The 144,179-nt window shown below is 42.6% G+C and overlaps 2 protein-coding genes across 3 annotated transcripts in view; both read left to right on the top strand.

Moving 5' to 3' along the window:
- The first annotated feature begins 51,754 nt into the window (after nt 1-51,754).
- Nucleotides 51,755-103,394, top strand: THEM4 (thioesterase superfamily member 4). 2 transcript variants are annotated; one of them, XM_069542602.1, is made up of 6 exons: nt 51,755-52,258; nt 65,208-65,394; nt 75,304-75,463; nt 76,466-76,576; nt 99,597-99,721; nt 102,787-103,394. In XM_069542602.1, exons 1-6 carry the CDS (start codon nt 52,160-52,162, stop codon nt 102,825-102,827), a joined length of 723 nt encoding a protein of 240 aa, XP_069398703.1. In that variant the 5' UTR covers nt 51,755-52,159; the 3' UTR covers nt 102,828-103,394. The 2 variants fall into 2 exon arrangements, with proteins under 2 accessions (XP_069398703.1, XP_069398713.1); XM_069542612.1 differs by lacking the exons at nt 99,597-99,721; nt 102,787-103,394 and adding an exon at nt 85,276-87,532.
- Nucleotides 103,395-136,561: 33,167 nt separating this feature from the next.
- The window catches only part of THEM5 (thioesterase superfamily member 5), an 8,608-nt gene continuing 990 nt past the window's right edge, over nt 136,562-144,179 (top strand). Inside the window, exons 1-4 of the mRNA XM_069542579.1 lie at nt 136,562-136,745; nt 138,688-138,889; nt 139,974-140,112; nt 144,022-144,132. Coding sequence (XP_069398680.1) covers nt 136,623-136,745; nt 138,688-138,889; nt 139,974-140,112; nt 144,022-144,132 — 575 coding nt within the window. The 5' untranslated portion in view covers nt 136,562-136,622. The remainder of the gene's footprint in view (nt 136,746-138,687; nt 138,890-139,973; nt 140,113-144,021; nt 144,133-144,179) is intronic.

Below are 144,179 nucleotides of genomic sequence, written 5' to 3'. Positions count from 1 at the left end.
TCACTCAGTCGTGTCCGACTCTTCGCGACCCCTTGGACCGCAGCCTACCAGGCTCCTCTGTCCATGGGATTTTCCAGACAAGAGTACTGGAGTGGGGTGCCATCGCCTTCTCCGCCACTTTGCACTAGGGACCCTGAAATGTTACATACTTGATTTCTCAGATTCCTTCACTGCTACAGAATAGCAGATGACCTAAGTTCTCCAAGCAGACATGCCTTGCCCCAAACACTGATTTGGAAGTTAGTGACACTAGTTAGAGACTGCGAAGAATCCACTGAATCGGCGGCAGGGCAGGAGGGCAGCAATCCTGAGAGGTGCCAGCTGACATTCAGTGTCAGCAGCGTCAGTGTCTGGGCACTGCTGTCTCCACTGGACCAGTTCTGTAACATACTTCCCCTGAAGGCCTGGCCCCTGCCTGGCCTCCCCTGTTCCTATGGATTTTCCTTTCTCTAGATTTCATGAGTTATCCAATACCATTTTAATAAATCCCGATGGACTTAACTGTGCAATTAAATATGTAGTTGGTTTCTGTTGTTATAAACTAAGAGCTCTGGCTGATACAGGTGGATATTATCTCATTTCCCCCATGTGGAAATGAAAACTTTAGAGAAGCTAAGTGACCTACAAAATAAGATATAACCCAGGAGTGGCAGGGCTGGGTTTGAATCTAGGCCAACTGGTCTCTCGCATCTGTGCTCTTCCCACTGTGGCACACTTTAATATGCAGAACTGAAATATTTCAAATCAAAGACACTGTTAAGGCATAGAAAGTCATGCACAATATTTTAATGGAAGATCAGGAAAAATTACTGTTTTCCAGCAACATTTTCCAAATTCTGCTTATCAGTATCAACCACCAGAGTGGAAAGCCACTGGAATGCAATATTTCCATCCTCTTCAAAACAAACCTGTTTCCTTTCCCTGCTAGAGTGTGCCAGAAAAAAAAAAAATGTCCCAAGAACGCCAAGTCAAAATACAATATCTTTTTTCTTCTTGCTATAAAGTGGAAGCCAGCTTTGAGTAATTAATTAATTACTATATAATTAAGGGACATAACTCCAAGGAGACTCAGATTCCTCTCTGCCGTTAAACAGTTGTGTGAGTTGCACACGCTCCAAGTAACCAAGGCCAGCCCTTTCACAGGAACACGGAATTGGCTCTGTGCCTGGTTTGATTAGAACAACACCCTGCTTCTTCCCAGAGATCTTTGGACTGGTCATGTTTCGTACAGTGGGTACCCAATAAATGCTTACTGAACAAATACATCTTCGCCATCTGTATATTGAGTTAAAAGCCTTGTAACCTGGAGTTCAGTTTTTAAGTACATGGAGGATCTGAAAAATAGAAATTATTGTCATCTTTTTTGGAAGCTTCTTTCATTCACTTTTATCAATGCCGCAAATTCCATTTCTTTATGTTGTTAGTGCTTAAGAAGATGAACTGGAGGCAAATTAAGCATAACCAACAGGGTTAGGCCTTCCTTCTAAAAAGGACTCTAGAAAAGCAGAGAATTCCATGCGACAGGGATGCAAAGCTCTGCCCAGAAGGGAGGGTGTTTTCAGCCTCTACTGCTTGCTCTCAGAGAATACACACTAACAGAATTAGACATGCTCTCTTCTTATTTTGTTGTCGCTCTTCATTCACTAAGTCGTATCCTACTCTTTGTGACCCTATGAACTGCAGCATGCCAAGCTCCTCAGTCCTTCACTATCTCCCAGAGTTTGTTCAAGTTCAAGTCCACTGAATGAGTGATGCTATCTAACCATCTCATCCTCTGCCACCCACCCCCTTCTCCTTCCGCCTTCAGTCTTTCCCAGCTTCAGGGTCTTTTCCAATTAGTCAGCTCTTTGCATCAGGTGGCCAAAGTACTGAAGCTTCAGTTTCAGCATCAAAAGAAAGACAAGGACCTTTCACTCTCAGAGTCCGGGATTTCCTTCTACATATTCTGGGAAATCATTTAGATCAGATAAACATTTTCATCCCCTTCAGGATCAGTGTGCAGTGATTCTGAAAATAAACCTCACAACTACCCTGTACCACAAACTCCCACTCCTGTTTCTTATCTTTTTAAAATATCTTCACCTGGAGGCAGAGCGTGGGCCGAATAATGCCTTATTCCTCACATGCTCCCCCACCCCATGGCCTCATCCCAGTGCTTGCAACCCATGAATATGTCACTTCACACAGAAAAAGAGGCCTTGAAGATGTGATTATGGATAAGGATCTTAAATAGGGAAATTATCCTGGATTATCTGGGTGGGCACCATTCTATTACAGTAGTCCTTAGAAGTGAGAAATTTTCTTGGCTGTGTTAGAGAGAAGAAAGGGAAGAAGGAAAGATGGGAAGGGTAAAGGAGACTCACCCTATCATTCCTGGCTTTGAACGGAGAGGTCTCTGAACAGCCCTCAGCTGACAGTCAGCAAGGATTCAGGGATCACAGTCCTATAACAGCAAGAAACTAAATTCTGTCAACCACCCAAATGAGGAAGGAAACAAGTCCCCCCTTAGTGCCTCTAGAAAGGAATGCAGCCTGTGGACACCAAGATTTTAGCCCTGTGAGAACATGTCAGACTTCTAGGGAACCATAAGATAATGCACCTGTGTTGTTTAAACTGCTAAGTTTGTGGTAATTGGTTATAGCAATAATAGAAAATGAATACAAGACATAAGCCACCACCTGAAATCTAATTATTCTTTGCCTGTTCAAGTTCACTTTAGAAACAAGGATTCAGGCAAGCCAAGGGAAGTGAGTCGGCTTTTGCTGTTGCTATTATTTGCTTCTTTTCTCATCTGTTTGCCTGACCAGCCCTGCCTGCCTCTGGAGTGAGTGCTAGCGTCTTCTTTCCTGTGTGAAATTCCTCCAGAATGAGTGGGCCACCAGGTTGTGGACTGGTCAGTATCTGAGCTAGTAAAGCAGGCAGTTTCTCCTCAGTGAATCACAGAATGTTGGAACTAGTTAGGGGACAATCCTATTTAGTGAAGTAACAGATGCCTGGTTAAAATGATTTCCTTGGGGGAATACCCGGTGAGCTATTTCAGACCTGGGACTCTGAAACTAGTCTTTTGGCTTCCGTTTTGGATCATAGTTTGCATCGCACTGGTGGTTCAAAGAATCAGCCCTGGATGTGCATAAAATCATGACGGAGCTTTTAGAAAAAAACAGGGATGCCAGGTCCCCACCCAGGGGATTCTGATTCAATTGGTCAGCAGCAGGGCCTAAGTCAGCATTATTTTTTAAAAGCTCTCCTGTTCTAACGTGCTTTACACCGGGCCTCTGAATTTTGGCCCCATCTCAGTACACACTGAATTCTACTTAAAGGTCCAGATTAATGATAATTAATGTCCAACGTAAGAAAGAGACCTGTACCAGCGTTATTCCTAGTTACATGGGGTTTCGCTAGATACAAAGCAAAAGCAAAATGCTTAATTGGATTGCCACATGTTCTTCTCTAAAAGAAGTTCGCTTTTTCCTTATGCTCATTTACTTTGTGAGAGAAGACGTTCTGCCACCTAGAATGTTTGACAGCTGACTCCACTTCCTGCCTGGGATCCTTCGCTGTCTCCACGTCTCCTGGAACTGAAGTCCCTCCTCAAACCTCAGTCCCAAGGGTTGACAGCCCTTCCAGGTGCTCGCCACCTGGCTGGCTGCCTGAACCACCTATGGCCAACAGAGGACCTCTCCACACTGTGCTGGGCCTGCAGCCAGCTCTCGTCCTCCTCCCCAGACGGTCTGCTACTGAGACTTGGCCCCGCCAAGATCAGGTTGTTGGTGTCCATCAAAGTGGCAGTTGTACACAGAAAAAGATTATTAGCAGATGCTTTGATTTTTAAGATTAACATTTGGTTTATGAAAGTCAAATTTTAAAGCCCAGTATTTCTAGTATAAATCTTGATATTCTAGTTGTTAATCAAGCAAAATTCAACAATCATTTTTAAGATGTGCCTTCACAGATTAATTAAATGCCCTTAAATAGTTTAAAACTGACTTTGTAGATTTAGCATATTTTACTTTTAATTTTTTTTTCCTATTAATGAGACCTTCCATTTGGCTCTCAAGTCACTATAATATAATGCCAATTCATCAGATCTTTTGAACCTAATAGAATTACGTTGTAAACTTTTGCACGTTATTGCTTGATTTGAGTTGAGCAAACTCTGTCAGCTCTTCTTGACAAGGCCATAACTCACACAGTTTTAAATAGCCTCCCTTGGATTCTACACAGCTCTCCTGGTTTTGGTCAACTCTGTAGTCTTTAGGCGCTGTGCAGCTGACCAAACCCCCCACCCCCGCCCCCCGCACCACCGCCATAGGCTAACAGCACCCACACCAATGCCTTGTCCTGCCCTCAGTTTTTGACCCTCCTTTAGTGGTAGTTGCTCAGTCATGTCTGACTCTTTGTGACCCCAGGCACAGTAGCCGCCAGGTTCCTCTGTCCATGGGATTTTCCAGGCAAGAATACTGGAGTGGGTTTGGGTTGCCATTTTCTTTTCTAGTGGATCTTCATGACCAAGAGATTGAACCCAGGTCACCCACATTGCAGGTAGATTCTTCACTGGCTGAGCCACCAGGCTGGTGCTAACACCCCTTCCTAGACCACGTTCCAGTGCTGGGAGCTGACCTCTGCATGTCGCTCTTTTTTCCCTTTCTTTATTGCCCTCTCCCTGTTCTTTACCCACCCATCAAGTTTCATCTCAGATCCCACCTGCCTTCACCACAGTCCAGGATGATTCCTCTCTCTTCCACACATGTGCCACCATTGCTGATACTATTCATTTTATATTACCTTGCACCTCATATTATTGCTAGCTAATTTTTCCTGCTTTTCTTTCCCCCCTGTCTTTTCTTACCTATATTAGAAACTCTTAGAAGGTAACAGCTGTGTTTCAGAGCATTTATATTTCTGCTTCTGGCCTAGCATGGTGCCTTGGGCATGATGACAGCTAAGTAAGACCAAGAGGGCATGTGTAAATTCTGCTGCTGCCCAATATGCTGTAGATGGTCAATGACAATTGAGCAGTATTAATTTGAATGAACCCATGGCACTTGAGACCCATGGCACATTCTTATCAGGGGATAGCATGTCACTCTGCTTCTCAGATTTCTGGATGCTGATTTACTGACTTCAGCCAGCTAGTAAATTCCAGACGAGCCATATCTGGTACCGATTTTCCATCCTGAAATTACAATGCCTGTAATTGTTCAAACACTTCTGTCTGAAAAACCTCCTCCCACGTGCTTTACTCCTACTGAGAAGAAAATGCTGAATAACATATTTCAGCATGCCTTGCTTATGGACAATGAGTATGTGTGGAGAGGCAGGAAACTAGAGAAGCAGCTCACAATTCTAGGTTTAGTCATGTCAGGACTACATGGGAAAACAGACCACATTTTTATCAAAACTAAGTTTGCTGTTCCTTGTTACATGCAGAAGAGCAAAAGAGTACCAATAGTTCCGTCTACCCAGAGGGAGAAAACATTCATGGCAAATGAACCACGTGTACAACCAAATCCCCAGACTTGAGACGTCTCTTATTTACTGCAGGAAACAGGGGAGTCTCTCGATTCAACTATTGCTCTGGCTGGTGTGGTTTTAATTGAAAGCAGTTGCCCTCTCCCCACCCAGCCCCAAGAATGACTCATTACCTGCCCCCCCAGGCCAAGTGTTTTACAAAATATTCTGCATTACCATGGCAACAGTCAAACATCTGCCTTCACTTGGGTGTGGTTAGACTGAATACTACTGATTTTTTTTTTTTTTTTGGTATCTGTTTGACTAGTTATAGATTTAAAATAATAATCACAGGAAGAGGCCATTTGGTACAAGACAGCTGTCACCATAGCAGTGCAAGAAGCAAAAATAAAAGGAGACCCAAAACAACACAATTGATATTTTGTTACCAAAAATAAATAGATAATAACTTTTTAACTTTGTTAACAAAACGAATGTCTCTCATGTGACATTAGCCACACATAACACCAAACTACTTGAGGAAGATGGGAAATAAAGATGATAGTTACTAAGGTTTTACTATAAGGCGCCCTAATCCTCACAGCATCACTCATTTTTATTCCTGTTTTACAGATGCAGAATCTGAGACACTCGGAGATTAAGGTTATACAACAGCTAAGTCACAGAGCAAGGATTCAAACTCTGGAAGTCTGATCTAAGGACCCACCCTCATAACCACTACATCTGACTACCACAGGTTACAGGAGGGGAAGATCCTCACGCGTCATCTGGTTGTGTTATTTGTTGGTTTCTTTTGTCAACTAAAGTCAAATTATATCAAGGCTTTGAAGACTAAAACAGGATGGGTTTCTAATTTGTCAGTTAACTGATAAGCAAAAACTGAGGAAGTGGTAGAGTAGAGACCCAGCTGGTAGGATGGACATGTCCCACTCACAGATGCATGGAGAAAGTTCTGTTTGCTGCCAATCAACCTAAATTCCTCGTTATGCTTGGCAGTGTTACTGTTCCACAACCAAGGATACCACTCAATTTGGCCAGGCATCTTACAAACCCCAGCCCACATCACAAAGGGGCTTCTGCTGGGGACGGATTAGCACAACTCCACCACCATGACTGGAAACACAACCCACAGAACCTATCCTGCCAACAGTGGGCCATCATGGACACTCATGATAACCTAATGCCCTGAAGTAACATCCTTATTTGCCAGGACACCCCTCTCGCCGCTTGAATTGCTTGAACTCAAGAAAGGGCTACTAGCTTTGGGTCCAGAGCCATTATTTGAGAAGATAAAAAGGGAGGCAATGACCACATTCATTTAATGCTCAGCTAAGGAAATGGCAACCCACTCCAGCACTCTTGCCTGGAGGATTCCATGGATGGAGGAGCCTGGTAGGCTACATACAGTCCGTGGGGTTGCAAAGAGCCGGACACGACTGACTTTCTTTCTTTCTACAGTTCCTTTTGGAGAAGGAAACGGTAACCCACTCCAGTGTTCTTGCCTGGAGAATCCCATGGGCGGAAGGGCCTGGTGGGCTGCCGTCTATGGGGTTGCAAGGAGTTGGACACGACTGAGCAACTAAAACAAAAAAACACACAAGAGCATTTAAGTGACGTCGCTCAGTCGTGTCCGACTCTTTGCGGATCGACCCCGTGGACTGTAGCCCACCAGGCTCCTCCGTCCATGGGATTCTCCAGGCAAGAGTACTAGAGTGGGTTGCCATTTCCTTCTCCAGGGGATCTTCCCTGCCCAGGGATTGAACCCAGGCCTCTCGCATTGCAGGCAGACACTTTGACCTCTGAGCCACCAGGACAGACCCCAAGAGCATTTAGGTTGAACCTAAACTCAAATGCCAACTGAGGATTAAATGGAGTCACTTTTTTTAGGCATTGAAGTAATTTAAGCATTCTGTCATTGTTGGCTAGCAGTTTTCTTAGACCTAATTCAGGTCATTAAAGGTAACGTGAAGTAACTATGGGCTTAATGCTTTATGCTGTGTCATAATGCAAAATGGCTATGCCACAGAAGCAAGGGCACTAACCTATTACTGTGAGACCTGTCCTGGAGAGGTCAGCAACCTGTGATTGCCAAAAATTCATCTCACCATTACAGTGCACACCCTACGGGGGACTGTCCGAGCTCATTACCCACCTCTGCAGTTGACTGCCTCTGAGACTGGGTAAGTTACTTTACTCTCTGTCCCTCAGTTTCATTACTCAAAATACGGGGATAGTAATAGCTCCTACCTTTTTAGGTGGTTCTGAGGATCAAGGACACTGACTCACACCAGGTGCTTCCTGGACACCCTGCCACACGTTTCAGTCTTAGATTTAAGAACTCTGTCATTCAGTTGAGCTTACTTATATCCATCTGAGCTCAGTCTGACCCCTGACATATGCTTTGTTTGGAAGGCCAGTTTGTCTGCTAACTGGGAGTGTGTGTGCATCGGCTCAGTCACTCAGTTGTGTCCAACTCTTTGCTATTCTATGGATGGTAGCCTGAGAGGCGTCTCTGTTCATGGGATTCACCAGGCAAGAATATTGGAGCAGGCTGCTATGCCCTCCTCCAGGGGATCTTCCCAACCCAGGGATAGAACCCTCGTCTCCTGTGTCTTCTGCACTGCACATTTGCCATTGTGCAATCTGTGAAGCCTGTGAACTGGGAGGACACTGTATAAGAAGTGGTCTTTCAAATTTTATCAATTTGTCTCTCTTTTGCTCATGTTCAGTTTTTCTAAAGTATTCACAGCCAAAGGGGCCTCCCCAGAATATTGGAGCCCTAACAGGGCAATGCAAGAGCTGCAAGAATCCCTTGGTTGGGAAGATTCCCTGTAAAAGGAAATGGCAACCCACTCCAGTATTCTTTCTGGGAAAAATCCCGTGGACAGAGGCTCTTGGCAGGCTACAGTCTATGGGGTCACAAAGAGTCAGACACAGTTGAGCACACACATACATACATTAACAGGGCAAAGTCAAGCACAGTTTCTTTTTTAAATTCTGTAATTCTGATTACACTCCCAACCAAGCACCTAGATCAAATTCAAAGGGCAGTGGAGCAGGGCAAGAGCAGAGGGGGTCAGATGAATTTCAGAAAAACAAACCATAAAGCTTCTTTGCTGTGAATCCACTAATGCAAGGATGACCAGTTCTAAGGCATGGGACTCGATCCCCATTGTCTTAACTCACAATACCCTTCAGGGAGAGGGGTGGAAGCTGCCAACAACATTCCCACATTTCTTCAGAATTCCTGCAAAGAATGGATCTAATGATAACGGTCTGAGGGACAGTGCGGGAGGGCATGGGTACTTGCTTACAGTTTCATTTACAATAGCAAATAGATTTGTTTTACTTAGTAGCATATTTACTTCTTTACTTGCAGGGCCACATAGCAGGTACTCATGAGAATGAGGGCCAGTGTCTCCCAAATTGCTCCTTGCTTACTGCCACTTGTCTTGTTTCCCACTCTATGCCAACGTGGCAAATTATTAATACATGAAGAATGTGCATCAATTATGCTTTAAGGGTATTTTGAGAATTTCCTATATTCCCACTCTCCCCTTCCCCACCAAGATCAATGAGACATGCTGGAATATTTCGAAACCAGGTTTTGTCTAGATGTATTCGAAAAGGGAAAACGCAGGCCATAGAAATGCTCTTTGACCAGAGCCATTCTCCTGATTTTAAGAACTTCCTTTTGAATTTTCAGCTAAATACTGCAATATAACAGGCATGTCTCATCCGCTAGATTGACATGTTTCTCAAGAATGAGCCTAAAACTGCTGACTAGGAAGATTATGTATGCTCCAGTTCAGTTACAAGAGTTCTTGAGTGACGGGACTTACAGTAACTTCGCTTTACTGGGCTTTTGCTTCCCAGCTCCTCTACACAGGAGGGGCTGGACACACAATGACTGTTACTGTTTAAAGGTATGGGTGCTGGGTAAGATGTTCTGCAGGCCAGGTAGTGGCTGACTCAAATGCCTCGGAGCTGGTAGACGACAAGACAGAGTCCCTGGAGTACATCCCCAACTCAGTTCTACTTTATTGCTGCTGTGTAGGAAAGGCAGGAGATTTTTAGACATTCCTACATTTTCACAAGAAGCCAGAAATTCAGAGCGTTGTACAAAATCTCCTGAATTTTAAAGGTGACAAATTACTAAAATGTTTTAAAAGGACAGCATGGATGACCAAGTAGGTAATTCACAACCTCTAATCATAGAAGACACCCTGGAACATTTGCACCTGACCGTTAAAGATTTGGTGACCTTGGAGCACTCATGATATTATTTTAGTGACCTATATTATTATTTGCTTGGGAACCTAAAGGCTTGGCTATTACATATCCATTATCTCACTTCATCTCCACAATAACACTGATTTAGGGACTAGTACTATTTCCATCCCCGGATGAGAAAACAGTCTTAAAGAGTTTGAGTAACTTACCCAAGGTCCCAAAGCAAGTCCACCTTGGGGATTTGTCACAGGGCAGTCATGCCCTCCAGCATGGGGCTCTACTGGCACCTCGGGCCTAAAGTCCTGGAACTCCACTGAGCCCACTCTCAGACTAGGGGTATTACTACATTCAAATCCTATGTGGTAGGATGTTGACTACTCCAAATACAAAATTTATTTAATTCTTCTCCTTTAGTGAAAGAGTGTTACAGTTTTGCAGTGTTATAGTTTTGCCAATAAATATCTAAAACTAGTCATTCAAAAAGCTACTGTGAAACAATTTCATGCCATGCATTCAAATGTCTGAACTTGCAAAATTTGGCATACGGAGTGCTATGAGAGGCTGCCAAACACAAGAGAGGAATAAGAGGAAAGGTGAAGCATGGAGCACTACTGCGTTTTTGTTTTCCCATGACAGTAGTGAGAACTAGAGACTGTAAAGGGGGAGGAAAAATCTGTGTGGAATTGCACAGAGCCAGTTTCCTTTTTAAAAAAATTACTTATAACAGTAAATAGTTACCAAGCAACTGTAACCAAGTTACTACATCCATGGTGAAAATACAATACACACACACACACACACACACACAATCTTTCCAGTGAATGGCCCCTGATTCATTTTCTCCAATCCTTACTATCATCACTCACAGATCTGCAGTAGCTTTGATATCATCATTCCTTCCAGTGAACCAGAGGGAAAGAAAAAGTGGTGTGACTGCGGTATGTGTGTGTGTGAGAGAGAGAGAGAGAGAGAAATGGAGCAAGACAGTTAGAAAGGGAGTCAAATATTTTGATCAGTTACCCCAGCAGCAGGCTTAGACACATTAGCTTAGGACCATCTGATAAATTTTAAGGGGATCGCTATTATTGGGGAGAAAGTAATTAAAGACTGAGCAGCCTCTGCCATAAAGCAGTGGGGTGCTGTGGTTACTCACAAGGGCTCTAGCACCAGACTGCCAGGTTTGGATTCCAATTTCTTTACTTACGAGCTAGGTTTTCTTTTCTTTTCTCTCTCTCTCTCTCTATTTTTATTTATTTTTTTTATTTTTTATTTTATTTTTTTTTTGCCTTTTGGTCATGCCACAAGGCTTACGGGATCTTAGTTCTCCAACCAGGGATTATACCAGGTCCCTCAGCAGTGAAAGCATGGGGTCCTAACCTCTAGGCCACCAGGGAATTCCCTAGCTAGGTTTTCTTGAATGCATTGCCTAAACTTGATAAGTTTTAGTTTCCTATCTATAAATTGGGTTTTTCTATAAATTGACTCTACATCATAGGGTTGTTGTGAGGATTAAACAAGTTTAAATAGATTAAAAATTTAGAACAGTGTTGGCACATAATTAGAACTCAACAAATATCAACTTTAATGCTATCATCTCTCCCAGTGAAAAACACTGGTAACTCAAAAATGCTGACCACTGGTGTTTCTCAGCAAGGATGATGTCACCGCTAGTCTAGGAAATTCACAGGTGAGCTGTTCTGTTTTGTTAGGTTTTGGCTCGGTTGTCACAATGATTGGCAAGCACTGCCAACACTCAGTGGGTAGGGTTAAGGTTGGGGTTAGATACTAGATGTTCTGCAATTAATGGGTCAGCACAGTGGTGAACTGCCTCACATCCTACACAGCTTTATATATCCTCCCAGTCTTCATGTAGGTAAAAAAAAAAAAAAACACAACTTTGATTATCTGAACCTGAAGCCTAATTCCATTTTACATATAAATGCAAAATATTTTTCTGCACAGCTTAAATATTACTAAATTTTCCAGGAACACAACTATCATGTAAATCAAGTGAAGTTAAACCTCTTGTTGCTCAAACCCTTCCCTGAGAATAGTTGTTCAGACCCTTCCAAAGAATAGTTCACATTTTGCAAAATTAGATGACCAACAACAATTTGAGTCAAGCATACCTGTGTCAGCCAGTACCTGTAGCTATCAGAAGCACAGGGCTTCTGTGTGTACTTGGGAGATTCCAACTCCATCATGATGTCGTCCAAGGGAGTTACATCTGACCAATTACCTATTGGAACTGATAGTGGTTTTTGTTTTTCAATTTTTGTTGTTTTTTAGTGTATAAATTACTTCCCTTTTATTTCTCTTCTACATGACCATTTGAATATCAGATTCTTTTTTTTAGGTTATGCATATAGATATTATATATGCATGCATGCTAAGTCATTTCAGTCGCGTCCGACTCTTTGTGACCCTATGGACTGTAGCCTGCCAGGCTCCTCTGTCCATGGGATTCTCCAGGCAAGAATACTGGAGTGGGCTGCCATGCCCTCTTCCAGGGGAAATTCCTGACCAAGGGACCAAACCCATCTCTCTTGTGTCTCCTGCATTGGTAGCCAAGTTCTTTACCCTAGATGTTATATTATCTATGAGTTTTGTTTCAGGAGAGTAAAGGGAATAAAAGTGTTTGTTATGAAAGGGGATGTTGGACCATAAGTGATGGAAGAATCATACTCACAGAGCCCATGATTTAAAGAGAATTCATTAACTGACAGATTATGTAAATAACAAATTCTTTTAATTAGTTGATAGATGTTAAGTATGTCAGCTATGTTGGTAATTGATGTAGCAGACAGAATAATGTCCCCTACCAAGATGTCCACATCCTAATCCCCAGAATCTAAAAATGTGTTAGATAACAAAGGAGAATTAAGATTGCACGTAAAATTAAGGTTTCTAATCAGCTGACTGTAAGCTAGGAATTATTCAGGTGTGCCCAATGTGGTCACAAAAATCCTTAAAAGTGGAAGAGGGAGGCAGAAGAGTGAGAGTCAAGGAAGGTGCGATTATTAAAGAACGGTACTGCTGCTGCTGCTGCTAAGTTGCTTCAGTTGTGTCCGACTCCTAGCAACCCCATGGACTGCAGCCTACCAGGCCCCTCCATCCATGGGATTTTCCAGGCAAGAGTAGACAGATGCAACACTGCTGGCTTTGAAGATGGAAGAAAGGGGCCGTGAGCCAAGGAATGCAAGTAGCCTCTAGAAGTTGAAAGGACAAATAAACACATTTTTCCCCTGAAGCCTCTTGAAAGGAACACAGTCCTGTCAACTGAGGAGGCTGACAGACTACAGTCCAAAAGATTATGCAGAATCGGAAACAACTGAAATGACTTAGCTCACACAGCTTGCAGGATCTTAGTTCCCTGACTAGGGATTGAATCTGGGCCCTTCACAGTGAAAGCACTGAGTCCTAACCACTGGACTGTTGGGAATTCTCCATTTGATTTTAATTCAGTGTCCCTCACCACCCCGACCACCCCCAACCCCACCACCTAAAACCAAAACCAATAAGCACCTCCTAGCGCTTAGTACTCTTTTCTCTTGGTAGTAACTATTCATTTTAGAATATCGATGCTGCCATTGTATTACATTTAACTTTTGGCTGCACTGGGGCTTCACGGCTGCATGGGCTGTCTCTAGCTGCAGTGAGTAGGGGCTACTCTCTACTCGTGCTGTGCAGGTTTCTCATCGGAATGGCTTCTCTTGCTGCAGAGCGTGGGCTCTGGGGCACATGGGCTTCAGTACTTGCAGCTCACCTGCTCCAGAGTATGGTCCCATAGTTGGGGCACACAGTTTTAGCTGCCTCTCGGCATGTGGGATCTTTCTGGACCAGGGATTAAACTGGTGTCCCCCGCGTTACAAGGCAGTTTCTTAACCACCGGACCACCAAGGAAGCCCAAGACAATTTTATTTTTTTTTAATCAATTTATTTTAATTGGAGGATAATTACTTTACAATATTGTGGTGATTTTTGCCATACGTTGACATGAATCAGCCACAGGCACCCATGTGTCCCTCCATCCTGAACCCCCCTCCCCACCCCATCCCTCTGGGTTGTCCCAGAGCACCGACTTCATGCAACGAACCTGCACTGCTCATCTATTTCACATACAGTAACATACAGGTTCACTGCCATTCTCTCAAATCATCCCACCCTCACCTTCTCCCACTGAGTTCAAAAGGCTGTTCTTTACAACTGTGTCTCTTTTGCTGCCCTGTATGAGGGCAAATTTTAAGACAAATCTGAAGTTCTTAAAAAGAAGAGAAAGAGAATTCCCTGAGTGGTTGGAACTTGGTACTTTCACTGCTAGGGCAGATTCAGTCCATGGCTGGGGAACTAAGATCTTGCAAGTGTGTGGCACAGCCAAAAGAAGAAGAAAAGAGAGAGAGAGAAATAATCTAAAGGTAAGGGGGGAAAGGTAGGGAGAAGAGTAAAACGCAATTATGGTGAACACGATTAGGAAGAAAGTTGAAAGAGCATGAAAACAAAACAAAAAATATAAAAAGAAGAGGGAGAGAAATGTGGTGGGAAAACAGCAGGGCGCAAAGTGAAATATCTCCCCCTTCCATCTGTAAGGTTCACTGCCTTTTATTTCTGCCCCTCATCTCCACACAGAGCAACACCCCTGGTCACAGTGCCCTTTGGCTTCTTTCTGAATCAGTCTTGAGGTTCAATCCGGCTTCCCTGGTGCCTCACATGGTAAAGAATCTGCCTGCAGTGCAGGAGACACAGTTTGATCCCTGGCTCAGGAAGATCCCCTGGAGAAGGGAATGGCAACCCACTCTAGTATTCTTGCCCGGAGAATCCCAGAGGTGCCTGGCAGAACGCAATCCATAGGGTTGAAGAGTCGGACAGGACTGAGTAACACGGATGCTCAATGGACCTCTGATGCCCCCTGCAGGTCCGCCAGGCTAACTGCTCACGCTCTAGCTTTCTCCTTTAAAGTAATGTATCAGATGGTACTTAATCTTTACAGAGAAGATTAGGTACCTGTATCCTGCAATGTGATAGAAGAACTACAGGCTTCAACAAGTGTATGTTTCCAGGAATGATACTGAGATTATGCCTTGGAATTACCCACGTTTATTAAATGAGAGATTTTGCATATTGTCAAAAAGAACTGAGTTCAAATTCCTGCTCTATAACTTACTAACTGTATGATCCTGGGAAAGTTCATAAATCTCTTGAAGCTATTTCTTCACCTTTAAAATGAAGATATCAAGACATACTTTATCACTTTCTATGAGATAATTAAGTGAGATATTATGAACATAAAGTGCCTCATTCAATATCTAGTACCTGGTAGCTCCCCAATAAGTGGTAGCTTTTATTACCTTATTTTAAAGACAGAAACAAGCTTCCCTGGTGGCTCAGCTGGTAAAAAATCCACCTACAATGCGAGAGACCTGGGTTCCATCCCTGGGTTGGGAAGATCCCCTGGAGAAGAGAATAGCTACCCACTCCAATATTCTGGCCTGGAGAATTCCATGGACTATATAGTCCTTGGGGTTGCAAAGAGTTGGACACAATTGAGCGACTTTCACTTTCAAAAAGAAAAATAATGTGTTAAGATCTCTATATCCATTGTGATATTAGAAACCAAGGAAATGTAAATAAGAGTCTTCTGTTCTTTATTCTTCTTCCCTCTCCTCCTCTCTCTCTCCCTCTCCCTGCCGTCTCTTTCCCTCTATACTAGGGGCTTCCCTTGTGGCTGAGACAGTAAAGAATCTGCCTGCAATGCTGGAGACCCAGGTTCGATCTCTGGGTTGGGAAATCTCCTGGAGGAGGGAATGGCAACCCACTCCAGTATTCTTGCCTGGAGAATTCCAAGGACAGAGGATCCTGGAGGGCTACAGTCCACAAAGAGTCAGGCAGGACTGAGTGACAAACACATTCCATAGGAAAGATGGCTATGGTTTCTGTGGTTTCTGCTCTGAGGTGAGAAATTCTACAGCTAGAGCCCTTGCTTCCTGCAGCTGTCAGCTCCCCTGTGAGAAAGCACTATCTTCAGTGTGGCTCATTTTTCCACGAGGGCCCTTAGAACTCTACATATTTTTGTCTTGCAGCCCTAGAAACTTGGCAGACCTACAGACTCTTCACACAATAGATTCCTATGCCTTGGAACCTGCTTTCTCCGACCTTAATCTCACTGTGGGGAGGACACAGATACTGCTAATTAGCTACTCTCAATATAGTCACTGGCAAAGCACCCCAAAATCAACAATTCAGAAATCTATCCCCTCTGCTATTCCATGAGATTTGATGGGGACAAGCCCTGTAGTCCAGGTTTCAAGGAAAGCTAGCTAGGATAGGCATTTCTGAGCTAGTTTAAACTGCTAAACATACTCCACCATCCTTTAGCATATTTAGTCTTGCCATGGATATAAGCATTGGAGAAAGACAAGAGGAGCATCTTACTCTTCTTTTATTTTTTTAAATTGGAGGATAATTGCTTTACAATGTTGTATTGGTTTCTGCCATACAACATGGTGAATCAGCTATAGTATACTTATGTTCCTCCCTCCTGAGCTTCCCTTGCACCCCGCACTCCATCCCACCCCTCTAGGCTGTCACAGGGAACTGGGTTGAGTTTCGTGTGTTACACAACAACTTCCCAGTAGCTCTCTATTTTACGTGTGGTAATGTATTTGTTTCAATGCTACTCTCTCAATTCATCCCACCATCTCCTTCCCCCACTGTGTCCACAAGTCTCTGTCTCAGGGTGTGCCTCTCTACTCCTGCCCTGCAAATAGGTTCATCAGTACCGTTTTTCTAGATCCCATATGTGTTAGTATACACTATCTATTTTTCTATTTCTGACTTACTTCACTCTATATAACAGGCTCTAGGTTCACCTACCTCACTAGAACTGACTCAAATTCATTCCCTTTTAATGCTGAGTAATATTCCATTGTATATATGTGCCACAACTTCTTCATCCATTCGTCTGTTGATGGACATCTAGGTTGCTTCCATGTCCTAGCTGTTGCAAATAACGCTGCAATAAACAGTGGGGTTCATGTGTCTTTTGCAGTTCTGGTTTTCTCAAGGTATATGCCCAGTAGTGAGACTGCTGAGTCATACTCTTACCCCGCTTTTTACAGAAGAGGACAGAGTCCCCAAGATCTCATTTTATATATTAATATACGTTAGTTCTTATATACTCAATTTGGAAACCAAAAAGATTAAATAATGGAGCAATCTTTCTCTGTGTAAGGCCCAGAAGACTAAATTTTGAAGTTCTTCTAGGCCCCTAATAAGACAGTGGTCATCAGCTAAAGGTACAAACTATTAGGTATTGAGATACGCATACCTCTTAGCTTATTGAGGAAAATTAGCCTTAAAGTACATTCGGAAATAATGGTGTATAAAATTTTCCTAATTCCTCAAAGGATGTTTCTAATAGCCAAAAATTTTACCTGCTAACCAGAAATTCAGAAGATTCAGAATGGAAAAATTAAACAGGGTATAATCTATAAACATATTGATCACTATTTTGTATACTTGACACTAACATAATATTATAAATAAATTATGCTTCAAATTTTTAAAAGTAAACGGAAGAAATAGGTAATTATCTAAATATATTTGTGGCAGGCAGAATAGTAGGTCCTGATAGATGTCTACATTTAGTCCCCAGAACCTATGAATATGTCACCCACATGGCAAAAGAGATTTTGTCAGAAGTGATTGCATTGCTGCTGCTGCTGCTGCTGCTAAGTCGCTTCAGTCGTGTCCGACTCTGTGTGAACCCATAGACAGCAGCCCATCAGGCCCCCCCATCCCTGGGATTCAGGCAAGAACACTGGAGTGGGTTGCCATTTCCTTCTCCAATGCATGAAAGTGAAAAGTGAAAGTGAAGTCGCTCAGTCATGTCCAACTCTTTGCGACCCCATGGACTGCAGCCTACCAGGCTCCTCTGTCCATAGGATTTTCCAGGCAAGAGTACTGGAGTGGGGTGCCATTGCCTTCTCCAAGTGATTGCATTGCTACTGCTGCTGCTGCTGCTAAGTCGCTTCAGTCGTGTTCGACTCTGTGCGACTCCAGAGACGGCAGCCCACCAGGCTCCCCCACCCCTGGGATTCTCCAGGCAAGAACACTGGATTGGGGTGCTATTGCCTTCTCTGAGTGATTGCATTAAGGATCTTGAAATGAGACCCTGGGTTGTCTGCATGGGCTAAAGGTAATCACAACAGTCCTTAAGTGTGAAAGAGGCAAGCAGAACAAGTTAAAGCAGTTGTGAAGACAGACAGGTTGGAATAAGTGAGTGAATAAGTTGAGTCTCTCAGTTGTGTCCAACTGTTTGCAACCCCATGGACTGCAGCACGCCAGGCCTCCCTGTCCATCACCAACTCCCAGAGTTTACTCAAACTCATGTCCATTGAGTTGGTGATGCCATCGAACCATCTCATCCTCTGTTGTCCCCTTCTTCTCCCGCCTTCTATCTTTCCCAGCATCAGAATCTTTTCAAATGAGTCAGCTCTTCACATCAGGTGGCCAAAGTATTGGAGTTTCAGCTTCAGCATCAGTCCTTCCAATGAATATTCAGGACTGATTTCCTTTAAGATGGACTGGTTTGATCTCCTTGCAGTCCAAGGGACTCTCATGAGTCTTCTCTAACACTACAATTCAAAAGCATCAATTCTTTGGTGCTCAGCTTTCTTTATTCAACTCTCACATCCATATATGACCACTGGGAAAACCATAGCTTTGACTAGACAGACATTTGTTGGCAAAGTAATATCTCTGCTTTTTAATATGCTGTCTAAGTTGGTCATAGCTTTTCTTCCAAGGAGTAACCGACTTTTAATTTCATGGCGGCAGTCACCATCTCCAGTGATTTTGGAGCCCCCCAAAATTAAGTCTGTCACTGTTTCTTTTGTTTCCCCATCTATTTGCCATGAAGTGATGGGACCAGATGCCATGATCTTAGTTTTCTGAATGTTGACTTTTAAGCCAACTTTTTCACTCTCCTCTTTCACTTTCATTAAGAGGCTCTTTTGTTCTTTGCTTTCTGCCATAATGGTGGTGTCATCTGCATATCAGAGGTTATTGATATTTCTCCCGGCAATCTTGATTCCAGCTTGTGCTTTATCCAGGCCAGCATTTTGCATGATATATTCTGCATTTAAGTTAAATAAGCAGGGTGACAGTATACAGCCTTGGCATACTCCTTTCACAATTTAGAACAAGTCTGTTGTTCCATGCCCAGTTCTAACTGTTTCTTTTTGATCTGCCTACAAATTTCTCAGGAGGTAGGTCAGGTGGTCTGGTATTCCCATCTCTTTAAGATTTTCCACAGTTTGTTGTGGTCCACACAGTCAAAGGCTTTGGCATAGTCAATAAAGCAGAAGTAGATGTTTTTCTGGAACTCTCTTGCTTTCTCAATGATCCAGCAGATGTTGGCAATTTGATCTCTGGTTCCTCTGCCTTTTCTAAATCCATCTTGAACATCTGGAAGTTTACAGTTCATGTACTGTTGAAGCCTGGCTTGGAGAATTTTGAGTGATATACAATTGCTGGCTGGGTGCTCAAACCAAGGAATGAGGGCACCCTCTAGAGGCTGGAAAAGGCAAAGAAACAGATTCTCCGCCCCCAAACCTCCTACCCTGCTTACATCTCTATTTTAGTAACTCCATGAGACCCATTTCAAAGTTCTGACCTCCAGAACTACAAGATAATTCTCGTCATTTTAGGCCACTATGTTTGTTTGTTTGTTACAGCACCATAGGAAAGTATCTTGGCTATTAAAGTTAATGTGCAGTTTTTGTGAGAAAATATTGATCACGATGAAAGTGTTAGTCTTTCAGTGTGTCCAACTCTTTGTGATCCCATGAACTGTAGCCCTCCAGGCTCCTCTGTCCATGGAATTCTCCAGACAAGAATACTGGATAGGGTAGCCATTCCCATCTCCAGGGGATCTTTCCGACCCAGGGATTGAACCTGAGTCTCCTGCTTTACAGGATTCTTTACTGTGTGAGCCACCAGGGAAGCCCGTATTGATCAAAACTGTCAGCAAATTCTGTGATGTTCTTTTTGTGTGTGCTCAGTGGTACTATAGAGGTTTCTCAGGTAGCTCAGTGGTAAAGACTCCTCCTGCCAATGCAGGAGAATCAGGAGACGCAGGTTCAGTCCCCGCATTGGGAAGATCCCCTGGAGAAGGAAATGGCAACCCATTCCAGTTTCCTTGCCTGGAAAATCCCGTGGACCCACTCCAGTTTTCTTGCATGAGAAATCCCATGGACAGAGGAGCCTGGAGGGCTACAGTCCATGAGGTTGCAAGAGTCGGACACTACTTAACAACTAAACCACCACCACCATAGAATTCTCTCCATGAGAACTTATGTACAAATCCATGTCTTAAGGTCTCAGTACCAGAAACAGGTAAGCTGTTTCTAAGCAGAGGGTTATTTTGTTAAACTCTTTTATTAACTTTTTTATTTTATTTTTAATTTTAAAATCTTTAATTCTTACATGTGTTCCCAAACATGAACCACCCTCCAGAAATACATAATATATGTATCACATTGATACATTTGTCAAAAAACACAGAACTACTAGGAATGAACCCAAATGTAAATTATGGGCTTTTGTTGATGTTAACACTACTGGTTCATCACTTATAATCAATGTACCACTAATGCAAGATGTTAATAGTACAAGAAACTAGAGGAGAGGGAGTGTATGGTGTTATGCTCCTAGCCCGTATCTCCGAACCGACCGAGAGAGCAAGTCCACCACAGTATTGCAAACGCAAGAAGGGAGTTTGTTTATTCCTAGCGCGCTAGGGCCCAAGTCTCAACCCACACAAGGGAATCTGACAAGAGCCGCGAACAAAGGAGTATGGCGGCTTATATACAGGCAGTTCTTTGTCTCAGTTACAGGAGTAGCTGGCGTTACATGATTAGCCAGGCAGGATGAGCGCATATCCTGTCTCTTTCTGGTAAACATGACTCAGGTCCTAGAGACCGTCGTTTGGTCCCTAACATTCTCCCCTGTCCTTAGATCATATAGAGGAATCTTCCTCTCGGTCCTGAGACACAGTTTGATATTGTTGTCGAAGCACAAACAGCTGTACGGTATTTATGCGTTCCTTTACAAAGGCTGCAAGTCTATTGATAATGCATGGGCCAAAGGTAAGCATTAGTAAAAGTACTAGCAGGGGTCCTAGCAAGGTGGAGATTAAGGTAGTCAGCCAAGGGGATTGTTGAAACCAAGATTCAGACCATCCCTGTTGAGCCTCACGTTCTTGTTTACGTTGGGCTAGTCCTTCTCTCACTTTGGCCATAGATTCTCTAACTATTCCTGTATGATCCGCATAGAAACAGCACTCTTCTCCTAGGGCAGCACAGAGTCCCCCTTGTTGCAGAAAGAGCAGATCTAATCCCCTCCTGTTTTGCAGAACTACTTCAGATAGAGAAGTTAGAGACGATTCTAAATGACTAATAGATTGCTCTATACGGGTAATGTCTTCATCTATGGCCGCTCTCAGGGAGTTAAATCCTTGGCCTTGCAGGGACAGAGCTGTTATTCCGGTTCCAGCCCCGGCTATTCCAAGACCGAACATAGTTGCTATGGTTATGACGGTAAGAGGTTCCCTCTTAACTTTATAAGTTCTTTTTGGAGGATTTAGAGTTAATTTCTGGGCCCAATAATCATATATTGCTTTCTCTGGTCGGTACAGAATCTTTGGCATGACAGCCACCATAACACAGAATTCTTCTTTGGGGTCAAAGATTGAGCTATGCAGGCATGGAGTTAGCCCCGTGTGTGAACAGACCCACCATCCCCCCATTTGAGGTATTAACCATTTAGCTACAGGCAAATCATCAGGCTCGACGACATGCACACAAAGTAGAGACTTTGCTGGTAACACCGTGCCCATGCATAAGCCCTTTCCCCATACCTCTTTCATCGTCAGACCACCTTTCGGTCCCCCCAATGACATTGAGGAGGATCGGTGCTGTTGGCCAAGTCATAAGAGGCATTGAGGCCTACTGCTTCGTAATAAGGGGGAATTAAGTTGTAACATAACCAACAAGATTTAGTTGCCTCAGGATGGATCTGATTCAGGGTGGCATAAGCTGCCCTAATCAGCTTCCATAGGGGATCTATTTCAGTGAGGGCTTCTGCTTTGGGACTCACTGCCAAAGATGTGGGCATGGAAGTCGTTAGGCGGGGGGTTACAGCCAGCTTTTCTACTTTGTTGGGCCCGATACTGTGTACAAGAATTGGCTTTAAGACCTGACTCACTACTATAATCCCTTTCCCATCAACCCCAAACCCTCCTGATTCCCTCGTCTGTAGTCCCCAAGATAGGCCAGAGATCCAGGTCCCCTCTTTTTTGCTTTTTTCTGGATTGAACCTTATTCTGACTTGTGCATAACTGCAACTTTCACAGCTAAAAGTTGGATCTCCAAGGACCCTAGGGAGGGGCTTGGCAAATGAAAAATTAAGTAAATCTCGATTTCCTACTTCCCAGCGCCAAGGTCCATCATTAGAAGTAACACAATCCCAAGTTTTACAATAAGAGTCTTGTGCCCCCCCACAGGTCTTCCAGTCATGCCTGGGTGCGCCTGGGCATGCCCAGAACACTTGTTCTTGGAGATAACCCCTAGCCCAAGGCACATTTACCATCGGCTTAAGGTCAAAGTACAAGTCTGGCCACCATGTGTTTGGTGGATGTATTGCGGTAGTGGAGTTTAGCACCTCTCGTGTTAGTCCATTTTGCAGCTTCCAGGTGATTTTGACGGGTTGATGCGGGTTCACGCTGGCAACTCCGGAGCAGAGTAACTGGGTCATCCACAAGAGGGCCCAGCCGAGTTGTCCTGGTCCTGTTGGCGCCTTCGAAGCTTTAGCCTCAAGGGGTTGGACGGGTGCAGAGATGCTTCCCATTCTTTCTTAGCGTCTTCTTGCTCTGCTGAAGCAGCTGGGCATACGTGGTTGCAATGCACCAAAGGCCCGATACCGTCAACCTTTAGGGCAGTTGGGGTGGTAAGAACAACATAAGGACCCTTCCATTTGGGTTCTGGTGCCTTGGTTTGGTGCCTTTTGACCCACACCCAGTCTCCTGGGCCAATGTCATGTGAGGGAATAGTTCCCTTATTTTGACCCACATGTATTTCCCAGAGCAGTTTCCAGACACGAGAGTGCACCTTGCTTAAGGCCATCAAGGCCTCTTGGAGTTGCCCCAACGTGGGAGGCGGTAGTTTCTTCCCTTCAAATATTGGACATACAGGGGGAAGTCTCCCATACAGAATCTCAAATGGGGTCAGATTAAGTTGATAAGGAGTATTACGCTCATGGAAGAGGGCGAAGGGAAGGAGGGTCACCCAGTCCCCGCCAGTCTCTATAGCCAATTTAGTTAAAGTTTCTTTTAGAGTCCGATTTATTCTTTCTACTTGCCCTGAGCTCTGTGGACTGTATTCACAATGTAACTTCCATTTAGTCCCCAGGGCTAGGGCAAGGCTCTGAACTATTTGACTCACAAAGGCAGGTCCATTATCAGAGCCGATGGTCACTGGCAGGCCAAACCTGGGAACTATTTCTTCTAAAATCTTTTTTGCCACTATCATCGCGGTTTCTCCCTTTGTAGGAAAAGCTTCTACCCACCCTGAGAAGGTATCCACCAACACTAACAAGTACCGGTAACCATACTTGCCTGGCCTTACCTCGGTGAAATCTATTTCCCAGTGTTGCCCTGGTCCTTCTCCCCGATACCTCAGTCCTGCATGTTGTCCTTTTCCTGGCCTCATCTGTTGACACGCCTTACAAGCATGCACTATGTTCTTTACAGTTGTCTGGTGCCGGGGAAATCACAGGCGCGCAGTTTGAAAGAGCATCAGAGTCTTCTTTTCTCCCAGATGAGTAGACAAGTGCAAATGCTCACATAGTTGCCGTCCCAACTGAGCAGGGAGTATCAAGTAGCCGTCTGAGTCTCGGTACCATCCATCTTTATCTTTTTGAAGGTTGGTGTGTTTTTGGATCCGAGCAAAGTCTGTGGATGAATACTCAGGGGTTGGGGGCAGAGTTCCCATACCTGGAGGTGGAAGTCCGATCGCCAACACAGGGGTGATGAAATCTTTATCAGCTACTTTTCGAGCTGCCAGGTCTGCGGCACGATTCCCTCGTGCCGTGGGGCTGTCACCCTTCTGATGTCCAGGTACGTGTACTATTGACACAGCCCGAGGCATCTGTACAGCCTCTAAAAGTCTACGGATTTCAGGCAAGTTCTTAATTTCTTTTCCTTCAGCTGTCTAAAACCCCCGTTCCCGATATATCGGGCCCTGAATGTGTACCGTGCCAAAAGAGTGGCCGGATTTACAGTGCAGGGCGTTTGGAAATGAATCCGTGGGGTGTCAAGTAGCAAGGCCTGGTAGTGCATCAAGCAGGCATTAGAAATCCATTTACCTGGGGGTTGCTTTAAAACTCTCTCTATGGCATGAGGAGTGTAGACCAAGAGTCTCTGTCCATAAGTCAGTTTATCAGCATCATGGACTAAGAGCGCGGTGGCCGCGATGATACGGAGGAAAGGTGGCCATCCGGCTGCCACTGGGTCCAGTCTCTTGGAAAGGTAAGCTACAGGTCGCTTCCATGGTCCCCATCTCTGTGTTAGTACCCCTTTTCCTATCCTCCGCTTTTCATCTACAAATAATTGGAAAGGCTTAGATGGATCAGGGAGGGCAAGGGCAGGAGCCTCTAGCAAGGCTCGCCTGAGCTCTTGGAAGGCCTCTTTCATTGGCTCAGTCCATTTCCAGTCCTTGTTTTATTTGGTCCCTTCATATAGGGGCCTGGCCTTTTCTGCAAACCCCAAGATCCATAACCGGCAATATCCCACCATTCCCAGAAATTCTCTCACTTGTCTAGGGTTAGCCGGCTCAGGGATCTGGAGGATGGTTTCTTTCATAGCCTGTTAGCCACCTCTGGCCCTGTTTTATCTTATAACTGAGGTATGTAACCTCTTGCTTGGCAATCTGGGCCTTTTTGGCACTAGTCCAGTAACCTAAAGTCCCCAAGGTTTGGAGAAGGTCACCTGTTGCCTCTTGGCACTCTTTCTCTGTAGCCGCCGCCAGCATAAGGTCATCAACATATTGTAATAAAACAATGGTAGGGTGTTCAACCCTATACTCACGGAGGTCTTCGTCCAGGGCCTCATTAAATAACATGGGCGAGTTTTTGAAACCCTGTGGGAAGCGAGTCCATGTCAGCTGCACAGGGGTCTGACCACCGTCTTCCTGCCATTCGAAGGCAAAGATCTCTTGGCTTGCAGGGGCAAGAGGCAAACTAAAAAAGGCATCTTTTAAATCTAAAACAGTGTACCAAATGTAGTTTGGAGGCAAGTTGCTTAGCAATGTATAAGGGTCTCATCTAAAACCGACATTTGTCCGTGGTCGAAATGAATTTGGGCATTTACTTTAGACAGTAAATCCCTTCCCAACAAGGGTGCTGGACACTCAGGTATCACCAGAAAAGACCGAGTTCACATGCCATTTTGTAGTCCATCCATATCGTTTAGTCCCGGTTGCTCCCTGCACCCAGCTACTTTTCTTAGACATGGGTCCATCTTTTTGGTTTGAGACTGAGTATTGGGCTCCCGTGTCCACCATGAAGCCAACCGGTTTCCCCTCCACATTTATAGTTACCCAGGACTCGGGGAGGGGCTTCGAGCCCTGACCCCCCTAGTCGCTATCCTCACCCGCGTAGAGGATATGACTGTCTGGAGAGGGAGTCTCGTTTTTGGGGTTCTTGGGCTCCTCTTTTAGATTTTTTTGGGGGCATTTATCTTTCCAATGTCCAAACTCTTTACAAAACGCACATTGGTTTTTCTCAAGCTTACGCCTTGTCGTTTTTTCTTCAGTTTTTGAGTCTAATTTTTTCCCTTTCTGGAACCTGTTTTTGTTTTCAACCCCAGCAAAAAATATCTGGGCCAGCTCTTTTTGATTTTTACGGTTTTCTTCAGCTCTAAATTCTCTTTCTTCTCTTCTAATGCGGTCCTCTCTCTCTTCTGGGGTCTCTCTATGATTAAAAACTCTCTCGGCTGCCCTCACTAGATCTTGCAAGGATTGTTCATTTAACCTCTCTATCTTTTGTAATTTTTTTCTAATATCGGGGGCTGCTTGATTTACAAATGCTAACATAACTGCCGCTCGTGACTCATCTGCCTGTGGGTCCATAGGGGTATACTGTCTAAAAGCTTCCATTATCCTTTCAAGGAAGGCTGCTGGGCTCTCATTTGGTTCCTGCCTCACTGAATTTATTTTGGCCAAATTAGTAGGCTTCCTGGCGGCCGCTCTAAGGCCGGCCATAAGAGTCTGACGGTATACCCGGAGACGCTCCCTACCTTCAGCGCGTTCGAAGTCCCAGTTGGGTCGCACCAAGGGGAACCCCTCCTCAATGAGGTTAGGCTGTATTGTGGGCCTCCCATCCACCCCTGGCACATTCTTCTGAGCTTCTGACAGGATCTGCTCTCGCTCTTCTGTAGTGAAAAGCACCTGTAACAGTTGCTGACAATCATCCCAAGTGGGATTATGAGTAAAAAGGATAGACTCTAACAGATCAATAAGACCCTGCGGTTTTTCAGAGAAGGAGGGAGTCTGGGTTTTCCAATTGTACAAATCACTAGTGGAAAAGGGCCAATACTGATATGTCCGCTCTCCACCCTCTCTGGCTGGTCCCGCCCGGACCGGAAACACGTGAGCAGTGGAGGAGGGGACTTTCGGGTCTTCTTCCACTACATTGGCCATTTCTCTGGATTTTCCCCGAGTTCCCTGGGCAGGGCCCCCTTCTCTGGGATGAGCTGAAGGCTCGGTTCTCCTCCTGGCTTCTCCCGATGAAACCTGTGAAAGCAAGGGCGGATGTGGATCCGCATACGGGGGTGGGAACAATTCGGTCTCCAGATCTATCAGATTAGGATACAGAGAAGATTCCTGGAATACTGGCTTTGGTCGATTTTCGTCCTTTTTTTTCTTCTTTTTCTTAGGAAGCCTTCATTACTAACACCTGTGGGCTTGGTGAGGTTGGAGTTGGGGAAGAGGGATGGGGAGGTTTAGGAGGAGTGAGAACAAAGGGTTTAAGCCATTCTGCCGGGTTCCTCACTAAATCCTGCCAGACCAGAATATAGGGAGTCTGATCTGGGTGCCTGGCAGGACTAGGAGTAAGCACCCTCTCTTTAACTGCCTGGGTAATTTGGGGATTGAAGGTTCCCTCTTGTGGCCATCCGACGTCAAAGGTGGGCCACTCGACAGAACAGAAAGTCACCAGTTTGCTCTTCTTTACCAGTAACGAAAGATTCTGACCTCTAGACTTGAAATCAGAGAAGTGGTTAATCATAAGAGATAAAGGAGTAGAAGTTGTTTGTCCCATGATCACAGAAAAGTACACTGGGAACCAACAGAGCACACAAAGAGCAGCACAGACACCACAAATAGACAAACAGATAACAAACACAAGGTGGCCACCGACAATGCACTCAATCTTACCTGCAGGATGTTACAGAGCCAGCTGCCTCCCCAGCACGAAACTAGGCCCCGGCCTTGCGCTGACTTAATCCAGTATCAGAGCCAGCTGCCTCCCCAGCACGAAGCTAGGCCCCGGCCTTACGCTGACTTAATCCAGTATCAGAGCCAGCTGCCTCCCCAGCACGAAGCTAGGCCCCGGCCTTACACTGACTTGCCTCTGCACTTTACAGCCAGATGCCTCCCCAGTAAGATACTAGGCCTCGGACTTAATCTGGGCTTCTGCAAAGTTAGCACCGGTGCTCAGAGCTCTTATCTCCTAACGAGGTTACTCCCTTCTACCAGGAGAGTCGTCCTCCCCGGCGGGACGGAGATCCCGGACGAGCCCCCAGATGTTATGCTCTGAGCCCGTATCTCCGAACCGACCGAGAGAGCAAGTCCACCACAGTATTGCAAACGCAAGAAGGGAGTTTGTTTATTCCTAGCGCGCTAGGGCCCAAGTCTCATCCCACACAAGGGAATCTGACAAGAGCCGCGAACAAAGGAGTATGGCGGCTTATATATAGGCAGTTCTTTGTCTCAGTTACAGGAGTAGCTGGCGTTACATGATTGGCCAGGCAGGATGAGCGCATATCCTGTCTCTTTCTGGTAAACATGACTCAGGTCCTAGAGACCATCGTTTGGTCCCTAACATTGGGAACTCTCCATAGTTTCGGTTCAATTGTTCTGTGAAGCTAAAACTCCTCTAAAAACTAAAAGTCTTTTTTTAAGTATGCATACAATAAAGTATACACATAGGAGACTCTGGGAAGTTAGCTGCAGCAGCATAGCTTTTCATTCTCCTTGAGTCGTCACATAAAAACAGATAAGCAACTAGAAAGCAAAACTAAACTATGAATATTTACAATAAAACTTCAGTAATAAATTATCCCTGTGAATCCCCAGATGAAGGCAAGTGGGGACAAATCAATAATCCAGTGCTGCACAGTGTCAGCATCAATATGAGAACAAGGAAGAAGGGTCAGTGTCTGACGCACTCGAGAACATAACTCCAAAATAGCAACAGGTACAGAAGGCACAGGTGAAATGGAGCGTGTAAGGGACACCCATAAGGACTGAGAGGGCTGGGTCAGTCTGGCTCCTATGAACTCTTGGAACTCATGTCCCAGGGCTTCCCTCCAGAACAGGACTCCCAGCTGGAGAGAAAATTCAAGGAGTAGAATCAAAATTGAGCAAGGACGAGAGAGAGAGAGGCAAGGTCCTGATCAAAGTCCAGGAGAACAGATACCGCAAATCTCAGAAAGCAGGCTTCATATTTTAATATTATGCCAAAACACAGAGGAAGCTCTGTGAAGTTATAAAAGTGTCCCTGCCTTACTCTAAAGTCCAAGAAAAATACATAAAAGTCAGCAACAAAAAAGGATTTAGGTTGAATGTTCATGAAGTTGTTACATTTAAAAAAAAAAAAGACATAAGTAGCAAAATAATACCCCTATAAACACTAGTGTGTCTAGAAAGACATATCCACAAAACAGATCAAAACTGTAACCTATTATTTCAAAATGACCTGCAAGATGTTAAGAAGTGGAACATCATGTGGAACACTTCCAGCATCTTTGTAGAGTCCCAAGTGTGCAGGGTGTGTGTGTAGTATGTGTTGTTAGACTGTCCTTCTTGGTGTGTAGGAGCTCTTCATACTTAAATCCTTCATCAGATGTGTTTTCGCAAATACCTCCTTCCACTCTGAGGCTTGCCTTTTCATTATTACTACTGGGATCTTTCAGTTAATAAAAATTCTGAACTATAATGAAGTTCAACTTATCAATATATTTCCTTTATGGTTTGTGATTTTTGTGTTTTGTCAATATTTCCCCTATGGTCATAAAGATCTTCCAGGTTGTCTTCTAGAAGTTTTGCTGTTGTACTTTTCATGTTTATATCTATAGTCCATCTGGAATTGATTTTTGTGCATGAGATATAATAGAGTCAAGGCTTTTTTTTTTTTTTTTCTTTCCCATCAGCTATCCAATGGATCTAGCACCCTTTGATAAAAAAGATCACATTTTTTCTGCAAGACTGCAGGGACACCTTCATTGTAAATCAGGGGTCCACATATGTGTGGGTCTGTGTCTATGCACTCTATTCTACTGCGTGAGTCTTTTTGTCTATCTCAAACCTAATACACACCAAACTGAATTCCTGATCTTCTTCTCTAAGTCTGTTCCTCTTACTGTCTGCCCTGTCTCAGTTGTGGGCAATTCGACACTTCCAGTTGCTCAGGCCAAAATCCTTGGTGTCACCCTGACTTCTTTCTTTCTCTTATACTCCACTTGTAATTCATCAGACCCTACTGCCTTTACGTGCAATTACATCTGGAATAACTACCTCTACCACTCCCACCCTGGTCCAAGCCAACATCGCCCTCATCTAGACTACTGCAATAACTTCCTAACTGATCACCCTGATGAGTGGTACCTGATTGGATGTAAGGCATGGGAGAGGAGGAGGAGTCCACTACCATCCAGGCTTCTGGGTTTGGATGGTGGAAGCTGCTTTCCAGAGTGGGAAAGGAAAGAAATTGATTTGAGGGCAAAGGGAAGAAAATCACCCTTTCAGCCTCTTCTCTATCTAACAGAAAAAGTAATACTGTTAAGCTAGCTCATGTAAGTCAGATCATGTCCCTGCTCTACTCATAACCTTCCAATGGTGCCCCATCTCACTCAGTGTAAAGGCCAAAGTCCTTACAATGACCAACAAAGTTCTTTGTAATTTAGCTTCCCAGCCTTCACTACTCTTTCTGTATACTTCACTAGCCTTGATGTAGCCACAGTAGCCTCTTCGACATGCCTTGAAAAACCAAGCCTACTCCCACCTCAGCCTTTGCATTTGTGATCTTCCCAAACACCTAAATGGTTAGCTCCTTCATTTTCACCAAGTCTTTGTTAAAATGTCATCTTTTTAGGGAGGTTTTACCCTGACTAGCCTATTTAATTGTAATCCAATCCCCATTCTGGTACTCCCTATCAGCTTTTTCTACTTTCTTTTTCCTTAATTTTGATCACCGTCTAACTTTGAACTCAACAAAAGCAATGTTGAGAAAAACCAAGCCAGCATTTTATAATGAGAACCATACAACAGAATCTTCTGAGGAATGCATCATATTAACAACACCCATAAAAGACTTTAAAATATTTTTGCATATTTTTTTCACTGCTCTAAGCCTAGCACTCAGAAGAGAACCTGATATATAGTAGACGTTTAATAAACACTTTATTGAGTAGACTCAATACATGAATGAATCATTGAACCAAGCACATCTTAAATATTGCCAACATTTAAAGGTTTAATAAAAGGGGATGAACTTTCAAAGGAGACAGAAGAAACAACCAGAGATGGAAAAAGACCTAAGTGAGTCTAATACCCAGACATAGAGGGAATTTCCTGAGTGATGGAGTATCTTTTGTTATTCATAACAAGCCCTTTTCAAACATACCTGAATTTATACTAATGAGGCTAGTGAAGAGTATTACTTTAGAATTAGGGAACCAACTATGTGATTAGAGTTTGGAACTTACAGTCCACCTGCTGACCTCTAGGGAGGGAGAGGTATTAGAGGTTGAGTTCAATCACCAGTGACAAATGAGTTAATCAGTTGTGCCTACATGATAAAACCTCAAGTAAAAACTCTCACAAGATTTGAGGGAGAGTTCAAGTTGGTGAACTTGATGTGCTGGGAGGGCATGGAAGTTCTGGGCCAACGCTTCTCCACCCTCTCCTCTCTACCTCAGACCTTGCATTTGGTTGTCTCTGAGTTATATCCTTTATAATAAAATTGTTATGGAAGATATATGCTTTCCTGAGTTTTGTGAATTACTGGATTGTGGCAGGGTGTACAGGGAGATGGGGCTTGAGACTCTCTAAATTTATAATTCAGCCAGGCAGAAGTGGTGGTAAGCTGGGCACCCCATTTGCAGCCCATATCTGAAACAGTGGCAGTCTTGTGAGATTAAGCCCTTAATCCAAGGTGTGTACTGGTTCCAAGCAGTTGGAGTTTTAATTGAATTAAATTATTGAACACCCAGCTGGTATCAGAAAATTGGAGTATTGATCATTATTTGAAAATACGAAACAGCCAGAAGGGGGCAGAGTCTGTTTGAACTCAACCTTTGTACCACACTGTAGTTAAAGAGCAATTAAGTTTGCCAGATCATGCCACATGAAAAGAAAAGAGGGCAAAGGACAGATGTCCCAAAATTTAATGAGAAAGTAAATTATTCCAAAGACCTTCCTGGCAGTCCAGTGGTTAAGATACTGTGCTTCCACTGTACAAGGTGCAGGTTTGAACTCTGGCCAGGGAATTAAGAGCTGGCAGGCCACGTGGCACAGCTGAAAAGCTTTAAAAAGAAAGAAAGTAAATGATTGCACAAAGAGGAAAATTTCCAGAGACATAGAAATTAAACTTGGATGAGATAATGTTGAGGAAACCAAGAGAAAAGGAAGTTTAAAGGAAAGTAATCAATACTGTTAACTGCTATGAAGAGATAATATAAGATAAGGCTTGACAAATATCTACTGAATTTAGTAGCCGTGAATGACAATTCAAAGAGCACTTGGGGCCTGAACTTAATGAGTTGAAAAACGTGTATTGTTTCTCCCTTTCGGAAGTTTGGCTGTGGTAGAAAGAGAAGGGGTAGCAATGGGATAGTGTTATAGGAATGAGGGTTTCTACTATCATTATTGATTGTTCAATATTGGGTGAAAGAGGCTTGAGTAGGTTTACATGGAAGTGGGCCAGAAGTCAGTTCAGTTCGATTCAGTCGCTCAGTCGTGTCCAAGTTTTTGCGACCCCATGGACTGCAGCACACCAATCCTCCCTGTCCATCACCAACTCCCAGAGTCCACTCAGTCCATTGAGTCAGTGATGCCATCCAGCCATCTCATCCTCTGTCGTCCCCTTCTCCTCCTGACTTCAACCTTTTGCAGCATCAGGGTCTTTTCAAATGAGTCAGTTCTTCGCATCAGGTGGGCAAAGTATTGGAGTTTCAGCTTCAGCATCACTCCTTCCAGTGAATATTCAGGACTGATTTCCTTTCAGATGGACTGGTTGGATCAGCCAGAAGTGGAGAGTGCTTAATGGTAGGTGCCAGGCCCACAGCTCAAGAGTCTGGTCAAAAAATAGGCTGACAAGATTTTACTTTTATTTTTATAATTTCTGTATTGTTAAATTTTCTTAGCATGTACAGTTGATACTGTCTCTGTATTTTTTTTTAAGTGCCAAAAAAAGAAAGACCTTTATTTTTGAAAACAATTCTTTACCCCCTAGCTGCTGCCCTCACCCCTCCGCAGGGCAAGCTGTCTGAAGACCAGTCTGTTCCTGATTTTACACATCTATTCACAGAGCTTCCCCGGTGGTTCAGTTGGTAAAGAATCCACCCGCAATACAGGAGACCTGGGTTCGATTCCTGGGTTGGGAAGATTCCCTGGAGAAGGGAATAGCTACTCACTTCAGTATTCTGGCCTGGAGAATTCCATGGACAAAGGAGCCTGGCGGGCTACAGTCCATGAGTTGCAAAGAGTCAGACACCACTGAGCAACTTTCATGCATACGTATATTTACTTTCTACTCATCCTCCACGCCCTCCAGTCTAGCCTCCAGCCTCACTTCATCTAAATAGCATTTCTTGAGGTCTCTAATATGTTCTGTGTAATTAAATCAACGGGCATTTTCAGGTCTCTCTCTCTCAAATTCCTGACTTTTTTATTTGTTCACTGGACATCTCCACAGGTATGTCTAAAACAGAGCTCACCTTTCTTCCCTCTCCCCCCAAACATTTCTCCTTTCCCCACTTCGAAGAATACCTTCCACCATCCCCCATCCAAGCTCAGAAATCAAGTGACACCCTGATTTCCTCCTCTCTCACATGCCCCAGGTCTCATCCATTACCAAATCCCTTCTTTCCCATCCATCCCCACAGAGTCTCAAGTGTATCTTAATTTCAGTGCAATTTTTTTAAAGATTTTTTGACCATTTTTCAAGTCTTTATTCAATTCGTTACCATATCGCTTCTGTTTTATGGTTTTTGGTTGGTTTGTTTTTTTCGCTGTGAGGCCTCTGGGGCCCCAGATCCCCAACCAACCAAGGATGGAGCCCATACCGCCAACATCTGAAGGTGAAGTCCGCTAAGGGAAGTCCCAATTCCAATACAATTTTGATGGTCTCCATCATGATCTTTCTGAAATGTCAATTAAACAGTGTCACTGCTCTGCTAGCAGTCCTCCTGGGCTCCTGCTGCCCAGAGTCCCAGAGTCAACCCCCAGCATGTTATTAACAGTATGGGTGGTAACGGTCCTTCGGGATCTTGAAGGCTCTGCCTACTTCTGCAGCCTCATCTCTCCCTACATCCCTGTCCTAACCCCACAGAAACTGGTAGCAGTTCCCTGAGTGAGTGGCCCAATGCTGTCCTCTGGCATGGAGGATGACACCTGGACACTCTGCATTTGTGTGTCCTCTCCCACCTCATTCCTGGGCCAACTCCTGTCCCTCGTGACTTAACTCAGACTTCACCTGCTCAGAGATTCAGTAACTCATACAGGGACAGTATGAATGCTAATCTGTTGCAGCTTTCCTTTTCAAGACTCTGAAGGCATTTGAGTTAGTGTCTAATCCTAAAGGGTTTTATACAACAGGAAAGAAAGTATGGCCTATAGGAAAGCTACAACTACAGAAATGGATTTGTTTCTTTAGTAACATGTGGGTGCTTTAAAATTTGTATAGTATTTACGAATGGTACCTTTTATTACTCATGGCATACCAAGGCAAAAATAAACTTTCTTAAATCTTAATTCTGTAAAGAATGCTGCTTATCCAGTTCAACAGACCCCACTCACATCCAGAATCTTTATCTAATACTTAGATCAATCCAGGTGTCTATATGACAAATTTTACAGGAGTCTTTAACTCTGAATTCAATGCAAGTCATGTTGAAAAAGACTGATCCAGCACTCTGTAATGAGAATGACATAGTAAATCCTTCTTAGGAATGCATTATAACATCCACACGCCCTACATTTGATGATAGTGCTGGAAGATATAATTTTCTCCAGGTGTTCTAACTATAAAATAGAGATAATAATGGTTATTTCACACAATTATTCAGATGATTAAGTAAAGAGAACTTACTGGAGATAAAAAGTTGGGAGCATCAGAATAAAGTGTTTAAATTAACAATTGATGAGAAAGGAAAGAGAATGAGTTGAGAGAGAAAAATAAAAAGCCCCAGCCTACTTTCCAAATGTTTCCCATTCATTTGTTCATTCAGCAACTATTTTCTGAGTGCCCAAGATCGGTCAGTTACTGTGCTAGGCACCGGGATGCAGGGATGAGCCAAAGGACACAGAAAAAGTTTACAGTCATTTGAAGGAGGCATAGAAATATACATTTACCTGTAAACTATTGTAAGTACTTTAAAGATAAAGTTCCAGCTATTATGGGAGAACTTAGAAGGAAATGGCAACCCACTCCAGTATTCTTGCCTGGAGAATCCCATGGACAGAGGAGCCTAGCGGGCTACAGTCCATGGGGTCGCAAAGAGTCGGACACGACTGAGCGACTTCACTTTCACTTTCACTTCATGAGGACCACATTCAGTAAGGCGTTGCCTGTAAAGCACTTAGCATAGTGTCTGACACACAGTAAACACTTTAGTCAAGGAAAGCGTCACTAAGAAAGCGACAGTTAGGGACTTCCCTGGTGGTCCAGGGGTTGAGACTTCTGCTTCCAATGCAGGAGGTGAGGGTTCGACCCCTGGTCAGGGAGCCAAGATCCCACATGCCTTGAAGACAAAAAACCAAAACATAGAACAGAAGCAATACTGTAACAAATTCAATAAAGACTTAAAAAATGGTCCGCATCAAAAAGTGACAATTATGCAGCCAGCAAAGGATTAGTTGGAGCTGGCTAGGTAGTGAATGGGGTGAAAAAGCATCGTCAGCTGAGGAACACATCCAAGAAGGCCCTGAGGCAGGACAGAGCCTGGAATGTTCCCAGAAAGGAAAGGAGACCTGGATATTGAGAGGGTAACAGGAAGGAAGGCTAGGAGTCTCCAAACGGAGGAAATAGGCTGCGAGTGTCAGACGATTTTCTCTCTCTCTTAAGCAGCTGGAGGAAACAAACTACAAGTGTCAGAGTTTTTTCCCTTCTCCATACAAAATTAGGAGGTTTCTCTTAAAATTCTGTGTTGCCATGACAACACCTGGTTCCACCTGAACTTAACTTTTCTCAAACCTTGAGCTAACCAATGTGTTTTTCTTACAGAAATGTTTTTCATTAAGCTATGTTAATGAACTATGTATTTACCCTGGACTCTGTCTTCAAGTCGGTTCCGCCTAAGACTCAGAACTGACTTGACAAACCAGTATGTTTTACACATACAATTTTTTTCCTATGTTAATGAAACCATATATTTGCTTGGAAACCTGCCTTTTTTCAAGATTCACGTCAATCGTTTTATGGCCCGGGATGATTCAGCTTGTGTCGATGTTATCTCAAAATGCATGCGGTGGGTGAAGGGCCTGGTGCCACTCTGAATTCCGAGACATTTCCTTTCTCTAATTAGCAGACTGCTAGTAACCAAAGCCTTTGATTGTGTGGATCACAATAAACTGGAAAATTCTGAAAGAGATGGGAATACCAGATCACCTGACCCGCCTTCTGAGAAATCTGTATGCAGGTCACGAAGCAACAGTTAGAACTGGACACTGGTTCCAAACAGGAAAAGGAGTATGTCAAGGCTGTATATTGTCACCCTGCTTATTTAAATTATATGCAGAGTACATCATGAGAATCGCTGGGCTGGAAGGAGCACAAGCTGGAATCAAGATTGCCAGGAGAAACATCAATAACCTCAGGCATGCAGATGACACCACCCTTATGAAAAAGAACTAAAGAGCCTCTTGATGAAAGTGAAAGAGGAGAGTGAAAAAGTTGGGTTAAAGCTCAACATTCAGAAAACGAAGATCATGGCATCCAGTCCCATCACTTCATGGCAAATATATGGGGAAACAGTGGATACAGTGTCAGACTTTATTTTGGGGGGCTCCAAAATCACTGCAGATGGTGGCTGCAGCCATGAAATTAAAAGACACTTACTCCTTGGAAGGAAAGTTATGACCAACCTAGAGAGCATATTGAAAAGCAGAGACATTACTTTGTCAACAAAGGTCCATCTAGTCAAGGCTATGGTTTTTCCAGTAGTCATGTATGGACTATAAAGAAAGCTGAGCACCAAAGAATTGATGCTTTTGAACTGTGGTGTTGGAGAAGACTCTTGAGAGTCCCTTGGACTCCAAGGAGATCCAACCAGTCCATCCTAAAGGAGATCAGTCCTGGGTGTTTATTGGAAGGAATGATGTTGAAGCTGAAACAGCAATACTTTGGCCACTTGATTTGAAGAGCTGACTCATTTGAAAAGACCCTGATACTGGGAAAGATTGAGGGCAAGAGGAGAAGGGGACGACAGAGGATGAGATGGTTGGATGGCATCACCGACTCAATGGACATGGGCTTGGGAAAGCTCCAGGAGTTGATGGACAGGGAGGCCTGGCGTGCTGCGGCTCATGGGATCACAAAGAGTCAGACACGACTGAGCGACTGAACTGAGTAGCTATATAACATCCAGCTAAAGACTAGCAGGGGGGCCCTCTTTCTGCCTCCTTCTGATGTCTACGTCAGAAGCTTTCTCTCTTTTATACTTTAATAAAACTTTATTACACAATAGCTATGAGTGATCAAGCCTTGTCACTGGCCCCGGATTGAATTTTTCTCCTCCAGAGGCCAAGAATCCCGGTATCTTTCATGGCTCAAGAATAACCTTTCAATAGCTAGAAAACAATAGTTAGGAAATAATAACACTTTCTGAGCTTCCCAGGTGCTCAGAGGTAAAGAATTCGTGGAGACTTGGGTTCAATCCCTGGGTGAGGAAGATACCCTGGAGAAGGAAATGGCAACCCACTCCAGTATTCTTGCCTGGAAAATCCCATGGACAGAGGAGCCTGATGGGCTACAGTCCATGTGGTCGCAAAAGAGTTGGACTTGACTTAGCATCTGAACAAACAATACCACCTTCTACCCAGCCACCCAAGGTAGAAATCTCCCTTTTCCCCATATGATTAAAATCACTTTAAGAACCACACAATAGGGACTTCCCTGGTGGTCCAGGTTAAGACACTACACTCCAAAAGCTGGGGGCCCACGGTTCAATCCCTGGTCAGGGAACTAGATCCCACATGCTGCAACTAAGAATCTACATTGTAAAAGAGCCCTTGTGCCTCAACTAAGACCAGAAGAAACCAAAATAAATAAACAAATATTAAAACACACACACAATTCTAGATACTGTATCAACATAGTAACAATGCAAATGCATTGCATCTACCTGAAAATTAGCCTGCAGTCTGTCTCCAACCTCCCCTCTCACAGTCGCCCTTCTCCTGCTCTGCACTCTCACCCATCTAGCATCTCACTTTGGTGCACTGTCCTGGGGATAACAATTCAAGAATACATTCTTTCTGAGGAAGAGTCCTATAATAGCAAATCAGAGAGAAATTCAGCAAGAAATCTTAAACAAGGCAGCATTTTTATTGTCATCAAGGATACATATGGGCTTCCCTTGTGGCTCAGTTGGTAAAGAATCCGCCTGCAATGTGGGAGACCTGGGTTCAATCCCTCAGTCGGGAAAATCCCCTGGAGGAGGGCATGGCAACCCACTCCAGTATTCTTGCCTGAATAATGCCCATGGACAGAAGGAGCCTGGAGGGCTGCAGTCCATGGGGTGGCAAAGAGTCAGACATGACTGAGTGAATAAGCATGGCACACTTAGGCTACGTATAAATGCAGGGCTCAGAATTCAGTTTAAAATTCAAATGTGAAGTGGCTATCTATCAGAAGGATACATATTATTAACAGCATTATTTGAATTGAAAAATTACAGACTTCTTCTAACAGAAAGATTGATTTCCCTAACCGATTTTCCAGTGAGGATCAACTTTACCAATTAGTTCATATGGCAAACATCTTCCAAAACTTAAGTGAGCTTAATCTGCAGCCCTAAGATTTTGACAAAAATATAAAGTATGTATTCATTATATGATACACCAAAAATTATAAACCTTACAACTATTTATGAGAAAAAAATTTAATATCACTTTTAAGATGCATGACAATAACAATTTTTCAAAATCATTTTAAGGTTATTCTAGTAAAAAACAAGAATGTCAAGATAACTGGCTTACAAGATTAACTGAAGAGTATCTGCTAAGTGCATGGGGTATAGTGGTATGGAATAAGAAGTCCAAAGTGATTCCTAGATTTATAACCAGGAAATATAAATTTGAGATTAACCCAAAATTCATGTATGTTCACATAGAGAATTGACAACAATGCAAATAACTGCTGATGAGGGAAATTAACTTCGTCTTGTGTCTTCGCTATTGTCTTGTGTATTTGTAGTAATTTGCAATTACTGCCTTGTGAATTTATATTTGTAGTAACAAATGCATTTTAGTGTATCTGATTATACATTTATATATTTTCTCTTTGAATTCTACTTTAAAATTGTTATATATCTTATTGTTTCCCTCATTATATAATAAGTATAATAATAAAAAGTGCATGTATGTTCATGGTTCATTAAGGTACCTCTTAAATATTTTCCATTATACTTTATTAATTTTTTTTTTTTCTGGCCACACCAGGAGGCTTGTGGGATCTTAGTTCTCCAACCAGGGATCAAACTCTAGGCCCCCAGCAGTAAGAACACTAAGTCCTAACCACTGAACCACCAGGAACTCCCTACTTTATTAAATTTTGGAGGAGATGGTATATATGGTTTAGAGGTGAAAAACTTTTCCCGTCTTCCTTTCTGGCTAACCTAATAATTAAATTGACATAAAGCAGATTAACAGGAGAGAAACAAATTTCATACATAAGGGAGCCCCAAAGATATGAAACACAAAGATAGTCAAGCAATTGAGGCTTATACACCACCCTCAGCTAAGGAGAAGGGGGAAGGGTCTGGGGTTTCAAAAGGGAGGGAGACAATTCCCAGGAAGATGAGAAGAGCAAGTGCTTGGTAAGCAACTGTTTGCCATACCATGTAGCTAAGTCTCTCTGATAAAAAGTTATCTTTGGTATTAGCTCTTTTTCTGCCATCAATCTAAATTCTTTTAGGCAGTTAAAGGGAAGGTAAACAGCTCTTTCAGAGTTTGTTGGGCCTTATCAACTCAAAATAATTCACATGCCAAAGTGATGTATTTTGGAGTCACTTATTCTGCTCCTCCTCAATGGTGATATTGGAAATTTTGGAGATCTGTGAAGGTCTTAAAATGTAACTTTCAAGAATATCTAAGGTCCACTATAGCTTACACATTCACATTAATTCTGACTTCTGTTTTATAAAGAGGTCTAAGTTGCAGTTTTTATGTAATATCAAAGTTAACCAGAGAGGGAGAAAAAAAGTTTACCAGGAAATAAGGCATCCAGTCTTAAGTTAAAAATTAAAGGACTGGCTTGTGGTCCAAGATGCAATTTGTTACCTGGATTTACCCTTTCACCTTAAAGAACTCTGACCCTACTTCATTCCCTACAAAAATCACCACCAACCACCACACAAAATATATGGAACAACAATTTTCAAGATACTGGACATCCGCCAGTGAAGAACAGTGATCCCTGAGAGACTGGAAGCAATAAAGAGAGCTGTGCAATTAAATTCAGAGGGTTCCCAGGCTACTGCCCAGGGGAGGGAACTCAGGGGAAGCTGTCGGAGTCCCTGAGTTGAGGAAGTACTGAGAGTATGTGGGACAGAGTGCTAGAGGAGAGACCTGTACAGAGAAAGAGCTCTGGAGATCTGCGGAGGGTATTCAGAGTATTGGTTGGTGCCTTTGTGTGAGGAAGCTATCCCACAAATGCTGGGGAGAGAACTATCGAGAGAATGAGAGTAAGCAGCAATCAGCACTCACAGAGAGCTGGGAAGACAGCCTGTTCCCAACAGCTTATATTGGGAAACCTCATGATTCACAGGGCACTGGGTAAAGTATTCAACAGTCTTTCTTCAGTAATGGGAGATAATTAGCCCTTGACTAATGGTTCTCAGGGAGGGGAAATTGTGCTCCACTCCCCCAGGGAACAATGTCTATAATATCTAGAGACGTTTTTGATTTGTAAGGACTAGGGGCAAGGTGCTACTAGCATTTAGTGGGGAGCCAAGGATGCTACTAAATATCTTGCCGTGACCAGGACAGCCCCCCTGATAACAAAGTATCACTTGGTCCAAAATATCAATAGTGCTGAGGCTGAGAAACCTTACTGTAGACTCAGCACTGCTCTTGTCCTTCCTAAGAAACCTTAAAAGCAAGACTCAAAAGGATCATACTGTTTCCAAGTAAATTAGCTGCATCCCAGAGCAAAGCTCAAGCTTTATAGGAATACAAAACTGTGGTACTTGACAGGGTAAAATTCACAGTGTCTGGTATTCAGTTCTTCCTCATTTAACAAAGATTACCAGGCATGCAGAGGTGCAGGAGAAAAACAGCCGATCGAAACCAATCGGAACTGACACAGACATAAGAAGTGGCATAAAATGACATTAAAAGTTAATACACCTAAATTCTATAAATTCAATAGGTTAAGCAGAGATATGGCAGATATAAAAAAAGGCCCAAATCAAAATTTTAGAGATAAAAGTTACAATCTCTTAGATGAAAAATACACTGGATGGGACTTAATAGCAGATTACATATTTCAGAAGAAAAGATTCATTAGCTTGAAAGTATAGCAATATAAACTATCCAAAATGAAACAGAGATAAGAGAATTTTTAATGACACTCAAAAAGAAAAATACATCAGTGAGCTGTGAGACCATGTTAAATGGCCTAATATCTAAGTACTTGGAGTCCTTAAAAGAAAGGGCAGAGAGGAGAGTACTGAAAATATAGCTGAAGAAATTACAGTCAAAAATTTTCCAGATTTGATGAAAACTATTAATCCACAGATCTAAGAATCCCAATGAATCCCCAAACACCGGAAATACTAAAAATATATCAAGGCACATCATAACCAAATTGTTTTTTTTTAAAGACAAGAAGAAAATCTTAGAAGCATCCAGAGAAAAAAAGATATCTCATATACAGACATAAATAAGGATGACATCAGATCTCTCATTGGGAATAATGCAAGCAATGCTTAATATTATGTGGCAGTCTGGATGGGAGGGTAGTTTGGGGAAGAATGTATACATGTATATATATGGCTGAGTCCCTTCGATGTTCACCTGAAACTATCAAAACATTCTTAAAAAGCTATGTGAGTGCTGCTTGCTCATCATGTCCAACTCCTTGTGACTCCATGCACTGTAGACTGCCGGGCTCCTCTGTCCATTCAGTTCAGTTCAGTTCAGTTCAGTGGCTCAGTCATGTCTGACTCTTTGCGACCCCATGAATCGCAGCACGCCAGGCCTCCCTGTCCATCACCAACTCCCGGAGTTCACTCAGACTCACGTCCATCGAGTCAGTGATGCCATCCAGCCATCTCATCCTCTGTCGTCCCCGTCTCCTCCTGTCCCCCATCCCTCCCAGCATCAGAGTCTTCCAATGAGTCAACTCTTCGCATGAGGTGGCCAAAGCACTGGAGTTTCAGCTTCAGCATCATTCCTTCCAAAGAAATCCCAGGGCTGATCTCCTTCAGAATGGACTGGTTGGATCTCCTTGCAGTCCAAGGGACTCTCAAGAGTCTTCTCCAACACCACAGTTCAAAAGCATCAATTCTTCGGCGCTCAGCCTTCTTCACAGTCCAACTCTCACATCCATACACAACTACTGGAAAAACCATAGCCTTGACTAGATGGACCTTAGTCCGCAAAGTAATGTCTCTGCTTTTCAATATGCTATCTAGGTTGGTTATAACTTTTCTTCCAAGGAGTAAGTGTCTTTTGATTTCATGGCTGCAATCACCATCTGCAGTGATTTTGGAGCCCCCAAAAATAAAGTCTGACACTGTTTCCACTGTTTCCCCATCTATTTCCCATGAAGTGATGGGACCGGATGCCACGATCTTCGTTTTCTGAATGTTGAGCTTTAAGCCACCTTTTTCACTCTCCTCTTTCACTTTCATCAAGAGGCTTTTGAGTTCCTCTTCACTTTCTGCCGTAAGGGTGGTGTCATCTGCATATCTGAGGTTATTGATATTTCTCCCAGGATTCTCCAAACAAGAACACTGGAGTGGGTTGCCATTTCCTTCTCCAGGGGATCTTCCCAACCCAGGGATCAAACCTACATCTCCTAAGTCTCCTGCAATGGCAGGCAGATTCTTTATCCAATACAAAATTAAAAGTTTTTTTTTTTTAAAGAAATTATGCAAGTGAGAATATAGTAGAGCAGTACCTTAAAAATACTGGGCAGGGCGGGGGGGGGGACTGCAAACGCAGAATTCCATACTCAGCAAAAATTTTTCAAAAGTAACAGCAAAATAAAGGCATATTCAAACACATGAAAGCTGAAAGAATTCATCACCAAAGTACCCACTAGAAGACCCCCACACTACATACATAGATACATAGTACAAGAATATAAAGGAAGTCCTCAGGCAGACAAAAATGATACCAGATGGAAATCTGGATCTTCACAAATGAATGAAGAACCCTGGAAATGACAACTACATGGGTAAATTAATAAGATTTTTTTCTTATTTGAATTTTTTGAAAAATAAATGGCTGCCTAAACAAAATAGTCACAATGTAATGTGAGGGGTTTTAATACTTAAAAAGGTAAAATGCATGATAAAAAGAGCATAAATGTCATGAGAGAAGAAACAACACTATTGCAAGGCTCTTACAGTAGGAATGGTCCTGCATCTATCAAAGAAACTGAATGTGTATAGTTGAAAACCCTACCACAAAGTAAATGCCATGCCCAGGAGGCTTCACTAGTGAATTATACCCAACATTTTTGAAAAAAAAAAAAAAAAAAAAGCCAATTCTACACAAGCTCTTCCAGAAAATTGGAAAGGGTAATACTTCCCAACTCATTCTATAAAGCTAGCATCATTCTAATATCACAACTAGAAAAAGATACTACAAGAAAACAAGGTTAGTTTTACATTGAAAAATCAATCAGGGTAGACTTCCCTGGTGGTCCAGTGGTTAAGAATCCCCCTGCCAATGCAGAGACACAGGTTCCATCCCTGGATCCCTAGTCTGGGAAGATCTCACATGCTGTGGGGCAACTAAGCCCCTTTGCCACAACTAGTGAAGCCCGTGCACTCTAAGGCCTCCATGCTGCAACTAGTGAAGCCCAAGTGCCTAGAGCCTGTGTTCTGGAACAAGAGAAGCCACTGAGATGAGAAACTCACACACACCACAACAAAGACCCAACAAAGACAAAAATTAATTAAAATTTAAAAGTCAATCAAGGTAATTCACAATAATAAACAAATTTAAAAAGAAAAAACACATGATCCTCTTAATAGATGCAGAAAAAACATTTGATTAAATCCAACATCCATTCCTAATAAAAACTCAGCACACAAGGAACTTTAGGTAGGATTTCTCCTTATGTTAATAAGCATCTACAACAAACACATAGCTAACATCATCTTTAATGGTGAAAGACTGAATACTTTCCCCCTAAGATCAGCAACAAGACAAGCATATCTGCTTTCATCATTCAACATTGTAGTGGAAGTTCTAGAAAGTGCAATAAAGGAAAAAAAAAAAAAAGAGCTGTCCAGATAGTAAAAGATGAAGTAAAACTCAGATAACATGATCATCTTTGTAAAAAACCTAACTGAAAGTGAAAGTGAAGTCGCTCAGTCGTGTCCGACTCTTTCTGACCCCTTGGACTGTAGCCCACCAGGCTCCTACGTCCATGGGATTCTCCAGGCAAGAATACTGGAGTGGGTTGCTGTTTCCTTCTCCAGGGGATCTTCCCGACCTAGGGATCGAACCCAGGTCTCCTGCATTGCAGGCAGACACTTTAACCTCTGAGCCACCAGGGAAGCCCATAAAAAAAAATCTAAGGAATCTATTAAGAACTTACTAGAACTAGTAAATGAATTTAAAGTTTACAGATATAAGATCAATATATTAAAAAGTAAGTGTATTTCTATATACAAGCAAAGAACAATTAGGTATTGAAATTTTAAATGTTCTTACTAGCATCAATATATAAACTCCCTAAAGATATAAATATGACAAAAGATGTATAAAACCTGCACTACAAATTGCAACTGAGGGAAATTACAGAAGATTTAAATAAATGAAGAAAAATAACTTGTTCATAAGAAAACTTGTTTAAAGACATAATTTGTTCATAAGAAGACTCAATTTGCTAAGATATCAATTCAAAACCCCAGCAGGTTTTTTGTAGATATTAACAAAATTATTCTAAAATTTATATGGAAATGCAAAATATCTAGAATAGTCAAAATAAAATTGATAAAGAACAAAGTTGAAAATAATTTCAAGACTAGTCACAACACTTCAGGAATCAAGATGGTATGATGTTAGTATTAAGAAAGGTAACTAGATCAAAGGTACAGAATAGAGAATGTAGACCAATACACAAAAGTGGGTAACCAAAGAAGTCCCTGGCAGTCCACTGGTTAGGATCCCATGCTTTCACTGTAGAGGGCAAGGGTACAATCCCTGGTCAGGGATCTAAGATTCCATAAATCTTCTGGTGTGGTGAAAAAAAAAAAATGATAATCAAGTTTTTGATCCAGGAACAAGGACAACTGAATTGAGAAAAGAATGCATTTATTCATATAAAGACTTGTGCTCAGAGCAGTTTTATTGTATAGAGAAACACTGGAAACTACCTAAATGGTCATTGACAAGTGAATGGGAAAATTGTGGTACATCCAGACAATGAAATACTAATCAATAAAAAGGAACAAATTATTGATACAAACAACAACATGGATGAATCTCAAAAAAAAAAAAAGAGTATATACTATATGATTCTATTTAAAACTTGAGAAAATGCAAGTTTTAAAGTGACAGCAGATCGGTGTTCACTTAGAGGGTAGGAGGAAGTTTACAAAGGACATGAGGGGAAAACTTGTGGGTGCAAGATAGGCTCATTATCTTGACTGCAGTGATGGTTCCATAGGTGTATGTGTTCATACATGTTAAGTCTCTTCAGTCATGTCAGACTCATGCGTGACCCTATGGACCATAGCCCGCCAGGCTCCTCTGCCCATGGGATTCCCTAGGCAAGAATACTGAAGTGGGTTGCCATACTCTCCTCCAAGGAATCTTCCCAACCAGGGATTGAACCCATGTCTCTTATGTCTCCTGCATCAGCAGGTGGGTTCTTTACCACTAGGGCCACCTGGGAAGCCCTCATAGGTGTATACGTGTATCAAAATTTACCAACTTGTATACTTTAAACCCTCATAGGTGTATATGTGTATCAAAATTTACCAGCTTGTATACTTTAAATACATGGGGTTTATTATAGGTCCCCATTTAACCTCAATAAAGCTGTTTACAATATTAAAGGAGAATGGTGAAAATACTATTGAGTTTCATACAGTTGACTTATTTTGTTATAGTTCTATCAAAAACGAGGAAGAAAAATTTATTCTTTATGTAAGCCACACAAACACCAAAGGAAAACTTTTCCATATCCACAGGCTACCAATTCTATTGCTAGATTGTCACTTTCCCCATCTCCCTCCAAACTTGGCCAGACATTTCATATGTGCTGTCAACATGAATACCTCGGAAAAATACCTGGTGAAGGCTCTGGGTCAGAATGTGGGTGACTGGGCCATTGCTACTATCTGACACACGCGGAAGTTATACTGAGTATATCTGATCTAGGAGAGCTGTTGGTACCTTTACAATCTTAGCAGAGCTGGAGTCTACTTAGGGGTTTTGATGGATTCTAAGAGTACATCATGAGAAACACTGGGCTGGAAGAAACACATGCTGGAATAAAGATGGCTGGGAGAAATATCAATAACCTCAGATATGCAGATGACACCACCCTTATGGCAGAAAGTCAAGAGGAACTAAAAAGCCTCTTGATGAAAGTGAAAGAGGAGAGTGAAAAAGTTGGCTTAAAGCTCAACATTCAGAAAGCGAAGATCATGGCATCCGGTTCCATCATTTCATGGGAAATAGATGGGGAAACAGTAGAAACAGTGTCAGACTATTTTGGGGGGCTCCAAAATCACTGCAGATGGTGACTGCAGCCATGAAATTAAAAGACACTTACTTCTTGGAAGAAAAGTTATGACCAACCTAGATAGCATATTGAAAAGCAGAGACATTACTTTGCCAACAAAGGTCTGCCTAGTCAAGACTATGGTTTTTCCAGTGGTCATGTATGGATACGAGAGTTGGACTGTGAAGAAAGCTGAGCACCTAAGAATTGATGCTTTTGAAGTGTGGTGTTGGAGAAGACTCTTGAGAGTCCCTTGTACTGCAAGGAGATCCAACCAGTCCCTTCTGAAGGAGATCAGCCCTGGGTGTTCTTTGCAAGGAATGATGCTAAAGCCAAAACTCCAATACTTTGGCCACCTCATGCAAAGAGTTGATTCATTGGAAAAGACTGATGCTGGGAGGGATTGGGGGCAGGAGGAAGAGGGCACAACAGAAGATGAGATGGCTGGATGGCATCACTGACTCGATGGATGTGAGTTTGAGTGAACTCCGGGAGTTGGTGATGGACAGGGAGGCCTGGTGTGCTGCGATTCATGAGGCAGAAAAAAGTCAGACACGACTGAGCGACTGAACTGAACTACATTGTAATTTTTACATATATACACTTTTAAGTTATCTGTATAAACTATCTTCTTATTTATTAAGAGAAGTCATCTTGATGTATGGATTTGATTTATAATGTGCCACTTTCTGCACGCACCACGCGGAAAGACAATAGGATACTTTGGGCTCTTGCTGCCAAACAAGTATTGAAACAATTTGTGTGGGTTGTTAAAAGAAGTACTACAATTAACAGGACAATTTGGCACCATCCATGCCCCCAGGAAACTGGAGTACTGTATTGGAAAGGAGACAACTTAGGCAAACTGCTAAAATTACAGAACATCAACAGCCACCCCTTATGCCAAATCATCTTCAGTCTGAGTCATTCTTGCACACTTCATTTCTCAAATTCTGTCTGTCTCAGAATGGTATACCTTTACCCCCCAGTTAATGTTGTGGGTTTAAAGTACTGAGCTTTCTTTCCTACTGACAAACTGATGAAGAAGTTCATATAATCAAGGAAAACTGTTGTTGTTAAGTCACTCAGTCATGTTCAGCTCTTTTGTGACCCCATGGACTGTAGCCCGCCTGGCTCCTCTGACCATGGGATTTCCCAGGCAAGAATACCGGAGTGGGTTGTCATTTCCTTCAGGGGATCGTCACAACCCAGGGACTGAACCCTAGTCTCCTGCATTGGCAGGCAGATTCTTTATCACTGAGCCACCTGAGAAGCCCCAATCAAGCAAAATATCTGATTTTTATATAAAGATATTTTAAATAAAAATACTAATTGCTCACAAAAAAAAGTAGACTGAGGATCTCTGAACTTAGACCCAAACCCAAAGCCAAGTTTGTTTATCTCTGATAAATCTCTCCTGATGATTCCTCCAGTCCCACCTTTACTGTGTGAGTAGTTACAGAGCTGTGTTGGCAGAAAAACTTTGTGTACGGATGTTCTGGGGGTAAGCAATTCTAGTAATCCTTAAGACTTAAAACTAAGACTGTGGTATATTGGTGAATATTTAATAAGGTAAGAAAGGAAAGCCCTCAGTTGCAGTATCTGAATGAATACTCCCAATCAGTCAGTTTTAAGCCACCACTGTGATGTGACCAAATGCAATATTTGGAAGGGATGCCTAGTATTCCCACCATACAAATGTGACAGAGATAAATAACCTCAAGAGCACATACAACAGCAAAATATAATAAAAATAATTAAGCATTTTTTTTACATTCTAAAAGAACTAATAATTTATTACAAAGCATAAATCAAACTATTGTTGGTATTTCATTATATTCCTAAAGAAATATTTAGTTTTGTACACCAGAATTAAAACAGCACTTATAATTATTTGTGGCTATGAAAAGGCAATCAACTTTCACTTAAAACTGTAATCAGTGATGAAATATACTTCAAGAACATAAACAGTTTTTAGTATCTAATACTGTCACCAGCAAAGCCCACAAACAATTCCCAGAAAATAAAATCTGGGTAGTAAAATAAAATCTAACCTTTCTCTTTTCCTTTGTGCTTAGTCTAGTCTCAGTTGCTCACCCAGTGCCCCTCTGCAGAGATTTTACACCAGGCCCCTCAGACCAGAGTTCCTAGTGCAAAAAGGCTGTGCCCCTCACACCTCAGCTCCAGGAACCATATTTTTTTTTTTTTTCCAGGAACCATATTTAGAAGCGCTGCAAGCAATATTGCAATTCAAGATAGCTATCAGGCCCAGGGGAGGTATGCTGCCCCTCCCCCACATCGCCTTCTGAAAGCTTGAGCTGCAAAAGTTGTGGGAGGTGCTTGCCAAGAACTCGCCCCCTCCCTGCTGACAAGAACCCTATGAAGCAGCCAGGCCAAACGCCTATGAGGAAGACCCAAGTACTCTAGAGCTGGAGCTCACACCTCCTTTTTTTATTTCCTTTGATTCTGAACCAGACTTGATCTCCTACTGGCTCCAAGATACCAGGCAGAAGAACCTTTATTGGGGACTGACTCAGGGGTGTTATAACAATACTTTCATTTTTAAAATACAACTTATTAACTGTAAGTTTATATAACTTACATTTTAAATAATGGAAGTGTTTGAGAACTGGCTAGCCAAATTCTTACCATTTTAACGAGTCTGTACAAGCCCCATTTCAACACATTACTAGCCTGGGGTCATTTTCTTTGCGAGCAAGATACAAGGTAACCTCAAATAACTTCTAATTAAGTGACTCCTACTGAAAGAGAAGTTCCTGGTGACAAGTAAAATTTGATATATTCTTTTTAATACAACAATGAAGAAATAAGAGGACAGGTACAGTTTAAAAGCATACAGTGTTACAGGGCTCCTCCCTTGGCTTAGCGGGTAAAGAATCCACCTGTAATACAGGGGACACAGGAGACCCAGCTGGATCCCTGGGTCAAGAAGATCCCCTGGAGGAGGAAATGGCAACCCACTCCAGTATTCTTGCCTGGAAAATTTCATGAACAGAGGGGCCCGGCAGGCAACAGTCTTCAGGGGTCACAAGGAGTCAGATAAGACTGAGTCACTAAGCACAAACCCACCCGCGGTGTTAGGTGGTGCCCTGGACTGGAGCTCAGTCATGTCTCCAGAGCTAAGAGGTGACTGCATCCTTCAGGTGTTGCTACAACTTCTATTTTTGAAAAAGTCAGACTTAAAGACTTTAATAGCTCTGCTCCCTTAAAGATGTGTGTGCAGGGGTGTGTGTGGGGGGCAGGGGGGGGTGGTCTCCAAGAAAAATATTCTATTCCTACAATCTTCTGTGTGCACTCCTACCCGCCTGAGGGCTTAAGTCAGCTGCCAGCAGTGCAGTGCTAAGTCTCTTCAGTTCAGTTCAGTTCAGTTCAGTCTCTCAGTCATGTCCGACTCTCTGTGACCCCATGAATCACAGCACGCCAGGTCTCCCTGTCCATCACCAACTCCCGGAATTCACTCAGACTCATGTCCATTGAGTCAGTGATGCCATCCAGCCTTCTCATCCTCTGTCATCCCCTTCTCCTCCTGCCCGCAATCCCTCCCAGCATCAGAGTCTTTTCCAGTGAGTCAACTCTTCGCATGAGGTGGCCAAAGTATTGGAGTTTCAGCTTTAGCATCATTCCTTCCAAAGAAATCCTAGGGCTGATCTCCTTCAGAATGGACTGGTTGGATCTCCCTGCAGTCCAAGAGACTCTCAAGAGTCTTCTCCAACACCACAGTTCAAAAGCATCAATTCTTTGGTGCTCAGCCTTCTTCACAGTCCAACTCGTGCATCCATACATGACCACTGGAAAAACCATAGCCTTGACTAGATGGACCTTAGTCGGCAAAGTAATGTCTCTGCTTTTGAACATGCTATCTAGGTTGGTCATAACTTTTCTTCCAAGGAGTAAGCATCTTTTAATTTCATGGCTGCAGCCACCATCTGCAGTGATTTTGGAGCCCCCAAAAATAAAGTCTGACACTGTTTCCACTGTTTCCCCATCTATTTCCCATGGAGTGATGGGACCATATGCCATGATCTTCGTTTTCTGAATGTTGAGCTTTAAGCCAACTTTTTCACTCTCCTCTTTCACTTTCATCAAGAGGCTTTTTAGTTCTTCACTTTCTGCCATAAGGGTGGTGTCAGCTGCATATCTGAGGTTATTGATATTTCTCCCAGCAATCTTGATTCCAGCTTGTGTTTCTTCCAGTCCAGCGTTTCTCATGATGTATTCTGCATATAAGTTAAATAAGCAGGGTGACAATATACAGCCTTTACGTACTCCTTTTCCTATTTGAAACCAGTCTGTTGTTCCATGTCCAGTTCTAACTGTTGCTTCCTGACCTGCATACAGATTTCTCAAGAGGCAGGTCAGGTGGTCTGGTATTCCCATCTCTTTCAGAATTTTCCACAGTTTATTGTGATCCACACCGTCAAAGGCTTTAGCATAGTCAATAAAGCAGAAATAGACGTTTTTCTGGAAATCCCTTGCTTTTTCCATGATCCAGCGGATGTTGGCAACTTGATCTCTGGTTCCTCTGCCTTTTTTAAAACCAGCTTGAACATCAGGAATTCATGGTTCATGTATTGCTGAAGACTGGCTTGGAGAATTTTGAGCATTACTTTACTAGCATGTGAGATGAGTGCAATTGTGCGGTAGTTTGAGCATTCTTTGGCATTGCCTTTCTTTGGAATTGGAATGAAAACTGACCTTTTCCAGTCCTGTGTCCACTGCTGAGTTTTCCAAATTTGCTGGCATATTGAGTGCAGCACTTTCACAGCATCATCTTTCAGGATTTGAAATAGCTCAACTGGAATGTCATCACCACCACTACCTTTGTTCGTAGTGATGCTTTCTAAGGCCCACTTGACTTCACATTCAGGATGTCTGGCTCTAGATGAGTGATCACACCATCGTGATTATCTGGGTCGTGAAGATCTTTTTTTTACAATTCTGTTGTGTATTCTTGCCACCTCTTCTTAATATCTTCTGCTTCTGTTAGGTCCATACCATTTCTGTCCTTTATCGAGCCCATCTTTGCATGAAAAGTTCCCTTGGTATCTCTAATTTTCTTGAAGAGATCTCTAGTCTTTCCCAGTCTCTTCAGTCGTGTCCAACTCTTTTGCGCCCCCATGGACTGTAGCCCACCAGGCTCCTCTGCCCATGGGATTCTTTCTCCAGGCAAGAATACTGGAGTGGGTTGCCTTGCCCTCCTTCAGGGGATCTTCCCAATCCAGGGATGGAACCTGCGTCTCACGTTTCCTGCATTGGCGGGCGGGCTCTTTACCACTAGCGCCACCAGCGGCGGGAGGGAGAACTATTAGGAAACAGCCCAGAATTTGGCCCTCTAGCAAGAGATGGGGAAAAGACCAGGGAATCCTCACCAGCAGCGCTTAGGTGCCAGGGCTTGAGGGCTGAGCCATAGCCGCGGACCCGCACATCTGTTGTCCTCGCCCTCCCCAGGCCGCGCGGCCGCTGTTGCCGCTCTCCCCTCGGTCCAGTGGCCTTCACAAGTCTTCACAGTTTCCCCAGAAAAGGTTCAGGCGCGGCAGGACGGCTAAAGGGTTTACCCGACGCGGCGCCTGCCTTCAGGCCCCTCCCTCCCACTGCCCCTCCGAGACACGTGTCCCCTCCCCCCGGCGCGCCAGGCCCCGCCCTCACCTCGCCTCAGTTAAAGAGGAAGAGCAGCGGGTGGGTAGCTGCGTGAGTCAGCTTTTACCTCAGCCGGCGCGAGCCAGCTCCCTCGCTTCTGAGAGCCATGCTGAGGAGCTGCACCGCGGGACTTCGCTCGCTCTGGGCCCTGCGCGGCCGGCGGGAAGGCGCGCCCCGGCTATCGGCGGATCTGCAACCCGCGCGGGTGAGTCCAGGTTAGCCCGGCAGCGAAAATGGGCAGAAAGATAGAACTTCTTCGTCAGGAACTTAGCCTGTGATAAAGGGTATGCTGCTGCTACTGCTGCTAAGTCACTTCAGTCGTGTCCGACTCTGTGCGACCACATAGACAGCAGCCCACTAGGCTCCTCTGTGCCTGGGATTCTCCAGGCAAGAACACTGGAGTGGGTTGCCATTTCCTTCTCCAATGCAGGAAAGTGAAAGTGAAGTCGCTCAGTCGTGCCCGACTCTTAGCCACCCCCATGGACTGCAGCCTATGAGGCGCCTCCATCCGTGGGATTTTCCAGGCAAGAGTACTGGAGTGGGTTGCCATTGCCTTCTTCGAATAAGGGGTAATGTTCAGCTGTTTATCCCTTTCCTCAGCCAGCTGACCTCAGAATGAAAGCTAACATTAGCTCCAAAGGGTATCAGTATTAACAAGGTCACCGGATCTTTCAGTCTTGAAAGTCAAGCCATAAGAAACGACAGGAGGGTGACACGGTTTTGAGGCAGTGTGCAGGATGCTTGAATCGCGTCAGCAAGTCAAAGTATACCACTACCACTAATAAAGAAGGGTTATGACTTAAGGAAGGTCACGGGCTTAAGAAAACACGTGGTAGAGTTGGAATCTGAACCTAAGCAGTCTGGCAAATAACCATTACCTTATACCCTCAGGAGGATCAGTTTCCTCAGGTTTAATACCTGATACAAGATTTACATGAGATAAGGCTATGTAACAGCGGTGTCTGGTGTTCAGTTCAATTCAGTTCAGTCGCTCAGTCGTGTCTTTGCAACCCCATGAATCGCAGCACGCCAGGCCTCCCCGTCCATCACCAACCCCCGGAGTTCACTCAGACCCATGTCCATCGAGTCAGTGATGCCATCCAGCCATCTCATCCTCTGTCGTCCCCTTCTCCTCCTGCCCCCAATCCCTCCCAGCATCAGAGTCTTTTCCAATGAGTCACCTCTTCACATGAGGTGGCCAAAGCACTGGAGTTTCAGCTTTAGCATCATTCCTTCCAAAGAAATGTCTGGCGTTAGTATTAAATAAATATTGTTGTTGTTAAGTCTCTAAGTCCTGTGACCCCATGGACTGTAGCCCGCCAGGCTCCTCTGGCCATGGGATTTCCCAGGCAAGAATACCGGAGTGAGTTGCCATTTCCTTCTCCAGATCTTCCTTATCCAGGGATGGACCTGCATCTCCTGCATTGGCTTCTTTACCCCTGAGCCACCAGGGATGCCCTAAATAAATATTGCCTGTTGGAGAACTGTTTCCTCCTCTATGTACCCTTAGTACTTTTCCCATTGTTTTGGTTGTTCAGTCCCTGTGGTATCTGACTCTTTGGGACCCCATGGACTGTAGCACACCAGGCTTCCTTGTCCTTCACAATCTCTCTCGGTTTGCTCAGACTCATGTCCATTGACTTGATGATGCCATCCAACCATCTTGTACTCTGTTGCCCCCTTCTCCTCCTGAATCTTTCCCAGGATCAGGGTCTTTTCCAATGACTTGACTTTTGCATCAGGTGGCCAAAGTATTGCAGCTTCAGCTTCAGCTTCAGCATCAGTCCTTCTAATGACTATTCAGGGTTAATTTCCTTTAGTATTGACTGGTTTAATCTCCTTGCTGACCAAGAGACTCTCAATAAATAAATATTGCCTGTTCTTGTATCCCTATGTTTTGATTCATTGATATATTCAATTAATATTAATCAAGCACTAACAATATGCCAGACATTGGTTTCTAATGCTGTAAAGATGAATAAGAAACAACCCTTTCAGAGAGCTCAAGTCTAATTTGGGAGAAAGAAATGAAAGTGCAAAATTTTTAAATAAATGTACTATGGGAAGTACTAAGGGTCCATAGAGGAGGGAACAACTCTGTTTTGAGCATGAACTAAAAGCTGTTGAACCTTGTTTTTATTTATTTTTTCAACTTAGGCATTTAGGCATTAGTATCATAAGTCATTCCCATGTTACAGTTTGAAAACACCAATACTAAGAGAACAGAGCACTGGATTCAGATAAATTATCTTTTAGTTATTTTTAAGTTATCTTTAAGCACATGAAAACTTTAAAAACAGGTGCAGGTGGAGGAGAGGAGACTCAGCAGGCTTCCTGAAAGGACAGAGACAAGAACAATAACATTTCACTTCAGTATAGCAATCCAAGATTTATCTACTAGAAAAAATAAGATTTTCTTTCTTATCATTTTCCACTCACCAATTAATACAAATATTTGCTGCCTCTCGCCAGCTATATCTAAGGAATATCTAAAAATAATAGTTTATAAGGATATTGACTTAATTCTAGATAATTAAATTAAATTGTACTGCTTAGATTGCCCTCTCTGAAGGAGATCAGATAGGTGAAAATAATCATTTTAGGCCCTTATAGGACACACACAAATGGATTCCATTCATGATAGTTAAAACCATTTGAACATCTCTGAAAATGTTAAGTTTAAGAATTTTGAAACAATTGCTATACAGTACTTATTATTAAGCAGTCTACTTGAATTGAATAATGAAATAATATTCACCTTGGAAGATTCAAGGTAACTAATAATAATTTACAATAAAATTAGCTTCCCCAATTATTTTAATAGTAAAAATAATAAAGACAAGTAACATATTAAAATATTCAAGTCATAGTAAACAGTGAAAAATTTCAAGATGAAGTTTTTAGCAAAAAGAAAGGAGAGGCTGGTACCTTTTTATTTATTTGTTTGTTTGTTTATTTTGGTTGCACGGGGTCTTTGCTGCTGTGCCCAGGCTTTCTTGGGGCTTTTTCCTAGTTGTAGTGAGCGGGGGCTACGCTTGGTTGCAGAGCTCATGCTTCTCATTGCAGTGGCTTCTTTTGTTGTGAAGCACAGGCTCTAGTGTGTGTAGGCTTCAGTCATTGCAGCACACAGGCTCAGTAGTTGTGGCTCCCAGGCTCTAGCATGGGCTTAGTAGTTGTGACGCACTGGCTTAGTTGCTTAGCAGCATGTGGGATCTTTCTGGACCAGGGATCAAACCCATGTCCCCTGCATTGACAGGCAGATTCTTATCCACTGTACCACCAGGGAAGTCCAAGGGTGATACTTTTAATAGAAATATTAATTAGTATTGTAATAGGATTCTAATTATATTAGCTGTAGGGAATAAGTAATAATTGATGAAATGAGGATGTTTTTATTGATATTTATTTCCTCGATTACTTAAATTTTTCACTAGAAGTCTAAAAACTTGGGGTTGAGTATACAGAAGAGCATTAAGTATGGGCCATTTATAAGAGCAAAGACATCAAAAGAGTATTTTGAAGTTGTAGGCTCATTCCTAGGCTTATGCAGAACATACTTCTCTTTTCAACTTTGGGTTGAAAAATATCTACAAGACTGGTTGGGAGCCTCCAAATAGGGCTATTCAATAGTCATGTTTCCTTCTTCTGGGCCTTTTGCCTTCTGCCAGTTCTTCTCAATTTTCTAGAGACAGGAAATGATACTTCATTCCATTTATCACAATCTTAAGGCATTCAGGATTATCTTGAATAAGTGGTTCCGTTTGTACTGTTTTACTTAAATTCTTTGTTATAAGTGGAAACCTGACTTTGACAAGAAAAAGTGAAAGTCACTCAGTTGTGTCCTACTCTTTGCAACCCCATGGACTGTACAGTCCATGGAATTCTCCAGGCCAGAATACTGGAGTGGGTAGCCTATCCTTTCCCCAGCAGATCTTCCCGACCCAGGAATAGAACTGGGGTCTCCTGCATTGCAGGCGGATTCTTTACCAGCTGAGCTACCAGGGAAGCCCATAACAAGGATGTCAGCCATAAATGGCTGGCGATTAGGTTCACCGTATTTTAACCACCAGACTGTGTGCTGTGTGCTTAGTCACTCAGTTGTGTCCGACTCTTTGCGACCCCATGGACTGTAACAGGCCAGGCTCCTCTGTCCATGGAATTCTCCAGGCAAGAATACTGGAGTGAGTTGCCATGCCCTTCTCCAAGGGGTCTTTCCAACCCAGGGATCCAACCTAAGCCTCCAGCATTGCAGGTGGATTCTTTACTGTTTGAGCCATCAGGGAAGCCTGATCCTCTGCTCTCACAGTCAGAGTGTCCTGGGTGAGGAGATGTGTAACTCGCTTGGCATCAAGTTGCAGACATTCATCAGTTTTAAACAGTTCAACAAAATGCTGATGAATAAAGTCATCTGCTGTTGCTTTCAATTCGGGACAGTCTAGACACTCTGCTAGTACACTTAAACTGAGACAGTTTGAAGCATCAGCTTGTTCTTTCAAAAAATCAACACACAAACCTCCCTGGGGTCCAGTGGTTAAGAATCTGCCTGCCAATGAAGGGGACATGGGTTTGACCCCTACTCAGGGATGATTCCACATGCCGTGGGGTAACTGAGCCCATGCTCTGGAGTCCACAAGCTACAAGTTCTGAACCCACATGCCACAACTATTGAAGCCCAAGCACCCTGGATCCCATGCTCTGCAACAAGAGAAGCCATCGAAATGAGAAGCCCTGCTTACCTCAGCTAAAGAGTAGCCCCCACTAGCTGCAACTAGAGAAAGCCCACATGTAGCAACAAAGACCCAGCACAGCCAAAAAAAGAAATCAAATTTTCTTCACAGGTTCAATCTGGTACTAGTTTGCTGCATCTAACAAAGACTGAACATTGTTGCTATTCACAGAAATTCTCATGGTATAAGCAAATTCCACAAGTTATTTGATAACCTCAGGTGCAGCATCTTTGAGTTCTGTTTCAAAGGTCTTTGATTCAAGCATGTGAGTTGTGAGCATTAAGTTTTAAAAAATTAACTGGCTGCACCAAGGACAACATCATGAGGTATCTTTCGTTCCTGGACCATAAGAATCACATCACACAATGTTTTCTTTGTATTTATGTAGCTTGTCAACAAGGTTCTGCAGTCAGTTTCTCCCAGCATGATTTCAAGTTGACCCTGGGTATAAATTCCCGGGTAGACTGTAGATTCAACTATAGTTGAGTAGTGAATTTAGATCACTGTTTCTGAATGTTATTCATGATACCCATGAAGCCAGCCAGTTTGGCAAATTTCTTCTCACCGGGGCCTCTGTTTACCAAATACTGAGGCTGAGAGAGGGCCGCTGCAATGCCCTGCTCCCCAATGGGCAAGCAGACCACTGTAGTAGAACAAGGCCCAACCACCCCCTCAAGCTCTCCAGAGGCAACAACACGGGCTTTACGGCATTTCCCTTAGAACCAGAGCCCAGCCAACTTACTTTTAAAGAATAAAGAGTGCAGATCCATTATTAATCCTGTGTCATCACTAACTCAGTGGACATGAACTTGAGCAAACTCCAGGAGATAGTGGACGACAGAGGAGCCTGGCATGTTGCAGTCCATGTGGTCATAGAGTCAGACATGACTTAGTGACTGAACCACACCACCATCTTATACGTTGGAAAAGAAAAATGTCCTGTGCTAATCTCACAACAAAGATAGATTCATTTCTTTAATTATATGTTGGTGTCTGGTAGTCTATGTTGAGAATATGTAACAATATTTACGGGCTTTGTAACAGTAGTATTTACAGGCTTTACAAATCATGCCTCTTTTGGTTCAGTAACTTAATCTTAAAAGGAGATACATTAATAAGTTGTAACTTATGCCCCGCTTGAAACACACATAATCAAACATCTAGCAAGACCTTTCCCCTATTCAGGGCAACAAAAAGTAGTGATTATCCCTCATGCACAGAGTCTGTGCTGTGAATTTATAGGTGCCTTTACTTCCAAGTATCACTTAGTTCTCATCTCCTAGAACTGAAACTTTCATTATTTTTATTTCTCACAATATCATAGTGTTCATCTGTGGTCCCAAACTCAACATTCCCCAAACTAAAATTAATGGTTCTGCTCCTACTTTCCACCTCCTGACATTCACACAAACATTAACAAAAACGTCCTCTTTCCTTTCCTCTGTCCACTCCAGTCTTCAAACCACAAGTCAGGAATTATCCAAAACTCTTCTACTTGCTCTTCCCCCATGATCAGTCAGTCTCTACAACCCTTGGTCCCAATATCCTAGATATCTCTTAAATCTTTTTCATTCCTTTCTAGTTCAGTTTCTGACCATATTTCCCCTGGATCTCTACAACAGTCTTTTAACTGGTTTCCTTACCATTGCTTCTCACCTTACAATTTATCCTTTACATCAGAGGGAGCTTTCTAAAACCTCAGTTCATGTTACTGCTTTGCTTAAAACACCCCAAGGCACTCCATAATGGAAAAAAAAGTACTTTGCCACTCAGTTGGCATGTATTTTTCATGAATCTTTAAAGACTCCTTTCCTTTAAACAGCTTCATCCTAGGCAATAACACGAAATCAAAGTGTGATGCACTATTTATGTCCTTTTATAATATTCATTTAAAAATACACGTGTTATTGTTGTTCTGCCACCTAAAATTGTCTTTCCTATTGACCTTTTGAAACATTAACCTAGAAGATGAAATCTAAGCTTTCGTTAAAGCCAAAGAGCCACTATAGTGTCACCCCTCTTTTGTTTTGCCATCCCCATCTTGCTACTGTTCTCTTTGTACCTTTTAGCCATAAAGGCTGAAATCCTAGCAGTTGCGCATATTTCTCTGCCTTTGCTTGGAGCAGCCTGCCTGTTGTTTCTTTAGTGAACTTTTCATCCTTTAGAAAACATCTATATCAGTTCTCATCTTTTTGAAGTTTTCCCTAAAAGTCACTTCTTCTGTGTCTGTATCTACTTCTGTTGTAGCATTTTTCACACTCAAGGCTACAAGCACTCGAGGACTGGGTCTAAGTCTTCTCTCTTTGTTACCTGTACCTGGCCCAGAACCAGATCATATAGTAGGGCTCAAAAAAGTTTGTTGCAGGACTTTCCTGTCAGTCCAGTGGCTAAGATTCCACACTTCCACTGCAGGGGACATAGATTCCATCCCTGGTTGGGGAACTAAGATTCCACATACCATACAGTGTGGCCCTAAAAGGGAAAAAAAAAAAAAGTTTGTTACATTTAGCTGAATCCCCTCAGACTTCAAAGTTAAAATCAGACAGGAGAAACTCCTAAACTCATTCTATGAGGCCGCCATCACCCTGATACCAAAATCAGACAAAGATGCTACCAAAAAAGAAAATTACAGGCCAATATCGTTGATGAACTTTGATGCAAAAATTTTAAACAGAATTGAACAACACATTTAAAAGATCATACATCATGGTCAAGTGGGCTTTATTCCAGGGGTGCAAGGATTCTTCAGTATATACAAATCAATGTGATACATCATATTCACAGAGTGAAAGATAAAAACCATATGATCATCTCAACAGATGATGAGAAAGCTTTTGATAAAATTTAACACTCATTTATCATAAAAAAAGTATTCTCCAGAAAGTAGGCATGGAAGGAAAATATTCAACATAATAAAGGCCATATATGACAAACCCAGAGTAAACATTATTCTCAACAGTGAAACCTGAAAACATTTCCTCTAAAATCAGGAACCAGACAAGGGTGCCCACTCTTACTACTATTATTCAGCATAGTTTGGGAAGTCCTGGCTGCTTCTCAATCAGAGAAGAAAAAGAAATAAAAGAAATCCAGGTTAGAAAAAACAGAAGTAAAACTCTTATTATTTGCAGATGAAATGAGACTATGCATAGAAAGGCATAAGGATGCCACCAGAAAATTACTAGAGCTAACCAATGAATATAGTAATATCGCAGGATATAAAATTAACACGCAGAAGAACTCCCTTGCATTCCTATACACTAACAATGAAAAATCAGAAAGATAAATTAAGGAAACAATCCTATTCACCATTGCAACTAAAAGAATAAAATATCTAGGAAAATCTACCTAAAGAGATAAAAGATCAGTATGCAGAAAACTAACAAACAGTGATGAAAAAAAATCAAAGATGACACAAACAGATGGAGAGATATATCATGTTCTTGGATTGGAAGATTCAATATTGTGAAAATGACTATGCTACCTGAAGCAATCTATAAATTCAATGCAGTTCTGTCAAACTACCAATGATATTTTTCACAGAACTAGGAAAAATAATTTTACAATTTGTATGGAAACACAGAAGACCCTGAATAGCCAAAGTAATCCTGAGACTGAAAAATGAAACTGGAGCAATCAACCTTCCTGACTTCAAACTATACAACAAAACTACATCAGGACAGTATGGCATTGGAACAAAAACAAATATAGACCGATGGAACAAGATAGAAAGCCCAGAAATGAATCCACCCACCTATAGACACCTTATCTTTGACAAAGGAGGCAAGAATATACAATTGAGAAAAGACAATATCTTCAATAAGTGGTGCCGGGAAAACTGGACAGCTACATGTAAAACACTGAAATTAAAATACTTCCTAACACCATACACAAAAATAAATTCAAAAGGAATTAAAGACCTATATGTAAGACTAGAAACTATAAAACTCTTAGAGGAAAGCATAGGCAGAACGCTGTCTGACACAAATCACAGCAAGATCCTCTATGACCCACCTCCTAGAGTAATGGAAATAAAAACAAAAATAAATGGGACCTACTTAAAAGCTTTTGCACCGTGAAGGAAACTATAAACAAGGTGAAAAGACAGCCCTCAGAATGGAAGAAAACAATGGCAAATGAAACAACTGACAAAGGATTAATCTCTAAAATATATAAACAACTATTGCGGCTCCATACCAGAAAAACAAACAGTCCAATCAAAAAGTGGGCAGAAGACCTGAAGAGATATTTTTCTAAAGAAGACATACAAATGGCTAATAAACATGTGAAAAGATGCTCAACATTGCTCATTATTGAAGAAATGCAAATCAAAATTACAATGAGGTATCACCTTTCACTGGTCAGAATGGCCATCAAAAAAAAATCTACAAACAGTAAATGCTAGAGAGGGTATAGAGAAAAGGAACCCTCTTGCACTGTTGATGGAATGTGAATTGATACAGACACTATGGAGAACAGTATGGAGGTTCCCTAAAAAAACTAGGAATAAAACTACCATATGACCCAGCAATCAGGCATATACCCTGAAGAAAACCATAACTGAAAAAGACACATGTACCCTAATGTTCACTGCAGCACCATTTACAATATCAGGACATGGAAGCAACCTTGGTGTCCATCAACAGATGAATGGATAAAGAAGCTGTGGTACATGTAACAATGGAATATTTCTTAGCTATAAAAAGGAATGTATTTGAGTCAGTTCTAATGAGGTAGATGAACCTAGAGCCTATTATACAGAGTGAAGTAAGTCAGAAAGAGAAAAATATGTAATAACACATATAGATGGAATCTAGAAAGATGGTACTGATGAATCTATTTGCAGGGCAGCCAAGGAGACACAGACATAAAGAACAAACTTGTGGACGCAGTAGAGAAAGGAGAGGATGAGACAAATTGAGAATAACATTGCAACATATACATTATCATATGTAAAATAGATAGTGAGAATTTGCTCTAAGATTCATGGAGCTTGAATCCATGCTCTGTGACAACCTAGAGGGATGGGATGGGGTGGGAAGTAGAAGGGAGGTTCAAGAGAGAGGGAACATATGTATACGTATGGCTGATTCATGTTGATCTGGGGCAGAAACCACAATATTATAAAGTAATTATCCTCCAATTAAAAATAAATATTTTAAAAAGTCAGGTGGAAGAGCCCAGGATCAAGGGAGTCATTCTAATTCCTAAAATTCTTCTATTATCTCTATTGCACTGGTCCATAAAAGGATGCTAGAACTGATCAAACCTAGAGTTTCCTATTTTGAAGGAAAACTATAGATGAGGTAAACCCAAATTCACAACTCCAAAGCTTACACATGCTATTCTATCTCTCAGTTGAAAAGTATTGGTCAATACACACTAATTTATGACTAATTGTGTCTGTTATGTTACTTCCAGAATTTATGTACTTTAAAAACTACACAATTGGAACTAAATTCTAAGGAAATAATCCAAAGTAGAGAAAATACCATATTCATAATGTTCCAATGGTCCTTTTCATTTAAAGTAGCAAAACACTGGAAACAATTTACATGTACAATTTAAATGGTTGAGTAAAGTATAGTATATCATTTTAAAGGACTATTTTTCTGCTGTTGAAAATGGTGATAACAGATTAAGGACATGAGAAAGTCAACACCAAAGCATTTTAAGTGATGAGGTAAAAGAAAAAATATATTTCTTACTGAGATTACAAGTATACTAAGAAAAGTTACAAAAACTTGGAGGAAATATATCAAAATTTTACCATTAGTTATATTAATATGAAGAGATAATACATGGGTTAAAGTTCTTTTTGTTTGTTTTCCTTTTCTTTCCTTACCAAAATTTTTGAGCTGAAAACCATAGGAAAAAAAAAAAGGTACAAGTATTGGGCAAGGGAGTGGAGTAGTCTCAGTCTTACTCATATTTCCCCTCAAGAAGTCAAGACTTTTTATAGCTAGGAAGTTTTTAGTTCCGTAGAGTTCTTAAGACAGGCTCCCTAAATTCTTACCATTTGATTAAGACCCAACCCTGAGGTCAGCAGAAGCCTATTTGCCTGGTTATTCCATCACAGTAAGTATACCTCCCTGTACACTGGGTGTAGTCCGAGTGTTGTAGATACTTTGAATCTGAATGACTTGATAAGGGTGACTGGAAGTAGAATACTACAGAGGTGATAGCTTCTGCAATCTTAATGTTCTAGGACTTCTGCATGAGTCACAATAACTGATTTTCCTTTGTGGTGCCTGTGGACATTTGCTTTGTTCAGCTCCCTAGGCGACACTTTGTCCCTCATCCACCAGGGCCCCTGTACCTTTCCACCTGCTGTGTGGGCACTGGTGTGGTTCAGTTCAGTTCAGTTCAGTTCAGTCGCTCAGTCGTGTCTGACTCTTTGTGACCCCATGAATCACAGCATGCCAGGCCTCCCTGTCCATCACCATCTCCCGGAGTTCACTCAGACTCATGTCCATCGAGTCCGTGATGCTGTCCAGCTATCTCATCCTCTGTCGTCCCCTTCTCCTCCTGCCCCCAATCTCTCCCAGCATCAGAGTCTTTTCCAATGAGTCAACTCTTCACATGAGGTGTCCAAAGTACTGGAGCTTCAGCTTTAGCATCATTCCTTCCAAAGAAATTCCAGGGTTGATCCCCTTCAGAATGGACTGGTTGGGTCTCCTTGCAGTCCACGGGACTCTCAAGAGTCTTCTCCAACACCACAGTTCAAAAGCATCAATTCTTCGGCGCTCAGCCTTCTTCACAGTCCAACTCTCACATCCATATATGACCACTGGAAAAACCATAGCCTTGACTAGACGGACCTTAGTTGGCAAAGTAATGTCTCTGCTTTTGAATATACTATCTAGGTTGGTCATAACTTTTCTTCCAAGGAGTATGCGTCTTTTAATTTCATGGCTGCAATCACCATCTGCAGTGATTTTGGAGTCCAAAAAAATAAAGTCTGACACTGTCTCTACTGTTTCCCCATCTATTTCCCATGAAGTGATGGGACCAGATGCCATGATCTTCGTTTTCTGAATGTTGAGCTTTAAGCCAACTTTTTCACTCTCCTCTTTCACTTTCATCAAGAGGCTTTTTAGCTCCTCTTCACTTTCTGCCATAAGGGTGGTGTCAGCAGTGCTGAATGCTACAGGGAAATAGCAGTCGTGGAAGCTGCGGTTATTGTGATGCCAAGAACTTTTCTCCTCCAACCTCCTCCTCCTCTTTCTTTGTGTTGTCTTTCTGTTCTCTTTCTGAAAGAACATTTAGCTCTTTCACCGACTTTGTTGCATAGTTCAGAAACCTGGGATTAGCTCTGGTATTTTTCCCCTTCCCTCACTCTCCTGTATCCAATTAGTCACCAACTGTGCTTCATGTACTCATAATTTTTCAGCTGAGTTACTCCAGTAGCTTCCAGACAAGGCCCTCTCATTCCAATCTTGAAATCACTCTCACTATCTTTCGTATTATGACCAAATCTGATCTTGTCACTCCCTTGTTTAAAATCCCACCAAGTGCACTGCAGATACAATTCAAACCAGTCTCACAGTCAGGCCCTTGCTCCTCCCCTTGTACTGAAACAATGCCAAACTTGCTTGAGGCCTTGTTTCTTTTGTTTATTTACTTATTTGTTGACTGCACTGTTCTTGGCAGCACATAGGGCTTCTCTTAGTTCTAGCGCACTATTGCAGGGCTTCTCATTGCAGTCCACTATCATAGTTGCCCCTCGGCATGTAGGTTCTTAGTTCCGCAACCATGGATCAAACCAAGTCCCCTGCATTAGAAGGTAGACTCTTAACCACTGGACACCAGGTAAGTCCTGAGCCCTTAGTTTCATCATCTGTAAAATGGGGATATAATTAGTACATACTTCATATGGTTGTTGTAAGGCCCCTCAAAACTGTTTCATGTCTCCTTGCCTTTGCACACAATATTCCTTTGCCTACAATATTCTATCTGGCTGATTTCTGCTTGTCTAATTGAATCTAGTGAAGATTCAAGTCAAAGGACCCCCTCCCTGATTACACAATCTGAGATGAATACCTCTCCCCTGTGCTCTGGCTTCCTGTGTGTTTCCCACTGGTAGCACCTTTTACATAGAGAAAAGTTGTCTGACCTTCATCTTTCTTTATCACCAATTTCTGGCTCACCTGTGCTTCATTAAGGTTTGAGAAAAAGAAGGGGCTCTGCAGACCTGGACTTAATACCAACTCTGCCACTAGCTAGTTAGATGACTTTGAGCAAATCATTTATCCTCTCAGTCTCCCATTTCTCCTAAGGAGGGAGGACCAGGTGATGCTAGAAATTTGTTTCCACTTCAAAATAATAAGCTTTAGGGAAGAGGAAAAGTAATAAGATAGTCTTAGAAAATAAAATATGTTATGAAATAGGATGTACCTTCCTTTACTCTCCTTTTTCTCCTTTTAGAGATTGTTTTCTACTGAGAAAGCCGTTCATAAGGACTGGGCTCTCCCCAACCCCAGCTGGAGCAAGGACTTAAAACTCCTTTTTGACCAGTTTATGAAGAAATGTGAAGATGGCTCCTGGGAACGTTTGCCTTCATGTAAACATACATGTGCTTATAAGAGTGAAGACTTCAAGACCTATTTCCTTGGTAGGAACAACTACTCTCCCATAATAGAATACTTAAATATCAACTATAAAACTAAGAACAGATAGAAGCACTAGTTATTACTTGAAAAAGGAAGGAGAAAAGTGCTATATGGTTGCTATATTCTCCAGTTTTATAGGCCAGAAATCTCAATAAATTTTGCAGATTGTAGGAGAGCATAAAGTCTATTGCCATTAGCAAGACTACCCCCACCATGGCATCATCATCAACATTAGCAGGAAGGGGCCCCAGAAAGCCTCCACCCTCCCACATTCTCATCACCTTTCTGTCTTGAGGCTGTCATCACTAACCTTAATTTAATATTTATCCCAATATGTGGCTCTGTCCCCCTAGGAAGCTAAGAACACTCAAGTCACCCCCTCATCTCACAGACTCTAAACTCCCAAGGCAGACCACCCCACCTCCAACATACACACATTGCACTTCCTGTCTGTGTGTGTTTTAATTAATAGTTTTTTGTTTTTTTTTTTAGTAGTAGTTTCAGGTCTATTGGGCTTCCCTGGTGGCTCAGCGGTTAAAGCGTCTGCCTGGAATGTGGGAGACCTGGGTTCAATCCTTGGTTCTGGAAGATCCCCTGGAGAAGGAAATGGCAACCCACTCCAGTACTCTTGCATGGAGAATCCCATGGACGGAGGAGCCTGGTAGGCTACAGTCCATGGGGTCGCAAAGAGTCGGACACGACTGACCAACTTCACTTTCACTTTCTTTCACTTTCAGGTCTATAGTGAAAAAAGTGGAAAGTGCAGAGTTCTCAAATATCCCTTACTTCCCCCTGCCAGGTTCCCATTTATTAATATCTTGTGATAGTAAAGTATATTTGTTATGATGATGAGACTGTATTGGTAACATGAACTTAAGCCCATAGTTTACATCAGGGCTCATTCTTTGTGTAATACTTTATGAAGTTTGACAAATGTATAATGACATGTATCATACTGAATAGTTCCACTGCCTTAAAAATTCACTGTGTTCCTTCTGTTCATTTCTCCTTCCTCCCTCCAAACCCTAGGTGACCACTGATCTTTTCACTCTCTCCATGATTTTGCCTCTTCCAAAACACATACAGTATGTAGTCTTTTCAGATTATTTTCTTTCACTTAATAATATGCATTTTTAGGGTATATATTTATTTTTTCCATAGTACTTATCTCCGTAAGACAATGCTTTGTGTTTTAACGGTTTCTCTCTCACCACTAGAGTGTTTGCTTTATAAGGGCAGAGATTTTGTGTGTGTTTTATTCCCCACTATATCTCCAGTGCTTAGAATAGTACCCGGTACATAGTAAGTGCCTTATACATACTTGTAGGAAGAAGAGAAATAAGAAGGGAGGGAGGAAACACACACCAGGGAACCTGCTTAAGATGCTGTACTTGGTTTTTTGTTTCTTTTTTTACCTAACATCTCTGCCCTTCTGGAGTAATGAGAGACAAATCACTAAGTAATGAAAACAAAGTAAGTCAGATGGTAATACATGCTGTGAAAAAAATAGATTCACTTTATTTTCTTTTAATTTAAATTTTATTTTTTTGCATTACAATACTGTATTGGTTTTGCCATACATTGACATGAATCCACCACAGGTGTACATGAGTTCCAACCCTGAACCCCCCCTCCCACCACCCTCCCCATATCATCTCTCTGGGTCATCCTAGTGTAGATGCACTTTAATAACAACAAAAGAGATTCCTCATATAGGAATTGGGAGGAACAATGTACAGCACCTTTTCTACCCATTGCTTTTTTTTTTTTTTTTTTTAAAGGAAATTTATTAGCACATATACCTCCTGTATACCTGGGAGATAGCCAGGGGAAAGTAGTGAGTAACTCCCCTAGATGGTCTAAGCCACTGGGTTAAATACCATTTCAACTAAAGACAAAAGAAAAGGGTTGGGGATAGGAGGCAGTATGGGGAGATTACCAGGAAAAGATGTAAGTTGTTGCTTTCTCCCTTGAAAAGATTCTCTTGTGATACAGAGTTTTCCATCTCTTACTGATACAGAGATGGAGATTTCCTTTATATGTAAATTTCTGAGGTTATTGATATTTCTTCCTTGCAAAAAGTTAACGTCAGTTGTTTTGTAATAGAAAACAGGTTGGGAGCTTCCCTGGTGGCTCAGTTGGTAAAGAATCTGCCTCCAATGTCGGAGACCTGGGTTTGATCCCTGGGTTGGAAAGATTCCTTGGAGAAGGGAAATCTATACATTCCAGTATTCTGGCCTGGAGAATATCATGGATTGTATAGTCCAGTTCAGTTTAGTTCAGTCGCTCAGTCATGTCCGACTCTTTGTGACCTCATGGGTTGCAGCACACCAGGCCTCCCTGTCCATCACCAACTCCCAGAGTTTACCCAAACTCATGTCCATTGAGTCGGTGATGCCATCCAACCATCTCATCCTCTTTCATCTCCTTCTCCTGCCTTCAATCTTTCTGAGCCTCAGGGTCATTTCAAAAGAGTTAGCTCTTTTCATCAGGTGGCCAAAGTACTGGAGTTTCAGCTTCAAGATCAGTCTTTCCAATTCAGGACTGATTTCCTTTAGGATGGACTGGTTGGATCTCCTTGCAGTCCAAGGGACGCTCAAGAGTCTTCTCCAACACCACGATTCAAAAACATCAATTCTTCAGCGCTCAGCTTTCTTTACAGTCCATCTCTCATATGCATACATGACTAGTGGAAAAACCATAGGCTTGACTAGATGGACCTTTGTTGGCAAAGTAATGTCTCTGCTTTTTAATAATGCTGTCTAGGTTGGTCATAACTTTTCTTCCAAGGAGTAAGTGTCTTTTAATTTCATGGCTGCAGTCACCATCTGCACTGATTTTGGAGCCCCCCAAAATAAAGTCTGACACTGTTCCCATTGTTTCTCCATCTATTTGCTATGAAGTGATGGGACCATATGCCATGATCTTTGTTTTCTGAATGTTGAGCTTTAAGCCAACTTTTTCACTCTCCTCTTTCGCTTTCATTAAGAGACTCTTTAGTTCTTCTTCGCTTTCTGCCATAAGTGTGGTATCATCTGCATATCTGAGGTTATTGATATTTCTCTCGGCAATCTTGATTCCAGCTTATGCTTCATCCAGCCCAATGTTTCTCATGACGTACTCTGCATATAAGTTAAATAAGCAGCGTGACAATATAGAGCCTTGATGTACTCCTTTTCCTATTTGGTACCAGTCTGTTGTTCCATGTCCAGTTCTAACTGTTGCTTCTTGACCTGCAAACAGATTTCTCAGGAGTCAGGTCAGGTCTGGTATCCCCATCTCTTTCAGAGTTTTCCACTGTTTATTGTGATCCACACAGTCAAAGGCTTTGGCATAGTCAATAAAGCAGAAATAGATGTTTTTCTGGAACTCTCTTGCTTTTTCCATGATCCAGTGGATGTTGACAATTTGATCTCTGGTTCCTCTGCCTTTTCTAAATCCAGCTTGAACATCTGGAAGTTCAGGGTTCATGTACTGCTGAAGCCTGGCTTGGAGAATTTTGAGCACTACTTTGCTAGCATGTGAGATAAGTGCAATTGTCCAGTAGTTTGAGCATTCTCTGGCATTGCTTTTCTTTGGGATTGGAATGAAAACTGACCTTTTCCAGTCCTGTGGCCACTGCTGAGTTTTCCAAATTTACTGGCATAAATTGAGTACAGCACTTTCACAGCATCATCTTTTAGGATTTCAAAAAGCTCAACTGGAATTCCATCATCTCCACTAGCTTTTTTCGTAGTGATACTTCCTAAGGCCCACTTCACTTTCATTCCAGGATGTCTGACCCTAGTTGGGTGATCATACCATCATGATGATCTGGGTTGTGAAGATCTTTTTTGTATAGTTCTGTGTATTCTTACCACCTCTTCTTAATATTTCTGCTTCTGTTATGTCCATACCATTTATTTCCTTTACTGTGCTCGTCTTTGCATGAAAAGTTCCCTTGGTATCTCTAATTTTCTTGAAGAGATCTCTACTCTTTCCCATCCTATTGTTTTCCTCTATTTCTTTGCATTGACCACAGAGGAAGGCTTTCTTATCTCTCCTTGCTATTCTTTGGAACTCTGCATTCAAATGGTATACCCTTTTCAACAGGGTATACCTTTTCTCCTTTGCCTTTCGCTTCCCTTCTTTTCATAGCTATTTGTAAGGCCTCCTCAGACAACCATTTGCCTTTTTGCATTTCTTTTTCTTGGGGATGGTCTTGATCACTGCCTCATGTACAATGTCACGAACCTCCATCCATAGTTCTTCAGGCACACTGTCTATCAGATCTAGTCCCTTGAATCTATTTGTCACTTCCACTGTATAATCGTAAGGGATTTCATTTAGGTCATACCTGAATGATCTAGTGGTTTTCCCTACTTTCTTCAATTTAAGTCTGAATTTGGCAATAAGGAGCTCATAATCTGAGCCACAGTCAGCTCCTGGTCTTGTTTTTGCTGACTGTATAGAGCTTCTTCATCTTTGGCTGCAAAGAATATAATCAGTGTGATTTCAGTATTGACCATCTGGTGATGTCCATGTGTAGAGTCTTCTCTTGTGTTGTTGGAAGAAGGTGTTCGCTATGACCAGTGTGTTCTCTTGGCAAAACTCTATTAGCCTTTGTCCTGCTTCATTCTATACTCCAAGGCCAAATTTGCCTGTTACTCCAGATGTTTCTTTTCTTTCTACTTCTGCATTCCAGTCCTGTATACTGAAAAGGACATCTTTTTTGGGTGTTAGTTCTAGAAGGTCTTGTAGCTCTTCATAGAACTGTTCAGCTTCTGCTTCTTCAATATTACTGTTTGGGGCATAGTCTTGGATTACTGTGATATCAAATGGTTTGCCGTGGAAATGAACAGAGATCATTCTGTCGTTTTTGAGATTGCATCCAAGTATTGCATTCTGGACTCTTTTGTTTACTATGATGGTTAGTCCATTTCTTCTAAGGGATTCTTGCCCACAGTAGTAGATATAATGGTCATCTGAGTTAAATTCACCCATTACAGTCCATTTTAGTTTGCTGATTCCTAAAATGTCGATGTTCACTCTTACCATCTCCTGTTTGACCACTTCCAATTTGCCTTGATTCATAACCCTAACATTCCAGGTTCCTATGCGATATTGCTATTTACAGCATCGGACTCTACCTCCATCACCAGTCACATCCACGACTGGGTGTGGTTTTTGCTTTGGCTCCATCTGTTCATTCTTTCTGGAGTTATTTCTCCACTGATCTCCAGTAGCATATTGGGTATATGTGTGTGTGTGTGTGTGTGTATGTATATATATATATATATATATATATATATGCCTAAAATGTATACATTCTTTATTTTTAGAGTCAGCCTTTTTGGTTTCTTATTTGCAACACCCTTTGTATGTTCATTCAGCAACTATCTGTTGAGGATCTGTGCTCTGCAAAGCGTATTCCTGAAACAAGCCTGAGTGCACAGATAGGGCTCCTGACTTCATGAAGTTTTTACAAATATTTCTCATTTTATTCATTACCTTTCAATCATGTAAATATATCTTTAGGGAGGTATTTGGGGATTGTGATGTTTTGGGGTTGTTTTCTTTTTTCTTTTGGCCATGCTGTGCAACTTGCTATATCTTAGTTTCCCAACCAGGATTAGCACCCATGCCGCCTGCAGTGGGAACAGAGAGCCCAAACCACTGGGCAGCCAGGGACTTCCCATGATGCTTGTTTGTTTGTTTCAGGACCCCAAGTAGGCCCTTAATGTTGCCTGGCCATCGTATTTCATTTTCCCCTTGTCTCCTCACTCTCCTGCTCTCCTGGATGACTGTTTCCTACCTTCTTTTTCTCAAGCCTTACTCTTAGCTGCTCTTGTCTCCTGTTTCATAGAATCAAAGCAATCAGAAGACAATTTCCAAACAACCCCTGCTTCTTCCCTGTATCTGTGCCTGATGTTCTGCTTTGTCCTGTGGTGAGTGAAGTAGCCATACTCCAATGAGAGGTCAAGCTGTCGATGTGTGCACCATATCCCTTTGGCCTACTTAAGGACATCCCTTCTCTGCTACATCTTTCTCATTAGCATGCAGACATGCCGCATCTCAGTTTCTTTCTTCCTAGTCTCTCTTAAACCCTCTCCAGGCAGACTCTCACTCACACCACTCCATCAGAACTACTGTCACCCATGACCTTCGTGTTGCTAACACCAGTGACCTCACTTAGCTTTTGGCACAGCTGACGACTCTTTTCTCCTTGAATGTGGCTTTCAAGACGCCACATTCTTCTATTTCACTGCCTCTTGCCTTTTAGTTTCTTTTGCCAGTTCCTCCTTGTCCTCAAACTTGGTGTTAGGATGCCCCATGTCTCCAACCTTAGTACTCCTTGCTTCACTATACTCTGTTGATAATCTCATTCAGTCACATGGCTTTAGAGGCCATCCAAAAGATAGCTTCCTAATCTAATGGTTGAAATTTAGTGAGTGGGTTCAAATTTTGCTTCCACAATTTAAAGCTGGGTTACCTTGGGCAAGTTACTTTACCTTTCCTTGCCTCAGTTTCCTCATGGCATTTGCTGAGTACTTCAGTATTTGCTGAAGGAATTAAACAAAAATAAAACCACCTTTACCAATAAAAATGGTAATTTACAAGTTTCTTTATAGAACTACCAGTATAGAGAGAAATAAGAATTAACTGTTTTACAAATGAGGGGGAAATTTAGCAGTTTGTAGTACTAATTCCATTCTAACTATTGAACACCTCACACAGTTAATTGAATATACTTAACCAGTGCAGTTTGGCTTCTATGCTAATAGCTCTACTTCAATTTCTTCACTTAAGCCACTAGCAACCTAATTGTCAAATTTGATGGACATTTTTCAGTCCTTACTGTGCTCAATCTAGCTATTAATTTCATTCTCCTTGAAATGTTTTGTCTGTTGGCTTTCACAAACTTCTCTGAGCAATTTTCCCTTTCTCCTTCTATCCACTCCGTAAATATCAGTGGTTTCCGGGGGTCAGTTCCCACATGTTTCTGCTCATCCTTTCATCCAACCTAACTACCCTCTCTTGCCTGAAACTTGACCCTCTCAGACTAGGAAGGAGTTTGAGGTCCTCTCTTCTACCCACACTTGCTTTCAAATCATTACTTCCTCTGCTTCTTAGAAAACCCCCATTCCTTTTGAGGTTTATACCTTCTGACTTTATCACCCTCAACTTCCTCTTCTTGTAGCTGTCATCCAACCTCTCCCTCATATGTTGAGCATTTCAGCGCCTGGTTAACTGTCTTCCTCTCTACCTAGTTCCATACACCATTCTCGGCAACCCAGCATCCACATCATGGCTACTCGCTTTATTTACCTCCTCAGAAACTTTCTTTTGCACAGCCCCAGCAACACACTCCCATAGACATCTTGAGCCTTTTCGTCTTCAGAAAATGCACAACCTCCAAATTCACACATTTAGACATCCTTTTTTTGACTACAACCTTTTTCCTACCAGCTTACTTGTGCAAAAGCCCTACAGAAAAAAATTATTTGGCCTCATTAAGACTGTCATCTCATCAAGTCCTCTACTTTCTCACTATCTCCATAGCCCTCTTTTATCTGAACTTCTTTAGCGTACTTGTGTGGGATAACCCCAGCCCTGGATGAATCCAGCCATCTGCCACCACTTACTCGCACAAGCCCTCACATAGCTGGAGAAAATCACCCCTTGACTCAGAAAATTTTGGTGGTTGTGATTTGATAGTGTTTCTGTGATTTTCTCACTCATCTTTTTTTTTTTAATATGCTCTCTTTTTTCAATTTTTATTTATTTATTCAGTTTTGGTTATGCTGGGTCTTCGTTGCTGTGTGTGCTTTTCTCTAGTTGAGGTGTGGGCTTTTCTCTAGTTGCAGCAAGCAGGGGCTACTCTTTGTTGCAGTACGCAGGCTTCTCTTGTTGCAGAGCACGAGCTCCATGGCCCACAGGGTTCACTAGTTGCAGAGTGTGGGCTCTAGATCACAGGCTTAGGTGGCACACGGGCTTAGTTGCTCCTTGGCATGTGGGATCTTCCCCAGCAGGGATCACACCTGTGTGCCCTGCATTGGCAGGTGGATTCTTTTACCAGTGAGCCACCAGGGAAGCCCCTCACTCATCTTTCTTATTGGCCTCCTTTCATCCCGCTGGCAGAGATTCTGAATGCAAATTTTTATCATGTTACTCCTCTGCTACCTTCAGTGTTATCTCATGTATTAAAAGACCAGTTCTTCTCAGATTTTAACATGAATATGAAGCAGCTGGGAATCTTGTTAAACTGTAGGTTCAGCTTCAGTAGGTCAGGAATAGAGCCCAAGAGCCTGCATTTCTAACAGACTCTCCCACCATCTTTTTTTTTCCCCATTTTTATGAGGTAACCTCAATGTTTAGTAACCTAGACCAGAAGTTTTGAAATCCTAAGTCAAAAATTAGAAAGACTTGAGTACTTGGGCCATCTCATGCGAAGAGTTGACTCATTGGAAAAGACTCTGATGCTGGGGGGGATTGGGGGCAGGAGGAGAAGGGGACGACAGAGGATGAGATTGCTGGATGGCATCACTGACTCAATGGACGTGAGTCTGAGTGAACTCCAGGAGTTGGTGATGGACAGGGAGGCCTGGCGTGCTGCGATTCATGGGGTCGCAAAGAGTCGGACACGACTGAGCGACTGAACCAAACCGAACAGATGCTTATCTTATCCTGAAGTCCCAGAATGTCAGAGTTGAAACAAACGTTAGGGGTCATTTAGATTTATCTACTTGCTGTATGGATAAAGTATGGAGAAAGGAGCAAATTCTAGGCCAAAGCTAAGTCACAAAAAATTTTCTGACTCCCAGGACAAGACTCTTTCTACTGTGCCATGAGACTGATTATCAATTTTAAGTTTCTTTGGCTCTTCAAATCATTCAATTTGTCAACAACTGCTAGAATGAACATAGTGTGTGCCTATGTGCCAGTTGTTGAGCACATGGAGTCCAAAAGACAGGGTGTCTGCCACCAAATGCTCAAGGCATAAATAACAGGCATCCTTTCTTGTCTTCCCCACTTCTCCCAGATCTTCTCATCTCATATCCTTTTCCAAGTTTGTAAATGTAAATCTTGCAGCAATAAAGGAAACAACATTATACATAGCAAATCATGATGAGCTGTAAAAGAAAGCTGAGAGTTTGGGGAATTAAATCTTAAAATGGATATGAAAGAAAAAATATGCCCTTCCCTCAGAGCAGTAGTTTTTAGTCTTTATTTTGAAGTTACCTACATTTTGACTCACAACCCAGAGCACACAACTTGTGCACAGTTGTGTAACTGAGAAAACATATCTAAATGAGTACACTAGTATTTATCCAGGATATATGTGAAGCATGAGGATTTTTTTTTAAAGTTTCTTTTTAAAGTCTTACAACCCACTAACTTGATTTCATGAACCATAATTGTTCTGACCCTGAGTTTCAGACTCAAGCATCATAATCACATTGAATATTGGGTTGAACTGGCTCAGTTTCTGATTCAGTATGATATCTATCTTCTGCTCAGGTTAAACTCATGTCTGCAAGGGAAACTTCTCTACTATTACATTCCTCACTTTCTTTAAATCCCATTTAAACTGCACTTATTTGCAGAAGGATTTCTGTCTGTATTTTATTATATTATTCCATATTCCCTTCACATTTATGTACTGTATTTCCTGATTGCCATGTGTTAGTACTTTGTTTTGATTTCATTTATTTTTTACTGTGTCCCCACTTAGACCAATTCCACAGGAGCAAATATCCTGTATTCTGTTTCTTTGGAACTCTCCCATCCCCTTCGATTTTGCACCTGGCTGGCATTTTAATCAATCATCCGCTGACCGGTGATTCTCGCAGGGAACAGGTATTTGCCTCTGACATGGTGTTTTTCCCATACCTGTTTCTCATGTGTGCATCCATCTGGTTGCCCTGCAGACCCACAGCTTGTGGAAGGAGAAGGATTATCACAGGCCCAGCTCTTCACCAGAGGCTTTGAGGACGGCCTGGGCTTTGAATATGTGATATTCAATAATAATGATGAGAAAAGGACAGTTTGCTTGTTTCAAGGAGGTCCTTATCTGCAAGGAATACCTGGGTAAGAATGATAGCCTAGAAATGTGGATCTAAGAGAGTATCTTACAGTATCACCTTGTATCAATGGACTACAATAAAGGCATTCAAGTGGTAATATAGACATATACATATATTTACTGACATGGATATATATATATATAGAGAGAGAGAGAGAGATGTAAATTATTGAATGACAAAAGCATAGGACATAGTGCAAGCATATAATTTTAGAGAGTATCATTAACATGTTAATAATGGTTTGTCATTAGATGGCCTTATAGGCTTCCCTGAAGGTGGCTCAGCAGTAAAGAATCCACCTGCAATGCAAGTGATATGGGCTTGATCCCTGGGTCAGGAAGATCCCCTGGAAGAGGGCATGGCAACCCACTCTAGTATTCTTGTCTGGAGAATCCCAGGGATAGAGGAGCCTGGTGGGCTACAGTCCATGGAGTCACAAAGAGTCAGACGCGACTGAGTGACTTAGCACACTTTCATCTAGATATATGCCCAAGAGTGGGATTGCTGGATCATATGGTAACTCTATTTTTAGTTTTCTAAGGATCCTCCATACTGTTCTCCTCAGTGGCTGTGCCAACTTGCATTCCCCCCAACAGTATAGGAGAGTTCCCTTCTCTGACCTAGCAACAGCAGCAGATGGCCTTATAATCTTTAGTTTCTTTTTCTTCTGTTTGTCTGCATTTCCTAAATTTTTAAACAATGATATATATAGTTAGTTTGATAAAAACATAAATTTCCTAAATTGCATTTTAGCTTTTTGCTTACTTGTGACCTGATTATTATTAGGTTCTAGCTTTGTTACAAATACTACAGTATTATGCTATGAACAAAACAAAGGTGTGAAGAACATGAACATAATTTGATATTTAGTACCTTGAACATGAACTATTAAATAAGTGGAACTTTCAGAAATAAATTATATTGGATGCTTGGATAATTTTTGTCTCTGAAAGGGCTGTTCTCAGAACTTCTGAATACCTTTCTCGTTTCCTCCTGTTGTACCTAGATTCGTTCATGGAGGTGCCATAGCAACAATGATAGATGTTGCTTTTGGTTCGTGTGCAGCTATATCAGGAGGAGCTGTCATGACTGCAAATCTCAACATCAATTTTAAAAGGTAAATTCATGGGTATTCTTTACTTCTTAGGTGTCATAAGTTGGATTCCCCAGCAGCAGACCCTGAGAAAAGGATTTCTATGCAAGAAAGAAAGTACTCCGAGAGGAAACTAGCTAGGGCATGGGAGAAGGACAGGCAAGGAAGTCACCCAAGGTTAGGCTCTCAGTCCTGCAAAGGGTAGCTTCATCCTGAACATGCAAAGAATTCCAGAGTGAAATGTGTACCTTGGGATTGTCCCTACCTCAGGCAAGGGAGCTGGAGTCTTCATATTCTCTCACACATTCATCATAAGAAAAGAACTACCCTGGGACCATAAATTCCCAAGTACTTCTTGCTCACAGTCTTTGAGCAGAGCAGGCTCTCAGAAAAGTATCCAAAAAGCAAAGGGAAAAAAGGATTGGAAAGAATCTGAGTGAAGCACGAAATACCACTACATAACAAAACATAAGTTTTATATAACATTACACAAAGAAATAAAAGGGCAGCAAGAAAAGTTTGGTATCCATCAAAAACAAAGCTCAGCATGATCTTAATTCTTCAATTATGCAGCTATACCTCTACAATTAATCAAATATTATGGATATTGGCATAAGCATAGAGAAGGAGACCAATGGGGCAGAACAGAGTTTAAAAACAGAGGTTAGTAGAGACGAGCTCCAAACAAGGTTCTGAGGGTTATTATTTCACACAGTAGGAAGCATGTAGGTAACAAAACATCTCTGTATTATATCACAGAGAGTTGGATGGCTTCTGTGGCAGTCATCAGGGAGCCATGCCTCATAGATTATGGGTTTATTTACTTTAAGTAATACTTATCCAGGTATGTCCTACTCAGGGCATTCTATAGAAGAAGACTCTTCTCCCTAGCATGTATCATTAGTCTATTTCAGGGGTCAGGATAACTTTTTCTACAAATCTTTTATGCTTTATGGGCCATACAGTCTCAGTAGCTACTCAACTCTGCCAGCATAGCACAAAAGCAACCACAGACAATACATAAATAAATGGGTATAGCTGTGTTCCAATAAAATTTTATTTTTAAAACAGGTAGCTGGCCAATGAGACATACTTTGCCAACTCCTGGTCTAATTACCTGCAGGCCCAGGGGAAAAAATTAGTCAGAGTCACTTGCCTCCTGGGAGTGTTCCTCTTTGCTCCCCACAATACACACACACACACATGCAGGGCCATTTGCCTCCTGGGAGTGTTTCTCTTTGCCTCCCACAACACACACACCAAAAAATTGGAGGCCAGCTGCTTTAACTTCCTCCTCCCCAACTGCCAATAATAGTAACTTCAAAATAAAAATAACTTAAACAAGATAGAAACTTATGTGAAAGAAATCTAGTATGGCAGCTCCAGAGATGCAGGCTCTTCCCAGCTCATCTTTTCACAGTTCAGAGTGGCAATAAGAGCTGTCATCACATGTCCTGCACAGCAGGATTGAGTAATAAGGATAGAGGTGTCTTCTCTCTTTCCAAGAGACTTCCTGTAAGTACTGTGGAACACACCCATTTAATCTCATTAGCATTAAAGGAGATTGGGAAAGTGGTTCCTTAACTGCTGTCACTGTCACCCCAGTTAAACTCAGTGTCATCAACTAACACAACTACAGACATTTTTAAAAATTTTTATTTTTTGTCTTCGTTGCTGCACAAGGGCTTTCTCTTGTTGCGGCAAGCAGCGGGGGCTACTCTTTAGTTGCAATATGCAGGCCTCTCATTGCAGTGGCTTCTCTTGTTGCAGAGCATGGGCTCTGGGACACACAGGCTTCAGTAAGTTGTGGCTTATGAGCTTAGCTGCCCTGGCAGCAAGTGGAATCTTCCCAGACCAGGTATCAAACCCATGTCCTTTGCATTGGCAGGTAGATTCTTAACCACTGGACCACCTGAAAGTCCACAACTATAGACATGTTAATAAATCCACACATAAATAATACAATATAAATTATTTTAAATACTAAAGCACTAATTAAAAACATAATTGGATTTAACTAAACATCAAATTAGTTTCTTCTAATTATCAAATTATCTCAGTGATTACAAATCTTATTATTTCATCTACACTTAACCTTGCATTTCCCAGGTGGCACTAAGGTAAAGAACCTGTCTACCAATGCAGGAGACATAAAAGACTTGGGTTCGATTCCTGGATTGGGAAGGACCCCTGGAGGAGGGCATGGTAACTCACTCCAGTATTCACGCCTGGAGAATCCCATGGACAGAGGAGGCTGACAGGCTGCGGTCCGTAGGGTTGCAAAGAGTTGGACAAAACTGAAGTGACTTAGCATACATGCACATTCCCATTTGCACAGAATTTTTTAAGTTTGATGTATTCCCCTTTTTTTTTAATTTTGTTGTCTCTGTCTTTGGTGTCATATCCAAGAAATCATTGCTGAACCAACATCATGAAGCTTTTCTCCAATGTTTTCTTTTAGGAGTTTTATAGTTTTAGGTCTTTCATATAGGTCTTCAGTCCTTTTCACATTATTTTTTTTATATGTGGTTTAAGGTAAGAGTCCAGCTTCATTCTTCTGCTCGTGGATATCCAGTTTTCCCAGCACTATTTTTTTAAGAGACCGTGCTTTCCACATTGAGTTCTTTTGGTCACTTGTAGAAAATCATTTGACCATATATGTGAGGGTTTATTTTTAGGCTTTCTGTGCTATTCCATTGATCTATATAGTCTGTCTTTAGCCAGTACCACACTATCTTGATTATTGTAGCTCAAACTACCGCACAATTGCACTCATCTCACATGCTAGTAAAGTAATGCTCAAAATTCTCCAAGCCAGGCTTCAGCAATACATGAACCGTGAACTCCCTGATGTTCAAGCTGGTTTTAGAAAAGGCAGAGGAACCAGAGATCAAATTGCCAACATCTGCTGGATCATCGAAAAGCAAGAGAGTTCCAGAAAAACATCTATTTCTGCCTTATTGACTATGCCAAAACCTTTGACTGTGTGGATCACAATAAACTGAGGAAAATTCTGAAAGAGATGGGAATATCAGACCACCTGACCTGCCTGTTGAGAAATCTGTACGCAGGTCAGGAAGCAACAGTTAGAACTGGACATGGAACAACAGACTGGTTTCATATAGGAAAAGGAGTACATCAAGGCTGTATATTGTCACCCTGCTTATTTAACTTCTATGCGGAGTACATCATGAGAAACGCTGGACTGGAAGAAACACAAGCTGGAATCAAGATTGCCGGGAGAAATAGCAATAACCTCAGATATGCAGCTGACACCACCCTTATGGCAGAAAGTGAAGAGGACCTAAAAAGCCTCTTGATGAAAGTGAAAGAGGAGAGTGAAAAAGTTGGCTTAAAGCTCAACATTCAGAAAACGAAGATCATGGCATATGGTCCCATCACTCCATGGGAAATAGATGGGGAAACAGTGGAAACAGTGTCAGACTTTTGTTTTGGGGGGCTCCAAAATCACTGTAGATGGTGACTGCAGCCATGAAATTAAAAGACGCTTACTCCTTGGAAGAAAAGTTATGACCAACCTAGATAGTATATTCAAAAGCAGAGACATTACTTTGCCAACTAAGGTCCGTCTAGTTAAGGCTATGGTTTTTCCAGTGGTCATATATGGATGTGAGAGTTGGACTGTGAAGAAGGCTGAGCACCGAAGAATTGATGCTTTTGAACTGTGATGTTGGAGAAGACTCTTGAGAGTCCCTTGGACTGCAAGGAGGTCCAGCCAGTCCATTCTGAAGGAGATCAGCCCTGGGATTTCTTTGGAAGGAATGATGCTAAAGCTGAAACTCCAATACTTTGGCCACCTCATGCGAAGAGTTGACTCACTGGAAAAGACTCTGATGCTGGGAAGGATTGGGGGCAGGAGGAGAAGGGGATGACAGAGGATGAGATGGCTGGATGGCATCACTGACTCGATGGACGTGGGTCTGAGTGAACTCCGGGAGTTGGTGATGGACAGGGAGGCCTGGCGTGCTGTGATTCATGGGGTCCTCAAAGAGTCAGACACTACTGAGCGACTGAACTGAACTGATAATGTGTTTTGAAATCAAGAAGTGTGAGATTTCCAACTTTTTCCTTCTTTTTCAAGATTGTTTTGGCTCTTTGGAGTCCCTTGAGATTCACGTAAACTTTAGGTGGATTTTTCTTTCTCTACGAAAAATGTCATTGAGGAGAGAACAAGATGGCAGAGAAGCAGGTGGACATGAAGAACATCTCTCTCACGGATACATCAGGAATACACCTTCAGACACAGAAGTGCATGCAGCACACCAGCTGAGAGCAGATGGGAGTACTTGACCAGCAGAAAAGAATATATAGAACCACGCAAAACTTGGTAGGATGAAGGAACTAGGGGAAGTAGGACTGGACCTGCCCTCGGCGGGTGGCAGTACTGAGGCAGGTGTCCGATCCCCACACTTGGGCAATTGTCTGAGTCAGAGGAGAAACGTTTAAGGCTGAGAGTAAGGCAGCTGCTTTGTAGCAGCCTAAATGGAATGAGAATCAGACAGTCCTTGCCACTGCCATACGCACCCCAGACAGGGATGCAGGTCCCCTGGAAGGCGCAGAGGCTGGGAGCTGGAGTTGTGGAGCAATCCCAGGGCGAGGGCTGCTGTTGACTGTGGAGAGACCAAGGGGAGGTGAGGAAGGAGACTGTGGTGGGAAATACCTGTGGAGGAAAGCCGGGCAGCCATGGAAGCCAGGCGATACTGCTGAGTCACACGTGGCAGGTGGAGCCATCACTGTCGCCTCTCTCTCCCCATACGTCAGCATTGGCAGCTGAACAATAGAGAGGCTGGCCCATCAAACGCCTGACACACTGAACTCCAGAGTAGGACCCCACCCTGGGTGCTCCTTTAAGTGACTGATACGCCAAACTACAGAGTAGGACCCCAGCCAAGGGGGCCCCTATGTGCCTGATACACTGAACAACAGAGAAGGGCCCCAGGCAAGGGAGCAAGCACTCTAAGTGCCTGAATGGATGGAGCTACAGAGAAAGACTGGCCAAAGAGGCCTTCTGATCGCCAGCTATAAGAGACTCGAAAAAAACTCTGAGAGTGCCATAACTCCTGTGGTGGAGGTGGTTCATGTCCCTGCACACTTGGTGCTGCCAGGGTCCCTGTAAGCCAAACAGCTACGCCACCTTCATGCTCAACTCTTACCGGGGCAGAGCTGCCACAGACCAAAAAAGTCTTGCATCTATGCGCACAGGGTTGCTTCGGTCCTGTCCAACTCTTTGCACCCCTGTGGACTGTGGCCTGCCAGGCTTCTCTGTCAGGGGGGTTCTCCAACCAAGAATACTGGAGTGTATTGGCCAATACTGGTTGCCATACCCTTCTAGAGCACTGTATTTCCTGCTGCCCTAGCCGCCAACTCCCCTGAGTATCCGGTGCTGCCAGAACCCCTGTGACCCAAGCAGCTGCATCATCTTTACACCTGGCCCTCACAGGGGCAAACCCAAGTCCTCCAGGGCAGCCTCAGGAGCAAACCCCAGTGGATGACCCACATGTAGAGGTGGAAATAAAACCACAGTTGAAACCCAGAGGCAGTGTGGCTACAGAAGAAGACCCAAAACCTTCCCACCAGATATACAAGCTGCAGATTAAATCTACACAATCAACTAGGCAGACTCTGTGTCTATGAAATATATAAAAGGACACTGAGAGCTCCCACAAAAGAAAACGCACTAGTTCTGATAGCTGTGGACATTGGAGACAAGAACACACAGGAGTAGGACCAAATTAGAATCTGAGCTGCCCCTACAGCAGGTCCCGAGACCAGCACAGTGTTGGAGGGCATCCTAGGTGAGGTGGACTGTGACTCCCAAAGGGGGAAAGGACTCTGACACCAGTGACTCAAGCAAAACATTTATTATTCTTATGTTTTGACTTGTTCTGTAGATTCTTTTGGATTTTTTTTCTCCCTTTTATAGTTGTCAATTTTATTGGCATTATGAAATCTAATTAAGCTTCTGAGCTTTTTTTTTCCTCAGTCACATTTTTTATTGTTGTTTTAAACCTCTGCCTCTATGTTGGGCTTTTGCAGTTCTGGGGAGTTTTCCTTTTTTTTTTTTTTTCTCTTTTCTCTTTTTTTTTAATTTCAATTTTTTATTTTTTAAACCTATTACTATTTTTCTACATTTATTCTTTTGTTTCCTTTTCCTACTGTTCTTTTCCCCTTGCAGTTAAGTTCAGTTCAGTCACTCAGTCGTGTCCAGCTCTTTGTGACCCCATGGACTGCAGCACGCCAGGCCTCACTGTCCATCACCAACTCCCAGAGTTTACTCAAACTCATGTCCATTGAGTCAGTGATGCCCTCCAACCATCTCATCCTCTGTCGTCCTCTTCGCCTCCTGCCTTCAATCTTCCCAGTATCGGGGTCTTTTCAAATGAGTCAGCTCTTCTCATCACATGGCCAAAGTATTGGAGTTTTAGCTTCAGCATCAATCCTTCCAATGAATATTCAGGACTGATTTCCTTTAAGATTGCCTGGTTTGATCTCCTTGCAGTCCAAGGGACTCTCAAGAGTTTTTTCCAACACCACAGTTGAAAAGCATCAATTCTTCAGTGCTCAGCTTTCTTTATAGTCCAGCTCTCACATCCATACATGACCACAGGAAAAACCATAGGCTTGACTAGATGGACCTTTGTTGGCAAAGTAATGTCTCTGCTTTTTAATATGCTGTCTAGGTTGGTCATAACTTTTCTTCCAAGGAGTAAGCATCTCTTAATTTCATGGCTGCAGTCACCATCTGCCACTGCAGATGGAGCCCCCCAAAATTAAGTCTGAAACTGTTTCCACTGTTTCCCCATCTATTTCCCATGGAGTGATGGGACTGGATGCCATGATCTTCGTTTTCTGAATGTTGAGCTTTAAGCCAAATTTTTCACTCTCCTCCTTCACTTTCATCAAGAGGCTTTTGAGTTCCTCTTCACTTTCTGCCATAAGGGTGGTGTCATCTGCATATCTGAGGTTATTGCTATTTCTCCCGGCAATCTTGATTCCAGCTTGTGTTTCTTCCAGTCCAGCGTTTCTCATGATGTACTCTGCATAGAAGTTAAATAAGCAGGGTGACAATATACAGCCTTGACATACTCCTTTCCCGATTTGGAACCAATCAGTTAGTTCCATGTCCAATTCTAACTGTTGCTTCCTGACCTGCATACAGATTTCTCAAGAGGCAGGTCAGGTGGTCTGGTATCCTCATCTCTTTCAGAATTTTCCATAGTTTGTGGTGATCCACACAGTCAAAGGCTTTGGCATAGTCAATAAAGCAGAAATAGATGTTTTTCTGGAACTCTCTTGCTCTCTTGCTTATTTTTTTTTGATAATCCAACGGATGTTGGCAGTTTGATCTCTGGTTCCTCTGCCTTTTTGAAATCTAGCTTGAACATCTGGAAGTTCAGGGTCACGTACTGTTGAAGCCTGGCTTGGAGAATTTTGAGCATTACTTTACTAGCATGTGCGATAAGTGCAATTGTGTGGCAGTTTGAGCATTCTTTGGCATTGCCTTTCTTTGGGGTTGGAATAAACACTGACCTTTTCTAGTCCTATGTCCACTGCTGAGTTTTCCAAATTTGCTGGCATATTGAGTGCAGCACTTTCACAACATCATCTTTCAGGATTTGAAATAGCTCAACTGGAATTCCATCACCTCCACTAGCTTTGTTCGTAGTGATGCTTCCTAACACATCTTGACATCTCATTCCAGGATGTCTGGCTCTAGTTGAGTGATCACACCGTCATGGTTATCTGGGTCTGTATTCTTACCACCTCTTTTGATATCTTCTGCTTCTGTTAGAGCCATACCATTTCTGTCCTTTATTGAGCCCATCTTTGCATGAAGTGTTACTTTGGTATCTCTAATTTTCTTGAAGAGATCTCTAGTCTTTCCCATTCTATTGTTTTCCTCTATTTCTTTGCACTGATCACTGAGGAAGACTTTCTTGTCTCTCCTTGCTATTCTATGGAACTCTGCACTTAAATGGGTATATCTTTCCTTTTCTCCTTTGCTTTTCCCTTCTCTTCTTTTCACAGCTATTTGTAAGGCCTCCTCAGGCAGCGATTTTGCTTTTTTGCATTTCTTTTTCTTGGGAATGGTCTTGATCCCTGTCTCCTGTACAATGTCACAAACCTCCATCCATAGTTCATCAGGCACTCTATTAGATCTAATCCCTTGAATCTGTCACTTCCACTGTATAATCATTAAGGGATTTGATTCAGGTCATACCTGAATGGTCTAGTGGTCTTCCCTACTTTCTTCAATTTAAGTCTGAATTTGGCAATAAGGAGTTCATAATCTGAGCCACAGTCAGTTCCCAGTCTAGTTTTTGCTGGCTGTATAGAGCTTCTCCATCTTTGGCTGCAATCTGATTTTGATATTGACCATCTGGTGAAAATAAAACTAACAAATTGACCCAGTGAATAAAGGAAACCAAAAATTATATCTACCAATTAAGAACAAAACTAAAACACAAACTGGAAAACAAAACTAAAGCAAGGTGCCAAATGGGAAATAAAGCAATGAAAATAAAACTAACAAATATGTTGAGAGGAAAGGAAAGAAAGAAAAGAAAGAATAGATATGCAATAGTTAGTTTTGTTCTTAACTGGTAGATATAATTTTTGGTTTTCTTTGTTCACTGGGTCAATCTACTGACTTTATTTCTGTTGACTGTTTTGATTTTGCTTATGGGTATATAAATGCTGAGCTGGAAGAAGCACAAGCTGGAATGAAGATTGCTGGGAGAAATATCAATAACCTCAGATATGCAGATGACACCACCCTTATGGCAGAAAGTGAAGAAGACCTAAAAAGCCTCTTGATGAAAGTGAAAGCGGAGAGTGAAAAAGTTGGCTTAAAACTCAACATTCAGAAAATTAAGATCATGGCATCTGGTCCCATCACTTCATGGGATATAAATGGGGAAACAGTGGAAACAGTGTCAGACTTTATCTTTTGGGGCTCCAAAATCACTGCAGATGGTGATTGCAGCCATGAAATTACAAGACGCTTACTCCTTGGAAGGAAAGTTATGACCAACCTAGATAGCATATTGAAAAGCAGAGACATTACTTTGCCAACAAAGGTCCATCTAGTCAAGGCTATGGTTTTTCCTGTGGTCATGTATGGATGTGAGAGCTGGACTATAAAGAAAGCTGAGCGCTGAAGAATTGATGCTTTTCAACTGTGGTGTTGGAGAAGACTCTTGAGAGTCCCTTGGACTGCAAGGAGGTCCAACCAGTCCATCCTAAAGGAGATGAGTCCTGAATGTTCTTTGGAAGGATTGGTGCTGAAGCTGAAACTCCAATACTTTGGCCACCTCCTGCGAAGAGTTGACTCATTGCAAAAGACTGATGCTGGGAGGGATTGGGGGCCGGAGGAGAAGGGGACGACAGAGGATGAGATGGCTGGATGGCATCACCGACTCAATGGATATGAGTTTGAGTGAATGCCGGGAGTTGGTGATGGATAGGGAGGCCTGGCATGCTGTGATTCATGGGGTCGCAAAGAGTCGGACACGACTGAGTGACTGAACTGAACTGATGGGCGTATATGTATATGTTTATATTCAGTCACACTTTTTATTGTTGTTATAAACCTCTGTCTCTATGTTGGGCTTTTGCAGTTCTGTGGAGTTTTCCTTTTTTTTCTCTCTCTCTCTTTTATAACTCTAATTTAAACCTATTATATTTTTTCTATGTTTATTCCTTTGTTTGCCTTTCCTACTATTCTTTTCCCCTTGCAGTTAATCTTTAATGTATATAAATCTTCTTCATCTACCTCTGTTTAACTTTGCATGTCTATTCTTTCTTATTTTTTCCTTTCTTTCCTTTCCTCTCAACATATTTGTTAGTTTTGTTTTCATTTCTTTATTCCCCGCTTGGCACCTTGCTTTAGTTTTATCTTCCAGTTTGTGCTTTAGTTAGTTTTGTTTTTAACAGGTAAATACATTTTTTTATTTCATTTGTTCTCCAGGTCAGATAACTGTACTGTATTTTTATGGACTGTTTTGACTTTGCTTTTGGATATATATGTATACTCCATTATTTTAATTACCATTTGCCTGATTTTGTAACTGCCATTTGTCTGGGGTTCATCTTTGCTTCAGAGAAGGTGATGGCACCCCACTCCAGTACTCTTGTCTGAAAAATTCCATGGATGGAGGAGCCTGGTAGGCTGCAGTCTGTGGGGTCGCAAAGAGTTCGACACGACTGAGTGACTGCACTTTCACTTTTCACTTTCATGCTTTGGAGAAGGAAATGGCAACCTACTCCAGTGTTCTTGCCTGGAGAATCCCAGGGACGGGGGAGCCTGGTGGGCTGCCGTCTATGGGGTCACACAGAGTCGGACATGACTGAAACGACTTAGCAGCATCTTTGCTTTCTCATTTTGGGGTATTTGTTTTAATCTTACTTAGTGCCATAGCAAACCACTTGTGGAATCTTCATTCCTGACCAGAGGTCAAACCCTGTGCCTTTGGAGTGGGAGCACTGACTCCAAGACCCTAGACTCCCAGAGAACTAACCCTAGGGAGTATCAAATAGTGAAAGCTCACACAAAGGAAACCACTTGAATACAAGACCCAGCATCACCCAACCACCAGTAGCACCCTGTGCAGGATGCCTCATCTAAACAACAAACAAAACAAAAATATAAGCCCAATGATCAGTAGACAGGATCACCACCTCACTCAACCTTGCCCAGCAGAGGCAAAACAAACAAACAAAAAACTCAGCACAAATCTCACCCTGTACAAAGCTTACACAAAGCACTGGACCAAACTTAGGAAGGCAGAAACCAAAAGGAAGGAAGAATTCAGCGTTGAAGCCTGGGTAAAGGAGACCTCAAACACACACACACAAAAAAAATAGTGAAAAGGCACAGAAATACTATACAAATGAAGGAAAAAGTAGAAACACAAAGTCCAAATAAATGAAGAAGAAATAGTCAAAATACCAGAAAAAGAATTCAGAATAATGATAGTAAAGATGTTCAAAAACCTTAAAAACACAATAGAGAAAAATGCCATTGACATTTTAATGGGGATTGCCCTGAATCTGAAGATTGCTTGGGGTAGTAATGACATCTTAAAAATATTGAGTCTTCATTATCAGAGAAATGCAAATCAAAACCACAATGAGGTACCATCTCATGCCGGTCAGAATGGCTGCTATCCAAAAGTCTAGAAACAATAAATGCTGGAGAGGGTGTGGGGAAAAAGGAACCCTCTTACACTGTTGGTGGGAATGCAAACTAGTGTAGCCACTATGGAGAACAGTGTGGAGATTCCTTAAAAAACTGGAAATGGAACTGCCATACAACCCAGCAATCCCACTGCTGGGCATACACACTGAGGCAACCAGAATTGAAAGAGACACGTGTACCCCAATGTTCATCGCAGCACTGTTTATAATAGCCAGGACATGGAAGCAACCTAGATGTCCATTGGCAGAAAAATGGATAAGAAAGCTGTGATACACATACACAATGGAATATTATTCAGCTATTAAAAAGAATGCATTTGAATCCGTTCTAATGAGGTGAATGAGACTGAAGCCTATTATACAGAGCGAAGTAAGCCAGAAAGAAAAACACCGATACAGTATACTAACGCATATATATGGAATTTAGAAGGATGGTAACGATGACCCTATATGCGAGACAGCAAAAGAGACACAGATGTAAAGAACAGACTTTTGGACTCTGTGGGAGGAGGCGAGGGTGGGATGATTTGAGAGAATAGCATTGAAACGTGTATTATCATATGTGAAAAAGATCACCAGTCCAAGTTCCATGCATGAGACAGGGTGCTCAGGGCTGGTGCACTGGGATGACCCTGAGGGATGGGATGGGGAGGGAGGGGGGAGGGAAGGTCAGGATGGGGGACACATGTACACCCATGGCGGATTCATTGAATGTATGTCAGAAACCACCACAATATTGTAAAGTAATTAGCCTCCAATTAAATATATATATATATATATATATATATATATATATATAGAGAGAGAGAGAGAGAGAGAGAGAGTCTTCTAACTAATAAACACAAGATGTCTTTCCATTTATTTGTGTCTTTAATTTCTTAGTCTTCTGTCTCCTTGATTAAGGTTATTTCTAAGTATTTTATTCTTATTGATGTTGTTTTTAATGAAAGTGTTTTCTCAGTTTCTTTTTTGGATTGTTCATGGTTCATGTATAAAAATGCAATTGATTTTTTATGTTGATTTTATATCCTGCAACTTTGCTGAATTTGTTCATTAGTTCTAACCGTTTTTCTGTGGAATCTTTGGGCGTTTCTACAGATAAGACCATTTCACCTGTGAACAAAGATTATGTACTTCTTCCTTTCTGATTTGTCTGCCTTTCCTTTCTTTTTCTTGCCTAACTACTCAGGCTAGACTTCTAGTACTTTGTTAAATAGAAATGGCAAAAGTAGACATCTTTGTCTTCTTCCAAATCTTAGAGGAAAAGTATCAGTCTTTAAACTATTGTGTATGGTATTAGCGATAGGCTTTTCATATGTGGCCTTTATGATGTTGAGATAGTTTCTTCTTATTCCTAGTTGTACCTTAGATTTTTAACCCCTCACCCAGATTGTCACTGTACCTCACTCTCTTGTTTAACCCTGTGTCTCATCAACCAACTCTCTGCCTCACTTGAGTGAACCAAATTAAAGTTAGAATAAATTTGTCGAATTCTACCCAAAAGCAAAATGTGATTTTGATAGCAGTTATGTTGACTTTAAAGATTAATTTGGGAGAAATTGTCATCCTTACATGTAGTCAATATTTTATATCATTTATGACTAAAAATTAGATCCTAGAAATGGCTTTCCTAACATGAGATATATTTTAAATTAAATTTTTAGTGTTTTTTCTTACTTCACAGTTTTTGAAATATTTTTCTATGTTTACATAAAGGTGAAGAATACAGTACAACCTCACCTGTCAAAAAAGGGGGGGTTTCATCTGGAAACAAGTTCAGCAGAGTATTTATTTGGATTACAGTTTAGCACAAGTGTTTGAGTGTTGAGCACACGCAACCTGCCAGGTCTTATACCTAGTCCTTGTCTCATCCAACATATTCACATAAATCAGTTACTTTGTTATTTATTTGTTATTCACAATTGGAAAATGTACTGAAAATAAGTTTTACCTGAAATCACATGGATAGAGAGAATCCAGCCAGGGTCAGAACTCAAGTCTTCTAAGTCTGGTACTTGACACTACAATGTACAACCTCCATTCTCTTCTGATGATTAAAGATCAGAATAAAGCATTAGATTATATAAGTAGTCTAGAAGTTAATATTTATCAGATCCTGTATTTTGTATGAAGTTGTTAGATTCATAATAATAATAGTAACAATTAAAAAAAACATGCTTAATCAATTGATGGCCCTAATTTATAGTGTCGGTTTCAGGTGTCTTAATCTACCCTTCTGCTTCTAACAAGCAAAACTACTTCCTTCTTTTTATACTGGTTCTGGTCTTCACTGATGTGTGGGCTTTCCTCTAGCTGTGGTGAGCTGGGGCCGCGCTCTAGCTGTAGTGTGCAGGCTTCTCATCGCAGTGGCTTCTCTTGTTGCTGAGCACAGGTTCTAGGGCACACGGGCTCAGTAGTTGTGGTTTCCAGGCCCTAAAGCACTGGCTCAATAGTTGTGGCGCACAGGCTGAGTTGCTCCACGGCATGTGGGATCTTCCTGATATCCAGAACTGAACCCATGTCTCCTATATTGGCAGGTGGATTCTTTACCACTGAGACACCAGGGAAACTTGCAAACCTGCTTCTTAATCATCCCAAATACTTTTCAACCTCCTGGTCCAAATGTCACACTTGGTTTATTTCCTTGTGCTTAGTACATTAAGATAACTAGACAAAGAAGCTAATGAGTAGGGCTGACTAGGCAGCCAAAAGGATTAAGGTCTCAACATTTCTATAATCCATTCATGGTATATTGGTTGGGAAGTTCTAGATTAGACTTATTCACGCAACAGAGCAGACCAGAAATTCTGAAGGACATTCCTCGTTGAGAACAGCTAGATCCTGTGCCAAAATGTAGGGAAATAAACCACCATAAGTGAGAATCAGCAGAAACAATAAACAATGGACTTGGACTCTTAGGGGCTTAAGATAGCATGATAATTAGATATATAGTATAAAATAATTATGTATGAGATGTTTAAAGAAATAAAAGATGAAATCACAAAGAGAAAGCGACACAAAGCTATAAAAATTAACAGGTTTGCCACAGAACCTAAAACCTATAGAAATGAAAACATCATGTTTAAAAACAGAAGCATCTCAGCAGATAGATTAAAGGGCTATCTAAACACAGCTGAAAGTGAACAGAAATAAAGAACTGAAAAAATCAAACTGAATTCAGAGAAAATAGAAAAAGAAGTGAAAAACAAGAGAGGTTAAGCTAAGAGGACAAGTGAAAAGTCTTAATGTGCTGTGGCGCCCCACTCCAGTACTCTTGCCTGGAAAATCCCATAGACGGAGGAGCCTGGTAGGCTGCAGCCCATGGGGTCGCTGAGGGTCGGACATGACTGAGCGACTTCACTTTCTTTTTTCACTTTCATGCATTGGAGAAGGAAACAGCAACCCACTCCAGTGTTCTTGCCTGGAGAATCCCAGGGATGGGGGAACCTGGCGGGCTGCTGTCTATGGGGTCGCACAGAGTCAGACACGACTGAAGTGACTTAGCAGCAGCAGCAGCAGCAGCAGCTGTGGTTGCAGTTCCAGAAGACAGCAGAGTGATGGAAAAGATCTAATATTTGAAGAGATAATGAGTGAGTATATTCTAGAACTAAAGAAAATCATGAGCCATAGATACAGAAAGTACAACTTATATCAAGAAATATAAATAAAAATAAATCTGTATCTTCAGAAATTACAGAATGCTAAAGGCAAAGTGATCTAAAAGCAGTCAGAGATAAAAGACAGGATTCTCGTAACAGTAGTCTTGCCTCTTAGAAACAGCGTACTTCTTTTCAGCAACAGTGCATGTGAGAAGATATAACATATCTTCAGAGTGCTGAAAGAAACATGTAACTTAGAATCATGCTCTTGGCAAAACTAAACTTCAAAAATGAGGACAAAATAAAGCCATTTTTACTTAAACAAAAATGGGAAACGTTTACAAACAGGACAATACCTAGGGAACTTCTAAGGAATATACTTCAGAAAGAAGAGAAGTAATACCACCAGACAGGAGGATGAAAGAAAGAATAATGAGCAAATATATCAATAAATATGTTGATAATATACATCTCCACAAAATCTATATATAAGTAGTAATAATGGCTATATTTTGGGGATTTCAAAAAAGGACAGCTAAAAGACTGAACAAAAATAGTATGGGGACTTCCTTGATGGTCCAGTGGTTGAGACTTGAGCTCCCAGTGGAGGGGAACTAAGATCCCACATGCTTTGTCCAATAAATAAATAAAATTTAAAAAACATTTAAAAAAATAGTATGTAGTTTGGGGATGGGATAAACATAGGTAAACATAATTAATCTTTGTATTTTTCAGTGGCAAAAGTGATTAAAATAATAATGAATTTTGTCAAAGGCCTTCTCTGCATCTATTGAGATAATCATATGGTTTTTATTTTTCAATTTGTTAATGTGGTGAATTACATTGATTGATTTGCGGATATTGAAGAATCCTTGCATCCCTGGGATAAAGCCCACTTGGTCATGGTGTATGATCTTTTTAATGTGTTGTTGGATTCTGATTGCTAGAATTTTGTTGAGGATTTTTGCATCTATGTTCATCAGAGATATTGGCCTGTAGTTTTCTTTTTTTGTGACATCTTTGTCAGGTTTTGGTATTAGGGTGATGGTGGCCTCATAGAATGAGTTTGGAAGTTTACCTTCCTCTGCAATTTTCTGGAAGAGTTTGAGGAGGACAGGTGTTAGCTCTTCTCGAAATTTTTGGTAGAATTCAGCTGTGAAGCCGTCTGGACCTGGGCTTTTGTTTGCTGGAAGATTTCTGATTACAGTATCAATTTCCGTGCTTGTGATGGGTCTGTTAAGATTTTCTATTTCTTCCTGGTTCAGTTTTGGAAAATTGTACTTTTCTAAGAATTTGTCCATTTCTTCCACGTTGTCCATTTTATTGGCATACAACTGCTGATAGTAGTCTCTTATGATCCTTTGTATTTCTGTGTTGTCTGTTGTGATCTCTCCATTTTCATTTCTAATTTTATTGATTTGATTTTTCTCTCTTTGCTTCTTGATGAGTCTGGTTAATGGTTTGTCAATTTTATTTATCCTTTCAAAGAACCAGCATTTGGCTTTGTTGATTTTTGCTATGGTCTCTTTTGTTTCTTTTGCATTTATTTCTGCCCTAATTTTTAAGATTTCTTTCCTTCTACTAACTCTGGGGTTCTCCAACTCTTCCTTTTCTAGTTGCTTTAGTTGTAGAGTTAGGTTATTTATTTGACTTTTTTCTAGTTTCTTGAGGTATGCCTGTATTGCTATGAACTTTCCTCTTAGCACTGCTTTTATAGTGTCCCACAGGTTTTGGGTTGTTGTGTTTTCATTTTCATTCGTTTCTATGCATATTTTGATTTCTTTTTTGATTTCTTCTGTGATTTGTTGGTTATTCAGAAGTGTGTTGTTCAACCTCCATATGTTGGAATTTTTAATAGTTTTTCTCCTGTAATTGAGATCTAATCTTAATGCATTATGGTCAGAAAAGATGCTTGGAATGATTTCGATTTTTTTGAATTTATCAAGTTTAGATTTATGGCCCAGGATGTGATCTATCCTGGAGAAGGTTCCATGAGCACTTGAAAAAAAGGTGAAATTCATTGTTTTGGGGTGAAATGTCCTATAGATATCAATTAGGTCTAACTGATCTAATGTATCATTTAAAGTTTGCGTTTCTTTGTTAATTTTCTGTTTAGTTGATCTGTCCATAGGTGTGAGTGGGGTATTAAAGTCTCCCACTATTATTGTGTTATTGTTGATTTCCCCTTTCATACTTGTTAGCATTTGTCTTACATATTGTGGTGCTCCTATATTGGGTGCATATATATTTATAATTGTTATATCTTCTTCTTGGATTGTTCCTTTGATCATTATGTAGTGGCCTTCTTTGTCTCTTTTCACAGCCTTTGTTTTAAAGTCTATTTTATCGGATATGAGTATTGCCACTCCTGCTTTCTTTTGGTCTCTATTCGCGTGGTATATCTTTTTCCAGCCCTTCACTTTCAGTCTGTATGTGTCCCTTGTTTTGAGGTGGGTCTCTTGTAAGCAGCATATAGAGGGGTCTTGTTTTTGTATCCATTCGGCCAGTCTTAACAAAGGAAAATATAAGCAAGGTGAAAAGACAGCCTTCTGAATGGGAGAAAATAATAGCAAATGAAGCAACTGACAAACAACTAATCTCAAAAATATACAAGCAACTTATGCAGCTCAATTCCAGAAAAATAAACGACCCAATCAAAAAATGGGCCAAAGAACTAAATAGACATTTCTCCAAAGAAGACATACGGATGGCTAACAAACACATGAAAAGATGCTCAACTTCACTCATTATTAGAGAAATGCAAATCAAAACCACAATGAGGTACCACTTCACACCAGTCAGAATGGCTGCGATCCAAAAATCTGCAAGCAATAATTGCTGGAGAGGGTGTGGAGAAAAGGGAACCCTCCTACACTGTTGGTGGGAATGCAAACTAGTACAGCCACTATGGAGAACAGTGTGGAGATTCCTTAAAAAATTGCAAATAGAACTACCTTATGACCCAGCAATCCCACTGCTGGGCATACACACAGAGGAAACCAGAATTGAAAGAGACACATGTACCCCAATGTTCATCGCAGCACTGTTTATAATAGCCAGGACATGGAAACAACCTAGATGTCCATCAGCAGATGAATGGATAAGAAAGCTGTGGCACATATACACAATGGAGTATTACTCAGCCGTAAAAAAGAATTCATTTGAATCAGTTCTGATGAGATGGATGAAACTGGAGCCGATTATACAGAGTGAAGTAAGCCAGAAAGAAAAACACCAATACAGTATACTAACACATATATATGGAATTTAGGAAGATGGCAATGACGACCCTGTATGCAAGACAGGGAAAGAGACACAGATGTGTATAACGGACTTTTAGACTCAGAGGGAGAGGGAGAGGGTGGGATGATTTGGGAGAATGACATTCTAACATGTATACTATCATGTGAATTGAATCGCCAGTCTATGTCTGACGCAGGATGCAGCATGCTTGGGGCTGGTGCATGGGGATGACCCAGAAAGATGTTATGGGGAGGGAGGTGGGAGGGGGGTTCATGTTTGGGAATGCATGTAAGAATTAAAGATTTTAAAATTTAAAAAATAAAAAACAAAAAAAATAAAATAAAATAAAAAAATAAAATAATAATGAAAAAATGAGTGTATATAGTTAAAGCCTAACCAGTAGAAGAGTCAAAACCAAATAACTATATAAATAAATAGAAATTTTTAATTTTTTGAAATCCAAGAAAGGGAGAGGAAGCATCATTAGAGTCAAATAGAATACCAAAATAAGATGGTAGAAATAGCTCTTAATGAAACACTAAGTACACTAACTATAAATGGACCAAACCATCAGTTCAAAGAAAGAAATTATAAAATTGACTTTTACAATACAAAAAGCTATAAACTGTTTATATGAGACATATCTAAAACATGACACAGAAAATGGAAGGGAAAATATGCTAGGCAAAAGAAAGTGGAGTAGCCCTGGAAAAAAATAAATTATCAAAAATTAATATTGGGGATAGAGGAGACTACTTCATAATAATGAGATTCAATTCAGTAGTGATAGTAACAATTCTAATCCAGTATGTATATAATAAAATAACTTTAAAGTTAGTAGATTCTTAGGAATAAATTAATCTATTTTCATAGTGGGAGATTCCAGCAAGCTGTTCTCAATAATTAACAAGCAGACAAAAAAAAAGAAAAAAATTTGAACACCTCAAAATAACAAGTATGATTTATTGGACATATGTTGAACCCTATATTCAGTAATTAGAGAAAAATATACTTTCTGCTTAGGCATTCTTGGAAAATTTACAAAAAACAATCAGGATTAGTCCATAGATTAAATCTCAATATATTGTAAAGAATCAAGATATTATAGGCCAAGTTCTCTGTACATTAAACTAGAAGTCAAAAATACAGACTTTTTTTTTTCAATGTAGTAAATTAGTTGGGATAGCACTAGGTACATTTATAACCTTTAACGTTTTGCCTGATTAAATCAATAGACTTTTTGTTTGCATTGTCTTATGTGTGAAAGTTAGTAAAGGACCCACCCCTGAAATGATTCAAAGACCTGGATCCTTCCTGGGTGTGGCTTCTCTATCCTCTGGCCTCAATGACTTCTTTGTTCAATTATTCAGGCTTTCTAACCCTTTTTTTTGGGGGGGGGTTGGTTTTTTTTTTGGTCAACTTCAATAACTTTTTTTTTGCAACTTTTTCCATTTCATCTGAGTTTTTAAATTTATTAACATGAAATTATTAATAGGGTTCTCAATTTTTCTTACCTCAGTTAAGTACTTAGTTATGTCTTTTTTGGTCCCAGTTCAGCCAGTTGAGTTCAGTCAGTCAGTCGTGTCTGACTCTTTGCAACCCCATGTACTGCAGCACGCCAGGCCTCCCTGTCCATCCCCAGCTCCCGGAGCTTACTCAAACTCATGTCCATCAAGTTGGTGATGCCATCCAACCATCTCATCCTCTGTCGTCCCCTTCTCCTCCTGCCTTCAATCTTTCCCAGCATCAGGATCTTTTCCCATGAATTGGCTCTTCCCATCAGGTGGCCAAAGTATTGGACCTTCAGCTTCAGCATCAGTCGTTCCAATGAATATTCAGGACTGATTTCCTTTAGGATGGACTGGTTGGATCTCCTTGCAGTCCAAGGGACTCGCAAGAGTCTTCTCCAACACCATAGTTCAAAAGCATCAGCACTCAGCTTTCTTTATAGTCACATCAATATACGACCAGTGGAAAAACCATAGCTTTGACTAGATGGACCTTTGTTGGCAAAGTAATGTCTCTGCTTTTTAATAATGGTATCTAGGTTGGTCATATCTTTTGTTCCAAGGAGCAAGTGTCTTTTAATTTCATGGCTGCAGTCACCATCTACAGTGATTTTGGAGCCCAAAATAAAGTCTCTCACTGTTTCCGTTGTCTCCCCCATGTATTTCCCATGAAGTGATGGGACCAGATGCCATGATCTTAGTTTTCTGAATGTTGAGCTTTAAGCCAACTTTTTCACTCTCCTCTCTCACTTTCATCAAGAGGCACTTTACTTCTTTGCTTTCTGCCATAAGGGTGGTGTCATCTGCATATCTGAGGTTTTTTATATTTCTCTCAGCTCTCTTGATTTCAGCTTGTGCTTCATCCAGCCCAGTGTTTCTGATGATGTATTCTGCATATAAGTTAATAAGCAGGGAGATAATATACAGCCTTGATGTACTTCTTTCCCAATTTGGAACCAGTCTGTTGTTCCATGTTCAGTTCTAACTGTTGCTTCCTGACCTGCATACAGATTTCTCAGGAGGCATCAGGTGGTCTGGCATTCCCATCTCTTTAAGAATTTTCCACAGTTTATTGTGATCCACACAGTCAAAGGCTTTGGCTTGTCAATAAAGCAGTAGATGTTTTTCTGCTTTATTTATTTATGCTCTCTCTGTTTTCTTGATCTGTTTGTCAGATTCACCATTTAACTTTTTAAGCCTCTCTGTTGTATACGTGTGTTTTCCCTTTTACTTTTAAAATTTGCTTGTATCTCTATTATCTTTCTTTTTGCTTCTAACACACATCTAAGTAAGTTGTCTAATAAAACCAAATAAATAAAATTATATGAAGCCTGTTTTTTATGCCAATCAAGCTTATCTGTGCCTAAATATTAGTTGCACTAAGAAAATTATATTCTATAAAGTTATATTATTTTGTATTTCTCCTTTCTCTTACTCTCTCTTATTAAACAAGGAACTTTTCATTCTAAGGGACAGACCTCTTAATTCACAACAGTGCAAGGAAAAAAGGAACGTATTGGCTTGCATGGTGGAGAAGACAGATATGTCTGGATGTAGGCATTCAATGATGCCATTAAGAATCTGTGCCTGTGTCTCAGCCACACTTTCCTTTAAACCTTCTCCATCCTTGGGTAGCCTTTCCCAATTTAGTGCCACAGCTAACAGGCAGGCTTATATCTTGCAAGCCTAGCAACTCAAGCAGAAAAAGAACCCAGCCCCAAGGGCTCCAGCACAAGTTCCAGGGTTGATAGTCTCAGCTTATGCTCATATGCACAACCAGTCACTGTTGGAGGGGGTCAGGGGGTATGGGGGATAAAAGTCAGCTGTCAACCCTAGTCAACATACGTGGGTTAAAAATGGGGCTGATTCCCCAAAGAAAAGGGAGTGTTGGTGTGTGGATGAGTGGTGAGAGGTAGAACAGATGGATAAATGAAAGGAGTGATGTTAGTAGGAAAGGAAGATGCTGAGCAGGCAAGACCACCTAATGTCCCCTGGGTCTTAGTAAATACTGGGGTGGCAAAGCTCAGTTTTTTCATCAAGAAGTTCAGGAAAAGCTAATGGGAGCAAAAACTGGACAGAAGGGTAATCAGAATGTTCATTTCCTTTCCACATGGAGTAGTTCCTTCATCCACATGATGGTACTACAGGAACGTAAAACACATCTCCCTGCTCTACTTTGTGTTTCTATCAACTAAAATTTTACCTTTAAAGAGATAACGTTTTTCACTACAGCACTTTCTCTAAGATTCCCAGAATTGACTATAGACACATATAGCCAGTAGACACATATAGCTATATAAATTAATTGAAACTAAAAGACGCTTACTCCTTGGAAGGAAAGTTATGACCAACCTATACGGCATATTGAAAAGCAGTGACAGTACTTTGCCAACAAAGGTCCATCTAGTCAAGGCTATGGTTTTTCCAGTGGGCATGTATGGATGTGAGAGTTGGACTACAAAGAAAGCTGAGTGCCAAAGAATTGATGCTTTTGAACTATGGTGTTGGAGAAGACTCTTGAGAGTCCCTTGGACTGCAAAGAGATCCAACCAGTCCGTCCTAAAGGAAGTCGGTCCTGAATATTCATTGGAAGGACTGATGCTGAAGCTGAAACTCCAATACTTTGGCTACCTGATGTGAAGAGCTGACTCATTTGAAAAGATCTTGATGCTGGGAAAGATTGAGGGCAGGAAGAGAAGAGGACAACAGAGGATGAGATGGTTGGATGGCATCACCGACTCAATGGACATGGGTTTGGGTGAACTCCGGGAGTTGGTGATGGACAGTGAGGTCTGGCATGCTGCAGTTCATGGGGTCACAAAGAGTCAGACACTACTGAGCGACTGAACTGAATTGAAACTAAACTAGTTTAAAGATTTATTTTCTCATTCACAATAGCCATATTTTGAATGCTCAGTAGCCATCTCTGGCAACCATGTTGGACAGCTCAGCTGTGGCCCATCGTTTCTGTCATCACTTACAGTTCTGTTGGACAGCTCTGACTTAGCACATTAAGCCAATACCAGCAATTTGTTATTCAGTGTCTTTCTAGTGACAGTTTCTCTAAAGCAGATTGGGTGAGAAATTGTGATTATGACAGAGAAAATGAGACACGCTGACTAGGACCATTCCATGGTCCTATTTTCATTTCTTTAAAGGATTTCATCTCCCTTCAGATGGGACAGTCCCTGCCATCACCGAGCTGGAATCCCTGGTGATCTCTTTGAACGTAACCCACAACAGCAGGCTGGGACTGGATGCCCAAGAGCCACCTGAGCACAGTTGTGCTTGGGAGCAAGGGAGTGTGAGTGGCTGGTGATGTCAGCCCCACTTTAGGAGCAGTTTATCTAAGACAGTCAGTACCCATTGATACCCAAATGTCATAAATTTCCACCCCTGTCATGCACTTGATCATCTCTCAGTGTTACATAAATCTGATAAAAAGGGATTTTTTTTTCCTTTTTTGTTCTGCAGACCTGTCCCTCTTTGTTCTGTTCTTGTGATACATAGCCAACTTGATAAACTTGAGGGGAGGAAACTGTTTGTTTCCTGTAATGTTCGAAGTGTTGATGAGAAGACTGTATACTCAGAGGCAACAGGTAAGAAGCTGCCACTTGCTATTTTAAGTTTGGTTTCAGCTGTTTGGGGTGTTTTTGTTTGGGGAGGGGTGGGGTTGGTTTGGTTTGTTTTGGTTTTTTAACCCATGCATGCCTAGAAATTCTTAATTCTGAGAACAAGCTATTCTTATTCATTGTTTGCCAGTATCTCTCAAAATTATAGTCATGAGCCTCATGACCCATCTTCAGGGTTTTATTCCAAAGGTGTACTAACATGTGTTCAACATTACAACGTGTGTAAGGTTGCTCTGTTGTTCTTTAGTTGCTAAGTCTTATCTGACTTAATTGCGACCCCATGGACCCCCTGCCAGGCTCCTCTGTCCATGGGATTCTCCGGGCAAGGATCCTGGAATAGGTTGCCGTTTCCTTCTCTAGGGGATCTTCCTGACCCAGGGACTGAACTCACGTCTCCTGCTTGGCAGGCAGATCCTTTACCACTGAGCCACCTGGGAAGCCCCTAAGGTTGCTCTAGAGCTCTAGTATTCGTGCTGCTCATGCAGTGTCATTTGACCTGGCCAAAGACTGGCCAAACATAGATGTCTATCAATAGGAGACTAGGTAAAGAGACCACAGTTCATCCATATACTATATCGTGTGTGGGGAAAAAAAAATTATTGTGGAAGGAAATGGCAAGCAACTCCAGCATTCTTGCCTGGGAAATCCAATGGACCGAGAAACCTGGCAGGCTACAGTCCATGGGGTCACAAAGAGTCGGACACAACTGAGCAATTAAACAACAAATAAGAATAAGGGAACTCTTTTGGTCTGATACGGAGCTATATGTCATTACTATATACTGAACGAAAAATACAGGATACAGGACAGTGACTGTAGTTGTGCTATCATTAGCACAGAAAAAGGAGAGAGGTTCTTCCCATTCTCTTCCCTTTTTCTTCTTCCTTCCATTTCACCCCTTCCTGTCTTCTTAAATATTTCTAAAGCTATGAGGGAGAGTCGGGGTGGGGTGTGGTAGGCTCAGGGGTGAGGGCAGGGCCGTGGGGAGGGATGGTTACAACAGCCCGTCGCTGTCTAGGAACCTGAGTGGAGTAAAGGATGTCGGCACAGGGCAGTGGCCCAGCACAGGGTGTCAGAGTCCAAGTAGGGAAAGGGTAGAGTTCACATGGGGAGCAGCATGGGCGTCGAAGCCCGCAGGGAAAGGGTAGCATCTGCACAGGCTGGGAACCAGGTTTCTCACATCAGAGGAGTTCCAGATATGGAAAAAGTGCAAATGAGAATGAACCCTATGGTCCTGGATTGGAGTTGGAGATATTGGACATGGATATTTTCTGTCTTTTGCTCTTGCAAATACTGTTGTAATCAGTAACTTTGTATATTGTCAGCTCTCACAGGGTCTTTGCAAGTGATGGGTCCTGGAAGCCTCATCTTCAGTAGCTTCAGACTTAGAAAAGTTAATTTAGATACCCAATACTTTTTATCTGTTTTTTTTTCTTTTTATTTTAATGGAGCTCAGATTCACATGTTTGGGTTAGTCAGAATCCTTGATGTAGGATATATACAGTCATTATTCGTATTTATATGAAAGGCAATCTTTTACTTACTCATTCACTAATGTGTTTATTTTTTCTAATTTAATAACAAACATCTTGAAATTTTCAATCAAACAAGAACCAGACTCTTAATAGTATTATATCCCTACCTAATTACTTTTCCCCATCTCATCCTTCTATTTTTCCTTCAGAAGTAACTATGATCTTGAATTTTGTGGTTTTCATTCCTTTATACCTTATTTTGTTAAGTTTTATTAAGAATATATGTGTGTCTAAGTAATATATTGTTTAGGTGTTTGTTTTTGAACTTTGTAGAAAAGAGATTGTACTGTCTGTGCTTTTCTGGGATTTTTTTTTTTTCCCACTCAGCTTCAAATAACTGAAGTTCACGCATGTTGGTTCTGTAGCTTGTTCTTTACGACAGTATAATATTCCATTGTGTGGCTGTACCACAATGAATTTATCTCCCCCTTTAATGGTGGAAGTCTGACTATTATGAATGGGGCTACTATGAACATTCTTATTCATGTCTTCTGCTAGTATATATGGGCAAGAGCTTGGCCTATACTTAGGAGTGAAATTTCTGGGTTGTGGGGTATAAGAGTGTTCAGCCTTACAGAGGAATGCCAGATTATTTTCTCAAGCTGTAGCAAATTACATTCCCACCAGCAATAGATAAGATTCTCTTGATCTCTGTTTTTTCCAGCAATTGATAAAATCAAACTTCTTGATTTTTGCCAATCAAATGGTTGTAAAATGGTATATCAGTGTGATCTTAAGTTGCATTTTCCTGATATATTTATTAATCATATTTGTCTCCCATTCTGCAAAATTCCTATTTGTTCAGCCTCTGTTGTTTTTTCTCACTTTTTTAATTGGTATAGGAATTTTTTGTCTATATTTTTATTAAACTAATCTTTTTGTTGACTATATAAGCTGCACATATCTCCTAGAATATGTAAGTTGCCTTTTATTTGCTATGTTATCTTTTTATGAACAGAAGTTTTTGATGTAAATATATTCGCATTTATTAAATTTTTTCCTTTACAGTTAATGCTTTTGTGTCTTGTTTAAGAAATTCATTTTTCCCTTAAGTATCAGCTTTTGCAAGAATGATGGCTAAAAGAAGCAGGAGGAAGATCATGAATAATTTGAATCCACAGTTAATTTAAACCCCATCCCAGGCTGTGGTTTGTGCTTCCTGTCTCACTAAACCTTTCAGTATCATAAAGGTACCGGATGGCTCAGTTGTAATTTTACTTCCTTTCACCTTCTTGACTATCTCTAATGGAAGTGGTAAAGAACCAGGAAATGACCAAGAGGTAGACGACTTGGTTACCCAGGAGTTGCTAATACAGTGTTGTGATAGTCAAAAGTTGATTCTTAATTTAGCTAAAAAATGAGAGTATGCAGATATCCTGAGAGTACCAATATGAATCAAAGTGCTTTCCTTTGTGTGTATTTATATATTTCTACTTGTAGAAGTTTCATCACGTTAAAGTCAGTTGACTTATAATCATCTCCTTCTATTTTGTTTAGGTTTATTTATAAAGCTGGATCCTAAGAAAAGTTCAACATAAAAGAATTCCATAGCAGTCTGCATAAGGCTGCCTCTCCTCCAGAAGAAGCAGTTGTCTCCAGTCCTGCTCTTGTCATCCACTGTTGAATCCCCATCAGCCAAAACCTGTTAACCCGGACCTTCCTAAATAAGTCTTTTGAATTCCATTCCAGGAGCTCCATTTCCACCTTCCAAACTTTTTTTAACACAGAGACACTCCCTGTGAGAGGATCAGCAATTCTTTCTGTCTCCTTAGGATGAGTGTCTGGCTCTCCTAAAATTTGAGTGGGCTCCTTAAGCTTGCTCAGGTGTGATGTCTAATCCATTGCAGACAAGAGGAAAAATTCATACTGAAACTTTTACCACAAACTTGGAAATGCCAGAAAACTGAAGAAAGGAATGAATATGTGGGTACATGAGTGTGTGTGTGTGTGTGTGGTGTGTATGCATTATAAATTACAAAACTAGCTTTGTTGTATCTAAACGAATCTTCTAGGCTACAGTAGGAAACAACCAGTTTCTACAGAATCAGACCCTTCACCTCTGTTGTCTTGGAGTCTAGGGATTAAACTTGTACCATTTTAACATAGACCGTGTTATTGTCTCTCACCAGTAGCATGGTTTATCATCACTGGAAGGAGCCTGTATTCATTTCCTAAGTGTCTTAATCCATTTGGACTTCTATAACAAAATACCACAGGTCAGGTAGCTTGTAAAAAACAGAAATTTATTGCTCACAGTTAAAATGAGTTAAAATGGAAAGTCCCAAGATCAGGATGCCAGTATGTTCACCTTCTGATGTGCCCACTTACTAGTTCGTATTTGGTAACTTTTCACTGTGTCCTTACATGGTGGAAGGAGCTAGAGATCTCTCTGGATCTTTTTATAAGGACACTAATCACATTCTTCAAGGCTTCACCTTAAGCACTTCCCAAAAGCCCTGCCTACTGATACCATCATATTGGGCATTAGGATTTCAACACATGAATTGGGCCAGCCCAGGGTGAGGCAACCCAATAATTCAGACCATAACATTAAGGCTGCCATCATGAAGTACCGCACACTAGGTGGCTTAGAACAACAGAAACTCATTGTCTCATGGGTCTGGAGACTTTAAATCCAAAGTCGAGGTATCAGCAAGGCTGTGCTCCCTCTGAAGGTCCAGGGAAGGGATGATTCCATGCTCTCTCCTAGCTTCTGGTTGCCTCATGCCGCCTTTGGCTTGTAGGTGCATCACCCCACCTTCAAATGGCATTCTCATGTGTGTCTTTGCATCATTTTCCCTCTGTCCATGTTTCCCCTCTTTATAAGGATACCAGTCATATTGGGAGGGTCCACCTTAACAACCTAGTTTTAATTTGATTACCTCTATAATTGATTACCCCTATAATTGATTACCCAAGATGGGCGGGTCATGGTGGAGAGGTGGGACAGAATATGGTCCACTGGAGAAGGGAATGGCAAACCACTTCAGTATTCTTGCCTTAAGAACCCCATGAACAGTATGAAAAGGCAAAATGATAGGATACTGAAAGAGGAACTCCCCAGGTCAGTAGGTGCCCAATATGCTACTGGAGATCAGTGGAGAAATAACTCCAGAAAGAATGAAGGGATGGAGCCAAAGCAAAAACAATAGCCTGCTGTGGATGTGACTGGTGATAGAAGCAAGGTCTGATGCTGTAAAAAGCAATATTGCATAGGAACCTGGAATGTTAGGTCCGTGAATCAAGGCAAATTGGAAGTGGTCAAACAGGAGATGGCAAGAGTGAATGTCGACATTCTAGGAATCAGCAAACTAAAATGGACTGGAATGGGTGAATCTAACTCAGATGACATTATATCTACTACTATGGGCAGGAATCCCTTAGAAGAAATGGAGTAGCCATCATGGTCAACAAAAGAGTCCGAAATGCAGCACTTAGATGCAATCTCAAAAACGACAGAATGATCTCTGTTCGTTTCCAAGGCAAACCATTCAATATCACAGTAATCCAAGTCTATGCCCCAACCAGTAACACTGAAGAAGCTGAAGTTGAATGGTTCTATGAACACCTACAAGACCTTTTAGAACTAACACCTACAAAAGATGTCCTTTTCGTTATAGGGGACTGGAATGCAAACATAGGAAGTCATAAAACACCTGAGTTAACAGGCAAATTTGGCCTTGGAATATGGAATGAAGCAGGACAAAGGCTAATAAAGTTTGGCCAAGAGAACACACTGGTCATAGCAAACACCCTCTTCCAACAACACAAGAGAAGACTCTACACGTGGACTTCACCAGATGGTCAACACCGAAATCACATTGATTACATTCTTTACAGCCAAAGATGGAGAAGCTCTATACAGTCAGCGAAAACAAGACCAGAAGCTGACTGTGGCTCAGATCATGAACTCCTTATTGCCAAATTCAGACTTAAATTGAAGAAAGTGGGGAAAAGCACTAGACCATTCAGATATGACCTAAATCAAATCCCTTATGATTAAACAGTGGAAGTGAGAAATAGATTTAAGGGCCTAGATCTGATAGATAGAGTGCCTGATGAACTATGGAATGAGGTTTGTGACATTGTACAGGAGACAGGGATCAAGACCATCCCCATGGAAAAGAAACGCAAAAAAAGCAAAATGGCTGTCTGGGGACACCTTACAAATAGCTGTGAAAAGAAGAGAAGTGAAAAGCAAAGGAGAAAAGGAAAGATATAAGCATCTGAATGCAGAGTTCCAAAGAATAGCAAGAAGAGATAAGAAAGCCTTCTTCAGCAATCAATGCAAAGAAATAGAGGAAAACAACAGAATGGGAAAGACTAGAGATCTCTTCAAGAAAATTAGAGATACCAAGGGAACATTTCATGCAAAGATGGGCTCAATAAAGGACAGAAATGGTATGGACCTAACAGAAGCAGAAGATACTAAGAAGAGGTGGCAAGAATACACAGAACTGTACAAAAAAGATCTTCAAAACCAAGATAATCATGATGATGTGATCACTCACCTAGAGCCAGACATCCTAGAATGTGAAGTCAAGTGGGCCTTAAGAAGCATCACTACGAACAAAGCTAGTGGAGGTGATGGAATTCCAGTTGAGCTATTTCAGATCCTAAAAGATGATGTTGTGAAAGTGCTGCACTCAATATGCCAGCAAATTTGGAAGACTCATCAGTGGCCACAGGACTGGAAAAGGTCAGTTTACATTCCAATCCCAAAGAAAGGCAATGCCAAAGAATGCTCAAACTACCACACAATTGCACTCATCTCACATGCTAGTAAAGCAATGCTCAAAATTCTCCAAGCCAGGCTTCAGCAATACGTGAACCGTGAACTTCCAGATGTTCAAGCTGGTTTTAGAAAAGGCAGAAGAACCAGAGATCAAATTGCCAACATCTGCTGGATCATTGAAAAAGTAAGAGAGTTCCAGAAAAACATCTATTTCTGCTTTATTGACTATGCCAAAGCCTTTAGCTGTGTAAATCACAATAAATTGTGGAAAATTCTGAAGGAGATGGGAATATCAGACCACCTGACCTGCCTCTTGAGAAACCTATGTGCAGGTCAGGAAGCAACAGTTAGAACTGGACATGGAACAACAGACTGGTTCCAAATAGGAAAAGGAGTACGTTAAGGCTGTATATTGTCACCCTGCTTATTTAACTTCTATGCAGAGTACATCATGAGAAACACTGGGCTGGAAGAAGCACAGGCTGGAATCAAGATTGCCGGGAGAAATATCAATAACCTCAGATATGCAGATGACACCACCCTTATGGCAGAAAGTGAAGAACTAAAGAGCCTCTTGATGAAAGTGAAAGAGGAGAGTGAAAAAGTTGGTTTAAAGCTCAACATTCAGAAAACTAAGATCATGGCATGTGGTCCCATCACTTCATGGTAAATAGATGGGGAACAGTGGAAACAGTGTCAGACTTTATTTTGGGAGGCTCCAAAATCACTGTAGATGGTGACTGCAGCCATGAAATTACAAGACGCTTACTCCTTGGAAGGAAAGATATGACCAACCTAGACAGCATATTGAAAAGCAGAGACATTACTTTGCCAACTAAGGTCCATCTAGTCAAGGCTATGGTTTTTCCTGTGGTCATGTATGGATGCGCGAGTTGGACTGTGAAGAAAGCTGAGCACCGAAGAATTGATGCTTTCGAACTGTGGTGTTGGAGAAGACTCTTGAGAGTCCCTTAGACTGCAAGGAGATCCAACCAGTCCATTCTAAAGGAGATCAGTCCTGGGTGTTCTTTGGAAGGAATGATGCTAAAGCTGAAACTCCAATACTTTGGCCACCTCATGTGAAGAGTTGACTCATTGGAAAAGACTCTGATGCTGGGAGGGATTAAGGGCAGGAGGAGAAGTGGACGACAGAGGATGAGATGGCTGGATGGCATCACTGACTCAAGGGATGTGAGTCTGGGTGAACTCTGGGAGTTGGTGATGGACAGGGAGGACTGGCGTGCTACGATTCATGGGGTCGCAAAGAGTCGGACACTACTGAGTGACTGAACTGAACCTCTATAAAGACCATATTTCCAAATAAGGTCACATTATAAGGTACTGGGAGGGTTAGGACTTCACCATAACTTTTTAGGGGTAGGGGACACAATTCAAACCATAACAGAACTTAAGACAAGAATAAAAGTAAATTGAGAAACTAATGTTCTAGAAAATATATTCTGTTTCCAGTAGATTGAGTTGAATCTATTGCAGGCAATGGATTCTTTGGGCTTCAGTTTCTTGCTTGTTTTCTCCTTATTGAAAGTTTAGGCTGAACTGAGATCACCATTTTCAAAGGTCAAACTGGTTCAGTATTGACCATTTCCTATGGCTTAACCTAATAACTTCAAAATACCTGTGGGGGCTTCCCCAGTGGCTTCCTGGCGGCTCAGTCATGTAGAATCTGCCTGCCAATGCAGGAGATATGGGTTTGATCCCACATTCCTCAGAGCAGTTAAGGCCGTGTGCCACGACCTTTGAGCCTGTGCTCTAGAGCCCAGGAGCTGCAGTTATTGAGTCAACACACTGCAGCTACTGCAGCCCACATGCTCTACAGCCCATGTTCCACAACAAGAGAAGCCAGCACATTGAAAGGAAGAGTAGCTCCCGCTCACCACAACTAGAGAAAGTCCTCACACCAATGAAGACCCAGCATAACCAAAAAGAAATAAGTAAACAAAAGTTTTGAAAAAAGAAATATCTTTGTGGTACCCTAGCCAGTCATCCTTCCACAGGTATGAGATCAGCTGGACTCCTCTACTTCCAGAGCTGACTGATCCTGGGATGGCCAAGTCTCCTGTCCTAGAAGCTCTGTCTCTAGGGCCCACCTGAAGTTCCCAAACTCCAAGAAAAGCCCCAGCAGATGACTCACTGTGGAGGCGAGGCTGGCAGTTTCATCCCCCTGGAAACTCAGAGAGGGCTTGCGAAAGTGTCAGGGAAGTGCCTGGGCTTGCAGCTCTGCAGTTTACATGTCTGGCAACAGCCACCCTTTCTGCCCAGTCTTCCTTCCATCCAATCCTAGGACTACAGAGACAGGGCTTTTATGACAGCTCTGTCTCACAGCTTGCTTTCAAGGACACTAGGCATGTTAAAAATGTGAAGCTGAAAGAACAAGCCAGCACTGCCATCTATTCTCAATTAGTACAATTTAGACAGTGAAAGTACTTAATCATTTGGTCAGACTTACAAAGCTTGGGTAAAGAACCCGCCTGCCAATGCAGAAAACATAGGAAATGAGAGTTGGATCCCTGGGTCAGGAAGATCCCCTGGAGGAGGTCATGGCAATCCACTCCAGTGTTCTTGCCTGGAGAATCCTGTATACAGGGGAGCCTGGCGGGCTACAGTCCATAGGGTCACTAGAGTCAACACAACTGAAGCGACTTAGCATGCACGCAAGAAACTGCTACAACACTCCAGACCTTCATCCAAGGGAAAAGAAACTAACAGGAAGAATGCCAAATGACTGGTTTCTCTTCTTTCTATCAGATATGCTCATATCTCCATTTCTAGCCATTGTGCAGTTTTAGTTCTGACACTACTTTGTCTATGTCCAAGGTACATGGCAGCATATGAGTGAAACTACACCACATAACTAAGGGAAAAGCTCAGAAGCTGTTAACACAGGGTTTCCCCCATAGCCAGTGAGGCCAAAATGGGTTCTCTGTTTTGCAACAGACTGTTCCTAGGCTTGACCAAGCCCTGGCATTCCTGCCGTTACCAGATTCTTACTTTGATGAATACATAAGATTAGCAAAAGGTGGCTCAACAGAAAGGAGGTAAGAGCACTACTGTTGCAACCTTCCCTCCATTACTAGCTTGCTGTGTAACCCATGCAGTTGTTCCTCACTGCCCATTTCCCCTCTACACTGGATGGAAAATAACATTTTGAATGAAGATCAGGAATAGATGCTGGTCAGGGTTAAAATATCCTTGAACTATCAGTGCAAACATAACAAGGCAGTGAGTTTTTGCTCTTAACCCCATGCTTCTAAATGTCTAAGAAGCATTACTGGAGAAATAAAAAATAATGGAAAATAAAGGTAACTTTTTTCCTCTAATTGGAAAGTGGATGGAAACAAAGAGAAGTCAAGAAAAACTTACTCTTTATTAAGCAACTTCCTGTCCCCTGTGTTGCCCACCCCATTACCTTCTCAGGACCCTGACATTCCCTCTACCCTAGGGAGCTGTAAAGTCAAGTCGGTGTTCTACTAATGACCAGCCACCATGGAGCCCTAGCAAAACATTTCAGTGCCAACTATAATGGTAGGAACAAGGTAATCTCCTTCAAATTCATATCACTGAAAATAAACCATGGACTTTTCTTCTCGGGAAGGGTTCAAATTTATTCTGATAGTATTCAACACAGAATTGTAGGATTGGCTCATTCTTCTTAAGTGTAGATTTAAAATTAGGTGGACTGCAGACAAAGGTACCACAAGAAAAAGAAAAACACCAAAAGATTAATATCCTTTTTGAATATGGTTACAAACATTCTCAACAAGACAGAAGTAAACTGAATTTCAACAGCACATTTATAAGATTATATACACCATGGCCACGGGGGTTGATCCCAGAAACCCAACAATAGTTCAACATAAGAAAATCAGTAATAGAACAAAGGCATAAAGCTACATGATCATCTCAATAGATGCAGAAGTCATTTGACAAAATTCAATATCTTTTCATGACAAATATACCATAAAATAGGAATAGAAAATAACTTCATTAACATAGTAAAGGGCACCTATGAAAAATCCACAGCTATCATACTGAATAGTGAAAGACTGAAAGTTTTCCCCTTTAACTCAGAAACAAACAAAAAAGGATTCATACTTTTACTACTGCTATTCTAAGTAAAACAAAAGTCTTAGACAGTAATTGAACAAGAAAAATAAAAGGCATCCAAATTGGAAAGGAAGAAGTAAAGCTATTTTTAGATGATATGGGTTTATACATAGACAACGCCAAAGAATCTACCAAAAAACAAGCTATAGCTAATAAATGAATTCAGCAAAGATACAGCATACAAGACTTCATATAAATTTTAAACTTTTGTGCATCAAAAGACATTATCAAGAAAGTGGAAAGGCAACCTATAGAATGGGGGAAAATATTTATAAATTATGTATCTAATAAGGGTTTAGTACCCAGAATATATAAAGAATTCTTAAAACTCAACCCCAAAGGCCCACATTTTAAAAATCAGCAAAGCACTTGAATTAACATTTCTCCAAAGAAGGAATATAAATTGCTAACAAACACAAGAAAGATAATTGGTTCAATATAATTGGTCATTAGGGAGTTTCAGATCAAAACCACACTTCATACTCACTAAGATGACTATAATTTTTTAATGGGAAATGTGTCAAGCAGAATGTGAAGAAATGGGAACCCTCCTACATTGTTGGTCAGAATATAAAAGGGTGCTGCTAGTATGGAAGTTTGGTGGTTCCTCAAAAACTCCTAGAGGAGAACATAGGCAAAACACTCTCCGACATAAATCACAGCAGGATCCTCTATGACCCACCTCCCAGAGTATTGGAAATAAAAGCAAAAATAAACAAATGGGATCTAATTAAAATTAAAAGCTTCTGCACAACAAAGGAAACTATAAGCAAGGTGAAAAGACAGCCTTCAGAATGGGAGAAAATAATAGCAAAGCAACTGACAAAGGATTAATCTCAAAAAGTATACAAGCAACTCCTGCAGCTCATTCCAAAAAAATAAATGACCCAATCAAAAAATGGGCCAAAGAACTAAACAGACATTTCTCCAAAGAAGACATACAGATGGCTAACAAACACATGAAAAGACTCTCAACATCACTCATTATCAGAGAAATGCAAATCGAAACCACAATGAGGTACCATTTCACACCAGTCAGAATGGCTGCGATCCAAAAGTGTACGAGCAATAAGGGCTGGAGAGGGTGTGGAGAAAAGGGAACCCTCTTACACTGTTGGTGGGAATGCAAACTAGTACAGCCACTATGGAGAACAGTGTGGAGATTCCTTAAAAAATTGGAAATAGAACTGCCATATGACCCAGCAATCCCCCTGCTGGGCATATACACCAAGGAAACCAGAATTGAAAGAGACATGTGTACCCCAATGTTCATCGCAGCACTGTGTATAATAGCCAGGGCATGGAAGCAACCTAGATGTCCATCAGCAGACGAATGGACAAGAAGGTTGTGGTACATATACCCAATGGAGTATTACTCAGCCATTAAAAAGAATACATTTGAATCAGTTCTAATGAGGTGGATGAAATTGGAGCCTATTATACAGAGTGAAGTAAGCCAGAAAGAAAAACACCAACACAGTATACTAACGCATATATATGGCATTTAGAAAGATGGTAATGATAACCCTGTATGCGAGACAGCAAAAGAGACACAGATGTATAGAACAGTCTTTGGACTCTGTGGGAGAGGGAGAGGGTGGGATGATTTGGGAGAATGGCATTGAAACGTATAATATCATATGTGAAATGAATCGCCAGTCCAGGTTCGATGCTTGATACAGGATGCTCAGGGCTGGTGCACTGGAACGACCCAGAGGGATGGGATAGGGAGGGAGGTGGGAGGGGAGTTCTGGACGGGGAACACGTTTACACCTGTGGCAGATTCATCTCGATGTATGACAAAATACAATACTGTAAAGTAATTAGCCTCCAATTAAAATAAATAAATTTATATTTTTAAAAAATGTTAAGCACAGAATGACCCAGCAATTCTATCTTAGGTGTATGTTCAAGAAAAATAGAAACATGTCCACACAAACTTATACGCAAAAGTTTATAGCCACATTATTCATAATAGCCAAAAGGTGGGAAAAAAAAAACCCAAATGGAAAATAACAAATGTTGGCAAGGACATGGAGAAATTCTAACCCTCATATGATGCTAGTGGGAAAATAAAATAATGCAGCCACTTTGGAAAACAGTTTGGCAGTTCATCAAAAAGCTAAACATAAAAATTACCATATGACACAGCATTTCCAAAGGAATTGAAAAGAGACGCTCTACAGCCATCAGAGAAGAAAAAGAAATAAAATCATGACTGGAAAAGAAGTAAAGCTCTCACTTTTTGTGAAGACATGATTCCTTACACAGAAACCTCTAAAGGTGCCACCAAAAAATTATTAGTTTTAATCAATGAATTAAAGTCGCAGGACATAAAATTAATACACAGAAATTTCTTGTATTTTTATACACTAACAATGAAAATTCCCATCTCTTTCAGAATTTTCCACAGTTTATTCTGATCCACACAGTCAAAGGCTTTGGCATAGTCAAAAAAGCAGAAATAAATGTTTTTCTGGAACTCTCTTCCTTTTTTGATGATCCAGCAGATGTTGACAATTTGATCTCTGGTTCCTTTGCCCTTTCTAAAACCAGCTTGAACATCAGGAAGTTCACGGTTCACGTATTGCTGAAGCCTGGCTTGGAGAATTTTGAGCATTACTTTACTAGCATGTGAGATGAATGCAATTGTGTGGTAGTTTGAGCATTCTTTGGCATTGCCTTCCTTTGGGATTGGAATGAAAACTGACCTTTTCAGTCCTGTGGCCACTGCTGAGTTTCCCAAATGTGCTGGCATATTGAGTGCAGCACTTTCACAGCATCATCTTTCAGGATTTGAAATAGCTCAACTGGAATTCCATCACCTCCACTAGCTTTGTTCGCAGTGATGCTTACTAAGGCCCACTTGACTTCACATTCAGGATGTCTGGCTCTAGGTGAGTGTGATTCATGGGGTCGCAAAGACTTGGACACGACTGAGCAACTGAAGTGAATTGAACTGAACTAAACAATGAAAAATTGGAAAGCAAAATTAAGGAAACAATCTCATTTGCCATTGCAACAAAAAGAATAAAATATTTAGAATAAACTTACCTGAAGAGACGAAAGTTCAGTTCAGTTCAGTTGTTCAGTCGTGTCCAACTCTTTGTGACCCCATGAACTGCAGCACACCAGGCCTTCCTGTCCATCACCAACTCCCAGAGTTTACCCAAACTGTGTCCATTGAGTTGGTGATGCCATCCAACCATCTCATCCTCTGTCGTCCCCTTCTCCTCTTGCCCTCAATCTTTCCCAGCATCAGGGTCTTTTCAAATGAGTCAGCTCTTCAAATCAAGTGGCCAAAGTATTGCTGTTTCAGCTTCAACATCAGTCCTTCCAATGAACACCCAGGACTGGTCTCCTTTAGGATGGACTGGTTGGATCTCCTTGCAGTCCAAGAGACTCTCAAGACTCTTTTCCAACACCACAGTTCGAAAGCATCAATTCTTTGGTGCTCTGCTTTCTTCACAGTCCAACTCTCGCATCCATACATGACCACTGGAAAAACCATAGCCTTGACTAGATGGACCTTTGTTGGCAAAGTAATGTCTCTGCTTTTTAATATGCCATCTAGGTTTATCATAGCTTTTCTTCCAAGGAGCAAGTGTCTTAATTTCATGGCTGCAGTCACCATCTGCAGTGATTTTGGAGCCCAAGAAAATAAAGTCTGTCACAGTTTCCATTGTTTCCCTATCTATTTGCCATGATGTGATGAGATTGGATGGCACGATCTTAGTTTTCTGAATGTTGAGTTTTAAGCAAGCTTTTTCACTCTCCTCGTTTACTTCTTAATTAGTGAACACTAATGGTTCTGGAACTGCTTAGTCAGTTGGTTATCTTCATTTTGTGCAAAATGTAGCAGTAAAAAAAAAGAAGTTGTGATACATATACACAATGGAATATTACTCAGCTATAAAAAATGAATGCATTTGAATTGGTTCTAGTGAGGTGGATGAACCTAAAGCCTATTATACAAAGTGATATAAGTCAGAAAGAGAAAAATAAGTATCATATATATATATATATATATATATATATATATATATATATATATATATATGTATATGGAATCTCTTGCTTTTTCAATGATCCAGAGGATGTTGGCAATTTGATCTCTGGTTCCTCTACATTTTCTAAAACCAGCTTGAACATCTGGAAGTTCAGGGTTCGTGTATTGCTGAAGCCTGGCTTGGAGAATTTTTAGCATTGCTTTACTACGTGTGAGATGAGTGCAACTGTATGGTAGTTTGAGCATTCTTTGGCATTGCTTTTCTTTGGTATTGGAATGTAAACTGACCTTTTCCAGTCCTGTGGCCACTGATGAGTCTTCCAAATTTGCTGGCATATTGAATGTAGCAATTTCACAGCATCATCTTTCAGGATTTGAAATAGCTCAACTGGAATTCCATCACCTCCACTAGCTTTGTTCGTAGTGATGCTTCTTAAGGCCCACTTGACTTCACATTCCAGGATGTCTGGCTCTAGGTGAGTGATCACATCATCATGATTATCTGGGTTTTGAAGATCCTTTTTGTACAGTTATGTGTATTCTTGCCACCTCTTCTTAGTATCTTCTGCTTCTGTTAGGTCCATACCATTTCTGTCCTTTATCAAGCCCATCTTTGCATGAAATGTTCCCTTGGTATCTCTAATTTTCTTGAAGAGATCTCTAGTCTTTCCCATTCTGTTGTTTTCCTCTATTTCTTTGCATTGATCTCTGAGGAAGGCTTTCTTATCTCTCCTTGCTATTCTTTGGAACTCTGCATTCAGATGCTTATATCTTTCCTTTTCTCCTTTGCCTTTCGCTTCTCTTCTTTTCACAGCTATTTGTAAGGCCTCCTCAGACAGCCATTTTGCTTTTTTGTATTTCTTTTCCATGGGGATGGTCTTGATCCCTGTCCTCTGTACAATGTCACGAACCTCTGTCCATAGTTCATCAGGCACTCTGTCTATCAGACCTAGTCCCTTGAATCCAGAGTTCCAGAAAAACATCTATTTCTGCTTTATTGACTATGCCAAAGCCTTTGGCTGTGTAAATCACAATAAACTGTGGAAAATACTGAAAGATATGGGAATATCAGACCACCTGACCTGCCTCTTGAGAAACCTGTATGCAGGTCAGGAAGCAACAGTTGGAACTGGACATGGAACAACAGATTGGTTCCAAATAGGAAAAGGAGTACGTCAAGGCTGTGTATTGTCACCCTGCTTATTTAACTTCTATGCAGAGTACATCATGAGAAACGCTGGACTGGAAGAAGCACAAGCTGAAATCAAGATTTCCGGGAGAAATATCAATAACCTCAGATATGCAGATGACACCACCCTTATGGCAGAAAGTGAAGAGGAACTAAAATCCCTTGATGAAAGTGAAGGAGGAGAGTGAAAAATTTGGCTTAAAGCTCAACATTCAGAAAACAAAGATCATGGCATGTGGTCCCATCACTTCATGGTAAATAGATGGGGAAACAGTAGAAACAGTGTCAGACTTTATTTTGGGAGGCTCCAAAATCACTGAAGATGGTGATTGCACCCATGAAGTTAAAAGACGCATACTCCTTGGAAGGAAAGGTATGACCAACCTAGATAGCATATTGAAAAGCAGAGACATTACTTTGCCAACAAAGGTCCATCTAGTCAAGCCTATGGTTTTTCCTGTGGTCATGTATGGATGTGAGAGTTGGACTGTGAAAAAGCTGAGCACTGAAGAATTGATGCTTTCGAACTGTGGTGTTGGAAGAGTCTTGAGAGTCCCTTGGACTGCAAGGAGATCCAACCAGTCCATCCTAAAGGAGACCAGTCCTGGGTGTTCATTGGAAGGACTGATGCTGAGGCTGAAACTCCAATATTTTGGCCACCTCATGTGAAGAGTTGACTCATTGGAAAAGACTCTGATGCTGGGAGGGATTGGGGGCAGGAGGAGAAGGGGACAACAGAGGATGAGATAGCTGGATGGCATGATCGACTCGATGCACATAAGTTTGGGTGAACTCCAGGAGTCGGTGATGGACACGGAGGCCTGGTGTGCTGGGATTCATGGTGTCGCAAAGAGTCAGACATGACCGATCGACTGAACTGAACTGAACTGATGTATGGAATCTAGAAAGACTGTACTGATAAATCCATCTACAGGGCAGCAATGGAGACGCAGACATAGAGAAGAGACTTTTGGACACAGTGGGAGAAAGAGAAGATGGGATATTTGAGAAAGTATCATTGAAACATATTCTTTACCATATGTCCAGTAGATAGCCAGTGGGAAAATACAGAATAACACAGGGAATCCAAAGCCTGTGACAACCTAGCGGAGTGGGATGGGGAGGGAGGTGGGATGGAGGTTCAAGAGGGAGGGGACATACATATACCTATGGCTGATTCATGTTGATGTATGGCAGAAACCATTACAATATTATAAAGTAATTATCCTCCAGTTTAATACAAAAGACTGCAAAAAAATAAAATTTAATTTTAAAAGAGAGACTCTAACAGGACTTACTGTTCATTGTGATATTTTTAAATTTTATTAATATTATCATTATTTTCAGCTGCATCAGGTCTGAGCTTCAGTGTGCAGGCTTCTCTCCAGCTGTGGCCCGTGGGCTCACTACTTGTGGCACACTGGCAGAGTTGCCTCACCGCATGTGGGATCTTAGTTCCCTGACCAGGGATACAACCCGAATCCCCCACACTGGAAGGCAGATTCTTAACCACTGGACCTCCAGGAAGTCCTCCACTGCAGTATTTTTCAAATCACCAAAAGGAAGAAAACCAAGTGCCCATCAGCAGATAAACGGGTAAACAAAATCCATAAAACATAATATTATTCAGGCATAAAAAGAAGGAAATTCTGACACATGCTACAACGTGAATGAATCTTGAAAACATGCTAAGAAAATACGCCAGACACAAGAGGACAAATATTATATGATTCCACTTGCATGAGTTATCTAGAGGAGGCAAATTCATAGAGACCGAAAACAGATGAGAGGTTAAAAGAGGGCTGGAGGGAGTGAGGAATAGGGAGTTATTGTTTAATAGGTACAGACTGTCTGTTCGGGACAATCAAAACATTTTGGAAATAGTGGTGATAGTTACACAATATTGTGGATGTAATTAATGCCATGAGTTGTACACTTGAAAGTGATTAAAATGGCTAGTTTATGTGATATATAATATATATACTACAACTTTTAAAATTTAATATAACATATAGAAAGCCTTGAATTATACACTTTACTATGTGAATTGTATGTTAAATAAATGTTATATCAATAAAGCTGTTAAAAAAAAGAGGTAATACTAACAATGCAAGCACATGTTCCCCCCCACTATCCCAAAGTATAGCATTCCTATGAAACCTTTCATAAGCTGAAATAAGGTAAAGGGAAGAAACAGTTTCTTAAGGACACATCTTGCTGGTAAGCTGAGACAAAGCACAGATGCTCACAGACACAATTCAAAGGTGCGGCGGCTTGATGCTAACTAAGATGCTGAAGATGCTGAAATTCCCTGGGAAGGAGTTGATGGTGCCACTCGGGGTGTCTCGGGGTACCTGATGCCTCTAAAAGGCTCACTGCAAAACAAATGCTGAATGCTATTTTTGCTTTCCAACTTTTTTCATAAAAGCAAAACTCCTCTTCAGATTTCTTTCAGTTAGTGAAAACAAGTACTAATATAGGTCTTTTGTAAAATCAAAGTTGAGTAAAGCAAATTTTTCAAAAGCAAACAAAAGAAAACAACAGAGCCATCACTCATATTACCAGGAGTCCTTTGTCAGTGACATTACAGGAGTGAAACGATGTATTCGGTTTTGTTGAACTCACTTAAAATACTATTACAATAAGATGTTTCTAGTAAAAGCAAAAATATGATTTGTATTGATACCAAATAAATTATTTTAATTGTCTAAAAATTAAGGGGGCTGGAAAATGTATCAATTTTGGGTTTGCGCTGTGTTTATTTTGCAAATCTTCTTTAACTTATTACGCTGAGGAAATCAAAATTGCCCAAGCAAGAGCCTTTGAAGTTTTCATTTTCTTCTACTCCTTCTCAGCCAGGCTCTTCCTAGGCTACAGTCATTCTCAAGAGCAGAACATTTTCAAACTCATTCAACTTATCTTTGACCCTCAAAAACCTTTCAGTACAATGATCTGAATCTTACCAAATTGCCTAATAATCTGACAAAGTGATTAGAAACCAGAAAATTTTCCCACTCATGTCTTAATCTCAAAATCTTAATAAAACTACCTAACCTTTTTCCCTGAAGGAAAAGTATTATGAAATAGATACAAACTGGTCTTTTTTTTTTTTTTTTCTGTAACACCTTTACGCAACACTACTTAGTCAATTCTGTTATGTAAACAGGACAGAGGTCAGCAAATTTTATCCAAAAGAACCAGAGGGTAAATATTTTAGGCTCCTTGGTCATACAATCTGTCACAGCTACTTAGCTGTGACATTGTAGCTCCAAAGCAGTTACAGATAATAAAAGTAGCCTCCCTTATCCATAGGGGATGCTTTCAAAGACCCCCGGTAGATGCCTGAAACCTCGGATAGCGCTGAACCCTATATATACTACGTTTCCTCCTCTACATATATACTTGTGATAAAGTTGGGGCTTCCCCGGCAGATCAGCTGGTAAAGAGTCCACCTGCAACACAGGAAGCCCCAGTTTGATTCCTGGGTCGGGAAGGTTGCCTGCATAGGCTATCCATTCCAGTATTCTTGCCTGGAGAATTTCATGGACAGAGGAGCCTGGCAGGCTACATCCACTGGGCCACAGAGCTGGACACGACTGAGAGACCTTCACTCACTTCACTATGATAAAGTTTACCTTATAAATTAGGCATAGAGAACAATAATAACTAACAATAAAACAGAACAACTGTAACAATATACTGCAAGAGTTTTGTGAATGTGATAGCCCTCTCTCACAATAGCTCATTGTACAAACTTAATGCCTTTCCCATCTTAAAAAGCACGTCCCTTGCGCTCTAGCCATAACTTTCACAGTCTGAGGTGCAACAGCCAACCAGCACAAAGTTCTCTTTCCTTCTTCACAACTTCATGACAGAAGATGAAGTTCTTCATGCATGGAAGATTCATCCTTACCATCCTTCTTAGCAACCTCAGCATACGATTTTTTTTCTCTCCTTTTTAAGTTGAGAACTCTCACCTTTTCACTTAAAGGAGGTACTGTCTCTTTGGGAATTCTCTTGGACATATTTGAATTGCCGGTATCACCACTCTTGTGCTCTGGGCTCAGTCATGTCCAATTCTTTGCGACCACATGGACTATATACAGCCCACCAGCCTCCTCTGTCCATGAGATTTTTTCAGGCAAGAATACTGCAGTGGGTTGCCATTTCCTCCTCCATGGTGTGCTTCAAGGATATTCTTAAATAAAATAAGAGTTACTGGAACACAAGAACTATGATACCATGGCAGTGGCTCGATAGGGATGAGGTAGGAGATAGATGGGCATCTGGGCTGGACAGCTGCTGTTTGTCAAGTGGAGTAAAAGTGAAGCTTTATTCTCCACTCCAAAGAGGAAGCTAATGGCAGAAGCTGAGTAAAGAGATAAGATGAAGTAAAGAGATAAGATGCTGAAGTAAAGAGATAAGATGACCACTCTGGAGGTCAAGAAAACGTTCCTGTCTGCACAGTCCCAAGAAGGCTTCTTAGGGGTCAAGAGGACACCACCCTGTTGTAAGTGTGGACATGCACCCGCAGACCTCTGTATGGGATTCATCTTAGTAAACAATTGCATGTGCAGCTTGGGGTGGGTCTTAGGACCAGTCGGGTGTGAAAAAAGAAACAAGATAACTGGCCAAATGTAAACAGAGGCTCCAGAAGGACTGTCCTATATAAGTGATTAAAATCACCTCTTTACTGCACTCCTCCTCCTCATTAGAATGCCCACAACTTTCTCTCTGCTTTGCTTCTGTCTTGAATAAACTGTTTCTCTGCTCTCCTGCATGTTAACTTTGTACCTGCTCTTACAGTGTTGGCCTCCTTGAAACACTCTTGCTTTCAAGTGGGAGAAAGAGCCAGGGCCACTTTGCTTCTGGCCTCTAGCCCCTGGTGGCCTAGTGGCTAGGATTCCTGGTTTTCATCCTGGTAGTTGTTGTTATTTAGTCGCTCAGTTATGCTCAGCTCTTTGTGACTGCATGGATTGCAGCATGCCAGGCTTCCCTGTTCTTCACCATTGCCCAGAGTTTGCTCAAACTCATGTCCATTGAGTCAGTGATGCCATCCAACTGTCTCATCTCCTGTCATCCCCTTCTTCTCCCACCTTCAATCTTTCCCAGCCTCAGGGTCTTTTCCTGTGAGTTGGCTCTTCGCATCAGGTGGCCAAAGTATTGGAGCTTCAGCATCAGTCCTTTCAATGAATATTCAGGGTTGATTTCCTTTAGGATGGACTGCTTTGATCTCCTTGCAGTCCAAGGGACTCTCAAGAGTCTTCTCCAGCTCCACAGCTAGAAAGCATCAGTTTTGCGGCACTCAGTTCTCTTTATGGCCTAACCCTCACATCCATGCATAACTACTGGAAAAACCATAGCTTTGACTATACAGATCCAGGGTACCCATGTCCAATTCCTGGGCAGGGAAATAAGACCTCTTTTCAGGACCACTCACTGCATCTCTCCAAGATCATTTGGTGCTGAAACCTAGGAGTTCAAGTTAAACTGCAGGTCTTCCCAAACTGTTGGCTGGATACTCTTAACTTTCTCTCTCCTGTGCTTCTGTGATTTTCTTTCCCACTTTACTTGCACAGCTGGGATTCTAATAGCTTTACCCAATGCTTTAATACCCTCTGGGGGAAAGAGTCTCTGTACTGTTGCTACTGCCAAACCCATTGCTGTCAATATCAAATAATTGGCCTTGACTCCCGTGGTATTTTCCATTGTCGCCAACTCCAATTACTCCAGAGTTCCTCCCTTCACTCCAGGACTTGGCAGCCTGTACACTGTAACAGACTACTTACTGGGCTGGCCACTGCCAAGCAGCCTGTCTCTCAGGCATTACATGTTGTCTATAAAAAAACTTAAAGGAAAACTTTGCAACCACTCTGTACTGCTCTGAATGTCCTCTCCAGATGTGAGAGGAGGATACCTTGCACAAGGCACCAAGAACAACCTGAGATAATCGGGTTAGAAATCAGCAGGTGTTATAGCAGGTACTCCAAGTCCTGTTAAGCTACAAGGTCGAAGGGAATTCAGGCGACACTCTGAATTCATTTCATGTGACTCCTAAACGTGTTTAGGACACTGGATTACATTTCTAGAAGCACTCTTTGCTCTCAGTTGCAGGTTGAGACCCAGGAGACATAAGTTCAATTTCTGGGTCGAGAAGATCCCCTGGAAGAGTTAACTCCTACATGTCCTTGAGATACAAACATAGCCCACTTTGCCTGAGACTTCAGCCTTTGGTTGTTTAGTGAAACCTCAAGTCAAGGAGGCAGTAGAGGGTAGGGGAGAGAGGAAAAGAGATATTTTAGATTTCAACTAGAAAACTATGATATCTCTCTCTGTATTTATGTGTGTCTTAGTATGTGTCTTTGCCTTTGAATAATATTGCTGAGGTTAATTTGTAAATAAGCTCTGTTCAATTGGCTTAAAAGAAAAGAAAGCACTCACAAATCAAGCAATTCTAAATACAATAGAGAAACTGAAAATGCTTGGACTTGTTAGACACATGCTTTGTATTACACTGAGAAAAGAAATTGTGCCTTGGGAAAATGCATGTTTTTTGAGGTTATAGAATATGTTCTAGAGTGTGCTAATCAAAAATTGCCAATATGACAAATAGTTCATAATTGCTTTTATATTGGTTTTAACTAGAAATTAAGGTTTTTTAAGGGTTAAAAATTATAATACGTAATTAAAGCCACTGAAGTGACAAGGGAAGCATTTCAGAATGCAAAGCAGGTAAGATATATGTTTTTGGTATATCTGGAGATATCTTGTTGAAGGAAATGAGAATAATTTTGTTCTAGAGCCAACTGTATATGGATGGGGAAAAAAATAGGACAAGTTAATATAGATCCAGAAAGTGATACAGGGTTTGTACAAAAGGAGCATTGGGAAAAGAATTTTGTATGTGCTCAGGACTTTCTAAGATTAATTGGGACTAGATTGAATTTAATTGCTACTGCTACTGCTAAGTCACTTCAGTCGTGTCCGACTCTGTGCGACCCCATAGACGGCAGCTCACCAGGCTCCCCCGTCCCTGGGATTCTCCAGGCAAGAACACTGGAGTGGGTCGCCATTTCCTTCTCCAAAGCATGAAAGTGAAAAGTGAAAGTGAAGTCGCTCAGTCGTTCCCGACCCTCAGCGACCCCATGGACTGCAGCCTTCCAGGCTCCTCCATCCATGGGATTTTCCAGGCAAGAGTATTGGAGTGGGCTTCCATTGCTTGTAATTAATAGTAAGCTGGTACCAGACTTAAATTTGGCTTTCTCTCTGTTAAGAGAACAAAGTTTTCTTGGGATGCTGCTTTTGATAGCAGGCTGCATGAATTTCTTTGCCTTTAAGTAATTTATGTTTGCTTTAAAATTTTTTGTTATTTTGGTTATCAGGTAAATAAAAAAAGACTGTCTCCTGGTATGTACAGGAATCTCAAAATATTTTGAAAACCTCTAAAACAGGTCCTCTCTAAAAGAGAGAAATCCACCTAGACAAAATCTGATGGCAGGCCTTTGACATGGCTTTCTTGCCCTTAGGAATTTAGTCTGAGACTCCTGAGGAATTACACCAGAATCAGCATAGAAGAGCCTATGCAGTCAATAGACCAAACTTATTTTAAAAACAAATTAGCCTTGGCTGGGTTTGTTTTTAAAATAAAAAAAAAAAAAAGTGGGATAATTTTAGGAAAAAAAATGCGTTTCACTGAATATTAAATTCTAGTTTTATTAATTAAAGTCTGTGTTAGTAAGACTCACTTCTCGATAGTTCCTTGCTGTTATGTTATACTGTTACAAGGTTTAATTAAATTATTAAAGGAACATTCTAAGTTTGTTTCTAAAGCCTAACTTTTGGGGTAATTTCAGATACTCCATGAGCTACAACCAGGAGATTAACACTGGGGTATGACCATTTAAATGTAAAGGAACATTCAAGACTATACCAAGGATAACTAATCTAGTAACACTAGAAAATTGGGATAAATGCCTTATGAACAATGCCAGTGTACACACTTTCCCTTAAAGATAAGGACTAGTATGAAACAGACTAAGCCAGACAAACTGGGGATATACTCAGTTCAGTTCAGTGGCTCAGTCGTGTCCGACTCTCTGCAACCCCATGAATCGCAGCATGCCAGGCCTCCCTGTCCATCACCAACTCCCAGAGTTCACTCAGACTCACGTCCATCGAGTCCGTGATGCCATCCAGCCATCTCATCCTCTGTCATCCCCTTCTCCTCCTGCCCCCCATCCCTCCCAGCATCAGAGTCTTTTCCAATGAGTCGACTCTTCACATGAGGGGATATACTAGGCTGCACCTAATGAAAGATCTTAAAGTCATACTTATGACCTTACTAATACTGCTAGCTATATTGTTTCTTTTTTTTTTTGGCCTGTTTTACACAATTATTATTTCTTACATTACCAAATATGTGACTGAGCCTCTAATAAAATGATGGTATATAGTTCTGTACAAAATCAATTATTGTAATAGTATAACTATAGATATCGGAAGAAGCAACAAGAGGGAATATTCTCCTCGACCTTAAGAGACTAATAAGACAGGTGGTCCAGAGATTTCTGGGTACTGCTAACAAGCCCTAGTCCAATAATAGCATATTGAGTGGCCCCTTGGCAAAATCTTCGTCACACCTGGGCATGAACATTCCTAGCACCATGGGACAAAATGAACATAAAATGCATCACCCAAACCACGGTCAAATTTACGGCCATGACAGAACCCTGCTGACCGAAAACTAACACTTGCCGTCTGCTTCTGCAAAGATCAAATCGGGAACGGCTGCAGCTGCTAACCTTCAACACCCGCCAAACGGAATTCAGAGTAGTGATCAGGAATGAGACCCTCTGTACTCTGAAAAAAACTGACAGAGCGAGCCTTCAGATAGTTAGATATTTTTAGGCAAGGATTTTTAGGAGCCCAAATTCTTGCATCTTCTCATACCCAGAGAAATACTAAAATTATTAACAGTGACAACTGCTTTGGTTTATGGGTTAATACCACATCAAAGGTTAAAACCTCCTTGGATGAAACCAAACAACTGGCTACAAGTCTCCTCCAAGTGCCAGGTCTAGACTGGGATTCAGGCTTCTGGACTATTGTTAAGATACAGCCATAGACGTCAGTTGCTTTTTTGTCTGCCCATCTTTCCTTCCTCCCTTGTCTTCTGGTAAAGGAACTCTGCTGACTTGGCAGACAGCCCTTCTGGGTTACATGTGATTCTATGGGGGAGGGGACCAATCACACCTCTGGCACTGGGGCAGGCACTTGACCAGCCTCAGTCACCTGTGTGTACATTGTATAGACATGTTTATGAGTGTGCGTGCATGTATGAGTGTGAGTGTGCATGTGAATGTGAGCAGGGGGGGGCGGGGGGACATGCCTAGTATGTTTGAGTATATGCATGTTCCTCTGCGTGTATGTGTTTGCATGCCTCTGTAGGCACTAAAGAGCCAGGTAACTCTGGTATTATAGTTCCCAGGAATGGGGGTGGGGAGTAAAGCACAGGGATTCATGGTGTCTGGGAGCCAGGCCTGAAGAAGGCAATGGCACCCCACTCCAGTGCTCTTGCCTGGAGAATCCCATGGACGGAGGAGCCTGGTAGGCTGCAGTCCATGGGGTCACTGAGAGTTGAACGTGACTCAGTGACTTCACTTTCACTTTTCACTTTCATGCATTGGAGAAGGAAATGGCAACCCACTCCGGTGTTCTTACCTGGAGAATCCCAGGGACGGGGAGGCCTGGTGGGCTGCCATCTACGGGGTCACAAGGAATTGGACATGACTGAAGCGACGCAGCAGCAGCAGCAGCAGCAGCAGCAGGAGCCAGGCCAACCTAGCCTAGCAGAGGGCGCTGTGAAGGAAGCAAGTCTTTCTCTGCACCGAGGAACTCTACACCAAAACCGTTACAACACTGTTCTTTTTTAACAGGGCCACCAAAGCACAGTGGTCATGCCGGGTGTCCACTGCCCAGTACCCAGCTGTGGATAAGAGAGGAGACCACACCTCAAGCTCCCAAGGAAGGGCCAGGAACTACAGCAGCAGGAAGGAAGGGACCTCCCAATGGGCTCTTTGTCTTAATAGACAGACCCTATGGCAGAACTGCCTTGACCACCTGACTTCAAAGATGGAATCCATGGTCAGGCCAGTTTAATATGAAACTTACTCTTTTTACAGCACCCAAAGAATGGAATACCAGTGTCCCCCCTCAGCCCTCCAGAAGTATGATGATAGAGCCAGATCAGCCCCCAGGAAAGGAAGAACCAGTTTTTTTAGATGCTAACCATTCTGACAGAGAACTCTGAGAAAAGAGGGAAGAATTCAGACAAAGAAGACAAAGAATTCAGAAGACCTGCCAACTACGTCTGAGGACTAACTAGGAAGAGGGGAGGTGGAGAAGGTGGCTATGGTGGAGAGGGTGGATAAGGGATAGTGGGTGGCAAGGGAAACTTTTGGGGAGCACCAAGGTTGGGGGGCGGAGGCAGGAGAGTCTTGGCAGAGGCTTCCCTGTGAGGGACAGTGTTCAAGACCTTCTCTGGGAGCCACTCAGGAGCCAAAGTGCTGGGAGCCAGCCTGAGGAATCCCGCCCATGGCAACGGTTATGAGGAAGGAAGCCAGACAAAGCGCAAAGGCGTGATCTAGCATCAGAGGTTCCCCCTGAGTTTTCCTGAACATCTACCCCAAAAAAACCAGAGTGTGCCTGCACACCACCACTATTCTCTGGAAAAAAAGTTAATTCAGGGCTTCAGTCTCCTGCATCAGCTCAAACCCCTTTGATGGCTCTCTAACTTGCCTGACAGGTTCCCCCGGACTGTTTACAATTTGTGAATTGTTTACAGCCCCCCAACCTCGAGAGGCACAAAGCTTAAAGCATCTTAAAGATACAGAGCCTTTTCTAAAGAGCTAAAAATTATATTGGTGACACGTTTTCACTGTTGACTCAATGACTGCTGCCAGGCCTCCATATTCTTTATCTTTTAGGCACCTGAAGGATATTAATCAATGTAATTGGGATATAGAAATAGGAATATAGTAGTTTTGATGTTAGCAACACTAGGCTTTTGAGTTAATTACTTTTCTTTGTTATAAATCACTATACTCCTTTTACTTGTTACAAATTGTTGTATCTTTGCTATGTAAGAATGTAACTTTATTTAGTGCTTTCTGAGAGGGGCACCAGACTTCGGGAAGATCAACACAAATAAGTCTTTTGGTTGACAAACCCTTATCAGAAAAAGGCCGTAAAATGTTAATTGGCCCTCTGGCCAGAAGATGATGTAAATCACCTAAGACTTGTGTATACAATTAGGTATGCAGAGAGAAAGTCTGGTTTTGATAAGAGTCAGGGCTGCTGATGCTGCATAATTTTGTATTACCCATTGATCTCTATGTATAATCAAAAAGGTATAAAAGGCCTTTCTAGACAATAGAGGCCGGGCCAGTCGCTGGACTGATTTCCCCCATGTCTCCTCTTTACTCTATTTTCTGGCTGAATTCCCATCTGGGGCATGGAGGCTCGCCATGTCTACTTACTTGCCCCGGCTTCTAAGATCCACGCGAGAGGTAGCCCAAGGTGGGGCACCACCCCGCTATTCAAGAGGACACTGGGGCCTAACGTAGATGGTGCAAGCTCCTTGTCTGGAACTTTATTGGCTTTCCACTTAAACCAAGTTATTCAGCCTGTTTTCTCCACTTAATTTTCCTACTACACTATTTCTTCCTAATCTAATCTTATATTTCTAATTAAATAAATAAATAAGTTTTTCCTCACCCACTCCATCCCCACTTCGAATTACCCTGGATCCACCGGGGCTGGACCCCAGGACCAAAGCACCCCCCGCCCCCAAGGCCTGTCAGTAGTTCGTCCTGGGGACTAAAAAGGACTTGCCCTCATGGCACTCACCCCCACCCTCACTCCTTCATGACCGAGCAGCTGGAGCGATACCCACCAGGGCCAAAGGACATGATTCCATAACCATCTGATTATTCTGTATGGGCACACTCCAACCTAAAGATGCCCGTGGCCCTGAGGACAGGAGTCCTGGCACCTAGCAGCTGTTGGTGATGCCACCATCGCCTATACTCTGAGGGCCCATGAAATTGGCCCCTGAGTCAGTTCAACAGTTAGTGAAACCCTGTTTCAGAGTTTTCAGGGGAGAAAGGGCTCAGGTATCCCAGGAATGGGTGTTAGACATTTAACATACTTTTTAAAAGGAATGTGATCTTACTTTGTGCCCGAAGCTGGGAAAGCAGATGTGACTGTCCATTGGTTTTGAAAGAACCACCACTCAAGAAACTGTCTGGGTTTGGGAAAGAGGGAATTCCAGGTGCTGGCCTGGCCATGCCTCTGAGCCCACCCTGAGCATGAGCACACACGTGCACACACACACACACCTGCAGGATTTGTCACTTTCTGAGCTTAGCGGTCCTGCCTCTCTCTGCCTCTTTGCATTTCGCAGCCCCAGCCGAGCAGCAAGGGGGAGCACTCACATTTCTGGGAGAAGTTTAGGTTCCCCTCCGCTGGCCTAGTTCCCTGGCCCTATACTCTTCCAGGACCCCCTCCTTCAGCCCAGGGACCATACCAGGCAGCAGCATTTGGAGCCAGGGCCTGCCGATCAGCTCACCTGGACACCAGGTCCCCTGCCATAGGCCCTGCCTTACCTGTGTTATTCTTCTACCAGGAGGACATCCCACCAGCCCACCACCCAAGTTCCCCCTGGACAGAAGACTTAGCAGTCACTGCTTTTACCTCCACCCAGGGCCCCAGGCTTGGGGAAAACAGACTTATCTCCTATCTTGGCCAGTCTGAAGCTGACCTTCTCTGTAACACTTTGCACCCAGAGCAAAAACCAAGAACCTTGGAAACTGGATAAAGCAAAATCCTGAAGGAGCATAGAGCCAAAGGACTCATCAGTTTCAATATGTGACAGTTATTTTCCTCTCCAAAGGGCCCACTGGGGGCACCCAGAGTATAAAATGAATCTCAGGAAGGCCCCTCTGAGAGGAAGCCAGGAAAAGATGGCTGACCTAGGAATACTCAGAGAGAAGAAAGCTGGAGCAGACAAACAAAAAGCTTCTGGGAGAGCGAGGTAAGAAAGGCTCAGGAGTGAGCTTAGAATCAGATGGCATGATCAGCAGCCTGCAGGCCAAGATCCGATCAGAGATGTCAAGTTTGGCTCGTGCAAATTTTTTTAAGATTTATTTATTTTTAATCGAAAGATAATTTTCTTTACAATATTGTGTTGCTTTCTGCCATACATCAATATGAATCAGCCATAGGTGAACATATGTCCCCTCCCTCCTGAACCTCCCTCCCACCCCCCACCCCATCCCACCCCTATAGATTGTCACAGTGGCTCCTGAAAATTTTTATACATTCAGTTCAGTTCAGTCGCTCAGTCGTGTCCGACCCTTTGCGACCCCATGAATCGCAGCACGCCAGGCCTCCCTGTCCATCACCAACTCCCGGAGTTCACTCAGACTCACGTCCATTGAGTCAGAGATGCCATCCAGCCATCTCATTCTCTGTCGTCCCCTTCTCCTCCTGCCCCTAATCCCTCCCAGCATCAGAGTCTTTTCTAATGAGTCAACTCTTCTCACGAGGTGGCCAAACTACTGGAGTTTCAGCTTTAGCATCATTCCCTCCAAAGAAATCCCAGGGTTGATCTCCTTCAGAATGGACTGGTTGGATCTCCTTGCAGTCCAAGGGACTCTCAAGAGTCTTCTCCAACACCACAGTTCGAAAGCACCAATTCTTCGGCGCTCAGCCTTTTATACATTAGTTGCAATAGTATAAGGTTTAATATAATAAAAGTCTGGATTTGCAGAATTCCCTGGTGGCACAACAGGCAAGAATTCGCCTGCCAATGCAGGGAATACGGGTTCGATCCCTGGTCTGGGAAGACTCCTCGTGCTGCAGAGCAGCTAAGCCCATGTGCCACAGCTACTGAGCCAACGTCCTAGAGCCCAAGAGCCACAACAGCTGAGACTGCGCCCCAGAACCCCTGCACCGGTGTGCTGCAACTCCTGAAGCCCACGCACCTACAGCCTGTGCTCAGCAGCAAGCGAAGCCACCACCAGGAGAAGTCTGTGCACCACAGCCAAGAGTAGCCCCCACTGGCCACAACTAGAGAAAGCCTGAGCAAAGCAACGAAGACCCAGGGCAGCCAAAACTAAATTAGTTTTCTAAAAGCTACTTAACAGGTCTGGATTTGTGCTGGCTTTTGGGGAAAATGTGAAAAGCTGGCAACCGGGCCTGGGTTCTATTATGCTGCTACTGATGCTAAGTTGCTACAGTCGTGTCCAACTCTGCGCGACCCCATGGACGGCAGCCCACCAGGCTCCCCCGTCCCTGGGATTCTCCAGGCAAGAACACTGGAGTGGGTTGCCGTTTCCTTCTCCAGTTCAGGAAAGTGAAGGGTTCTATTATGGCAACCCTCGAATGGAACATGGCCAGGGCAGCCCCCTCTAGGGTCTCTTGAGTTTGCCCACCACTTTTTGCTGTGCACAATGGTTCCTGCCCAGCCTGCCCCATGAGGCTTAACTCATGAGAAGGTCAAGAAACCAACATCTCTGAGGGCAGGGCCAGCCTGGGAAGGAGTCTGGAGATTAACCATGAACTGATAGGGAGATGTGCAGCCCTCCAGGAGGTGCCCTGTGTGAGCCTACAGGGCCAAGTCTTCAGGAGGGATTTGAGTCCACAGTGGACGAAATAGCAGTGGCATCTAGAAAGGCTGTTAGGGAAGTTCTTTCCTCATCTAGAAGGGCCAACAGGGGGTTACCTCAGACAGAACCCTTCCAAAGTGCTGGGAACCCCCCATCCTGGCAGGGAGCCCTGCGGGCTATCAGGAGAGGTCCACAGCCTGTCCCAAATGATCTGAGAAGGCTTCCAGTGACCCTCAAGATGGGGAAGACTTTGTAAGATTTCTAGAAATGTTACAATTTTCCTCTTAAATATCTTGAAACAACGCAAAAATCTTTAACAAAGAAACAAATGAAAAAACATATCCTGGGAACTTGCTTGCCAGGCAGCAAGGAAGGAAGGCAGGCTGGGGAAATGAAGTACTATTGGTCTTTTGAGGGAAGGGAACTGGAAAAGAAGCAAGTGGTTGCAGATTTACATTTGGGAGGACCCAGGGCCAAGAAAGGATCTAATCAACCTACCTCAGACTTGGTTACCTGTGTTGCTTTACCTCAAGCCAAAGAAATTTCTGATTCAGTGGTGTGCTGGAGCCAGGGCTTACCAGCTTCCGAGAACCAACTGAGCACACCTTTTCCCAACTTCATAGTCAGGGTCGGTGGCCTCATATTGGTAGCTTGAGATCAGCCACCACAGGAATATTTACACGTGACATGGCCCCAGAAGCATAGCCTGGGCCTGACCTGACACGGGGTGCACAGGAGAACCAACTGTGGTGTGCCAGTAAGCGGAAAGGGATCTACAACTCCCAGCAGAGAGTGTATGAAAGTGTTAGTTGCTCAGTCATGTCTGACTCTTAGCAACCCCATGGACTGTAGCCCACCAGGCTCCTCTGTCCATGGGATTCTCCAGGGAAGAACACTGGAGTAGGTAGCCATTCCCTTCTCCATGGGATCTTTCCAACCCAGGGACTGAACCTGGGTCTCCCGCACTGCAGGCAGATTCTTTACCATCTGAGCCACCAGGGAAGCCCCCTAGCAGGGAGTTCAGTTCAGTCACTCAGTCCTGTCTGACCCATGGACTGCAGCATGCCAGGCTTCCCTGTCCATCACCAACTCCCGGAGCCTGCTCAAATTCATGTCTGTCAAGCCAGTGATGCCACCCAATCATCTCATCCTCTGTTGTCCCCTTCTCCTCCTGCCTTCAATCTTTCCCAGCATCAAGGTCTTTTCCAGTGAGTCAGCTCTTCACATCAGGTGGCCAAAGTATTGGACCTTCAGCTTCAGCATCAGTCGTTCCAATGAATATTCAAGACTGATTTCTTTTAGGATGGACTGGTTAGATCTCCTTGCAGTCCAAGGGACTCTCAAGAGTCTTCTCCAACACCATAGTTCAGAAGCATCAATTCTTTGGCCCTCAGCTTTCGTTATGGTTCAACTCTCATATCTACACATGATTACTGGAAAAACCATAGCCTTGACTAGATGGATCTTTGCTGGCAAAGTAATGTCTCTGCTTTTTAATATGCTATCTAGTTTCGTCATAGCTTTTGTTCCAAGGAGCAAGCGTCTTTTAATTTCATGGCTGCAATCACCATCTGCAGTGATTTTGGAGCCCAAAATAAAGTCTCTCACTGTTTCCATTGTCTCCCCCATCTATTTCCCATGAAGTGATGGGACCAGATGCCATGATCTCAGTTTTTTTAATGTTAAGGTTTAAGCCAGCTTTTTCACTCTCCTCTTTCACTTTAATCAAGAGGCTCTTCAGTTCCTCTTTGCTTACTGCCATAAGGGTGGTGTCATCTGCATATCTGAGGTTACTGATATTGTGAGATGAATACAATTGTGTGGTAGTTTGAACATTTTGGGGCATTGCCTTTCTTTGGGATTGGAGTGAAAACTGACCTTTTCCAGGCCTGTGGCCATTGCTGAGTTTTCCAAATGGGAGGAGGACTCTAATTGGTAGTTTTGCCAGTTTCATTTATACAACAGAAGCTGCTGCTAAGTTGCTTCAGTCATGTCCGACTCTGTGCGACCCCAGAGACGGCAGCCCACCAGGCTCTCCCATCCCTGGGATTCTCCAGGCAAGAACACTGGAGTGGGTAACCATTTCCTTCTCCAATGCATGAAAGTGAAAAGTGAAAGTGAAGTCACTCAGTCGTGCCCGACTCTTAGCGACCCCATGGACTGCAGCCCACCAGGCTCCTCCGTCCATGGGATTTTCCAGGCAAGAGTACTGGAGTGGGGTGCCATTGCCTTCTCCACAACAGAAGCTAGCAAATGCTAATTATAGTTCTCCTCTCTGCTATGCCGTTCTTAGTCACTCAGTTGTGTCCGACTCTTTGCAACCCCATTGACTGTAGCCTGCTAGGCTCCTCTGTCCATGGGATTCTCCAGGCAAGAATACTGGAGTGGGTAGCCATTCCCTTCTCCAGGGGATCTTCACAACCCAGGGATCGAACCCAGGTCTCCCACATTGCAGGCAGATTCTTTACTGGCTGAGCCACCAGGGAAGCCCAAGAATACTGGAGTGGTAGCCATTCCCTTCTCCAGAGGAACTTTGAAACCCAGGGATCAAACTGGGGTCTCCTGTATTGCAGGCAGATTCCAGCAGCAGCAGCAAGGAGGAGAGGGGCTTGCTGGGTAGCTCAGCTGATAAAGAATCTGCCTGCAATACAGGAGACCCCAGTTTGATCCCTGGGTTTCAAAGTTCTTCTAAGAGGTGTTAATCCCTTACCACTTACTAGCACACCACAGCTGGTTCTTCTGTGCACAGGTCAGGCCTCCTCTGTGCTTCTGGGGACATGTCATATCTCAGTCAGAAAAGCCTCCAAACTCAACATTCCCCTACAAGATCCCAAACAGGAAATGCAGGAGGCAGACAGCAAGCCAAATATGAATCCAACAGGAGTTCTGAATTATGCTGAACCTTCACTGACTTCTCTCTCTTTTCTAATTGCGTATCCTGAGACTCCAGGTCTGGAGAAAAGCTTTTTCCCTGCACTGAGTGTTCTTTGTTCTCTGAGCTGAGTTCACACAAAAGGAGAAGGGCTGTGGTCAGACCCCACGTTCAAGGCACTAGTCCAGCACCTTTTCACCTCGCTGGATAGCTGAATTCCCAGCCCACGTGTGGGAAGTGCTCTGTGTAGCAGAAAGAATCCTCAAGATGTATGAAATAGTGGGAAAGGAGTTCAAAGGAAGAAGAGTGCTTTCTCCACAATCTTAATTTTTCTCTTCCTAGATGGCCTTGGACAACAACATCCTCCATCCTACACGAGCCGTCAGAATTCAACACCCCATGTACAATTTTGCCATCACCATAGATATTCTCCTCAGATATCTTTCTTTCTAGTTGCTCTCCATCTGTCATACCCTTGATCTCATTATATCTTCTCTTAAATATCACAGCCATTGCCAGATCTTCATTTTTTTAAAAAAATTTTCTCTCTCCTCCCTCTCAGCTGGGAAATGAAAGCTAAGCATCTCAACCACTGTCCTCCAAATTCCCTGTATTCCCCTGGACCACATTGTCTAGTTGAACCTTGGAAATTATCAATTCACAGAAAATAAAACTTATACAAGAAATAAAATGAAACTATAGCATATGGCGAGGCTGAGAACAAAATTTACATAATCATAGTGATGTCAGGTTTTGAAAGTTAATTTAATCAAAAGCTGCAAAACAACTAAAGTAGGAGGGTGCTTATAGGAAAATTTTCCTGTGTTTTCCCTTTGCTCACACACACACACACTCCCCTTGCTCTCACACACACTCTAATGTCCAATGTGTGGGGTTTTCCTCCCCACCAAGAAATTCTCTATGACACCAGATGGATGCTCCATAATTTAATTCTGACACTAACCAAAGTTAGCACAGACCCCATGGGTTAAACGCTCAGTCCCACAAGACTGTGCCCCACCTCAAATGCCGGTCACCACATTACTCACAACTTCTGTCAGACTTGGCTACAAATCAGATCTTCCCATGACCGCTCCTCTCCTTAGATTTGATCATTGGCTAGAACAGTTGATCAAATTCAGAAACAGTTTTACATTTATTGGCTTATGATTTATTAAAGGGTATTATGAAAGATATACATGAACAGTCAGATGAAGAGATATGTAGAGCAAGATTTGGAAAGATCCTGCAAAAAGTCGGACACGACTGAGCAACTCAACTGAATTGATCATAGAAGTTGGCGTGTGCCAACCTGGAAGTTCTCCAAACCCTACACTTCTGGGGTTTTTATGGAGGCCTCTCAACTGGTAAAGAATCCACCTGCAATGAGGGAGACCTGGGTTCGATCCCTGGGTTGGGAAGATCCCATGGAGAAGGGAATAGCTACCCACTCCAGTATTGTGGCCTGGAGAATTCCATGGGCTGTATAGTCTATGGGGCCACAAAGAGTCAGACTCGACTGAGCAACTTTCACTTTCATCATGTAAGGATGATGAATCATTAATTCACTCTCCAACCTCCTCCCCTTCCTGAAAGATGGGAGGTGAGACTGAAAATCCCAAGCTTCTAACCAAGGCTTGGTCTTTCTGGTAACCAGCCCCCATCTTGAGGCTCTCTGGAGCCCACTCAGAGTCACCGCATCAAAACAAAAGATTCTCCTATCACCCAGGAAATTTCAAGGGATTTCGGAGCTCTGTGTCAGGAACCAGACAGTGAACCCAAGCAATGAAACAAGGATTTCCTTTCCCAGATTCAGCTACTGATTCTTCTTGGGACAACAGCCCCTGCCTTCTCTCAGGGCAACCTTCCTGGGCTCAGCTCCCAGCCTCCAACACTGTCCCCGCCATGAATCCTTCTCCTCCTTGCTCCCTTTTCCTCTGCCTCCTCTTCAGTCTTTTTTTTTTTTTTTTAAGGATTTATTTGGTTCCTCCAGGTCTTAGTTGCAGCATGTGGGATCTGGTTCCCTGACCAGGGATTGAACCCAGTCCCCCTGCATCAAGAGCAGAGTCCTAGCCATGGGGCACCAGGGAAGCCCCCCGTCTAACCTTTCTAAGATTCCTCTTATCTCTCCTGTCTCCTGCTCAAGTCTCATCTTCCAAATCAAGTATTGCACATACTTGCAAAGCTGCTGGCTGCTTTGATGGACTTTTGTTGGCAAAGTGACGTCTCTGCTTTTCAATATGCTGTCTAGGTTGGTCGTTTTTCCAGTAGCCATGTATGGATGTGAGAGTTGGACCATAAAGAAAGCCGAGTGCAGAAGAATTGATGTTTTTGAACTGTGGCTTTGGAGAAGACTCTTGAGAGTCCCTTGAACTGCAGGGAGATAAAACCAGGCAATCTTGAAGGAAATCAACCTGAATATTCCTTGGAAGGACTGATGATGAAGCTGAAATTCCAATATTTTGACCACCTGATGCAAAGAACTGACTCACTGGAAAAGACCCAGATGCTGGGAAAGATTGAAGGCAGGAGGAGAAGGGGATGACAGAGGATAAAATGGTTGGATGGAATCATTGACTCAATGAACATGAGTTTGAGTGAGCTTTGGGAACTGGTGATGGACAGGGAAGCTTGGCGTGCTGCAGTCCATGGGGGTCTCAAAGAGTCAGACACAACTGAGCGACTGAACTGAACTGAACTGAACTGAACTGAACATAGAGACCGGCAGACGGAGTGAAGGAATGTTCAGGATCGCCGAGGCCTGGGGCAAGCCAAAGGGCACACAGGAATGAGGTGCCCTGTTGCTAGATCTTTCCACTTATCTGGAGGTCTGAGGCCTTCTGCTCTCTATGAAACTCCTTGTTTTTAAATATTGGCAACTAGTTCAAATATTTACGGTTAGACGCAGAAACTGAATCAATCAAAAAACTGAGTTCCCCCAGTTCTTGAAGAAGTTTCATTTCAAACATTGACAAGAGTAAGGAAAATACTTATATTCTAGTCTTCTAGGGCAGCTAACTACAAAAGGTGGGATAAAATCTTTAAATTTCCATGTTTATTCTGGTGAATTAAATTCTGGGACTTTCAGTTGAAAATTGACAGTTTTAATTCAATAGAAGAAATACCACCTCCAAAAAGAGTTCGCACCCTAGCAGACTGAGCGCTTCTTCCCCACCCCCACCTCCACCCAAAGCTGGCTCTTTCCTAGACTTGTCTTTGACAAAACCTCTGCTGCCCTGCTCTGCTTCTCACTCCCAAAACTGTCTGCTGCCAAAACTCCACCAACATACACAGATTTTCCATCAACAACCTCCCATCAAGGATCAGACCTCCCTCTCCTTTCTGGGAGTATTATTGGGTTCTTCCCAGAAAAGCTCCAGGGCAACTCTCTGAAGTTTCATATACACTATACTATTTTCATTAAGTATTCTTTTGCTCCTTTAACAAATATTTCTGAACTGAGGCTAGTCCTGCTCTGTATTCATGCCCAGGCAGCGCCTGCCTCTCCCCAAGGGTGGATGGGGCTCTGCACCAGGTAGAAGCCCCAAGCATCTATGGGTGTTGCATCAAACGAGCCCAGCCTTGCGTCATCATCTGTGGTGGGAGCTTGCTAATAGAAGCCTGAGACAGGAGAGAGGCTCGTCTGAGAGGCAGTTTGCACCAACAGCTCCAAGAAGCAGCTGGAAGGCTTTCACTGGCCTCGCTGCTACAGCCCTGCAGCTCAGCATTCAGCCATGCTACGGAGAGGCTTCCAGAGGGCAGTGATACTTGGCCACCATGGAACTCTTCCTGGTGCCACCCACCTCCTGCCCAGATTCAACCCTGCCTCAGCCTTCGGATCCTCCACGGAGTCCCTGGTGAGTGAGTTCTCAGTTCAACCAAATGCACAGCCCTTCTAGAGCCCAAGGATATATTTGTTGTTGTTGTTGTTCCATCGCTAAGTTGTGATTCTTTGTAACCCCATGGACTGTAGCCCGCCAGGCTCCTCTGTCTATGGGACTCTTCAGGCAAGAAAACTGGAGCAAGCTGCCATTTCCTTCTCCAGGGATCTTCCCGACCCAAGGATCGAACCCAGGTCTTCTTAATTGCAGGTGGACTCTTTACCATCTGAGCCACCATGGGGCCCAACACAAATCTCCTCTTCGTAGATCATGGCCAGGGCAGGTGAGCAGCTTGCTGGGAGCTCTTTGATTTGGCAAAGGAAACCAAGTAGCCCAGATCCCAAACTAAGACCAGCAGGTTACTTTCCTTCTGATCTGAACCTTGTGTGGCCACCAATCACTTTCCTCCTACGGGACTCAGACTGTTGGGACATCCCCAGACGAAGGAAGCTTTGTGTGTCCTTAGCAAACAGCTGGTGTGTTGCTCATGATTGCAGTTGGTGCCTGAGCATCTGGTGCCGCAGAGGTCTCCTCTTCATCCCATAGAAGGTACTGCACCACTGCGGTGCCCAAAACACGTTTCAAAAGAGCCCCCACTCCCCACTTCCCCATTGTTACTCACTTCAGGGTGAGGACAGCTGTGGACAGAGCCCAAGTAGTCCCTGAGGTGAGTAACGATGGTCCTCACCTGTGGTCCCACTCCCGCCCCCACCCCTGAGGTAGACAGTTGTTCAGAATGAGCTCTGAGCTTCCCGGGTGGCATTAGTGGTGAAGAATCCACCCGCCATGCAGGAGGCAAAAAAGACACAGGTTCGATCCCTGGGTTGGGAAGATCCCCTGGAGGACGGCACAGCCACCCACCCCAGTGTTCTTGCCTGGAGAATTCCATGGACAGAGGAGCCTGGCGGGCTGCGGGCCATGGGGTCGCAAGAATCGGACACAACTGCAGCAACTTAGCACACGCAGAAAGGGCTCTGGTCCAGCCATCAGCTCACATGCTCATAAGTTTGGCAGCCTCAGCCGTATTTCCTCAGTTTTCCCAGTGGGACTAATCCTAGCCATTCTCAGCCTCATAGAACAGCTCCAGGTGGTCTGGTTTTTGTTCTTGTTTGGCTGCACTGGGTGTCAGTTGCGGCACATGGGATCTTCTTTGCGACATGCAGGATCTTTCATTCTGGCACTCCGACTCTCTAGTTGTGGTGCAGGCTCAGTACTGCAGCACACAGGTTTAGTTGCCCCTCAGCATGTGGGATTTCAGTTCCCTGACCAGGGATTGAACCTTCAATCCCTCCATTGCAAGGTGGATTCTTAATCAATGGACCAGCAGGGAAGTCCCTTCTCAGGTTTCAAAACAGAGCAATTATACTGCACCATCACAGAGCTGCTGCCTCTAATTGTCAGCCCCAATGCCTTTCCTTCCCTTCCTTTGCACATTAGTGTCCCCTAGCCTGATAGCTCAGTTGGTAAAGAATCCACCTGCAATGCAGGAGACCCAGGTTTGATTCCTAGGTCGGGAAGATCCGCTGGAGAGGGGATAGGCTACCCACTCCAGTATTTGTGGGCTTCCCTTGCGACTCAGCTGGTAAAGAATCCGCCTGCTATGTGGGAGACCTGAGTTTGATCCCTGAGTTGGGAAGATCCCCTGGAGAAAGGAAAGGTTACCCACTCCAGTATTCTGGCCTGGAGAATTCCATGGACATGGGGTCGCAAAGAGTCGGACATGACTGAGTGATTTTCACTTTTCCCCTTGACTGGTCACTCTGAGGAGTCCCCAAGGGCCATTTTCCTCAACACTGACAGAAGAGATTGAGAAGCCCAAGAACCCAGGAGCTGGGTTACATCAGGTACAGGTCCCACAGCCCAAACCACAGCCCACCTTCTAGAAAGCCATCTAGTCTCCCCAATCTTTCCTGCCCAGGTCTCAAGATTCTGTCAGGAGATGACAAAGACTAAGAATTACGCCCTCCCCAATGCCAGCTGGGGTCCAGACATGCTGAGCCTGTATCATGAATTTCTGGAGAAGACCAAGACCGATGGCTGGGTCAGAGTGCCTTCCTTCAGGTCCAACAGAGACCACATCCAGGGGTTCAAGCTCCCACTAGAGTTATCAGCTAACTCAGGTAAGGCCTGGCCTGAGAGCGGCCCTTGGCACGCACACACCCCAGCCCATAAGAATCAGTTCAGCCAGCCCCTTTTCCTGCGGCCAGAGACTTTTTGGGAGGAAATTAACAAGCTCTCTGCCAGTTCTCAGCCAGAAGTTCTTTCTGACAAGTCCACCCCTCACGATGCAGCCCCAGGCACATGGATGAGGAAAACGTCCTCTCAGCCCCCGCCCCCTCCTCCCCTCCTCCTGGGGATGAGAGCACACCCTAGCAACCACCTCTGCTCCCAGCCCAGAGTGCACCCACTGGAGAACCGCTGACTCAGCCCTCTACCCATCTGCCTTCTCACCAGGGATGCTTGCCTTACTGTCAAGCCTTATCCCAAGTCCTCCTCCCCACCCCACAAAGGTCTGAGGATTCCCCCTTGCCCACTGCAGACCTTCCACACCATCCCTGTTCTGCTAGGCTCAGAGACTCCTGAAACACCCACAGGTCAGAGCAATAGAGCTTTCCACTTTGATCTCTCTGTGTGTGCACGGACTTGGATGGGTTACCATGTCTCTCTCACTAACATAACTGTTCTTCCAACCAAGTGCTAACTGGATGGTCCATTCAGTTTATGGAAAAAACAAAGTTGCATCAAAAATGTTTGAAGACTTTGGTTATCATCCAAGAAGGATATGGTTCTTATAGTTGCCCTGAGGAAAAAAAAAGTCAGAACTTTGGGGGATTCATATCCACTTATTTTTCTGTTCTGTATTTTTACTTTGAACTACATGTGAATTAAATGCCTTACATTTTAATTTTCAATGTTTAAGGTCTCTGACCCTACATCTACTCTCAGCCAGGGAACTTCATGCGTGTTTCTTCCTCAAGATTCAGGGCTCCCAGAGGACAGAGCTGTGTCCCCTCAGCCCGAAGACCTTGAGGACAGGTCGGTGCCTCACTCTCCAGTTGAAGAGTCCCCAAGAGCAGAGCCCACGTGTCCTCTGGTTCTCTCCTCAATGGTGTGCCAGAGGCCAGCTCCATCTCTGCTGCTGACCGGCCCCCCTGCCCTTACACACTCCCTCCTTCAGCTGTATCACTGCCCATCTCTCCCCAGACAAGAGTGACTGGCGCCTCTTCACCAGGTGTATTGAAAAGGAGGGACAAGGCTTCGAGTACGTCATCTTTTTCCAACCATCCGAGAAGAAGTCCGTCTGCCTTTTCCAGCCAGGCCCTTGCTTGGAGGGGGTCCCAGGGTAAGATAATGGGCTAACCCAGGGAGGGACATCTTTGGCTGCTTTCTGTGCTTGGCCAAGGGGTGCATTGGGCTTGGCCAGCCTCTGGGCTCTGTACCTCTCTCTAAGGAGCTGGGTGGAGAGTGGGAGGCACTGGGCTTCAGTCTCGCAGTGTCAGATGTGGAAGGATATTCTGTCATCTGGTTCAGTCCCCACTGGGCAGATGAGAGACAGTTTCCTTATTCCAGGCCTGGGAATTTTTCAGTAAGAAGGGGCCCTAGAAGCCACTCTGAGAAGGGTGTAGTAGACTCAGAAGATGATAAGATCTGGAGTTAAGGGCTGGGCTTCCAGTCCTGCTCCGCCACTGCTTGTATGAAGACCCCAAGCAAGCCATTTAACCTCTGTCTCCTGGCCTTCAGTCTCCTGGAAAAGGCAATGGCAGCCCACTCCAGTACTCTTGCCTGGAAAATCCCATGGACAGAGGAGCCTGGTGGGCTACAGTCCATGGGGTCACAAAGAGTTGGACACAACTGAAATGACTTAGCATGCATGCACTTCAGTCTCCTTACCTAAATCTTGGGGCAGTAATATCTACCTCCCAGAACAGCTAAGAGATAACAAGGGCCTGTGTGTACGTACTCATAAACCATAAAGGACAATACAGCTATCAGGCTATCTCTTCAAACTTCACCTTTGCCCAGTGGGCAAACTGAGGCACACAGAGGTAATTGATCTTGCCCAAGGTAGCACAGGCAGTTAAAGTCAGATCCAGGATTCTAACCCAGGAGGTGAGACTCCAAATCCATTGCTTCTTCTATACTCCGCTGCCTCCAAACTGGGAACCCCAGGAAAGAACTCACACTGGACGTAAATACGTTCATGCTGGACATAAAAACACATTCAGACGGGCCCTGAGCCTCTTGCTTAAGGACACTGGATCACCAGGTCCACGTTTGTCTGCCTTCTTGACCCCTGTTTCTGCTTTAGACAGTCACTGAAGGCTAACTGTGGAGTCAGAATACTTGCAAGGGAGAGGAGAGAGGGGAGGGAAGGAGAAACGTAAGGGTCCCCAGACCTGAGAGAGACTGAGTTGCAGTTAAACAGAATTCAAAGAGATTATTAGATGTCAGCACCTCTGCAGGCCACGGATTCCGACTGTAGCCCTTTCGTCACCTTGGCCATCCTGAAGGTATCTTCAGGGGACTTCCACACGAGTGTGTCCAGACACTGGGGGACCAGGTCAGAACTCTACCCAGACCACGGGTCCCCTCCCTTATGAAGACGAAAACCCCCCAAAGAGGCAGGGATAGGGTGGAAAGTGGGCCTTTTATTTAGGGGCTCATGGAGGTGGGGCTGGAAAGGCAGAAGAGGATCACTCAACACTGAGGCTAGAAGATTGAGGGGATCCAAGAAGGGGTCAGCACTGAATTAGAAACACCCAGGTCAGTCTATCTCCCGTGTAAGGAAAAATCTTGTACTTCCTGCTGTCTTTCTTTCCTGTGAGCCTCCTTCACTCTCATGCAAAAACTTCACTTCTGGCACTTCAGTCACCAAATGGCTGGAAGCTCCCCCAACACCAGGCAATTCTCTGTGACACCACTTGGGGTGGGGAGGGGTCCTACATCAGAACTCCATTCTGACACTGTCTACCCGGAGATAGTGTCAGGCCCCACAGGTTAAAGGCTCAGCCCCATGAGACTGTTTCCATCCTTCTTTAGATGCCAACTGCAAGCCTAGGTGCACAGGTCACCCACAATTTCTGACCTGGCAGTAACTGGTGCTTCCCAGGACCCTTCCCTCTGGTTGGATGAATTTACTAGAACCATTCACAGAACTCAAAGAAACACTTACTTATGTTTACCAGTTTATTAAAGATATAGTAAAGGATGAACAGGCTTCCCTAGTAGCTCAGTCAGTAAAGAATCTGCCTGCAGTACAGGAGACCCAGCTTCAATCCCTGCAGAGGGAAGATCCCCTGGAGAAGGAAATGGCAATCCACTCCAGTATACTTGCCTGGAAAATCCTGTGGACAGAGGAGCCTGGCAGGCTACAGTCCATGGGGTCACAAAGAGTCAGACACAACTGAGCGACTAAACCACCACCAAAGGATGAATATCCAGATGGAAGAAGTCTATAAGAGAAGGTCTGGGAACACATCCTGAGTGCAAGAGCTTCTGTCCTTGTGGATACCCTCCTAGTGTGGATGTGTTCACCTACCCATACTAATTGCAATTATTACGGAGGCTTCAACATATAGGTATGATCCGTCATTAACTTCATTTTCAGCCCTTCTCCTTTCTCAACAGAACTAGAGGTTGTGGGGGCAGGACTGAAGATTCCAAGCTTCTAATCATGGCTTGGTCTTTCTGGTAAACAGCCCTCAACCAGGAGCCCACCCAGAGTCACCTTGTTAGAACAAGAGACGTTCCTATCACACAGGAAATTATGAGGGTTTCAGGAGCTCTGTGCCAGGACCCAGGGGCAGAGACCAAGGTCCCCTGGAGAAGGCATAGGCTACCCACTCCAGTATCCCTGGGCTTCCCTTAAAAGAATCTGCCTGCAAAGCAGTAGACCTGGGTTCAATCCCTGGGTTGGGAAGATCCCCTGGAGGAGGGCACGGCAACTCACTCCAGTATTCTTGCCTGGAGAATCCCCATGAACAGAGGAGCCTGGTGGGCTACAGTGCATGGGGTCGCAAAGAGTCTGGCATGGCTAAGCAACTAAGCACAACACAGCATACGTACATACTATATTATCTTACAAGTACCCATCCAGCCCCAAGGCAACGAGGCAGGGTAGAATAACTGAGCCAGAGCTACCCTGAAGCATCTTCACACTTGCCACTGGGTCCTGGGCCCTGAACAAAGAGCGAAGAGCAGGCTTGCTGTTCTTTGGCTACAACTCTTCCCCTATTTCAAGCCATGTGGGAAGAGAAGTGGCTAGAGGTGCATGTAAACTTTTATAAACATTACCTCATCGGATTTGATGGGACACAAATTATTTTTATTCACAACTCACAGTGAGAAAACTAAGGCTCAGAAAGGTTTAGCAACTTGCACAAGATCAAACAGGCAGTGAGGGTGGAGCAAGGAGTCAAACCAGGCGGGTGTGGTTGCATGGCCCCCAGTACTTTCCACCAAAGGGAGCAGAAGCAGGGGTGTGGGAAGCCCGCTGGCGGCAGGCACAGCAGGGTGACCCGTGATAGCACAGCAGGGAAGCTGACCTGGTCTGTGGAGAATCGGGGTCACACTGTTGAAAGTCAGAAACTGGAATCTCTTTTCGAGTTATCCGCTTTCTAAAACTCGGTGCCTCTCTATTTTCCCCAACTTAACCAGCAAAGGAGTTTTGGCATGAAGAAAGTCAGGTTGCACAAGTGAGAACGAGAATTTGCACCCTTTAAATAAAGCAAGTGTTTGCAGCATCTGCTGAAGCTGGCTCTCAGCTTTCCACAGGCAGCGCCGCTCGGGAGTCCATCTTGTCATCACTGAATAGGTCCTAGGTCAAGCCTCATGGTTACTGGTCTTGAAAACGTGGGCTCAACACTGGCCATAGTGACTGGTGAGGTGAGAGCTGCCCAAGGTCACAATTTGGAGACTAAAGCCCAAAAGTTCAGGCATTTTTCCATCCCCTGAAGGAGTGGACCTTTCCAAACTACGGTAATTGCTACCAGCAAATAGGTGATTAATCAAAAAAAAAGCTTCTTCCATTCATTCTGTCAGAAAAAAAATTTTTTTCCTGGTGAAATACAATAATGGTGTCAGTGGTTGCTAACACAGGCTGTAGTAACGTGGAAGAAAAACCAGCTGATTTTGACTGGTTTGATCAGACAGGATCCAGATCTGTTTCCTTATTTTGGGGGGGGGGGGGGGAAGATGGAATGGTGGGTGCGGGGTTTCTGTCCCTGGCCTTACTCCTTGCTTCCTCCCCTAGGTTTGCCCACGGAGGGTCCCTGGCAGCCTTGATAGATGAGACCTTTTCTAAAACTGCTTACCTGTCTGGAGAGGGGCTATTAACATTAAATTTCAACATCAGGTTCAAAAAGTAAGTATGGGGTACTTCCCTGGCAATCCAGTAGTTAATGCACCTCG

Source organism: Ovis canadensis, chromosome 1 (assembly GCF_042477335.2).
Source record: "Ovis canadensis isolate MfBH-ARS-UI-01 breed Bighorn chromosome 1, ARS-UI_OviCan_v2, whole genome shotgun sequence".
In the NCBI taxonomy this organism is placed as follows: Eukaryota; Metazoa; Chordata; class Mammalia; order Artiodactyla; family Bovidae; genus Ovis; species Ovis canadensis.
This window is presented reverse-complemented; position numbering and strand designations above follow the sequence as displayed.

Excerpts from the sequence above, each read along its gene's own strand:
- THEM4 (XM_069542602.1), top strand. The coding sequence starts at position 52,160 with ATGCTGAGGAGCTGCACCGCGGGACTTCGCTCGCTCTGGGCCCTGCGC. Across the intron at positions 52,259-65,207 it reads CGGATCTGCAACCCGCGCGG|AGATTGTTTTCTACTGAGAA; the intron begins GTGAGTCCAGGT and ends TTCTCCTTTTAG. Across the intron at positions 76,577-99,596 it reads CTCAACATCAATTTTAAAAG|ACCTGTCCCTCTTTGTTCTG; the intron begins GTAAATTCATGG and ends TTTGTTCTGCAG.